The following is a 144,179-nucleotide window of genomic DNA, read 5'->3' as shown; positions in this document are numbered from 1 at the left end:
ATAGCTACAACAAAAAAGTATAATGTTGAATGCCATTCGATTTTCCATTTCCATTTGGTATTTTCCTCTTGTAATTTATAAAGGAGGGATGTTGAATGGAGAGCAAAATAACGAATGCATTCAAGTAACGGTTATTAATGCAGTAGTAAAATAGGTACTTATAGGTGAGGTTATTGTATGCATAACAACCTCATCTTTTCACTACGGTGACCAACCATAGAGGAGGAATCAGTCTGCAAAAATTTAAAGATTTTCAATTCGATTCAATAAAGATATTTTTTAATGTCCAAGTCAATAACAACGCTGTATCCAAACGTCTTAAAGAATTATGAATAAAGCATTAAACGTATTAATGAAAGTCCTTCATTTTTGCAAATCTGGAGTAAGCATCCAGCCTGTCTAGTACAGGTTTGATAGGTCGTCAAAACTATAAAGGTTCCAGATTTCTCACATACAAAGTAGCGCTTCTAGCGGAAACTATCCTGAAACTTTTGACAGATAATGTATGCAGGTGACAGAAAAAACAAAACTTTTTCGTTTACTTACTTAAATTGCAAAACTAGTACTAGAGGCCCAGGTATCTTGCATTATCGTAGAAAGTGCTCCAGACTGAGTTTCAATATCCGCCCCGAGAGCCAATATGATTGAGTAAAATCTGTTTACTGCTCCGTCGAATATGATGTAAGCAGCGCATACAACGCCACCTAGTGACTGAATAGAACGACGATATTGCGTTTGTGGTGAAGCATGTGATGTTATAGGCATACCTAAGACTTACTTATTTACTAACCCCCTTATTCATAAAAAAAGTTACTGGATGCTTTAGCTATTGAACTGTTTTGTCCCTGTCTGTCAAATAACAAATTGTTCTCTGTCAAAGAGAGACAGAACAGTTCAATAGCTAAAGCGTACAGTAACTTTTTTATGAATTAGGGAGTAAGTATTAATAATGATGTCCTCCTAGCCGACTACGGCGGCCAATCTCAATTGAGATCAGCCATCTACGCAGGAGTAGATTATAGTGCCCAAGTGTGTGCGCAGTACACAGGAGCACTCTCTGTTCCATCACTCTCATAACCCAATGGGACGGATTGACCGACACGACTGGAGAGAGCTAGGCGCAGGACCGACTGCTTTACATGCCCATCCGACAGCATGGATCGTTTCACTGTTTCGGACATCAGGTGATCAGCCTACTATGTCCTAACCAAACTTAGAACCACAATTTAGAAACACAAATTGATGGTCCCACCCGGGAATCGAACCCGGGACCTCAGGGTCATGAAGCGAAGCTTCTACCACTAGACCACAGAGGCAGTATTATATAGGGGGTAAGTATTATATATGGATTGTAAACATAATTATGGCCACTTCATATGTGTAGTCGCTGTATTGCTCAATATTATAATAATAATAAACCTTTATTTCAGGCATCAGTGGCCCATATTATAAACTAAACACATACATTTTAAAAATACAAAAATAATAAATAAGTAGGTATATAAACTAACTTAAACTCTAGCACTAATCAAATTTAAGTTTTTTTTTATAATATGGTAGGTACTAGGTAGGTTTCTTAATATGTAAAAGCTTTTCAGCTAAAAATTCAAACCGCATAGCAACGGACGAACTTCCCTCGATCTTATTTAAACCGCTTAAAAACTTTCAAGTTTTCTTTTATTTATCTGGAAGCGAAAGTTTTCGGCAGAGTTATGGAAAGTTCTAAATATTTAAATTGGTTGGCGGTGCATAAAAGAAACCCTTAAATCTTCTAATACTTAAAAAGTTTTAAACTGTTTTGGTTTTATACACTAAAAGCTAACCATGACCAGAATTTAAACTTTTCTGCAGCTTGTGCAAATGTGTAAATTTACACATTCCTGGTTCCTGGCTCTTTTAAATTTTTGAATAAAAACTTTAAAACAGAAAATGGGTTGTATTTTATACGCTCATGTTGATTTTAGCGCTGCAAACTTAGGTACTAAATGTGTGTAGTTTTCAGCAGCTACTAGCTTAACACATAAGTAACATAAGCCTAAGCTAGCGTTGTTTGATTATGAGGCAGCATTTCTGCTAGCATAGTTTCAAGGAAAAGTAGGTATTATGAAGGCACCAATTTTACTTGTTTTAAATTGTGGCCTCGTACAGTTTTAGAATTGATTTTCATCACAATTTATTTTTACCTTAACATAGCACTTGGTATAAAAATATTTACTTTCAGTATACCCGAAACCTTACAGGCTCTGCCTAGTTGTGGGTCAAATGACTGTGTGTGAGACATCCCCACATACTATTATTATTACTAAGTATTATTTTTTCTCCTTATGAACGTACAAAAACACACAGTCTACTCAATCCAAATACGTTAACCTAACAGCCCATTGTTCTAGCAATTTGTCTTGTCAGGTTGGAGGCTTTTTCTGCCAGTAAGATTGATGGTAGGCCTACCTGGTTCGATACTAGCGACTATTCGAACACACATCTCGATATAATGTCCCCAAACAAAGTTATAAAAAACCATAGAACAACGCGGACTCAGTAAAAAACACTAAACTTATGACATGCTAGCTTATGTCCTCCTAGGGCTGGTTTTACAATCACGCGTTTCGGCAGCGCCGTCGGAGCGCGCGCGCTCGGATATGTATTGGGGTATTAGTAGCGTTTCAAATTCGCGCGCTTGAGCAGCGCCGTTCGTTGAACGCGTCCTATTCGCGCGGCGCGGTCGAAGCGCGCGCCGCTCGTGCGCTTCTACGGCCATTGTGCGTTTTAGTCTCACGCCGTTGAGACGTGCCGTTAGGTACTGTTGTGTACAAAATGAATCACATCGATACGGGTCGAGTAATTGACGAAGTGCAAATTAGAAGATGTTTATGTAGCGTTATAAGGATCAACACCTACTGTTCTTCGACTTTTTTGTTGCCTTTTTTTCCATAAAAAGTAAATAGCCAGTACTCTAACCGCATTGCCGTTCATTTTGTATCTGTTTGTACACGACTGTCTCACAGCAGCGAAACGCGCCGTACTAATGTCGTTTTATGGTGCACCGCTGTTCAAACGCGCGCTGTCCAACAGCGCGCTGTCCAACAGCGCGTCTAGCGGCGTGACTGTAAAACCAGCCTAGACGAATTTCGACCACGGCGGCCAATCTCATTTGAGATCAGCCAAAGGAAAAAATTGGAAAGGGTTAGCGGAAATAAGGTGACTCTGTGGGCAATTATGTTAAATTTTGCTTCTTTCGTGAATTTTTGCTATTTTCAGATTCACGAATTCTAAACGTCTTACTAAAACTCAGATAAGTACTACTATTCAGAATCACGAGAGTGACCGCATTTCGGATGACTGCACTTACCACTTTTGCAACGGAATTTGAATTATTACGTTTACGGTTTGAATATTAATTCAAATTCAAACGGCGGGTTGGAGGCTCAGACAAAAAGCCTACGAATTCGACCGTCCAGGACAAATTGAAGGGTGATTGGTACCTATTTAGATATTGAAAAAAGATTGTGAGCATATTTCAAACGTTATAATCATGTTTATCTACATCTACCCGCAGTCCCGCACCATTCCAATATATCGTCCTCCATATATCTGCAGTGTTATTATATGTTATTCTCTATGTTTTAGAGCTGGCGACTTTATACGTTATAAATACAGGTAGGATAGGACGGCAGATACCTACATATTTCCAAATACACTCACGGGCAATGAAAAGGTTCCACGGAGAAAAGTACCAAATTACTTCTAAACGGAAAAGTCTTCTGTAAGATTGAAGTACATTTAATAGAGCATCAGGATATTATACCAACTAAAAATACATAGTAATATTTTGTTCCAATATTAAATTAAATCTTTAAAAACCGGCCAAGTGCGAGTCGGGCTCGCGCACAAAGGGTTCCGTAGCAGCAAATATAATAAACTTTAAATCAACCTATCTCAAAAACTATAAGAGATACTTTGATCAAACCAAAAATCGTTGAAAGAGTTAATTAGCATGCATCACCTCTATTTTTTTTAGAATTTTATACCCCGTAGTTATAAAAATAGAGGGGGGGGGACATACTTTTTACGACTTTGAGAGCTGATATCTCAAAAACCGTTCACTTTAAGAAAAATGTTTTTTAGAAAACTTTATATCATTTTAAAAGACCTTTCCATTGATACCCCACACGGGTATGTACATCGAAAAAAAAAATTTCATCCCTCAGTTACATGTATGGGGGGCCCCACCCCCAATTCTTTTTTTTACTATTTAGTGTCATATTTTTGTAGCGGTTCATACAACACATATTCCCATCAAATTTCATCACTGTAGTACTTATAGTTTCCGAGTAAATCGGCTGTGACAGACGGACAGACGGACAGACGGACAGACGGACAGACGGACAGACGGACATGACGAAACTATAAGGGTTCCGTTTTTGCCATTTTGGCTACGGAACCCTAAAAAATTGGGGTCGTTTGGTGTCGACATTTTGTGAGTGGAACTTTTTCATCGCCCGGGAGATAGATAGATAGATAGATAGATAAATATTATAAGTATATTAATTGAACAGTAAACAATATTTTCATCGTTCAGCTATCGAAATTAGTTTACAGAAATAACATACACAGTTTACGGAAACATGGCCCTGTTTGCTTAGGGAAATTAATTCCAGTCGGTTTGTTGTTACTGGCATATTATGTAGGCTGTTATATACTTCCTTATAATGTGATCTACAGGCGAGCTGTATCTATGTGCAAAGCACTATGAAGTATCAGGTTTGATTCCCACTGTGACATTTTTATGATATCACCAGCTTTTGCCAAGTCTTGTGTGCATCACTGAAAATGTCGCCGTACACATATGAGGCATATATGTATACCTATACCCGACAGTGACCATTAGGCGGCGTAGCTCAGTCGGGTAAGCGTCAGCTTCTGATGACAGAGATGTGGGTTCAAATTACGACGCAGACATTGTACCAATAAATTATTTTGAATTGATGTACTCTCACTCTATGTATCGCTCTTTCGGTGAAGAAAATCGTCGTGAGGAAACCTGCACATCTTGATCTAGCACATCTACATGTGTGAACCCTCTAACCCGCAATGGAACACCGTGGGGTGTTATTTATCGAGACGTTTCTTTTGCACCGACACTCCATCTAGTCCGTATTAAACATTGGTGGCGAGTCATCCATGTGAAAGCTTATATTTGACCCGGGGGTCAAACAGTGCAAACTTACCCCCCCACTCCTACAAGTGTCCTCCCGGGGGTCAATTAGCAGAGCCACATAATGCAGCACACACTAGGTAGTCAGCAGGGAAATTAGCAGCGGATTGTCAAGAACATTTTATAGCCAATGAGCGTTGAGTGTGCCCGGTTTACCCCCGCATGACGTCATTGTAGCGTGTTACATTTCGTACGGTGTGCTATGCAACTATCTGAACCCCCTTTCTTATATACTTTAAATGAAATTTAATACATTTATTTCAGACTAGCTGTTCCCGCGCGCTTCGCTTATCCTTAAAAAGTTTTCCCGTGGGAATTCCGGGATAAAAAGTAGGCTATATTCTTTCCTAGGGTCTAGATCGTATGTATACCAAATTTCATTCAAATCCGTTCAGTGGTTTTGGCGTGAAAGAGTAACAGAAAGACAGACAGACAGACAGACACAGTTACTTTCGCATTTATAATATTTAGTTAGGAAGTTAGGATAACATGATCCATATAAGTACAGTAAGTAGTTTCATGTCAATACTAAGTAAATAAAACAATAAGTACACTAATCACGAGTAGACCTTATAAAACATAAATAAATCAATCCTATTTTGAATGATTTTTAAGTACTTTTATATCAGTTTTTACTCGACGTCTGTTTGATTTCCATGAATCATAAAAATAGCCTATATTAAACTAGATCCATTCGATTCGGAGAAAATGAGCCAAATGAGGAAACTGCTACCATTGTTTAGTCGATAAACAAGCTTTGGCAATAATAGTTGTGTTTCATTAAATATAGCACAATAACGCTATTGCGTGAATAGAGGCAGCGGGCCCATTTATCGACTTAACCTATCGTATCCTAGATACGGAACTGAAAGGATATTCTTAATATTATTATATCAACAACTACCTTCATTAATTAAATAAGTCTGTTGATGTCGATGAATTAGGTAATTAAGGCCCTGTTTCACAATGTCTGGTTAGTAATGTCTCTCTGTTACAATTTTTTTGACAGTGACAGCTTGTATTTTATCTCACAGGTAGCCACTAACCAGACATTGTGAAACAAGGCCTAAATCTCGAATGATTGTTCTAAAACAAAAGTGAGCCATCAGTTATAATTTTTATTATTTAAGTAGGTATACTTATATTTTTCTCTAAAATAAAAATAACGTCACTCATAATAAATTGCGTGCCTATTCACTTATTTCACTCTTGGATTTTCTCATACAATGCTGGCTTTGTGTTACTTTTTATCTTTCCTAAGCGAGGCAAAGAAAAGGCATTTTTCAGATCTCAGATCTCTTGTGTCATCTTTACGAGAGAAACGTTAACAATGAGTTTGGATTTTAGTATTATTTTTTTCGTTTCAGTGAGCTGCCCGTGTATTTATCATTAAGTTCTTGTTCTGAGAACGGCTGAGAGGTCTCGAGGCAATAGATAAGTCTGAAGAGGATCTACGGTACGGTATAGATACAACCCAGAGTGTCTCCAAGTACCTAAAAGTGGCTTCCAATTGGTTATGAGTCAAGTTGATAACAAATAAAATGAAATTAAATGGAATGTTAGCTAAAAATAATTTTAAGATACCCGGTCGAGTAAATTTTCCACCTGCACGACTAGTAACCAACATGATAAATCGATTCAATTCGAATGCTACTCGCAATGAATAAACAGGGTGATCATCTCTCGGCCATTCAGCAAACACGTGTATATCCTCCACCCTAAATGTATAAACCTATAAATAAAGCCGAAATGTCCTTAGGCAGGACATCAGTTACATTGATTCCGACAAATCCAATCCAATAAGCGGGGTCGGGGACGTAACTACTCGCTAACGAACTGATAATTCAGTTACTGGATGGGCCTCCGATTGTCTGGCTAACTACTGACTACTGAACCCTTCGGTTGGATATTTATTGCGGAAACTTATTGGGCACCTTTAAATAATCTGCTCCCGCGGCATGGTATATTTATCGACGTATATAAATTTTTTTCATGCATATCTTACCAATCTTACCTTTAATCTGCGTTTAACTCGATTCGAGATATATTATAGTGACGGTCGATCGACTCTTAACTAAAGTTATCTCACGGCATCACTTCAAGAGTGACCTTGACATAAACTTTTATCACCGTTTTTCGTGCTTGCTATGCTACAACTACAGCTCTGCTGTGCTACGGGATAACAATATTAATAACTCTTATGGCCTGCTGCGGCAGCAGACACCCCGATATTATATACCTACCTACCTTTACTTATATAGGTAGGGGAGACCGGGGCTGGTTGACTATAGGGGTAGGTAGACTAACTACCAAAAACTCGTTCGACGCAATAGCCTTGAGCCAACCAATGAGGCATGAGAGTTCCTCACCTCCCCCCGCACAGTCACCGGCGGTGCGGCGTGGCGCACGCACGGCGTTTGAGAGAAGGAGCGTAATATTGAAAAATAACACACGTAAGTAATTATTTTTGTCGTCACGTTAATTGTAATAATGCCTATTTATTCATGGTTACTGATTGCCAAAGTATTTATAAGAAATGTTTGATTCATGTTCTTTCTTTTATATATTATTCTATTTGATTTCCACGCAATTTTAAGGTTATGACACGTGCTTAAAAATTATAAGGTACCTCGGGGCTGGTTGAATAATGTATAATGGGGCTGGTTGACTAGCTGGTCAACCAGCCCCATAATATAACAGATGTTTTACATGTAAAAGAAAAGTCGGTATTTATGAAATTTTATAAAAAAAAATGTTGTTTCAGGAAATGTTGTTTCAGAATAAGGAGAGAAGTGACGACTCTGAAAGTGAGTTTGGAGTTGGAGTACACTGAACCCTACAGTTCTAGTATTTTAGGAGAAGAATGGGTTCAATGCACTGGATGCAAGTTGTGGGCACACACAAAATGTGTAAACAGCAGGAACATATTGTTCTATGAGTGCAAAAATTGCACTTCCGATTTAGAAGACTGATTGCATAGTATGATCTCCAAAGAATAATTTTATAATTTACAAATATATATAATTTAATTATAATAATATTTAAATACTTACATTAAGACTGTTACCAAATAGTAAAAATAATTATAATGGTTAGATTACATTATTTGTTACCAAATGAGTAAAGTTTATAAAAAGTCGTTTAGTTTTGTTTTAAATACTTATAAGAAAGTACGCTTGGTTTATTTTTAGGTAAAAAAAATGCTTTATGTTCAAACATTTGATTGTTTATTATTATTTTATTTTCATTGTGTTTAATTGAAGTGGCTTAACATCGCCCATTGATTTCAATAAATAAAAATTGTATTACACCGGTTTTTTAAGTCTTCCTATCCTATTTTCTAGCAGATATTTGCTCTTACAACTTCATAGGTCAACTTACCCCAGACGAATAGTCAACCTACCCCAGGAATGGGGTAGGTTGACCAGTTTTTCCTATCACACTAAAACTGGCCTGTACACACACACACACGCACGCACTCACGCCTTGTACTAATGTACTCCCTTGCGGGGTAGGCAGAGGTGCATTGCTGCACCCACTTTTCGCCAGAGTGTTATGTTAGTCCCAATGTAATAGGGGGCGGGCCTATTGCCATTTTACGGGCACATCCAAGACCCGAGAACAAATATCTGTGTTTAAACAAATATCTGCCCCAGCCGGGAATCGAACCCGGGACCATCGGCTCAGTAGTCAGGGTCACTAACCACTACTGGCCTGTACTCATTATTATAATGAATAACACGCTTTTTGCCACTTTTTTTCAAAGCTTAATAGTATACCTATTAATTGAACCCGTTGTTAAAATAATAAACTAGATAGAAATAAAAATTAAAATATTTAAGCTAAAAATTGGTCAACCAGCCCCGGTCTCCCCTACTCTTTAGGACTATAATGTTAATTTATGTTTACTGTACTTTAGGTCTTCTATATAACAACACAGGTTTACAGCCAATAACGAAACTGAATACTGAACTATCTCAACTCAATTTTAAACTCAGTCAGTTGGAGTTAGCAACTCCGTTTATAAACTTCGCTGACGGGGCACGGCGCTCCCTGGCTTGATTAGCACCAGCTTATGTACATAATATAAGCATACATATAAGTATTGTACCTATATAGAGTGGACAACATCTTCTATGTGAAATGTGCAAATTTGCAGACCAATTTTATTTTACTCTTACACCCTAATACGTAGGAAGAAAAAAAATACTTACTTATAGTTTTTATTTTAATTTCATGTACTTAGGTGATATCATATAGCATTCAACAAGTACTCGTTATTCTATGGTGATATACACAGACACACATCCACATCTATGGTCATACTTTTCGCTTTCATGGGACGTATTTTTTTCCTGTACAATAGCAATTTTGGGGCTTATAACAGGCGTAATTACTCGCTGCGCCATCTGATTTCTTTTTATATTAATTCGTGCAATTTATTTGCGCGCTCGCGAGTCCGAATGTTTGTCGCAATATTATCCGCGGGATTAGTGCCGAGACACGCGTCGCCGCCGAGCAACCTGCCAGTAAGGACACTCGCCAACGATAAGAGTGAATAAAAACAATAGTTAAATAACTTAAGCAACGTTAAAAACCCCCAAAAAAAAACAATGTCCATAGTAAAAAAAGTCACGTGACCAAGTTTCTATGGAAAAAGGTTATTTTTTTCGCATATCCGGGTTTAGGTATAACATGCTGCACACGTAGGTTTTTGCTTAGTATACTTACCCTTTTGCGACACTCTGTATAATAATATAACCGTGGACGACTATTTTAAAGTGTTAGAAGCTTGTTTACTACTTCTGCTAACACTACCGCCAATATCAATTCTAGCCGAGCCAATGTCAGTTACTTTTTTAGTTCACTAACATTTTTATTTTCATACTATCATATCATATAATTGTAAATAATAATAATATTATAAATGTAAAAGTGTGAAAGTAACTGTGTCTGTCTGTCTGTCTACTGTTACTCTTTCACGCCAAAATTACTGAACAGATTAGAATGAAATTTGGAATATAGATGGTCTAGATAGATAGACCCTGAGAATAGGCGTAGGTTACTTTTACTCGCGAAATTCCCACGGCAAAACTTTTTAAGGCAAAACGAAGCTCACGAGAACAGCTAGTATTATATAAAAATGAAAAAGTACCTTTCTTGTGAAAAATGTCACCCTTATTACGATCGTCAATATACAGGGTGTAAAATTGAAGCTCCGAATTATATAATATATAATATGAGGGTTGAAAAAATTCGTTTATTTCCGACGATAGACATTCAGTTTTCAGTTTACCCAAAGTAAAGTAAAACTCTCGACTAAAGATATCAATAAACATCCACTGCCTATTTCTATAACTGAGACAAAGGATAACACAGTAAATAGAGCATCATGAAAAGATAAAATAAATATACTTTTTGAAAGTCATCTATCTGTTACCTGATAGTTCAGCAACTTAAAAGTTTAACCATGCTTTTACATATTACATAACACAGCTGCTGAAACGAACTACGCGCTCCATGCATCCTGAAGTACGTGCCAGAATAAGGGTCCTTCCACCAGCGATATGCTGTGCTAAACGTTGCTATGGATGCTTTTGTTTAATTAGTAGACATGGTGGCAGGTTGTAGCTTAGCACTGGTGGAAATGGATTCAACTATGATAATTATATGTGTTTTTATATGGAAGGTTGTTTGTTATGGATGCGAGATTAGTTTTTTTTTATATGGAAGGAAGTTTGTTATAGGTGCAAGCTTTGGATCCATGGTATGAACCTTCACTAGTGGCGCAGCTACATAAAATAATATTATGTGCAAGCATATTTCACGTACAGCTAATTTTCGGGTCCAGCCAGACTCGTCCCATTCCACACTCGACCCGAATTTCATAATTTCGATAAGGTTCATTTTGTTTGTATTTTTTTTCTTATCGCAAAGTACAGTCGACAGAAAATGTTTATGGATTTCTTAATTGATTGCATATAAAGTGATTATCACTTAAATTTAAGAAATATGTTGACTAAACTAGCCTAAGTTTGACCTCAGTAACAGAGAGAGGTAGTTTACCCTTCTCATTGTTTTAGCCTGAAATAAACGGGTTATCGATAACAATGGTCAAGATTTGGATGGCCTGCATCCATCTCTTTCGCGCACTTACTTGTATTGTTATTTATGCATTTGATAAGCAAGGGCTATTCTATTCTATTCTATTCTCTGTGGGGGTGTAAGTACCTGCACCTGGCTCTCTCGAATGAAACCTTTGTGCATATGCCCAAGGTCTAAACTGCCTTCCTAAGCTTGGACCATTTCCCACCACGCTGGTCCATTGCGGGTTGGTGGGTTCACATATCTAGATGTGCTAGATCTAGATATGTAGGTTTCCTCACGATGTTTTTCTTCACCGTAAGAGCGATGGTATATATTGTAGTTAAGTTAAAAGAACTCATTGGTACATGTCAGCGCCGGGATCGAACCCGCATCTCTGGCGTGAGAAGCGGGTGCTTACCCGACTGAGCTACCACCGCTCTCGAAGCAAGGGCTACTGCGAAGTAAATATAATTTTATAAACAGCAAACGAATTTTATAAAAAGGATTTTATACATATTTCAATGTAAAGATATTTTGTGTAACTGTGATTTTAGCACACATAATTATTAATAGTTACTTATTTTGTTAATATTTATTATTACTTATTACGTTTATAATTCAAAACATGTGTTACCTACTAATAATGTTTATAGAAAATGATAAATAAATGATTAAAAGTACAAATTATTACTTTTGTTTGAATTAATCAGCACATAAAACACCTAACTATAATTTCAGTAAAAAAACTCTTGTGGCTGACAGTACATTTCATACATTTCAACAAAAGTACCTAGACCATATCGTATTTTAGAAATTCGGGTCGAGTGTGGCCGGGTCGAGTGTGGAATGGGACGAGTCTGGCTGGACCCTAATTTTCGGCGCGGTGAAGTATCTTCATAGCGCATCGCATAGAAATCTACTATACGTAAGTGAACGCTTCCAAGAATACTAAAATATGTAGCTGTACGAGGGATTATATTTTAGTATTCTTGGAAGCTGTCACATGATTTCGTATAGTAGATTTCTTATTTTCGCATCATAGTTGTATATCTCGTCGCTGCTGGTGGATGCACCCTTATGGAAGGTTCCCGGCCACTTATTTCATACCAAAAATGATTTCCCTCCCAGCTTTCCTCTACCGTTAAATTTATTCATGAACTTAATAGACCCCGTATATTCTTGAAGGAAATTACATCTAGCCTTAGGCCATAAATAATGTAAGCGCCAGCTTCGCAAGAGATAAAAACTATAAAGGAAAGAATAGAGGTTATTTTTATAAACGTCTTTTCATTATTTCCTTTGTGCCTAGCGAACCTAGGCGAAGGTTCCAACAGTGATTCAGTTATGTAGCTCTCTCTGAGGTGCGCCACGATCTTACTACAAGCGGGCAACGTCGTTTTTTTAATAAATACATTTTAGTAGGGTCTTATAAGTATTGTCTTTTATGGAAGTAGGTTTATCAAAGTTTTATAGGCAAATTGTAAACCGAGAATTTACCTCCTACCTATAATATTAAAAGTAAATTCCCTGCATTGTTTATTTATAATCTCTCAAGTACCTATGCAAGTACATGCACTATATGCATATGCTCTTATTTAGCTCCTTCTATACTAAAAATTCGAGTAGCATTTCCACCATTACGTATCGTGAAACTCAGTGTGTCGATAAATGTACGTGAAATTGCATCGTGAATGCCTTCTCACCGCCATTATACTTCGAGCTCGATTTTTAACGTCTCGACGTAACCAGAAAACGAGCACTTACTGCATTTGAATACATTCCAGAGCACATTCGGTGTGTTACAAGCCTTAGAAGTGGGCGATAAAAACTCCTCGTACGGTGTACAGATGCGGTAATTTCGATTCTTATGCTATAAAAATATGACTAACGAGTAACGACAACGGCGGGTGTATAAAATATTGAGGCTGTTTCGGAAGCTATACCTAGGTATATAAATAGATATAGTTTATAAATAAACCTATGTCGTAGGAATATATAAATTTTCAAACATAATTTTGGACAGATTCAATAGCATATTTGCGAACTAGCCAGTCTAGGTCGTTGTCTAGCTCTTGTCCAGACATCTGCTGCCAAGTGTTCGTACCATCGTGTCGTGTAGTGTAGAGTCGAGACAGAACAACGAAAATTTTGACATTGATAACAATCATCATTGACTCATCAATTACTTACCAAATTACCATTTCCTCAAAACAATCTTAAATTGTTATCTTCTATAGCATTGCATTGGTTTTTACCTGTGGTAGAAATAAATACAGTGTACTCAATGTAAGTACAATATAAAATATAAAGATTCATTTTTAAGCACCGATGATTAAAAAGTTACAAGTTGTAGTTTCAGTTACTTCGAATGCCTTTTCAGAAGAACTCACTTTCACAAGCACTGTGAATCCTGAGCCAGTTCCAACTGAAGTTGGAATCGAACCTGTCACCATTCCCTCGCGAGATAGCGCTCAACTCGCCGCCCCCCGGCGCAACTTTAATTAAACCTTCCACTGAGCTCCAAGTTCTGCTTTGAATGGTTTCGCGTATCGGGTCTGCTTGTTCATCAATTGTAATTTGTTTGTGGAGTCTTACAACTTTTTTAACCATATCAAAAGAGGATAGATGTCGTAAAATTTACCTACTCGTATGTATATGTATGTTGGTTTGAATTACACTTAAAACACTAGATAGCCTACTCGTATCCGTCTGTTCATAATTCCTAAATTAAAATATAATGTTGTAGTCACTGATTCATTCATTATTTCGTTTATTCTAACTTGTACTCGTAACAATCGTAACATTAACAAAATTACCGCTGTGCAGACAATTACGGAGGTACTTCGAATACCACATGAGCCCACTTCGAGGCCTTTTTGCATATCTCCGTCATCGCGCCAGGAGCCAAGAAACCACGGCGACAATTGCCAAGTTTTAATCCAGGAGGCTTCTCTGAGTGTTGCGACATTACACACACACACACACACACACACACACACATAGACATATATACACACACATGACCAATAAATAGTCCACAGCAGGAGCTTTCTTGATTAGTAACAGTGTTATAAACTTATGTTGTTTTAAAAAACATGTAAGGATCAGTTTCCAAGAAGCTCTTCAAAGTAATACACCGGTTAGTAACGGAAAGACAACAAAAATATTATACACAGAAACAACACAAAAATAAGTAGTTAAGTAAATAAAAAAAGTTAGTTAGTAAAACGAAAACTTACCTAATTACTGAATATTGACTAAAGCTCCAAAGACCTAGGCTTAATTAACGGCTCGATCTAATCAACGCCAACGCGCAACGTAGCGATCAAGTTTTTCTTTTAAATATATTTTTTTTTTTCAGTTTCTCTAGAACATGAAGATACGTCTTTTCCATATTTATTTGAAACTTTATTTTCAGTGAGCGAGCAGTGAGCAGCAAAAGATTATCCATGAAAGTTTCAACACATTTTAATAAGCGAAAACTGAAAAAAACTTTTTTTTTAAGTGCGTATTTCCCGTCTAAAATTTCACAGTTAATAAATCTTCGTAGTCGCCAATCACATATCACGAGAAATTGTAAGAATTTCTCTTCTATTTTCAGTGTGTGGCCATTTAAATCTATATGAAGGCGGCGCCGCATCGTCCCATACATATTCATTGGAGCGTGCAATCTGAGTCGTGTTATACGTTTTACGCTACAGTGAAGGAAAACATAAATATGTCAACGTGCATTGCGTGTTGAGACGAAGGGGTTGATTTGAAGATTTATTCAGTAAACTGACATAACATACTATAGTTAAAACCCCTGCAGTGGTGATAAATAAACGCATAATGCCCAATTTACAATCGAATATAAAGTTACTGATTACAATAAAGCAATCAGAGTGTAACGCATACAAAAACTTGATCAGTACTCGTTATTCTATGGTATTAGTATGTAAGTATACATATATATCTGTCGGTCATCGGGCACGGGCAGAAGAGTATTTTCATCGATTTCTCAGGACATTTTGATCGTAAACAGTTTCTTCTGGATTTCGTCGCAGATTTCCCTTAGATGTTTTTCTTCGCAAGTGAAACAAAACAAAGCAGAACAAATTACATCTTGATGCCAACGCACAAAGCGCCGTTTACTCTAAATAACAATTGTGAATTCAGATTTTTATATTACCCAAAGAGACGCCCACACGAGCGTAATATTCCTGTAACAGGGCATGAAATAATGTAATATGCCATTACTTTTTAGGGCTCATTCTGCACCCTACATAATAAGTAGTTGAGAATTCGAGTGGCGAATCTGCGTACGTTACTTTTAATGATATTGCTACCTTTATTATATGATTACTATATGTTTCTGAGTACTTATGACGAATTAAAGTATGATGAATGTTTTATTGGACGGGTGACCGATTTCAAGTGGTTGTTTTCCGGGCGTTTCCTTAAGCCTCCTCATCACGTGGTCCCGTTGCTGTTGCAGCAGCAATCGTGAAGCCTAGTCAGAGGCCTTCGGACAGCTTGAAAACATCTGACAGTCGGGTTGGCCACTTACCCAACAACTCTCTCAGCACAAGCTTGCTTTTGTTGGGGTCCACCAACCCGCACTAGACCAGCGTGGTGGACTAGGCCCTTCCCTGAAAGGAGAATCGTGCCCCAGCAGTGGGGACGTGATGGTGATGTGTGGACCATAGCTCGTGAGTGAAGGTGAGATGATGCGTATTATATCCCGTATTACCTAAAGTTTCAAAACAATAAATGTTTTATTCACAATCCATAATGAAGAATGAAATATTGAACTACAATCACGCATACGTTTATACATCTAGTAGAGATCATCTGAAATGATTTAACTTCTCACAAATGTTTATTATACAAATCACAAACAAACATACATTTCAATACTATTATTTATCTAAACAATTGAGAAAACAACTGTGGGTTCTCGCAGTCTGAAATCAGTTGTCTCGCCGTCTATTTGTTCATCTTTAGAAAAATACTACAAAATGAAGAAATCTGAATTACTTTAACCAGTGTTGACCTACTAAAGTGACCATAAACTTTCCATGTCACATATCGCAAGAAAATTCTACAATGAAGTTTAAAATTCTGTTTTACGTCTACTTGTTGTTCCAAACTCTTGTAGTGACCAATGCGGAGAATTGTGATTACAGAAGTGTTGGTGGAGATACAGAGGGTGAAGAATGTTACAAAAAGGAGCTTCTACTGACGGTCGCCCACAGCCCCAACCAGATGACCGTTCACAACAACACCCTGTATTTCAGCTTCGATATCGGCAACGGAGAATACTCCCCGGCAACCATCCAACTGGAAACCAAGAAGACCTCTATGCTGAAAGGAATTAAAGACGCATACGCCATGACAACTGACAGAGACAACGGTGATGTCTACTTCGGGGGCGGTCACGGCATCTACAAATTCAAACCAGCTAAAAAATCGCTCAAGAAACTTGCCTTCAAAGGCTTGGATATTTGGTGGTTAATGTACCACCGGGAGCTGTACTACATCCGGTTCCCAAGCCTCAACTCGTACAGATACACCAACAAGACCATCAGACCAGTGAAAGCGCTAGAAGACATTTCAGTCCATCAGTTTGTGTTTGACAAGCGGGATAACCTGATCTTCATTAACAGTACAGGACTGTACGGAGTGGAAGACGGTACGAATACCGCTGTTTTAATCCAAGATGATCCAAAGTTCTATGTGTTGGCGAGAGACAAATATGGAGTAGTCCACGCGTGTACTGATGAGGGTATATTCAAGGTACATGGGATGAGGGAAGCGACGAAACTGATCGATATTGCTGACGTCCTCGGATTGACTTTTGATGATGAGAGTAACATCATCTATTCTGATGCGCGCAATCTGTATCGCCTTTTGTCTGTGTGAGTTCAATGTCTCATGAGGTGGAAGAGAGTCGTTGTTTTATTATTTAGTAGAAACCTTTTTTTTTATTTCCTTGTTATCTATCAACTCAGTTATATCTAAGATGTAAGTACTATTGTATAGAATATAATACATTTAATGACACTAAAACTATAGAATTGTCGGTCTTGTTCAAAAGCATGTGCATTGTCCAAGTACTATAATGTGAATATAAACGCTGTAAATATTATGGTATTGTTGGATTTATACATTAAATTAATTATTAATTATGTTCTTTTCTTTTAACTGAAAGCATCAGCTAAAAATACTTTTACGTGGCAATTGTAGTCAAAAGTATTTTTGTCCGAATTTCAACTCATTCATAATACACTCACGGGCAATGAAAAAGTTCCAGTGATAAATATGGGACGTTAATGGCAGATGGAACTTTTTCATTGCTGTTGAATGTACATACTTACTTACATTCCTATCATAATTATTAGTTACAGTACAACAAACTATCATCGCACAGTTCAATTATCATAAACACGTTACAGTAAACAGCTCTTCAATGCTCTAAGGGCAAACAGTTTATGCTAATCGAGTGATGGTGGCGGCGACGGCAAATAGTCACACCACTCGTGACCGGCTGGCTAATATTAACTCTAATTTAACCTGAGGAGGCAGATAGACTCTGACTGCTTCACCGAAGGTCCGGGTTTGATCCCCAGCCGTATTTTATTTCCTTCTTACAAAAATGCGGCGATACGGCTTGCGCCCGCGTGAGTAAACATGTACAGTGAAAAGCGGGTGGTTCGCTTGCGAGTCACCTCTGCCTACCCCTTCTGAGATTACAGTCGCGTATTACGTATGTAAGAAAATCCTTGTAGATACACATTCACACACAGGCTCTAAATTGTCCACTACAGGACATAGGCTTGCTTATAGACTGGATGATAGTTGCCATAATCTCCACGCGGCCCGTTGGCGGGTTGGACATAATAAGTATTATCTTTTAGATACATGGGACATATTCCGGTCATCGCATTTAATGTAAAATGCTAATCTTCTTGAACTTTACACGTGCCAAGCGCCCAGCTACCTACTTGTATGTACGTTTGTACGTATGTGGGTACAATTGTGACCTTTGCAAGTATAATCCGTTTAAAATTTCATTTGTCAATGTTCCCGGCGCGGGGATTATTCAAAGGATTGAAGTCTGGTGTCCGACATTTTCCATTTCAGTTTTTTGGGTTCTATTTTTGGGCAAAATGTACAATATTATTTATTTTACATCGTTAAGGATAAATAAGCCTTTCCACACAATATCTTCCTATAGCATATGAAAATTGGTACCTAGTTTTATAAATGATCATTTGAAGAGCTAAGAGTAAACTAGCAGGCGTTTAGTTAGAAGCTTAAAACCTAAAAATATATCAAATTGGTCAAGTTACAAAGTCGAGCGATAAAGCAACACTAATCCGCTTACTGTCCCGGCCACTAGCCACTTGCCTCTGCACTGGCCGACTCTCCGGCTCACAGCGGATACGGATATTTCAGGATCATATTGATCATGTCACACACTTGAACTGGCCAGGATCATACGGGGCTGATACACTTGGGGTTTTACTCGTATGACGCTAGAAAATTTACGGTTTATCCGGTTTAAAAAGATGTTTATAGCGTTGTCGAATACTATTTTTGCATCTGTTAAATAAATATTTAATAATGTCATCAACTTCTGTTTAGCATATTTTAAATATACTACAGTGTTGATACGATAAGTTGTGGGAGTTCTAGCTCTCTTCGACCATCACTGTCACCTCTATCAAACAAAAACAAACAGTAGTAAAATTTCCATTAATTTCTCCCATTTATTTAAGTACTGCCATATAACTACAGACACACACGTCAAACTTACAATTGATGGAAAAATGGAACGCAACTCATCATGAAACGTCAACGTCAATGAGCTGTCATGTCGATGTCAGCTGTCACGTCAATGTCACTACTGTCACTACTTGATTTTTCTCTGCGTCAAGTAATGGTCGTAATAAATAACCTATTAAAAGTTTAATTGAGTTTTCTCTGTATTTACCACAGTAATTAAATAAATAATAGTTGTATTAAATTCCAACATGGTAGCAGAGCGTGGTTCTTAACAAATTTCAGGTATTAAGTGCGTGATTGCAAAAATATCACGAGATAACATTATTGTCCGCCGGCCGGCACAACTTGATTGCCGAAATTTCAGCAAACAGGACATTTAAGTTATTTGTTGTAATACAATCAAGACATGTCGTCAAATGCAAGTGCATTCAGCATCGACAAATTAATTGGCCGTGACAACTACTCGACCTGGAAGTTTGCAGTACAAACATATTTAGAGCATGAAGAGCTCTGGGAGTGTGTTGAAGGAACCAATGTTGACCAGAAGAAGGACAAAAAGGCAAAGTCGAAGATAATCCTGCTAGTTGACCCGATAAATTATGTTCACATCGAGGAATGCACCACTTCTAAGGAGGTATGGCTCAATTTGCAACAAGCTTTTAGCGACTCAGGTCTTACACGAAAGGTTGGCTTACTAAAATCTCTGATAACAACCACTTTAGATAGCAGTTCAAGTGTTGAGGACTACGTAAATAAAATTATGTCCACTGCACACAAGCTCCGTAACATAAACTTCAAAGTGGATGATGAATGGCTGGGTACATTGTTACTAGCTGGGCTGCCGGAGTCATATAAACCTATGCTCATGGCATTAGAAAGCTCGGGCACTTCCATAACAGCAGACTTGGTCAAAACTAAGATTTTACAGGATGTAAACATTAAGCCGACTGAGAATTCAGCACTCATTGTACATAAATATGGAGAAAATTCTAGAGGAAAATCAAAAGGTCCCCGCTGTTTTAATTGCAACAAATATGGTCACTATAGCAAGTTTTGTAGAAATAAGAACAAAAAGAATGGTAATCAAAATACTAATACCAGTTTTGTAGCTGCTTTTTCAGCTGTTTCAGTTAACGATGAAAACAACTGGTATATTGATTCTGGAGCATCTGCACATATGTGTAGACATCGAGTGTGGCTGGAAAATGAGACGGCACCCAAGGTACCCCATGTGCGAGTGGCAGATGATAAGGTGCTAAAAGTTATATCAACTGGGAACATTATCATAGGGGTGAAGGGCCCAAACAGTTCGCTCAACAACATACAGGTAAAAGATGTTCTTTATGTACCGGACTTAGCTACAAACTTGCTATCTGTCAGTAAAATTATTGAAAGTGGCTGTACTGTCAAGTTTAATGAGAAAGGCTGTATTATAAGGAATAGCAATGGTGAGATTGCAGCAACAGCTGATCGTGTAAATGGCACATATCGACTTAACACCAATCTACACCAAGCCCTATCATCAGTAACTTCAAAAGGAGACAGTAACTTCTTGTGGCACCAAAGAATGGGCCACATTAATTACAATGACCTAGATAAATTACAGATCTGCGCCGAGGGTATGAAATTATCCACGCAGAAAGAAGACGCAGCATGCACTTCCTGTCTGGAAGGGAAACAGACCAGACAACCGTTCAACCATGGGGGCTCCCGGGCATCTGAACTGCTAGAGCTAGTCCACTCAGACGTATGTGGACCGATGGAGAACAAGTCTATTGGAGGTTCCAGGTATTTTCTCACCTTTATAGATGATTATTCCAGAAAAGTGTATGTATACATGTTGACCCACAAAAGTGAAGCCTTAGAAAAGTTCAAGGAATTAAAAAATCAGGTGGAAAATGAGTTAAACAGAAAGATAAAGATTCTTCGGTCTGATAATGGTAAAGAATATGTTAACCACAGTTTCCATAATTTTCTGAGATCTGCAGGTATTATTCATCAAACTTCAAACCCATACACTCCGGAGCAGAATGGGCTAGCAGAAAGAATGAACCGTACACTTGTAGAAAAGGCTAAATGTATGATTTTTAATGCATGTTTACAGAAAGAATACTGGGCAGAAGCCATATCGACTGCTGCATACATTGTAAATCGCTCTCCTTGTCGGGGGCTGTCGTCAGATGCCACTCCATATGAGGTATGGACCGGATCAAAGCCCAACATCAGTCACATGAAGGTATTTGGCTGTCGAGCTATGGTACATGTACCCAAGGAAAGGAGGCAGAAATGGGACCCCAAATCACGTGAGTTAATCTTTGTTGGGTACAGTGATACTACAAAAGGCTACAGGTTCATAGACCCGAAAAATAAGCGCGTTATAATGAGCAGAGACGTTGTATTTCTAGAAGATACGGTCCAACAGACGAAAATCTCCATAGAAACAGACAACGTGAAAGATAAAACATGCACTAATGAAAGATATCAGTCAAATACAACTTGTACACCGAGTAAACCAGCTGCAGTTGAAATTGTACATACCCATGATGATAATAGAGCCCCATTAAATGTTTCAGTCGCAGATGCAACTATAGAAGTTTCTAGTTCATCAGATGAATTCGAAGACACAGACTATGTACCAAGCAGACCATTGTCACCATCAACAAATGTCACAGTAAGAACACGGAGACAGTTAAGAGAACAAGCTGATCAATCAGATCCTGTGTCATACATGTGCTTAAGCAATGAATCCGCCATGAGTGTGCTGGACTGTGATCCTCAGAGTACTGAAGAAGCATTGAAAAGCGAACTAGCTCAGCAATGGAGAGATGCCATGGATGTAGAATATGAGTCACTGTTAGAGAATGATACTTGGATTCTCACTGACTTGCCTAAAGGAAAGAGAGCCATACCCTGCAAGTGGGTGTATAAAACTAAGAGAAATGAAAATGGAGAGATTGTAAAATATAAAGCCAGGCTAGTAATAAAAGGGTATAAGCAAAGAAAAGATATAGATTATCAAGAAGTATTTGCCCCAGTGGTCCGTTACACTTCCCTCAGATTTCTAGTAGCTACAGCAGCTAAGTATGATCTCAAAGTTCATCAAATGGATGCCATTTCAGCATTTTTGCAAGGAGATGTAGAGGAGGAACTTTACATGACCCAGCCACCCTTGTATGAGAAGGACAGCAAGAGTGTATGCCACCTTAAAAAATCCATCTATGGTCTGAAACAAGCGAGCCGACAGTGGAATATAAAATTGAATGCTGCACTTCAAGATATTGGCTTGTCACGGAGTAAAGTTGATCCCTGCATATATTATTGCATAAACGAGAACGATATACTGTTCATTACATTGTATGTCGATGATTTATTGTTCTTTTACAGCAGAGAAGGAACTGTAAATACTGTAAAAGAAAAATTAACTCAAAAATTCAAAATGAAAGATCTAGGAGAAGCCAGATTTTGTATTGGTTTGAAAATAACAAGAAAAGAAGATGAAATTTCATTAGATCAGTCGTTGTACATTGAGAAAATATTACAACGCTTTGGAATGGCAGAAAGCAAAGCAGTCAACACACCTTGTGATGTCAGCATGAAGTTGATACCGGCCAAGAGTGATGATGAAGTCAGGACTGACATACCATATCATGAAGCAGTTGGATGTCTTTTATATCTGTCTCAAGGTACACGACCAGATATAACATATGCAGTGAATATGTTAAGCCGCTTCAATAGCAAGCCCACTAAAGAACACTGGATAGCATTAAAAAGAGTGCTCAGATACCTAAAAGGAACATCAAACATGAAACTAACATACAAGAAGAATGAAGAAAATGTTGTTGGTTACTGTGATGCAGACTGGGCATCGAATATAGAAGACCGGCGTTCGTGCACTGGTCATGTTTTTCTGTTTCAGGGAGCTGCTATAAGTTGGGCTTCTAAAAGGCAGTTGACCGTGGCCCTATCGTCCACAGAGGCTGAATACATGTCTCTAACTTCTGCAGTGCAAGAGGCACTGTGGCTCGGCCAGTTACACCGTGAGCTCTGGTCTGAACAAACGGACCAGCCATTTATCATGTATTGTGATAATCAAAGTACAATTAAGCTTTCAGGTAGTGATGTTTACCATGCCCGCAGTAAACATATTGACGTGAGGTACCACTTCATCCGAGAGAAGGTATCCAGTCGGAAGATCGAAGTCCACTACAAAAGTACTGATGAGATGGCTGCTGACGTCCTCACAAAAGGACTTCACCGAACCAAGCATGAGTTTTGCTGTAAAGCCATGGGTTTGCGTTCAGGAGAGGATGATGGAAAAATGGAACGCAACTCATCATGAAACGTCAACGTCAATGAGCTGTCATGTCGATGTCAGCTGTCACGTCAATGTCACTACTGTCACTACTTGATTTTTCTCTGCGTCAAGTAATGGTCGTAATAAATAACCTATTAAAAGTTTAATTGAGTTTTCTCTGTATTTACCACAGTAATTAAATAAATAATAGTTGTATTAAATTCCAACAACAATATCATATAGGACACAAACAGCTGGCTTTAAATATTTCCCACGGGATTAGTCTTCCGTTGCGACTATCTATCACCGCAACCTTGTTTCATAATTTAGCTACAAAATTGTACCCTTAGGAAAAGGTCCAACCGACAGGTTTGCCTATCTCTCTCGGAATATAGAACTACACAGAAGAGCTGCTCCGTAGCACTTTCAATTTAAGACTTAAGGTAAGGTTCCATCTATCGGTATCGTACGAATCGCACCAAACGGATTTTCATGAATATATGTAGAAACGGCGTCGGCAATGCAGATGAAGTAGACGTGCCCTTGTGTGCATTTCAATACAAAGAATACGATGCGATGCTATGCGTCGCATATTCAAGCTTGCCTTAACCCTCGTGTCCTTTATTTCACTCATAATATTACTAGTCCTTACCAAAATAAATTTAAACTAAAGGGTGAACTTTTCAAATGAAACTGAAACTATCAGGCAGTATTTATTTATTAGTCCTTTACATAATACTGTATAATATAATATTATGCATCCATGTCCTTTCTGTGGTTATTCTTCATTCTCGGCTATTATCCCCAAAGCTATGCGACAAAGGGATTCTTTACCCGTGTAGTGTAGCCCAACCTTAACAAAAATAGATTGTAAAAGATTGGTGGGTCTCCCACGCTAAGTAGAAATATTAGAGGGATTTTGAGGGTTTGGATTAATTCCACTATAACAAAGGACGTAGTGCGGCGACTACACTTATTTTATTTACCGCAAACTAAAAAAGATGGAGGTTATAAGTTTGATCGAATTAGTGTCAGTCTGCAGGATACATAATCCTAGTTTTTCATTTGGTTATGTAACCAAAATAACACTTGATAGTCAGGAACTCGAAAAAGTCTGGAAGGAACCCAAAAAAATATTAGTAAGTAGTTGACAAAATGAGAATCCTAACTTTAATATTATAAATGCGAAAGTAACTGTGTCTGTCTGTCTGTTACTCTTTCACGCCAAAACTACTGAACGGATTTGAATGAAATTTGGTATAGTCTAGACCCTGAGAAAGAACATAGGCTACTTTTTATCCCGGAATTCCCAAGGGAATACTTTTTAAGGCGAAGCGAAGCTCGTGGGAACAGCTAGTAGATAATAAACCAAAAGTTACATACCTAGAATCCCCGTTAGCAAAAAGCTGAAGTATATGACCGAATATTCTTGCTTTCATGAACAAGTATGGACTGTTTGGGATGAAACAAAAACATTATTGTGTCCTTTGTGTTATACCACAAATGAACAGTGGGAGAGGGACAAAAACTAACGTGTGGATAAGTGTCTAGATTAGTAGACAGGCACCTTATGCTGTAATTTTGTCTTTCGTATAAAGTTGGACTGATGGATTGCATTAGAAATTAGATAGGTACCTAAGTACTTAATTTTTAAGTTGTCTAAAATGTATCATGGCTCTTTAAATATATAAGCTGAAGTGGCATTGGGCTGGCAAGATGAACTTATTATTATTTTTTTATTATTTTATTTATCAACTGACTATCTATGTTGGTGTTGTCCCTGATACAAGAGATTCTGAGAGCTATGTTGTTTTTAAGCTTTACTAAGGGAGAAAATTCTAATGTAATTTCTTGTGAAACGGACGAATAAATTCATTTTTGGTATTACAACTTTTACTCTAGTCCAGTCAATAAATGAGTCAAAGTGAGGTGTAGAGTGCGTGAGCAGGTAACTAAGCGATTCCTTCAGAAACTTGTTCAGGGGGCTTAGGTTGTTAACATACCAAAAGTCCTGACTCCTAGGTGATGAGCGGGGGGGAGGAGGGGGGGACAAAGGTACGAATTTCTGGTTTTTAGCTTATATCTCGAAAACGGTGCATCGGAGAGAAATATTTTCAACTAATGAAATTAAGTTCTTAAAATTATCTAAAACTTTTATATCATATGTTTTTTTCTTATTCCTAACCGTTTTCGAGCTATTACATTCAATTCAATTCAATTCAATCATTTATTGGTAATAACTTAAATAATATTACAAGTCATTTACATAGGTATAGGTAATTGGTAATTATGCACTAGGTATAATTAAGTTACTTATACAATATAACATAGACTAGCTAAAGTAGGTAGTTATATAATTATATTCATAAAGTAGAAGCATTGATAGTTAGGTATTTCTTTATACATATAAATAATTTAGTTATTAGGTAGTACATCAATAGTTTTTAGGTATTTCTATTAAGTAACAACATTTCAGCATTATTTGCATATTTGCATTGTGTTTAAGTATGATAGTATCTTATTTGAAAGCTTTATACACACTGTTTTTCATCGTTATGAGAGTTACTGTTGGTAGTAGGTACCAATAGTGCATGGGTTGGCGAGGTGAGGTCAAAGAACTCATTTATAGTATAGCATGCCGAATTAAGCAACATATTTTTAAGTTTTTTTGTAAAGGTGGCCTCATTTGTTTCGTTTTTAATGACATCAGGGATTACGTTATATATTTTTGGTCCTATTATATGGATGAGTTTATTAGACTTAGTTAGCCTGCAGCCGGGACAGTACAGCTTATCTTCACGGCGAGGGCAGGTGTTTGGACGGACATCCTTGTTTGTTGGGAAAAGGCTAAGATTACGCCTTACGTATTTAGCTATTTCTAATATGTATAGACACGGCAGCGTTAATATTTTGAGTTTTATGAATAGTTGCTTTGCTGGGGTGTCCCAAGGTACGCCCGCCATTATGCGCAGTGCACGTTTCTGAGATCTGAAAGCACGTCCTGCATCAGTTGAGTTGGCCCAGATATCGACACCATAACTTAGTATTGAGTGGAAATATCCAAAGTAGGCTTTTTTCATGTTATCTTCAGACAATGTAGGTTTTAATCTGCTAAGAGCATAAGAGGCTGATGATAGTTTAGAACAAATATTGTCAATTTGCGGTATCCACGTCAGGCCGGAATCAAAGGTGAATCCTAGGTATTTGACTGTGTCGACTTGAGGGACTAATAAGTTGTTACAAACGATGTTCAGTTCATGGCCTCGGGTTTTTCTCATTTGGAAGTGAATTATGTTTGTTTTTTCAACGTTTAACGCCATTCCGTTGGCAGCGAACCAGTTTGATAGGTCGCTGATAGTTTTATTTAGTTTAGATTTAAGTTGTTCGTAACTTTCGGCGTTAACAATTACACAACCGTCGTCGGCAAAAAGAACATAATCTACGTTTTCAGACGCTGTAGTTAGGTCATTGATTAAGATTAGAAACAGGTTATTGCCCATTACCGATCCTTGGGGGACAGCGCAGGGGCCTATTGTTTCTAAGTTTGATTGTGCATTATTAACGCGTGTGCTCTGTTTACGCTCGTGTAAAAAAGATGCAATGGTTTCCAGAAAATAACCATTAACACCGTACAGTTTGAGTTTGTTTAGGATTAGTGAATGGTCGACAAGTTCGAAGGCGCGGGATAAGTCGCAGAATATGGCGGCGACTTGTCGGCCGGCGTCCAGGTGACTCATTAGTTTGGTTAAGACATCGCGAGCCGCGTGCACAGTGGATCGCCCGGCTTGGTATGCGTATTGCTGCTTGTTTAGGAGATTATTTGTGTTGAAGAATAACATGAGTTGTTGGCTGATTAGATTCTCAAATATCTTAGATATTATTGGGATTTGTGATATTGGTCTAAAGTTTTTAAGGATATGCATGTCGCCCTTCCCTTTATAGACAGGTTGAACCTTTATTATTTTCAGAGCTTCGGGGTAAATACCGCACTGTACACACTCGTTAAATAGATGACATAGTAGTGATATTAATACAGGGGGTAAATAGTCAAGTACCAGAGTAGACATGTCATATATGTCTTTTGATTTTTTACGTTTGATGTTTTTGACTACTTTCAATATATCAAGTAAAGTAAAACATTTAAATGAAATTGTTGGTATTTGGTCTGGTAAGTAGGTATTTAAAAATGTGATTGCCTTATTTATTTCCGGCTTAGCAGAGTTATTATTTGCTTCTATGTAGAATCGGTTTAAGGCGGCGGCGGTGGCAGCCGCGGCGTCGCGCGCGCCTTCACTGTCTACAGTATCTACCGAGGTTTTGCTAACAAGTACGTTTAGTGCATTGTTGTTACCCGTGCGGCAGGTCTCGGATGAGATCACTTGCCATACTTTCTTACACATGTTGCTGCCGTCATATTTTGTTATCGAGTTGTTTAGAAATTGTTTTCGGGAATTGTATAACTCGGAGTTATATTTAATTTCAAGATCAAGTAATTGAACGTTAGTTTGTATGTTACAATTCGGCTTTAATAATTCATGTTTTTTTGAAGATATTTGTTTACGTAAGGATCTGGCGCGGTCGCTCACCCATGCACTAGAGGAACTCTTTGACGGATAAATTCTAATTGGAAAATGTACATCATACATGTGTTTAGTTATATTAATTACAGAGTTGAGTTGTTCACCAGGACAAAGATATTTTTTCATCAATGAATCCCAGTCATACATGCATAAGGCATTTGTGAAAGCGTTTATCTTGCATTCTGAAAATAGACGCGTTTGGGACGTAGGGTTGTTTTTTTTACAGTTATTATATAAGTTTAAAATTAGTATTACACCTAAATGGTCAGAAATGTTCAAGTTTATACTTTCATTTAATAAAATATCAGACTTTAGTACGTTAGTGTAAGCGTGATCGATACATGTTTTAGAAGTTTCAGTGATTCTTGTTGGAAAGTTAATCACAGAGATAAAACCTGATGATTTTACAATATCAATTAAACACTTAGAATGAGTTGATTTTACTAGAAGATTAATGTTTATGTCACCCATAATTATGACTTTATAGTTTTGAATAGTGTTAAGTGAAAACAATTCGTTTAATTTAGAATAAAATAATGATAAGTCACCTTTAGGTTGGCGGTAGATGCATACCACTATCAGGTCCAAACCGACACATTCAGCCGCGCAGACTTCAAAATGCATTTCAACGGAGAGTTCAGCGACTTCCTTTCGCTCGATTGTAAGCAGTGAAGGCCTGGAGTAGATGCATGCTCCCCCTCCTTCCCTGGACGGTCGGCAGTACTGGGCGCATAGCTTCAAGTTAAGTATGTTCACTTGACGTAGTTGGTAGGTTTCAAGCCAGTGTTCAGTTAGGCACAGGATATCAGCACCATCCTGCAATAAGGGCTGGAGTTGAAGTTCACATTCGAGTTTGAAGGTCTTTCTACCTAGTCTGTTTACGTTTTGGTGGATTATTGTAACGGTCATTGACTTTGAAGTCGTTATTCTTTCACTTTTGTGAGTGTGTGTCGTCTTCCGTTGTTGTGCTGGTGGTGTCTTTTGGCCTGCTGAGAAAGGGCAGCCATTCAGAGATGCTAATGTTGACTGGCCATGCTTCGGCAGTTGTGAATTTGTCAAAAATTGAAGTAGGGATTCCAATCTTAAATGACGCATATGTGTCACGTTTAGAAGCTATTAATTCGGCTGTGTACTGACCTTCTGCGTGGATTCCACGGAGGTGTTCAATTACATCCTCTGGTTTCGTCGATTTCTTGAAGAAGCAACCGTGGAGATGTTTGTGAACATCAACTCCTTTGATGGTCGTATTTTGTGCCGAGCCCTGGATGGCAGCAATTGATGGCTTCCGTTTGCGTCGGCTGACCGTAGTCCATTTTTCGTTATTATTCGGTTTTTCATTTGGAACGTTGTCGAGGTTATTAGTAATGGCCGTTATTGGTGTTGAGGGCGTCGTTGGTGGAGTGGCGATCGGTGTTTGTCGGCCGTCTTCGGACAAAGTCGTTTTACGCGAAGTGAGCGCCGGGCTAGCGCTAGCATTGGCTGTTCGGTTTCCAACACGGACAGCGGCTGCAGCGCTAATCGTGGGTGTAGCTTTTTTGCGTGTTGGGCGCGTTGTTTGCTGCGGTGGCGCTGTAGCCGCTGCTGACTGCGTGGTGCTCGATGTTTTGGAGGTACTTTGCAAAACAAGTTGGTTAATTGCAAGTGACTGGGTTTTTATTAGGGCATTTTGGTCACAAATTAATGTTTCCAATGCACTAACTTTAGTCGTAAGTGATGCTACGGTACCTACTAATCCTTGCACAACACTTTCGAGGGCTTTGTATGCCATTTTTCCACGGGTTTTGATTTAATAAATCGGAGCGTGATGTTCGCGTGTGGGTACGAGACACAGACTGACATTACCCTCGGAAAAAGTTGAAATTTACAAGAGAAATGTATTCATGTCAAAACATTCATAAACATTGCATCATATTGTCTAAACCTATTCATAAATGAAAAAAAATTATAGAAAAGAAGTTGTAGATTTTTAAATTTTCTTTTAGAATATATACACATATGCTGGTTAACGTTTTTTTTTTTTTTTTTTTTTTTTTTTTTTTTTTTTTTTTTTTTTTTTTTTTAATAAATGATTATCACTCCACAGACTTTATGTCCGTGCCTTTTGAAGAGTGGTAATTTTTATGAGATAGTTTTTAATTTTTTTATCTACTTTCTACTCGGTAAGGAAGTTTAGTTTATATATATTATCTTTTATATATATTTATTTTGTCTTTAGTTTATATATTCTTTCTTTTATATATATATTGTTCTTTTTCTCTTTTTTTTTTCACTGCTGGGGGAAAATCCACATGGACACCTGGGAAGAGGACCCAGGTAGTGTCGGGCGTTAACCGACTAAAAACCCCCAGCCGTGTATCTCATTATACAAGAAATGTCTTTTTTTTTTTTTTTCTTTTTTTTCTATTTTTTCCTTTTTTTTTTATTAATGGTTTTCAGAGTCACACTTACATTAGTAATGGCAACAAACTTAAGAAGGACAGGGCCAATGCCAGCTTTCTTCGGAGAACTTAGTAGACACCTGGCAATGGCTCGGCCCCTCAGTCGTTATAGGTCATGTTTTGCCTGATGTTAGTGTGTGACTCTGTTCTTAAAGATAACTTATTTTAATTGTTAGTTTTTATAATAATTATATAATAATCAATTTGGCCTATATTTTGCGCTCTTAACGAAAATTATATTTTATGTTTAATTCCGCCCCGTTATGCCTTCTTAACATTTCCCCAGAAAGTGCAATGACCTCTTCGTCTCGATTCTTAACTGCCATTTTTAGATTGTACTCGAGGATGCGTTTCTTTGGCGCTGTTATTGCCATTTTAGCGAGGTTGCCGATAGCGTCCTCGGTGTCATCCGCATAGTAGGTGCAGGTGGTGGTGTGCCTCGACAGCGCCACTACTGCGTGAGGTACGCTATCATGCAGCTTTATTTTATCTTTTGTTCTAATGATAATAACGGATTCGTACGTCAATCCCTGTGCTTCGTGTATGGTTAGGACGCGTGAGCCCATTCCTTCACCATACCCTTGGCTGGTCAAGGTCTCTTTTTCTTCCTGTGTATGCACCAGGAACAGAGTGTTGGTTTGGGATTTGGGAATTACTGCGTCTGTTAACCTTTTCAGCTGCAGGGATTGGATGCGCGCTGTGGCTGCGTATATGCCTGAGTATACTTCCTTTAGGGCGTATGCAACATCCATGGGGTTTCTGTATGAGCACAACAGCTCCTGGGTGATGTTTGCTACCAGTGTTGGGCGATTGTACCTAAGCTCGAATAGGTTCTCTCTGTCGATATATGGTAGCTGATTGATGTCTCCGATCAGAGCAATATCACAGGCACGAGACAGGTGGGCGGCCATTACGATTGCCCCGAAATGGTTCATCAGGGCTTCGTCAATTATCAGGCGTTGGCATCCGACATGTTCTCTAAAGCCGTTTACCAGGACTGATGCCATCGTACGCACCCTAGTTCTGACCATGTCACCAATACGATGCGCTAGCCTGTTTCTTATGTCGATGGCCGCCTCAGTTGTTGTTGTGATAATGGTGTCTTTGCTCACATCGAAGTTATTTATCACCCAGGTTGTCTTCCCACATCCAGGTACCCCGTTCACCCAAGTGATAGTGGGCATCGTCCAGTGATTCCAGTTGGCGTTGATGGTTTCCACTTTTGCTAGGATTTTATCCTCTAGCATAATCCTGGTGCACTGGGCGACGACCACTATTTGGTTGTTGTGTGGGACAGTAAATTTTGAGGAGTTGCATTCCCAGGGTACAAATCCGCTTTCCTCGCTGTAAGCCGCCATATACGCTCCAGTCATTTTGCCTCTGAGGACTTGGCAACTACTGTTATCGTATATGCAGGCTTCGGCCTCCTCGAGTAGAATTTTTAGCCGGCCTTCGTTTTCTTGCCTGTAGGTCTGCATGATGGTTTTGCAGGACAAGAGGTTTACCTGCTTTGTGGCGGTTGTTATTGCCACAAATTCTATGACGGCATTCTCCAAATGCACTTTAGGGGAGGTTGCTGTTTTTAGCTTCGGTGGGACCACCTGACCCATGTCGGCTCTTGTTATGGTTCTTTGGGCCGTTCTTTTTCGGATGGGGCCTTTGGGGATTTGGCGCCACTCAGGTGTCCTCTGTGGTTTCCCCATAAGGCTTTGGGCAGCTGATTTGAATGCCTGAAGGAACCCTTGTGCGCGCCCCTGCGAGATTCTGCTCTGCATCCTCATATTTATTTCCTGCTGTTCAGCAGCAGCGACGGACTCGGAAGCCATCCTCTCCTGTAGGCGTTCTGATCCGGTGACAGCTTCAGATTGTTGGTGGTTGTTGTTCCTCACGGGTATGTGTCCACTGAGAAAGCTTAGGTCTTCACCTCTGTCCTCATACACAACTATTTCGTGTTGTTTTGAGGCTTTTAGGCAGCCCAGCTGGTCAACAATTTCACCTTTCTTATGCTCGATCACCATTGCGTCTACGCTTATTATCTTGGGGACGTTACTATCTTGTGCTCTCTCTCCAAGCATAGTGAGCCATGAGCATGCCTGGACAAACGGGGTGTCATCGGCCCATTCTAATAGTGCGATGGTCTTGTTACGGCATCGTACTAGTCTGCAGGACTGATCTCCCACTAGTGTTACCGGCAGTGCGTCATAGGCTTTACGTTTCATGGTAGCTTTGGATGTGCTTCCATTTAGGAGAGAGGCTAGGCCGGGTGATATGGCTACACGCTTTCGCGCCCCCGAGACGCAGAAGCTGATGCCGAGTCTTTCGCTGCTACTGTCCATGAACAGAGCCACACTTCGGCGTCTTAGTCCGGCTTCTCCTTTTTCGCCACAAGACAACAGCTGGTTTGTCGCTGTTGCTTTTGGAGTCACTTGTAGTGGTGCTGAGATGGTCGGGTTTGATGATTGGACTACTGATGTTGATGTTGTTGATGTTGATTGGGCTTCAGGGCGAGAAATTGTGCTGTTTCTCCTTGCTGCTACTCGGAAGATTCGATCTGCGTATGATAGGAAATGAGGTCTGTGATTGGTGTCTGCCAGAATATCTTTTAATTCCGACTCCACCAAGTTCCTGTCTATCAGTGTCTCCAGATCATGTCTTGCAGCAAGAAAACGCGGGCAGTCCAGAATGATGTGCCATACCGATTCACTGATGTTGGGGTCGCAATCACATCCAGGGCTTCCTTTAAGTTTGAATCTGTACAAATATTCTCCTATCCCCCCGTGTCCGGTCAGCATTTGTACGTGAGCGGGGGTCAATTTAGAAGTTCGCGTAATTCGGTATGCTTGGTTGACATCCGGTAGAAATTTACGCGTGACTGCTCCTGTACTCGAGGTCGCGTATCGATCTTGCCATTTTCGGACCGATTCCTCTCTGATCTTTTTTCTGACATAGGACAGGGGGACTTTGTCATAGTCGTGGGAGGTGCTGTGTAGTGCTGCTGTTTTGGCGAGCTCATCAGCTCTTTCGTTCCCGGCAGTTCCTACGTGCGCCCTCAACCAGAACATTTGTATCTCTCCGCCATCGCTCACAGCCCTCGCAATGTTTTCCTTTATGCTTCTTGCCAGGGGGTGGCTGAGTTTCGGATTTTGGAGCAGATCGAGTGATGATCTCGAGTCGCTCAAGATGTTCACTTTTTTATCCGTGCTAGAGCTCACCAGTTTTGTTGCCCTGTGAAGTGCATAAAGTTCCGATTGGAAGACCGTGCACGATGGGTGGAGACCAAAAGTCTCGGACAGTTTTTCTTTGCCATCCTCCCACCAACTTAGGGCGGCGCCGACTTTTCCCTCTATCTTGCTTCCATCCGTGAAGATTTGGGAGCCGGTGTCCAGCAGGGTGGTGTTTTCAAGGATCTCGTACTTGGTAGAGGTAAGTGTGGACGGATGTGGTAAGTCCAAGTACCCTACATTCCGTTCGAGATCTTTGCCAGGTGGGAGGTAGTCAGCTGACAAGAGTTTTTTTGATTTGTACAGATTTGCTGCCTCCTGTATTCTGAGATCGAGAGGCAGCAAGCCCGACAGTGCCAGTGCAGATGTGAGCGACACTGTTCGGTAGGCTTTACATATTTTTTGTGCGAAACCTCTTTGTAGCGAGAAAAGTTGTTTTTTGTTACTTTCCAGTTCGACGGCTTGTGACCAGACGCTTGCGGCGTATGTCATGATGGGCTCCACTACTGCGATGTAGATTGTCCTCACAATTTCACCGTTTAGTCCCCAGGTTACCTTCGCTGCGCGCGCTAGCTGTTTGTGAATGTCTGCTGCCTTTTTACACTGAGCGGTTATGTGAGCTTTGAAAGTTAACCTGCGGTCTATGATGAGGCCCAACAGTTTTATTTCCTCTACGAGGTTTATCTTTGTACCAGCCATGAATAGTTGGGGCAAATCGTATTTCAACTTCTTCGTTAACAGCATCGCGTTGGTCTTATGTGGTGCAAAGTTGAGTTTGTTGCGAGTTCCCCATTCCACTATTTTATCGAGTACTTTGTTAGCCGACACCTCTAGGGTTTTTACTGCTAGACCTGTGAAGACAAGGGCCACGTCATCTGCGAATGCTTGACAATACACTCCTGCTGGTTAACGTTCAACCCACCTAAAGTTACAGCTATTTTTATCACACTTAAGCTTACTAATTCGGTGAGCTATGTCAGTGACTTTACCAAAATGCAAGTTTAAAATAGGTCTAACTTTAGGCGGGTTGGACATTGACCAGCATATGTAATATATTCTAAAAGGGAATAAAAAAATCTACAACTTCTTTCCTCTTCATTTTTTAGGGTTCCGTAGCCAAAATGGCAAAAACGGAACCCTTATAGTTTCGTCATGTCCGTCTGTCCGTCTGTCCGTCTGTCCGTCTGTCACAGCCGATTTACTCGGAAACTATAAGTACTACAGTGATGAAATTTGATGGGAATATGTGTTGTATGAACCGCTACAAAAATATGACACTAAATAGTAAAAAAAAGAATTGGGGGTGGGGCCCCCCATACATGTAACTGAGGGATGAAATTTTTTTTTTCGATGTACATACCCGTGTGGGGTATCAATGGAAAGGTCTTTTAAAATGATATAAAGTTTTCTAAAAAACATTTTTCTTAAAGTGAACGGTTTTTGAGATATCAGCTCTCAAAGTCGTAAAAAGTATGTCCCCCCCCCTCTATTTTTATAACTACGGGGTATAAAATTCTAAAAAAAATAGAGGTGATGCATGCTAATTAACTCTTTCAACGATTTTTGGTTTGATCAAAGTATCTCTTATAGTTTTTGAGATAGGTTGATTTAACTGTAATATTATATTTGCTGCTACGGAACCCTTTGTGCGCGAGCCCGACTCGCACTTGGCCGGTTTTTATTTCGTTTATGAATAGGTTAAGACAATATGATGCAATGTTTATAATTTTTTTGACATGAATACATTTTTCTTGTAAATTTCAAAGTTTTCCTAGGGTAATAGCTCGAAAACGGTTAGGAATAAGAAAAAAACATATGATATAAAAGTTTTAGATAATTTTAAGAGCTCCATTTTATTAGTTCATAATATTTGTCTCCGATGCACCGTTTTTGAGATATAAGCAAAAAAAACAAAAATTCATACCTTTATCCCCCCCTCCTCCCCCCCGCTCATCACCTAGGAGTCAGGACTTTTGGTATGTTAACAACCTAAGCCCCCTGAACAAGTTTCTGAAGGAATCGCTTAGTTACCTGCTCACGCATTCTACACCTCATTCCTTGACTGGACTACTCGTAAAAATATCGATAGGATTTCACTTTGGAGCCACTTCAGAACTGTCAAACTCAAAACGTCCTCCATATCATTGGTTACGAAATACAAACCACTTAGTAAATTATAGGACTGAGCCACGTCAAAAACAAACACGACGAATTGTAGCAAGTGTGACTTTCATAGATGTTAAGATTAGAGAATAGGGCCCTTGTTAGGTTTGGGGCAATTTACGCTTTCGCTTAATTGGGGGCGAGATAAGGGTGAGACGAGAGTGTGTTTGTGTGAAACTACTCACTGAATTACTGCGTAGAAGACGTTATCTTACCGTAAGTTAATAATGAATGTAATTTGGATGTATAATTTATTTGGCTTATAAAAATATACACTCGAATCAAAAAGTTCCACTTTCAGACACCAAATAGACCCCTTTTATAAACATTTAATTTAAAGTTTGGACAAAATATTATGTAACGTTTTTAGTTCGTAATCTTGATGTTCTGTTTTAAAATAAATTTCCTGAAATGCAATTTCATAGATAGATTATCCGTTTAGGAGTAATTCGGTGCTATTGTCACTGGTCATTTTCATTGCTCGTGAGTGTAATTTAGGAAAATCTTGTCACAAAACGGGCTCATTTTATATTTATAAAATAATAGAAAACGACATGTCGGACCCGTCACGTGCGCTCTCGATACGTGACGTCACGACGTGACGCGAGCATGAGTAGGTACTGACGACGAGAAAACTGCTGCAATTTTATTGTCCAATAGTTCAGTTAAAAAATGTGCTTTGTAATTAGATTAGATTAGATTTGTCTGTTTGTCCCATCTGTCATTGCCGTTCCATGTCACTGGTACGTTTTCATTGCTCGTGAGTGTACCTACTTAAACCACGATTTATAACAACATGCGATTATCTGATACATGCAGGGTGTCCCTTTAATGGTAAAACTAATGATACACTATGCTATATTTACCATGCCTTATGGACATCTAATTTAATCGCTTATACTATGCCTTTGAATTAAGAAAGTATAATAATAGTGATGCTTATTAGAATAGAATAGAATAGAATAGAATAGAATAGAATAGAATAGAATAGAATAGAATAGAATAGAATAGAATAGAATAGAATATATCTTTATTGAACACCACAAATTAAAATATAAAAAAAGAGAACTTATAAACTAGGAACAATGAACAATAGGCGACCTTATCGCTTAGAGCGATCTCTTACAGGTAACCTTAAACATAAAGAAATAAAACTAAAGAAAATTTGAGGGCGGTGTACCTACTACCTAACTACTTATAATATAGCTAAATAAACCATACATACTATAGCTACATAAATACTAACATAAGTTACATATTCTAACTAATATACCTACATACCATTATTTACATACATACAAACATACATACATCCTATATATATACAATAAATACCTATATTCATACAACATCTCGAAAGTAGGTAAGTAACTATTGAGACAGATAATGTTTTTTAACAGAATTTTTAAAAACCTGCAGTGATTTAGAGCTACGGATACTTAGAGGCAGAGAGTTCCACAGCTTAATTGCTTGAACCGTAAAAGAGTCGGTATAAAATTTGGTCGAATGCGCAGGATATTCCAGTAGAAGTTGCTGAGATGAACGCATAGGCCTTCCCTGCGCATTCAAACGAAATTCAAACCGTTCCTTTAAGTAGTTTGGTGCACATGGGTTGAAAAGTATTGAGTACAAGAGAGAAAGAATATGTGCATTCCGTCGGAGGCGAATCGGGAGCCACTTGAGTTTAGTGCGGTATTCTGAAATATGGTCAAATTTTCGTAAGCCGAAAATTATTCGTATACAGAAGTTTTGAAGGCGCTCAAGTTTGTTTAATTGCTCCTCAGTGAGATCCGGATAGCTGGCGTCAGCGTAGTCGAGTAGAGGAAGAAGAAGGGTTTCAACAAGCGAAACCTTAGTAGATGTTGGTAGAAAATTGCGCAGACGCCTTAATGAAGAAGCAGACGCAAATATCTTTCGGCTCAATGCAGCCATTTGCGGAGCCCAAGTTAGGTAGGTAGATACCAAGGTTCTTTACAACATTGCTGAATGGAATAATGTTGCCATCAAAGGATATCGGAGGTATCTGGGGCCAGTCAACTCTCGACTTCAATCTGGGGCTGCCTAGTACTGCAACCTGTGTTTTGGTTGGATTAATTTTCAATCCGTAGGATTTGCACCACACTGATATGCTATTCAAATCGGAGTTGACACTTGAAATCGCATCAGGAAGATCTATCGGTGTTGACTGCATATATATTTGGAGATCGTCTCCATACAAGTGGTAGAAAGAAGAAAAATTATGAGAAATGCTGTTTATGAAGACAGCGAAAAGTAAAGGAGATAAAACGCCACCTTGTGGAACGCCGGCAGAAGAGTTACACCACGTAGAAAAGGAATCCTCTACACGAATCCGCTGTCGGCGCCCATACAAATAACTATGAAACCAGCCAACAGCTCCTGGAGATATGTTGAGTGAACTCAAAATTCCTAGCAGTATTTCAAAGTCGACTGTGTTAAAGGCGTTACTGAAATCAAGCAGTGCCAATACAGTAAGCTCACCTTTTTCCATGCCCCAACGGATGTCATCAGTAATTTTTATCAAGGCCGTAACCGTACTGTGACCAGGACGAAAACCAGATTGATAGGGATTAAGGAGATTATTTCGGGAGAGGAAGGAACTTAGTTGATTATGAACTAAACGTTCGAGAACTTTGGAGAGGAATGGTAAAATAGAAATAGGACGATAGTCTGAAAAGGAAGAAGGTTGGGATTTTTTGGGAAGAGGAGTTATTTGAGCATCTTTCCACGCTGCGGGAAAAACTTGTGCTGTGATAGAGGAGTTCAAGATGTGGGTGATGATAGGGATGATGACATCAATGATAGGGAGGACCATCTTTCGACTAACACAGTCGCTACCAACTGCGTTGGAAGTAATAGAAATAATAGTTTTCTCAACATCACATTCACTGAATTGGCTAAAATGAAAAGAAGGAAAGTCAGGAGTTGGTAAAGAGGATAGATGATTAAGTGTCTTAGTTTTAACAGCATCACTGAGGGCTGAAGAAGAGGAAAAATGTTGGTTAAGAGAGTCTATGTTCAAATTACTAGGTAGAGAATTTGGCTGTGGTTTTCCAACTCCTAAAGACTTCAGAAATCTCCAGACTCTAGCTGGATCTCCATTCTCAATTGATTCGTGAATATGGCGTCTTTGAGCATTTCTACACGCCTTGTTGCAGCGATTCCTTGCAGTGTGATACTTCTCCTTATTGGTATCCGTGGGTCGGCACTTATACCTGTACTTGGCAACATTTTTGCTATGCATAAGAACCCTGATATCATCCGTCAACCATGGAGCTGGTAAGTGCTTCATCTTCACTTCACGAACTGGAGCATTTTTGTCGTAAAGTTCAACAAGAAGTTCGTTGAACTTAGCAACCTGCTGTCCTGCTCGTCTACAGAGTTCGTTGTAAGGATCGATGACCAGTCTACTTTCAATGCATCTGCACGCAACTTATCTACGTCCATACGACTAAAATTTCGCTGAAGAAGAATTCTCGGCTTCGCTTTTGGGGGTCGAATTTTATAGGATAAATATATGAGATCGTGATACGAGAAGGCATCGGCAGTACATTGGCCATGTTTAGCAACGTGAATAGAGGAAGATACTAATATGAGATCGAGAAGAGATGGGTTACAATTTGGAAAATGATGTGTAGGATTAAGAGGAAGGATATTAATATTGCTAGATTTGGTTATAGATTCCAATAAAGAAGACCGACAATCCTGTTTTAACATACAAGTGTGCGAGGAAAGAGGATTTGTACCCTGGGAATGCAACTCCTCAAAATTTACTGTCCCACACAACAACCAAATAGTGGTCGTCGCCCAGTGCACCAGGATTATGCTAGAGGATAAAATCCTAGCAAAAGTGGAAACCATCAACGCCAACTGGAATCACTGGACGATGCCCACTATCACTTGGGTGAACGGGGTACCTGGATGTGGGAAGACAACCTGGGTGATAAATAACTTCGATGTGAGCAAAGACACCATTATCACAACAACAACTGAGGCGGCCATCGACATAAGAAACAGGCTAGCGCATCGTATTGGTGACATGGTCAGAACTAGGGTGCGTACGATGGCATCAGTCCTGGTAAACGGCTTTAGAGAATATGTCGGATGCCAACGCCTGATAATTGACGAAGCCCTGATGAACCATTTCGGGGCAATCGTAATGGCCGCCCACCTGTCTCGTGCCTGTGATATTGCTCTGATCGGAGACATCAATCAGCTACCATATATCGACAGAGAGAACCTATTCGAGCTTAGGTACAATCGCCCAACACTGGTAGCAAACATCACCCAGGAGCTGTTGTGCTCATACAGAAACCCCATGGATGTTGCATACGCCATAGGAAGTATACTCAGGCATATACGCAGCCACAGCGCGCATCCAATCCCTGCAGCTGAAAAGGTTAACAGACGCAGTAATTCCCAAATCCCAAACCAACACTCTGTTCCTGGTGCATACACAGGAAGAAAAAGAGACCTTGACCAGCCAAGGGTATGGTGAAGGAATGGGCTCACGCGTCCTAACCATACACGAAGCACAGGGATTGACGTACGAATCCGTTATTATCATTAGAACAAAAGATAAAATAAAGCTGCATGATAGCGTACCTCACGCAGTAGTGGCGCTGTCGAGGCACACCACCACCTGCACCTACTATGCGGATGACACCGAGGACGCTATCGGCAACCTCGCTAAAACGGCAATAACAGCGCCAAAGAAGCGCATCCTCGAGTACAATCTAAAAATGGCAGTTAAGAATCGAGACGAAGAGGTCATTGCACTTTCTGGGGAAATGTTAAGAAGGCATAACGGGGCGGAATAAAACATAAAATATAATTTTCGTTAAGAGCGCAAAATATAGGCCAAATTGATTATTATATAATTATTATAAAAACTAACAATTAAAATAAGTTATCTTTAAGAACAGAGTCACACACTAACATCAGGCAAAACATGACCTATAACGACTGAGGGGCCGAGCCATTGCCAGGTGTCTACTAAGTTCTCCGAAGAAAGCTGGCATTGGCCCTGTCCTTCTTAAGTTTGTTGCCATTACTAATGTAAGTGTGACTCTGAAAACCATTAATAAAAAAAAAAAGGAAAAAAAAAAAAGAAAAAAAAAAAGACATTTCTTGTATAATGAGATACACGGCTGGGGGTTTTTAGTCGGTTAACGCCCGACACTACCTGGGTCCTCTTCCCAGGTGTCCATGTGGATTTTCCCCCAGCAGTGAAAAAAGAAAAAAGAGAAAAAGAACAATATATATATAAAAGAAAGAATATATAAACTAAAGACAAAATAAATATATATAAAAGATAATATATATAAACTAAACTTCCTTACCGAGTAGAAAGTAGATAAAAGAATTAAAAACTATCTCATAAAAATTACCACTCTTCAAAAGGCACGGACATAAAGTCTGTGGAGTGATAATCATTCATTAAAAAAAAAAAAAAAAAAAAAAACATACAAGTGTTGAAATCCCCCATGAGCACTGAGGGTAGTTGGGTGTAAAATCTTCAAGGAGTTTCTCAAAAGAGCTAAAATAATTGACCTTTGACGAATGACAGTAGAAGACACCAAGAAGGATTTTTGTGTGTGATAGAGTTACCTCAAGAAATAGATGTTCTCCTGCATTCTGTGGGGTTGGCTGGGTGGACATACTTATTACGGAGTATGGAATATTTGTGCGAAGGTATATGGCCACCCCACCGCCACCACCAGTAGTGCGGTCATTACGTATAAGCTGAAAACCTGTGGCTATCACATAACTTCACTGTCTTTGACTTGAAGGCAATCCTTGCTTTCAACTGTCAATTTCGTATCACGTAACATGATGGTCAATGCAAAGCCAGAATACGGAAAGCCAGCATTGAAAAGAATGAACTAATTTCGGTTTTTGACAGTTAATCGTATCACGTAACAATTCTGTCTTTGATATCCATGGATTTGAAAGAATTATTTCCTTCGATTTCTGCCATTGAAGGAAGTTGCTCTTGACCAACTTCTTTCAAAGTTTTTCAACAAATATTTTTCAATATTTAGGTACTAAGTGTTTGGATTGTGTCTGTGTTGTGATGGCACATATATTGTTGATAGCATTGGTGGAAAACGAAAGGCTGAAGAGGTAATTGGCAATAAACCGAAAATTTTAAGGACACGCAGTGAGCCACTTAATCTACCCGACGAGGAGTTCAGAAAAAAAAATAGGCTCACCCGACTACAATTTAGCAGGTTGTGCGAATAAGCTGCTGATTTAAAGGTGAGTTTTACCCCCGTATTCATAGAATTATATTACTGCCTACCCCGCAAGGGAGTACATTAGTACAAGGCGTGAGTGTTTTTTTGTTTATTATTGTTATTTATATTTTATCGGCGCGAAATAGACTAATTTCGTCTTTTTCTGGCTATTCCTTTCAACCCTTGCCCAACTGTATACTGTTAAAAGTCACCGATTCACTAAGAATATTTTAGAACACTGGAACATATTAAATCCGTTTAACATTATCTTAATATTTTTTGTTTTTTTTAGATTCTTGCTGCTGTAGTTTTTTATGGGAATGGAATGTACTTACCAGAAAAAAATTGTGGCCTAGTATCACCTAACTATATAGGCCTCTCGCATAAAAAGTACATACCTATAATATTATGTATTCAGTGGTTGCATTTATTACCTAAACATGCCAATTTTAATAATTTACCTTAGATCTACATAAAAACCACAGTTAAGTATGTATTAATTTGTTGCATTTATTATCTAAACAGTCATTATATTAATTTACCATGGATCTACATAAAAATCACAGTATATTATAGCAATATTACAATTAAATAATAAAAATCACAGTAAGTATATTATATCATGTTTGGGGGCGAGTTGGCGTTCCTAGTTCCTGCTCAAAGGCGAGTCGTCGCTCCTCCACGGCGAGTTGTTGTGTCTCCACAGCCAGCCGACGCTCCTCAACGTCGATGCGACGTTCCGTCTGGTGGAGCCGACGCTCCTCCAGCTCTACGAGTCGAGCACGTACCGCCTAACCAACCCCTTCCAACAGCTGAAAATAAAAATTATATGTTACATTACTTATTTTTTAATGGACCACATAAAATCAGAGCTAGCTCGTCTCAAACCATCTTTATGGCAGGCACTAATCAAAGGGCAGACACTAACATATTTTAAAAATATTAATGAAATACCTTAGTAGGTATTTAAAACCCTACTTAACATAAACAGTCACATCTACGCCTCTGCTCCTTAACGGGGTAGGCAAAGGTGCACTATTGAAAGTTATTTAGTAAATGTAATTTTAAGTGATTTTGATGGTTCTACCTTTTTTGGTATAAGATTTTTTTGCCTAATCTCGTATTGCATCGTAACGTTTGGTCAAAGTCTCGTTACGCCGAAAATCGTATGGCATAAATCTCGTTTAGTAAAAAGTTATTTCGCATAACATTGTTAAGCCTAATAATGGTATGGCCAAATCTTGAATAGCCTAATAATGCTATGGCATAGGTTTATACAAAGTAATAATATTCGTTTGGCTTTAACTTTGACGGAGCGTCTCCCTACATAGCGCAAACTGGTGCCTTATATTGTTTCCGCTGTTTGGAAAACGCTCCGCTCCGCTTCGCTGCGCTCCGCTTTGGTTTTGATGAACATGTGCACCTAACACGCTCCTCCTTGCTTTGCTCGTCGTCGCACCTATTTTTAGGTTTCGATCTCATGGGGTTTGTAATAATTATATTGGTCGTTATAACTTTCGATTTTTTGATCATACAATATCGTGATTTTCGGGATGTAGGAGAAAAATACCACAATTTGTACATTTACTACATACTTAAATATTATTTATTAAGATAACATTAGGAGAAACAAGATTATACATAGGTATAGACGAGCATAAATTTGAGCAAACGAAACTTAGGTGTTTAAAGATTGTGCCTAAAGAGTTTTAGACGAAACGAGCCTTATGCCACATAAGTCTTGGCAAAGTGATGGTTCGGCCAAAAAAGTTTAGACCATACGAGTTATGCGAAATGAGTTTTGGTCAATAAAGATTATGCCAGATGAGCGGAACCCGATTTTGATATTAAAGTAGGTAGCATGATTCTACAATGAAAATATGTTGTACAAACTAAACTTTACTTACTTTTTGCATAAAATCAGGCTCCGGCAGTATATACCTACTCGTATATATTTCAAATAAAGAGGAAAACACGTGGAAAACACTTCAGATAAAAGAAAACACGAAAATTTACGAAAACTTAGTTGTTTATGTTGGGTGTAATTGACATTTAGCAAAGCGGTTTGTTTAACCATTATAAATAATTATGTTGAAAATAATAAATTATTTTCGTAGAAAAATTATAAATATTTATATTATAGTATCTGGCATACGAATATTTCCTGTGTGAAAGAGATATCAAACGCAGTCTGAAGAAAGACAAGCGCTCCTGGGCCGATGGCATATCACGAACAGCACAAGTCGCTGCGTCAACAGGGAATATGAAAGAACTGTATAGAGCCGCGAAACAGTTATGCAGTAGACCTATAGTCACAAAACCCATTAGAGGCAGAGACGGACATCTCCTAGTCACAGTTAAGGACCAGCTATCCAGATGGTACGAGCACTTCTCCGAAGTCTTCAAAGCTCCAGGCTCATCTGTTGAAAGCGAGGCAGAGGAATCTCAGGCACTACTCAACATTGACACAAGGCCACCTACGAAGATTGAAATAGCAAGAGCGATACAATCACTGAAGAATGGCAAAGCACCAGGCAATGACGGAATTCCAGTAGAAGCTTTTAAAGCGAATGCTGATGTGTCTGCTGATGTCCTGTTTTCGCTCTTCCAAAAGATCTGGGAGAAAGAAGAGGTGCCAGAAAGCTGGAAAGAAGGCCTGATTATAAAACTGCCCAAGAAAGGGGACCTGACTAACTGTGGAAACTGGAGAGGCATAAACCTGTTGCCGACATGCTTAAAAATACTGTGCAAGGTGCTATTGCACCGTATGGCGGCTCCTATTGACGAAGGACTGCGCAAGGAGCAAGCTGGTTTCAGGGCAGGTCGATCGTGTACTGACCAAATAAACCTATTACGTACAGTTCTGGAACAGTGCAGCGAAATGCAGTGCGAAGTGTTTACTCTCTTCGTAGACTTTGAAAAAGCGTTCGACAGAGTGAAGTGGTCTAGCATCTGGAAAATCTTAAAGAGGAAAGGTATCCCGGAGAAAATCATATCGATGATACGATGCCTATACACAGGTTCCTCATGCAGAGTTCTGCACTGTGGCGAGCTCACTGAACCAATACCTGTCACCGCGGGCGTCAAACAAGGCTGTTTACTATCACCCCTCCTCTTTATAACGGTTCTAGACGACGTAATGCGTAGAGCCACATGCGAATCGCAGAGAGGTCTGCCATGGACACAGGAACAGCAATTAGAGGACATCGACTTTGCAGACGATCTTTGTCTGCTATCGACTAAACGCCAACACCTGCAGTCCAAAATTGACGACCTCGCCAGAGAAGCAGAAAAGGATGGACTACGCATAAACTGCTCCAAAACTAAAGAGATGCGTCTCAACACGTCGGATGATTGCGCCGTGCATGTAAACGGGGAGGCCGTGGAGAGAGTGAACAAATTCACGTACCTCGGCAGCGTCGTGGACCCACACGGCGGAACCGAGGCCGACATCGACGCCCGCATCAACAAGGCCCGGTCAGCCTTTGCGCAGCTCAAGCCCGTCTGGGACTCCTCCGTCATCGCTCGCCGCACTAAAGTTCGGATTTTCGAGTCAAACGTCAAGTCAGTACTCTTATATGGTTGCGAAACGTGGTTCGTAAGAGATGACCTAACAAGAAGGCTACAAGTGTTTGTCAACAAATGCCTTAGACAGATACTAAAGGTATTCTGGCCGCGAACCATCTCGAATACGGAGTTATGGAGACTGACCAACCAGAGGAGAATTGACTCGGAAATCCGGCTTAAGAAGTGGAGCTGGATTGGCCATACGCTGCGGAGATCCGAAGACCATCCACCCAAAATCGCCCTGACTAAGTGGGCTGCATCTGGCAAGCGAAAGAGGGGACGGCCAAAAACCACGTGGCGTCGCACTGTCGTGCAGGAGGCAGCCGCCCTCGGCATGAGCTGGCACGAAGTCGAAGGCGTGGCACAGGACCGGTCAAAGTGGAAATCTACACTTCGAGCCCTATGTCCCTGATTAGGGATCCCAGGACCTGATGATGATGATCTATAAGATAAATAATCGCTCGATATCATCTTTATCTAAGGATTTAATGAATATAATTTATTCTGGACTGATTTTTTTCTATCTAAACTATTATGTAATTTGAGAACAAAACGCAACGGTATGTCTGAAAACAAATATTGCACAAGTGTATTTATATACGGTCAAATGGCTTTCAGTTTGGCAAAGCCAGTCGTTCACTCTACCATTCACAAATGTTATGTGATACCACCAAAGCAATAGCCATTGGACAGCGCTTTCTTTCAAAGTTCAATGTCTTTCAGAGTTATGTGATAGCAATGCTGGTAAACAGTATAATGACGAAGAGTGACAAGGTTTGAGCCAAGATTCGGATATAAGAATGGCATGAAGGCCGCGGAGACGTTTAACATCAAAAGTTGCCAGCATATCTGAAAAATGAGACGGAATGCTTTGTGCGTTGATATGAACTACGTTAAAGTTTTTCTGAACACTCGAGAAATTTGACACTAAAGTATCTGACAAGCACGGAATACTTTTAAAGCTGCAGTTACTACTATTTAGTTCGTCTGAAGAAGCACATGAAACATAACTGCCGTCACTGTCGTCACAATTATCAAGCATTGTTGTATGTTATAAAAATAAATATAATAATATAGTAATAATAATATAAATAAATAAGATAATTATCAATTTATAACTTTTAAACCTAATCTAGTTTGCTACCTGCATAAAAGGTACCCGCCAGCTATAAGAAAACAAATTAAAATTGGAACACAGCCAAACAAAAGCTTTAAATTATTGTTCTGAGAAATAAATAATAATTTTGATCTGTGAACCGAACTACAAACAAGAAGACACTTATTAGCTCATTTCTTATTAATGATCTAGTTAAATAGGTATGATATATATGATAATAAGCATGAATACAATCATGAAATGAATCGGTGCATCGGTGAATATCTCGGGACAGATCTTACACAAACAAATGATGTCGGCCAGCTCCGCTCATTGAATATATATCGAATCATGAATACAAATTCAAATTTGCCTCCCTCTTGCTCAATAATATAACATTGAACGCATCCACTTCACTTTGTAGTAGTGATTAGATGCAGTGGTATGAATTGATTTCTTTTACTGATTTTCTTTCCATCATTTTCAATCCATTTTTTTTTTACAATCCTATTGCTGAGTAATGCCATACTTACAAACTTTTTTTTAATCCAAGAGTATATTAAAATCTGGGTTTTGAATCCACTTTAGGTCGTCACTGTACCTACATACAAATCGATGGCATGGCTCGCGTGTCGACGTGCTAGCGTTGTGCGCGACTGTACCCGCATACCCACATGCCTTCCGTACTGGAGCCTGCATTGTGATACCTTCTCTACATGACTGTACAATTATTGTACATACATATTCTACGTCGAATCTAGAGAAAAATTCACGCTATGATTAGGTTTTGCTTATTGATGCATGCATGTAGTGCCTTGCCGAAAACGAAGTAAGTACTTATAATACTTAGTTACTGATGTCGATTCTGAAGGCACATTTTTTTTGTTGGTTCCTTTCTTACTTCGTAATTTTTTTTGACTCTCAATTATTAGAAAGTAGAAGTAATCCAGTTCCTCCAGGAGGTATTTAAATCCAAATTCCAAAAAAAACTTAAACAAACGCGCTAATTTCATATTCCTCAGGTCTCATTTGTATGTGCAAGAGTGAATCTGGTAAACACAGTTGACTGATCGCTCATCAAGTTTGACGTCGAGTTACAGCAACGGAGTTTGTTCGCTAACCGAGCCTGCCATTTGCCTGTGAATCGACGCCGCGTCTTACATAATAAACAACCAATCAGGGAGCGGGTTAACTATGTAGACGGCAGAGCGACTAAACGATAGTAGAGGTTTTGAATTTGATGTGCTAAAGTCGAAGTTTTGGATTACGACTTGTTAAGAATGATCCCTTGAGTCACCCCCTTTCGGCTTAGTATACATACTTACCCTTTTTGCAACACCCTGTAAACATTAATGGTGAACCAATAAGGGCCCAAAATACCAGCCCCTCCTTGCCACAAACATCATAGCTGACAACGACGAAACCCTCAATTTTCCAACACGATGAATAGCAAAGGAAACATAAAAGAAAATAAGAATGTGTAGTTAATTTATTGCGCAGAAGTACTCCATACGAAGTGGGCACTTGCTATAAGTTGTTCGCCAATATGGAATGTGCCAATAACATCTACCGTGTATAGGTACTTATAGGTTTTTGACATGTAATCGTAATATATTATGAATAAATGACTTATGACTTATAGGGTGGAATATCTTCAGTGAATCAATGTACTCGATTTTCGTAGCAACTATCATCACGGCACAGTAGTGAAATTGGTATAGTAACCAGCTAATGACCCGCTTGAATGTCGCTCTGGAATCGCTGACGAGGAATACTACTAAAAACACATTTGGAGAGACATTTCGTCGATTTAGAGTAACCTCCTGGTCCATCTCACAGTACAAAACAGCCAATTATACAGAACCAACATTAACGAGCTACAACATCGAAAGATATTGTCGCAACAACGTAGAAACGTAGCATTGTATTGTACAATCAAGCACTGGAATACATTTAATTATTACAGCCTGTATTGATACTCGTACAATATTATGCAGTAGCTTGTAGTAATTAATAAGGGATGAGAAAGTTAATTAATTTACCAACGTATTGTTTTATTGTGAGGGACTAAGAAGTATTTTATGTCACAGGCAAAAAAATATCTAATTCATCATAATTATCATCAGTCCATCATTTATTTATTTATACTTTATTGCACAATTGGCAATAGTAAAAATGTACTATCAGGTGAACTTAATGCTAAAAGCTTTTTCTGCCAGTCAACCTGCAGGAGGTACATAGATCAAAAGATCATTGTCCACTGGAGATACATAGGCCTCTCTCGCAATGACACTGTGTAGTGTAATTTCTGTGTAAATTAATTTGGGATACAGCGATAATGGAATAATACATATTGTATACTTCAGTACTCAGCAAAGTGTTTCGAAGTTCCTACCGAACAGAAGGCAATTGCGGAAAAGGCCGAACTAATGTGAATTTCATGTAATGTGGAAAGTGGAAACACCCTTAATGACACCCAAAATTGTATGTCTGTTTGAAAAGGCAACACCACACTGACACTTAGAATCCAATTGATTTCATCAGACTGCTGTAGTGGTTAGTAACCCGGACTGCTGAGCCAAAGGTCCCGGGTTCGATTCCCGGCTGGGGCAGATATTTGTTTAAAGACAGATATTTGTACTCGGGTATATCTATGTATTTGTGTAGATATATCAGCTGTCCGATACCCATAACGACTCGGCCTTGCTTGGGGTCGGATGGCCGTCTGTGAGATGTCGCCACATATTTATTCATATATTTATAGCACATCGGCTATGGACGTCAATAAGACTAGATCTCGGCAAGACTACAGCTGAATACTGAATACGCTTGACGACTAGTCATTTTTGTCTGTTAAAGTAACTGCTGATAACGACAGAATCAGATGCTCTTTATTTTCCTCTCGGCTAGGTGTGACAAAGCCTTTATTGAGTTTATAGCTTTCATTCTCGAAGCCGCACAATAATTTCCTATCGTCGTTCTTTAAAACATTACGCCCACATTAAAGCCAGTTATTATGAAGAGCTTTATAAACTCTTACGACCCAATCTTGGTGTTAATGCCGCATTAACAGAGGCACGTGTAGGGTCAAAAGTATAACTATCTGAGTACTGAATCGACCAGTGAAAGAAGACCCGTGGTTTTAGCGCTTTTCCACTGAAATAGTGTAGAGTTTGTAAGGTAGCTAGCGGGTTGAGAGGTCAAATGCTTTCTACGTGTTAGAATGTGTTGGTACACCGTCTTTTGTTTTCTGGGCGGTTTAGTGACCGCGTTGGGTTTTCTTTAGTAACGTTTAACAGCATCTGGCCTTTTGAGGTTTATGAGGAAATGGGAGAGTTGTTATAAAAAGTAGTAGGTAAGTACTTAATCTTCATAAAAAGCTCCTGTATGGTGAAGTTACTACTTAATTTAGATGTGTAAAGTATATGCCTGTGTAATTTTATTATATTAAACACGAAATAAAACTCTTTAATTTATTCATATTAGAGTATGTTTAGGCTATAATTCAAATGAGGTTTCATCTGTATCACAAACAGTTGCACTTGGATTAGTTAGTCCTGCACTAAGCACTGTCTGTAAGCACTCATACGACTTAACACTTCTAGTGTGAAGTTGCGAACTAGTCGCAGCTTAGTCCCTCGAGTGTCCGCACTATTGTGGGTATGATGGCTTCACCTGGGTTAACTGGCTTATTGCAAATACTTCTAGTATTGTCTGTGGATGAAGTTTGCTCGGAAAGCAAATGAATTTTATTTGAAGATAGGTTTTAAAGATTATACTTTGCATAATGTATCAGAAAGTTCTGGAACTTTTTGTAAAGATAAATATGCCTATATGTTTTGTATTGTTGACTCTTTCAGTTTTCATTCCAATAATCCGTTGGCTTTATGGCCTTTTTTCTTAGCCAAAAGATTTTTTATATAGGTTCTCAAATAAATAAAGGCGACGACATTAAATTACATATTTATTCAATTACTTACTACTAAAAAGTTTTAATAATTTAGGTTTAATTACATATTTACAAAATTTCTTTCACATTTGTACAAAAGTACAAACCGATAATACTGTAACAAATAATATTTTACAGTACATAAAAAATAATTTAATATTTTAGTAATGGCACTATATACTATATCTTACAACAATATAAATTAATATTACGATTAAGTAATGCGTTTTTCTAGAAAATACCATACACATATACATATAACAATGTGAATATGAAAATAAGCTTTTATTCATAACCTGTAAACGTCTCGACTGAATAAGACAAATAAAATATGCAATCTAATAACAATGCTGATCAAGTAAATTAACTCAATACTATATACTCACACATAGTCTTAGCTACAGCAGATCACCGTCACACATCACAAGGCAGCTGTTGATACATCAGACACGCTCCAATGTTCTCCTCAGCACTTCTCTGCACCACGGGTGGTCCGAAGTTGACGGATACAGAGAATGGAGACACAGAACTCTGCACATAGCATCTGTCGAATGGCGCTCCAGGGCAGAAGGTTTGGCCACAGTGGTGTGGGTCGCAGACTCCGTTCATTAGAGATGAATTCTGGAATTTGAAGGAAAGTTGTTGGTAATTTTGCGAGGCATATGGATTCGCTTTCGTCAGCTTTAAAGAGTGATAATAAAAGGATATAATCATCAATAAAATCATGAGATATAAAGTAAAGAAAGATATAAATAACATTAGGTTACATAATAACAGGTCTACAAAGTCCACAACAAATATAAACGTACGTACAGTTGGAAATTACTTTTGTATCTAAAATCATTTCTTATCGACTAAAAAAGAAGGGAACAATCACAAGCAACAAACACAAAACAACAAACAAAATACAAAACCAACTGACCGAAACAAAATACTCGTTGTCGCACGGAATAGTGATCCTGTCTTGGCAGTGCTGGCGGCCGAACCCTCGCAAGTCCAGGCCGAAGTTCCCGTAGCCTTGGTATCTGAAGTCATCGTCTTCTCTCAAGTAGTGCTGCGCGTACGGAGACCAGAAACCCCAGGTCTTCGGAGTGGAGAACCCTCTGGAACTCTGCCCCCAGAGCCAAGACGGCCAAATAAAGCTCCAGATCTGTTCGGGTTAGTTGGTTGGTTAAGGGGGGCTAATGCTACAGGGTAATATATAGATATGGGTGGAACGGAAGCTGTAATAATTTGGAACTTTATAGTTATGGGGTCACATGCTTATGAATATTGAGGAATTGATTTTTTCATGCTGATACGTAGGGTCATGCTGTTTCTGGAGGCTTAGGCAATTCATTCGGGAATAACAAAGCTCTATTTTTATAAATTCTAAAGCTACCACTTTGTTACCGGCATAACTGGCGTCTACATAAGGATGGTAAGTAATTCAAAACTACGATGTTAAATTATAATCTATTGTTTTATCTAGAAACTTAAGAACCAACCAACATAAGTGGCGATCATTTAAAACTTCCAACAGGTACTAGTTGTTTTTACTGATATCTTAAATCATATTTTTGTTGAATGTGAAATAGCCAGGATCAGTTAGAAGGACTACGAAGGCCTGAGGTATGTATGTACTTTTGGCCCCTATACTTTGTTTATCTCCGTGCTTATAATCATTCCAACAGGTTTCCTTAGCTGCCAAAATCTTACCCGAGAAGCCATAGACGGCACGGGGGTGACTGGAGCATCCATGCTGGCTATCTGAGGATCCGCTCCAGAACCTTCCATATCATCTTCTTGGACCTGGTCCATCACTGGCATCATTCCTTCTTCCACTATCGGGTCTGTGGATTTAGAGAGATCATTGGATTGTATGGTAAGTGAGATTGCAAAGTTAATAGGGTTAATTTTAGGGACATGCTATTGGGAAATACTGAATAGAAGGGAAAAATACAACCCCATGAAGTTGTCATGAAACACCTAAATAATTAGGAATGGAACAGGGTGACTATAAGATAATTATGAAAGAAAGTGAGTAAAATATCAGACGAAGGGCCAACTAACTGACACTTCAATACTTATCTACTTCTACAAGAAGGTAATTTACAGGAAATCAACAAGTTAGTGGGAACAAAACAACGAAGAACAAAACCGAATACCAACGAACTACAAGGGTACAACTCTACAGGGGTATTCAAGAACCATTCTCAGCGGCTTGCTGGTCCATCCCTGCAGTAGCCAGTGGTGCTGCGGTGGCTAGAGGGACCATGGTGAAGGCCCCCTCAGGTCCGTAGAACCCTCCACCCGCTCCGCCGAGCGAGCCCGGGGCAGATGGGAATGCTGGAGTAGAGGGATTTTTATTTAATATTTCGTGACGATAGGTTTAAATTCTCGCATGAATATTTATTTTGGTGGAGCTGTATTGTCTTTATTAAACATTTTTCTTTATTATGGAAATTTAATTTTTTAAAAACGTATGTTTGGGTTCATGGATCCCTAACAAGAATATCCTACTGTGCTATGAGTAGGCAAACCTCACGAATCACACGATTCACGCTCAAGGGTCATTAAATGTCTTAAACAAGTGACCGTGATTTGGCTGTTATGTATTGCCCCATCCAATCGCCAATTAAACATATATTTTTTAAATAGCCAAATTTGTGTCCCACTGCAGGGCAAAGGTCTCCTTACATTTGGTCCAACGATCGCAATCCTCCGCCACTTAAACATAACAGCAAATATTATAAAATAAATAAAAATAAAAAAGCCTTTTATTTCTCACCAAAAGAAACTTATGCTATTATCATGCAGAAAAAATAATATTTAACAAACATTTAAAAATTATTGATTTAAGTACTTATTGTAATTTATTATTTTACTCTTAAATAAATTGTATTATAAATTGTATTAATTAATTAATTAAAAGCAGCAAATATTATTCTACTTAAAACTTTTGGGTCCATTCATTGCTGAGGATTGTGGTTGTAGGGAAAAAACACCAAGGGCATAAAAGCAGTATTTTCTAGACGAGCCAGTGGACACGATCAGAAAAGCGTATTTCGACCAGAAGTTTCAAATGATGAGCTGAAAAGATCAACACTCTAAAGCCACTTGGATAAATTTAACCATTCTTCAAATTGGCTTTCGCAAGATAACTTTAGAGCGCGGAACACGAAAGTTCAAAATGATAAAGTCAGGTAGAAAACCTACTGTTTTGAACTCGCACGTGTGTTCCATGCCGAGTGGGCGGGATCGCGTCACGTCCCTACAAGTTCAATTTAACTTCACTTACAATACTGTTGCACTTTAAAGTTGGCTATTGCTTTGAAAGAGTTTGTTTATTTTGCGCGACCGTCGTTTGTACGAGTTCGGATGGTCCTAATTGTAGCGATGGAAGTTTCTGTTTAGTTTTCTGGTGAAACTAAAACTGAAGTTTGTTCATTAAAATACATCTTTTTGTGTGTGGTTAATGTTTGTAATGCATGTTATATAGGTAAGTTTTCAAAGTACCTAATTAAAATATCAGATGCAATATGCTGGACTATTTTCCTCACTTCGTCAACTCTGATATGATCATGAATATAATATACTTATAGCCTTTTTATGAGAGCTTAGCATCGCCTCATTACGCGTTAGGATAGGAATTAGGATTAGAAATTCCGGAAAAAAAATAGCCTAGCACTCAGGAATACCAGCTGTAGCAAGGCATTATATTAGTAAACTTTTTTGTTTACAGCAGTTATTTAGTACATTTTTTACATACTTACCTACCAAATATTTCCTATTTATATTAGACTTCTATTTATTATTAGGTATACAGAGTATGAAATGTGGTAAAGTTAGCCAGGAACTCTGGAAAGAGGCTTCTGCTTATCCCGGGAATCCTCTGGAAAGCATTTAAGGCGAGGCGAAACTCACAAGCTATAGTAAGTAGGTGTCTTATTGAACAGGATGGGTACTAGTAGTTTCAAAGGAACTGATTTCAAATACAAAGTACGTACTTAAATCAATTTCGAAACCTATTTCCATAATTGATTTCAACATTTCAACAAATAGAAAGAAACTTCATTTGGTTTCTTATTTTACGAATAAATTCGGGAAACGTTTTTACTTTTTCCTTTTAAATATTTTTCGTTATTCAATATTCTGACCTCGTACTTCATAAATCAGTCTGTATCCATTAGCTAACGAAACGCTTGGGTCGAGATGGGCCACCTCGAAAATTGGTGCTCGAATTGGATATTAGGTGGGTGCTTGTATGTTTTTGAAATTTTATCTAGATTAACAAGCAATTTTGAAAAATGCTTTACATGAAATAGGTATTTTATTATTTTGAAATAGTTAACTAGTAGTGCTAGCTCACGAATTTCTTCCATCCTACATCAGTTTACACAGGTGTTTTACAGAATGGCAAATCGTTATCTTAAATTTCAGTCAAGAAGTAGTGAAATTATAGATAACGATCAAACGAAAACTTACACATTCGAAATAACTGTGAAAACGGATACAAACTTCTGTCTCCAATATTCACAAACAATTTCCATTGATTGAACTCCAGCTATCAATAGTTTCAAGACATAATTACAGATCTGAATATGATGAAGTTTACAATGTGGACAGCGCTCGCACAAGTTGTGGCTAACTTAGCCGGAACTACAAGTTGGCTCATGAAACTCATGAAACTGTAGGTTATCCAGATGTAAGCGAATTAATATGTGTATATGTAGGCTTTTGTTCAAGTGTTGCTTAACTTCAATGATCAGTCGACTACAGATGCTTCAACTTCACCTGTGTGTATTCGAATATATATGTCGGTTGTTAATGGGATGGCCTATAAAACGCTTCAGATCTTTCCTGTCTTCAGGATTTTCACTGGTAAAGTTGAACTGTAATAGCAGACCTCACAATTGTATGTCGGTGCTCCTGTTACAACGAATTTTGATGATATAGAATGGTCGAATGATACTTAACATCTTAAAGAATTAAGAAATATTAGACATTTACGTGAGCTCTCACCGGAACAGATAAGTTTGTCGCACTCTACTGGTGGTCCGCTAGGTAGCGGCCGTTGATCGCGAAGTTGAATGTCAATATTGTGCGTCACGAAACCTTACGCTATACCGAAATATTATAAAGCCGGAACACACTGCAGTAAAGTAACATGCAATGAAAGAATTCCCATGGCTCTAGCAGCTAGCAGTACGCAACGCTAGCGCTGGCGCTTTGTTTGACGGTATTTTATCATAGTAGAACAACACATCTTAGCGTCATAGCGCGGCGTCAAGTAAGCACTCTGACGCGCGCTAGTAACAGTGGTAACGCGTCCTGTTTAACAAAGACTTGGGTATGTATGAATGAAACTCACCAGCCCCGTACTTGTGCGCGCCTGTGCCGGGCCCGATCCTGAAGGAGCGCGGGGCGCAGGGCGCGTACCGGATGGAGCCCGCGCCCGCACTGCGCCGCACGCACGCCTGGTACTGGTGGTCCGCTAGGTATCGCCCGTTTATGGCGAAGTTGAACGTTGAAAATCTAATACATACTGCAGTAACGTAACACATGGAAGGATTTTCATAGTGTTAACGCCCCGCGCGCATTAACCGTGCTCACTTTGAGAATGAACAAAGCATTTCAACTGTGGGAATTCCTTTCTTTGTGTGTCACATTGCATCCTATTTTACTGCTGTGTGTATCCGGCTTTATGGTACGGTTAAGCGTAAACTTTCGTGACGTTGGAATGAGGCCCAGTAACACATACACACATATGCTCACGACTGTAATCCCCGAAGGGGTAGTCAGAGGTGATTCGCAAGCGAGTCATCCTCTTTTCGCTGTCCATTTTTGTACACGTGATAGGTCGGGAGTCGTATCGCTGTTTTTGAATGACTACAGAGGCGCAGTAATGGGATGGCCTATAAAACGCTTCAGATCTCTCCTGATTTACTACTTTAATGGTGTGAAACTCACCAGCCCCGTACTTGTGCGCGCCTGTGCCGGGCCCGATCCTGAAGGAGCGCGGGGCGCAGGGCGCGTACCGGATGGAGCACGCGCCCGCGCTGCGCCGCACGCACGCCTGGTACTGATGGTTGGCTAGGTATCGGCCGTTCATCGCGAAGTTGAACGTAGATAGGCTAATACACACTGCGGTAACGTAACACGCATTGAAAGAATTCCCATAGTGTTCACTCCTCGCGCGCACGAACCCTGCTCTCTATGAACAAAGCATATCAACTGTGGGAATTCTTCTCATTACGTGTTACATTACATGCTTCGTTACGGCAGTGTGTATCCTCCTTAAAGGCGTCAGTCAGAGCGCTAACTTGACGCTACGCTATGATAATAAGATGAGTTGTTCCACTATGGTAAAATACCGTCAAAAAGAGCGTCAACGCTAGCAGTACGCAACACAACGCTAGCTCTGGCGCTCTGACGGTATTTTACCATAGTAGAACAACACATCTTAGAGTCATAGCGCGGTTTGTCAAGTAAGCACATGACGCACGCTAGTAACGCGCCCTGTTTAACAAACACCTGGGTGTGAATGGAACTCACCAGCCCCGTACTTGTGCGCGCCTGTGCCGGGCCCGATCCTGAAGGAGCGCGGGGCGCAGGGCGCGTACCGGATGGAGCCCGCGCCCGCGCTGCGCCGCACGCACGCCTGGTACTGCTGCGGGGCTAGGTAGCGCCCGTTCATCGCGAACTTGAACGTTGAAAGGCTAATACACACTGCGGTAACGTAACACATTGAAGGATTCTCATAGTGTTAACGCCTCGCGCGCACGAATCGTGCTCACTACGCGTATGAACAAAGCTTTTCAACTATGGGAATTCCTTTTATTGCGTGTTGCATTGCTTGTTACGTTACTGCAGTGTGTATCCTCCTTAAAGGCGTCAGTCAGAGCACTAACTTGACTCCGCGCTACGATGAGTTGTTCTACTATGGTAAAATACCCCCAAAAAGAGCGCAAAAGCTAGCAGTATGCAACGCAACGCTAGCAGTATGCAACGCAACGCTAGCAGTATGCAACGCAACGATAGCGCTGGCGCTGTTTTACGATATTTTACAATAGTAGTACAACACATCTCAGTGTCAAATAGGCACTCTGACGCGCACTAGTAACGCGTTTAACCAAGACTTGGGTGTGAATGAAACTCACCACCAGACCCGTACTTGTGCGCGCCTGTGCCGGGCCCGATCCTGAAGGAGCGCGGGGCGCAGGGCGCGTACCGGATGGAGCCCGCGCCCGCGCTGCGCCGCACGCACGCCTGGTACTGCTGCGAGGCTAGGTAGCGCCCGTTTATGGCGAAGTTGAATGTCAATATTGTGCGTCACGAAACTTTACGCTATACCTACCGAAATATTATAAAGCCGGAACGCACTGTAGTAAAGTAACATGCAATGTAACACTCATTGAAACTATTCCTACAGTGTTACGAGGCCTCGCGCACGAACCGTGCTCACTACGTGCATGAACCAAGCATTTCAACTATGCGAATTCCTTTCATTGAGTGTGTTTATTGCACGCCATTTTCCCGCGTCTCGCGTGCATATTCCATACGTTGCAATGAATACTGGTATAAAAGCGTGCGGGGCAATCCCGCGTGCGTGATCAAATCTGCATGCTGTTAAAACAGCATTACATTACATGCTAGGCTACAGCAGTGTGTATCCCCCTTAGTAGTGTGTAACTCACCAGCAGCCCCATACGTCTGCACCCCGCCGCCGGGCCCGATCCTGAAGGAGCGCGGGGCGCAGGGCGCGTACCGGATGGAGCACGCGCCCGCGCTGCGCCGCACGCACGCCTGGTACTGATGGTTGGCTAGGTAACGGCCGTTTATGGCGAAGTTGAAGGTGGATATTGTACCTGTATAGACAAATAATGTACTTAAATAAACCTGTATTTGGAGCTCCTTTCCTTCTTGTGGGAGGGAATAAACGTCAATAATGGAAAAGAGCGTTTTGCGTAAAATAAAGCGTCGCCGAAGTATTGCGTAAATGTACAATTGCTATAAAATTATTTCAGGCGCGTGCCCTTCTTTCATTTTACACATATTTAGATTGTTGAGTTTAGCGATTTCCTCGGGTCTGCTCACTTATTTCCTACACAAAAAATACATCAAAATAATCACGTATACCTTAAACAAAACACGGAGTGCACTTATTAGCAAAGTTCTTAGTTATGTTGCTAGGGCAACCTATGTAATAGCCGCAATAAGGCTGTAAATTTCACAAGGTTACAACTACCAGTAAATTTATTTACTAGCAAGTAGGAGGGATTGTCCAGGAAATTACGCCATAAGTTGGTGAGCGGCCACTAGTGTTAATTTCCTGCTGCTGCCCTTCCGACGGCGACCTACCCCTTTAATGAACCTCATTTCTCCTTTCTATACCTACTACGTAGCTGGGTATAATTTTGTGAAGGTTTAAAATTGCCTACTTATTTCATTGCAAGGTTGTATAGTAGCTAGAGTATTAAAATATGACATAATTAGGTTTTATCGAAGAATTAGCTCCGCCAACGCAATAAATTCGCCCTTTGTTACAATAGAAATCTTGAAATTATTAGTGGTTCCCTAATTCATTTTATTTTAAGTACATAGATATAAAACTCCCTCTACTGTTTCACAACACTCTGTCCTCAGCCTTCCTCATCCAGCCAGCCAGATATTTTACAACAATAATTAACACAGTATATAAGTACTTAATTACAACAGTAATTTATCAACACCTCAGGCCTACAGCCTTCCTCATCCACCTATCTAAGGACATATTTCTAGCAGGCCAGACATATTTTGCTCACCATTGTCAGCAATAAAGTACTGTTTACACTAAATTACAACAGTAATTTATCAACAACTCTGCCTACAGCCTTCCTCATCCATCTATCTAAGGACACCAAACTCACCATTATCAGCAGTAAAGTACTGTTTACACTGGTGCGGCGCGGCATTGGCCAGCGGCATCTGCGCGATCTTGAGCAGCCACAGCCGCGGCACGAGGCTGCCTCGCGCGGCGACTGACAGCTGCGTGCGACGGTGCCCGGCCAGCTCGTCTGCCTCGCGAGCCTCCGTGTCCGTGGAGAGGGTGTGGTAGACTGGAAGAGATGGCAGGTGATAAGAAAATGCTGGGTGTGATAACTTTGATGTCTTTTCAGCGTGGACATCGATCTCCGTAACGTTATGGATGTACTTCGATAAACGTAACTTGTATGTAGGGATTTACGATAAACACGGTGATATAATTGAACTGAGTGTGCATTAAACTAGTTTAGGTATCTACGTTGATGACGATAGAGCATAAGTGCAACTTAGTGAGGTTTACAAGAAGCGGCAGCGATCTTAAAATATCTGCTTAGGACTAAATATGTATTTATGGTATAGGATTATAGCTATAGTAGTGTATTAAGATATGATGTATTTAATTACATTTAAAATAAAGAGTCAACAAATAAGATATAAGTAAGTAAACATGGCATTACATAACCATAACTACAGTATTTACCTACCTATCTAACTATATATCTAAAGCACAAAACACACATATCCTTCGGGAAACCCGTTTTAATTAAAGGCACCGGAGAGCGCCTCGCAACTAACTATTTATTGAACAGCTTCAATATTCCGCACTCACTGGCACGGAATATGCCAGATTTCATTCACTATGCAGAGCGGCATACACGTACGTAATAATGTATCTATTTGGCCTAAATAATGTATATCTCGGGATATATTGTGTGATGGGGTCAAAATATCTGCCGAGATATTTCGAGAGTAGGTCACAGCTATGGTGTTGCTACTAAAATGTACTTACCTCAAAATACACAGGGTACTACATACGGTAAATGCAGTACACTACTATAATTTTATAATACTAATGTTTTTCCAAAGAAATATTGCCTCATATTCGTGAGTAAACCCATATAAAAAGGTACTCCGTTTACATTATTTGTGAACTTACTTACGTTTTCCTAAACATGATTAAATAGAGAGCTACAAAATGAAGCACAAAAAATAAGATATTCTATTTAGGATAATCTCAATTTACTAAGCAGGTAAACCATTTCAGATAATGCTTTCCTTTCATTGCGGGAAAAGCTCCCGTTATCTATAGGCTTACTGGAAATATTTACTCCCGACAGAAATTGGTAGGGAAATACCGAAAAATTATCTTTCTTCACTATCTTAACAAGTTTGAAGGTATGGTTTACTGCAATTTTTCACTTAAAAGGGGGTATTTTAAGATTAACGATTACGTCTGTGCTTACTTAGATTCTGAAATAATTCATTAGAAGCGTTAAATAAAAAAGTTTTCCTCAGAAATTCAACCAAAACATTGTTTATAATTATTGTAAAGTTTTCTCTTTAGGTACTATTCTTACTCACTGTGTTGTCCATGGTTTTGTCCGCATACTCTGAACTGATTCCCTTCCTCACCTAGCGTCATCACATCTTCATCGCATTCACCGGTCGCCCGGTTCGGCTGCCCCTGAAAAATGAAGAGAGCTTATTTATGTGTCTAGTTGCCTCTTGCATACTTAGCACGGGGCGCAAGACGCGTATGTCAAGACGTGATAAAAGTTTTCTGTCGCACTTTTCACATTGCACGGCCCCATGAGCGATAGCAACGTCCGGGATGTGAATACGAGGCGTAGGGCCCAAAGATGGCATGTTCAGCGGGAATCAAGTAACGAATACGGCAACGCTGCACCGTCTGTAACAGCCACTGCAATTGGAATTCCATTTGCTCACACCAATTTACTCAAACATCAAAAGAAAATAAAAACTCACAATACTAAAATGCACGAAGTCGATCCTCAGCTGCATTATACCGGCATGAGCCTTCTCGATGGTGACGTTGCAGTCCCCCCGCCCGCCCCACAGCTCCGGGAAGCCAGGTGACATGAAGTACGTCAGGTTGTTCTGGACTGTTCCACCGCAGGTCACCTCGACTGGAAGAAGAGAGTGTGTGAGGAGTGCTGTCAATGGTGTTAAAGAAGCCTGGGGGTTGTAAAAGTATCCGTTACCTAGTTGGTTTCTGTGGAACTTTTTAATTCGAATGGCATGGCGAATGAATTTATGGCATATATATTATTATTGAAATAAAGCCAGTATACAAATTAAGTATTAAAATTAAGTCTTTTTGTATAATCATCGCTTGATTGGAAGGTGCAGTGCAGACGGCAGTAAGTGTTTTTCCACAAAATCATTTGTCGCCAAAGGGCTGAATAAGAGGGTCATAAAAATGCGCAGCCTTCCATATCATCACTGTATTCAACAAACAATCGACTACGAAAACTCATCTCAATTTATGTTCCTGACAAAAACAATAAGAGAACCGTGGCATGCGACGGCCGTATTGTCTACCCTCTGAAGGGTTTACTCTACCTCTACAAAGCAAGAACGAACGAGAGCTTACGAGCAATCTGTGCATTTAATGCTACGGAATAGAGTCGTGATTACTGAAGCAGTGCTCTGAAACTTGTTTCTCCTTAAGGTAGAGTTGCCCTCCTGCCCCGAGGGTATCGGAAATAAATAAGTAAGTGAACAAAAACTACAATTTGTACACGCCACGCTCCGTGCAGTGTCCGTGGATCATTTCTGTGTTTCCCATCGCTGTCGGACGTGAGGCCATCGCGTGAGGCAAATGAGTGGAGAGCGGCTGCAGAATTACACGCGCTTGCTACGTGACGTTTGGACGGGTTTTATTCATTACTTACATTCATAGAAACGATCTATGTAGGCCTAGAAAAGAAGGGTGTTGAAGTTACCTACATGTGGTTAAAGTGTGTTAATACCTACTGACTACTTTTAACTATATAGCTGCAGAGGTTCAGAGAGAAAATTTAAACAAATTCGTATTGTCATGTTTTATCGAAACTAAGGCCTCATTTGCCAACTCTTCAAGTAAAAGAATACCTCTTCTAATATTGCTATATTATGGTAACTCTAGTGTTACGCCAGACATTTGCAAGTATAACTTCGGATGAGGAAATTGCAACTTGCCAAGCTAGTAGATATCTTCCTACTTACCATGGAGTATATTATTATACCATGCTACTTCCTATATGTATTATGTCAGAATTCCGGCCCAGAATACACTAAGCGATCGTTCATTACCAACCCGTAAATAAATTACGAGCCTTTGAATATGAGGCAAACAGAAACAGGCAATCTACAGCCTCTGTAAGTGTAACGCGGGCAGTAAGCCAGCTTTCTATTCCTTCTTAGAAGCCGTCACGTAATGAATCCTGAAAAAACTTGTTACTAACTCATTATGACTCCAAATTGGTTCCATTATACCACTGAGGATAAATAAATGACATGAAAAGGGTAGCTGTTACATAAATGGGAATAAAATGGAGTAGGTAAGTATAGCTATCATTTTGATACCATGAGCTCATCCTTAATTTTTATGTTTCTATATCAGCAATTGACGCCAATATAAAAGGCAACTTAAACTTTCACCAACATAAGAATTATTATAGTTTTTGGGAGGACTTCCTTTACGTTAGTATTACATGCCTAATTGCCTATGCGATGCGTCCTTGACAGGTATACACAAATATACTTACTTTTGTGGATGTGAGTGTGTGATTGATCATATTAGATACGAGGTGGAGTATCAGACTAGCGCACTGTATGTGGTGTTAGTGGCGCTTGGAATTCCGTTTAATTTGATTCCATTGTCCTCTCTCAATCATTGTTAATTACCATGCTCCATGAGGCTGCGACAATCAGCGGCCATTTTGTGAAATTGGGGGCCTACCACGTAGCTTTCAGCAAGAAAAGCTGATCATTTATTCAAATTTTATTCATATAAGTTGGATTATTTTCCACCACGCTCGTCTATTACAGCTATTACGTTGTTCTTAATCCGTAGGTAAAATACCGATAATACATTTTGTGTCTATACATTCTTAAGAACCCATTCAAAAAATCTAAAACCTTCAACTAGAGCCACTAAATATTGGTGTGAAATTTGGTCTATTATGTTCTTTTCTCAAAGCGCCAACACTTGGCTCACTCGAATGGAACTTTTGTGCATATCATGCTCCTTGCTAAGCTTGGACGATTTCCATCCACGCTGATCCACTGCGAGTTGGTGGATTCCTGGGTTCACAATATCTGGATGTATGTTTCCCTCTCGATACTTCCTTTCATTAACCAATAGGTACATATTTTTGGATAAATTGGTATTATAATAACTATCCAGTTCGCCTCCATTGGAACCCGCTAACAGAATTAGATGTAATCGCTGAAATGGGATGATGTAAATTCAGTAATGCCAGTGATTACGGTACGTAGAATGTAGATATGAGCTTGGCATGTGTGTACCTTAGATTATGTATTGGTTTCGATATTGCTCAAATGCTGAGTCAACACTTATATACTCACCTCAAAAATTAGTCCCAATATGTTTGGCCCAGTCAAAAACATAGTTCATCCAACAAGAAACTTGTTAATCTCCCGTTAAAGTAGGTTTGAACTTTTTGTACTTTACCATGAAGGTAGGAATCCTCACCCATTTAAACACATAAGTATTTAAAAAATATATGATGTCGTTCGTATCGTTTAGAGAACATTCCATAAAAAAACATGAAAACAATATTCAGTCCCAAACTCTCCCAAAGAGTACCTCATGTAATATGAATACGAATGCAAGCAAATAAATCACATTCAATCACCGTTATAAATAAATAAATAACAACATCCACCGCCGGACACACCGTTTTCCGTTTACAGTAAAAGTTTTAAAATTAATTCCGTTCAATTTCGGCCGCGGCGACGCCATTGTTGTCGGAATAAAGTGAAAATGCATTTCCCGGCCATTGCGGAAGGTCTTTCTAGCTTACGAAAAACGAACGACTGTTGAGTCAACAGTGTTGACTGACGAGATAGAGCCGTGGGCCGTGGTAAGCGCAGCTGCTTAAACTGAGCTCAAATTTCTCCATAGGGGCCGCCCCCCTCCCCCTGGTAATATTTGGTGAGGTTTGGGACCAGACCCCCTCCCCCCCTTGGATCACGTGTATTTTTTTGGAAGTCAATGTAAAGGCTACCTATTTTTGACTAGAAAAAATATAACGAAAATTGCGTTTTGAATTGAAACGCAACCGGCGGGCGAGTCAATCAAGGTAATACTGTAAAATTTTTGCGCCATTCAAAATTTCGGTTCGGAATATACCTAGCGCTTTTTGACAAAAAATTAATACACGTGATGTCTAACCAGACTTCTTTCTTGACAGATGTGTCAAAAAAGTCAAGCAATAATCCCTGGTTATGCTCTAACCCACAATGGAGAAATTGGCACATAAGTTTTTTAGACACCTCTCGTCCGTTGGTTTTCGTTCGTTTGGTTATGGAATGTCAAAAGAAAACGTCTCGACTAATAGCACCCCACTTCTACAACTTAGCTCTTATTAGATGAACTTAAAACGGTTTGACGTTAAACAAAATACGGACAGTCTTTTCTTTGTTTTTGTATGTAAGACAAGAGAAAATATAAAAATTTAAAAAAATCAGACGCCATTTGGTTCGTGTATTGTTAATCTAAGTTTTTTGTATAGCTAGAGTAACCCTACATAGTGGATACGACTCACGGGTAATGTGAGCTCGTTTACAGTACATTGTACAACTCCTGCAGTTGTCAAATTGTGTAAAAGCGTTGTTACGAGTACAAGTGTTAAACTGTACACCTACTGCAATAACTGAATTACAAAGTTAGGTCAGTTATTGTGCACTTTTGAGTTGGACGCACACGAATGAACAAAATGTTTCTAAGTAAATTATTTCTGAGTGCATTGTAGCTACTGTTGATTACAGTTTTCCCACGGAAAGCCCTTTTGTTTATTATGGGTAAAGGCTGGTTATTCTTAATAATACAAATTTTAAGTATTTTACCGCAGTTACGGTCATTGTGATTTAACTGTAACGCCTCATTGACCATTTTGACCTAAACGGCACTTGTTTTGCCGCCGTAACATGGCCTACATACATGTATGCAGGTGAGACAGAAAAAAACGTAAACTTTGTATTAAATTACTAACAATTTGTCAGTTGTAGAAAATGTAAGATTGTAGTTTATTACGCTTGTATACAGGGTGTTTCAGAGATGATCCGAAAATACCACGATTACCACGTGAAAGATAGATAGTTTATTAAGTAATAATTTTTTTACAATTTCTTGATTTCTCATACAAAATTTCAGAGTGAGTTCGTTCGGTTATTTCTTTAAATCATGTACCTAGTTAAAGTATTTATACGAAACATAGAGTTTACATGCTGTATATAGGTTGTTGTTGTTCCTATGGCACCCCAGAGGTGCAGAGGGTCTCCACTAACGTCCGCCACTTCCGCCTATCTTCGGCTGTACTTTTGGCCTCGCTCCAGCTTAGTCCAGCGGCTCGCAGCTCGTTTTCGACGCTTCGGCGCCATGTCTGGACAGGGCGTCCACGGGAGCGCTTGCCATTTGGTGGCCTCCAGTCAAAAGCTACGTTTGCGGCATTCGTAGCTCCTCTTCGTACAGTGTGCCCAATCCATCTCCACTTTCGCTTCGCAATTTCCTTGCCGATGGGAGATTGTCGGCACAGCTTCCACAGATCTTCGTTACGTATTGTCTTCGGCCAGAAAACGCGCAGGATCGATCTTAGGGACTTATTGACGAACACTTGCAGTTTGTTCGTCAGCCCTTTCGTCACTCTCCACGTTTCGCAACCAAAGAGCAATACGGACTTCACGATGGAGTCGAAGAGGGAGATTTTTATCCGCCTTGTGAGCACATTCGAGTCCCAAACAGGTTTGAGCTGGGCAAACGCAGCCTTCGCCTTCTTGATCCTGCTCTCTATATCCTCATCTGCTCCTCCCTGACGGGTGACCGTGCTTCCGAGGTAAGTGAATGTATCGACCGAGTCCAAGCGTTGGTTATCGAGTATTAAGGCGTCCGAGGTTTTAGCCTTGATACGCATATCGACTGTTTTGCGTCGGTTTATTCTCAGACCCATTACTCTGGCTTCCTCCTGCAGGTGTACGAGTTTCTCTTGTAATAGGTCGAGAGTTGGCGAAATCAACACTATGTCGTCCGCATAGTCTAGGTCCTCTAAGACACCTGAAGCCCAGCTTATGCCTCTCGGGATAGCAACCACGTTCCTCATCACATCGTCAAGGAGAATAACAAATAGGAGCGGTCACAGGAGACATCCCTGCTTGACGCCAGCTGAAATGCGTATTGGGGCCCCAAGCTCTTTTTCATGAACATGTATATAGGTACCTACTAGTAATTGAGACGAGGTAAGTAAATACAGCTAATTGAGGTGTAATCATAATCAAACACAGAAATAGTTAACTACCCAAGTGTTTCATTAAAGTGAAAGATCCGTCCTAAAGTAAACTAGAGCAACAATAAAACCTTTACTTTGGTTTCGCTTTTACTCAATAAGTAGCGGAATATCTTATTAATTTACATAGCTAATTAATGCACCCTTACCGTACGTAAATTCGCCATCTATTCTGAATGGTTGTCAGGAATGAATATTTTGAATGCCACATTAATTTATGATTTTGGGTCAAACATTAGCTTTTAGTATGCAATTGGGCAGAACCTCGATAATAAATCTACCTATATGGTTATTAGAAGAGTTTTGATAAAGTTAACTTATATACTTAGTAACAACTAACAACACAAGCGAGTTTTGACTATTTTCATCAGTCACAAAGTCTAATTCATAGAACGTATTGTAAATTTACAACAAGGTTAAAAATTACTTTGAAACACACGAGTTTCGACTCTTTACGTCAGTGAATAAGTTGAGATTCGTATATCACAACGTCAATTTCAAACCTATTGTAATGTGTGAAAAGGCTCTATGAATTTGGGGGTAAATTTACTCCAGTATCAGGTCGTCGCTTTACAAACCTCTTGTAAACTTACCCCCTTATTCATAGAGAAGTTACATAACGTTTTAACTAATAAACTGTTTTGTCCCTCTCCGACAAAGAACAATTTGTTCTTTGACAGAGAGGGACAAAACAGTTTATTAGTTAAAACGTATTGTAACTTTTCTATGAATAAGGGGGTTTCAATCCTATGAATTCGGTGCCTAATATTCACACCAACCTTGACTATGTACCTAACTACGTGAACGAGTAATTTACTAGTGCTACGGCTTTCTTCCATGAGCATAACTTTGCCATAATAGCATCACTTTTATCGGAGGCATCTTACTCTTTTATTGTTATTACTTTTCACTTTTATTTACTAACGGAGAATCTGAGGCTATCTTCACGCGTACGCTTCGATGGGTAAGAGTTACTTTAGATAACACACACGCTTGGTGAAAATTGCTATGATTACTGCTATACTTAATTGGATTAAGTAAATAGACGACCGACTGGATGTTGGAGTGGTTTATAGTAACTCTGACTATTGTGCCTGGAACCCAGGTTCGAAATCCGACGGGGTCGGATCCTCTCGGGTCTTGTCCCCAAATAGTGACAATAAACCCACCCTTTACCACTTCGGGGGTTTTGTGACTACCATAACTTTTTCCGTAGCCAGTTTTTCCTATTCTTTTGTTGTCTTCTTTATCAGCCATATTTTACGATACGTACTAGTTTGTTCATTGGTACACTATCGTTGTAAAATAGAATTCATAAACCCACGAATATCTACAACAAAGTACTTATAGCTGAACTATAGCGTTCCAACTATCTCTGCTTCGTAGGAAGCACATAAAGTATGCACAAAGTAGGGCAGCAGGATGCTCCCTACACGGATAGCATCAATGGCCGCTCTGTAACATTCTACACTCTGCAAAGGTTAATGAGGGCGCATGTGAAAAGCGTCTTGTGTTTAGAGAAATTGTAGCATTTTTAAAGACGGACAGAGAGAAGAGTTACTTGTGTGTGTCGAGTGTGAAAAGTGCATGTGTAAATTTGAAACCGAAAACCAATTAACCGTTTTTGCTTATATCTTATTTCATAGAATTTTTGAGACGTGACCTGCTGCCGTTACACGGGTTTTTTATCGACGCATATAAACGTCACTATATCGCGATTCGCCTTAAATACGGTGTTGTGATTGGTAGAACGCGCATTGAACGAGTTTATCGACGTCGCTAACGAACCCGCGTAGCGGCCGCTGGCGGAGAGCTAACAACGGAATAGCCAAAAATGGGTGCAGATTACCTACTTCTCTAATAAAAAAGACCTTGTTTGCATTTCTAAGTCTATACATACCTTTCCAACAAAAGCGTAAGCTTTTAATTAAACACAGACAATAACCTGTGTATTTCTTGGCAAATATTTTCATTTTAATTTAGGTAGGACCCCAGTACAATAGGGAGTTTATTACAGTGAAGTTGTGGAAACAATGGCGGTGCTTGTTTACCTACGTGGCTACTGTAAAATCTCGCATTTACGAGTATATCCCTCCGGAGGCTTGTTGCACTGAGTAAGGTAGTAGAGAAGCTCTATAGTGGTGATAGCGTAATGCGCAAATTTAAGCCATAGCTAAAAGTCCAAGCGTACCTACTACGCTATGTTAGTTTTTTGTTGTTGTATGAATTAGCACACAACACACACAATATACGAAAACGTAAAATAGTCGTCACGTGACTCTGAGAGGTGCCGGGTTTCTTGGTCCAAGACTATACGTTTTGGTTCTCGGCAGAAGCACAAACCCATATTAAATTTGTTTTTTTGTTGTAATTAATAATTACGGCTCCAAAAATATATAGAAAAGTAAAACGACTACCATAATGTCGTATCCCATAAAGAGATTTTATTACTGAATGATCCAAAGAAGCCAACGCATGACTTTTTCATAGCGTGCCATAATTTTCCGGAAGTTATTAGTATCATTGTAATCAAATATGTTTTATCCTTGTTTTATAATGATATTGATGGTAAAAAGATTTATGCTCTTCTTTGTTGTTGTTACGAATATATGAACCTATTAAAAAAATACTGAAGGGTCACTCAGCTTTTATAGAATCTTTGGAGATTTACTGAAAAAATAATAATTTATAACTTGATTACTTAAACCAAACTTATCAATTATCTACGTTTTAAATGCTTTTTACCTTTATAGAAACTCCATTTGTCGTAGAACACTCTATACGTATAACAATCAGCAATCGTAACCTAAGAAAGCTTCCTAAGTGAATGTTGACTTATGACCTATACCAGCATGCCTAAGCCTCGACCCAGGGCACAAGCGTGGATCTGGAAACTGGTTTGTGGAAGTTCAATGGGCAATTAGGTTACCTTTATCCTAGCCACATTGCGATCTTGAACCACAGCAACCAATATTTATTTACTAGCATAGAGTAATGTTAATAATATTTCAACGACACTAGTAGGTAATTAGCCATAGCCAACTAGGTAGCGAATAGCTAACAATAATCTATAGGTGTAACATTCAGATTATAACTTAGTACCAGATTTCTTTTTTATGATTTCTAAAAGACCAATTTTGCCTAGGGTCAAGATTATTGGTCAGAATAACGAGAAAATGATCATATACATCCAGGAGCTATACACAGTCATATAAAACTTCCGAATACTCACAGACACTAGCGGGCTGGGCTGACAGCGAGGAAGATTGCCTACGGTGAAGATGATGGAGTAATATAGCTAGCTCGAACCTCACAGTTATCATTTAGGAGCTCTGCAGTCACTTAAAACCTAAATCTGGCGGTTCGCGCCGTGACAGAGACAGGAGACCGCGACCGCGACACATGATAAGAGACCGCGAGACAGTCGCTGCCTTGGACTAGTAGTGTCGGTGGTTCAGGCAGGTGCCTGCCGGACCGCGCCGTGAACCCTCAGAATACTCACACACACAGCACACGCCCAGCCCGTGTGCGCAGTCGCCGCCGGCCCTGCCGTCGCGCTGCCGGCAGTCGTACGGGTTCAGGCAGATGCCGGACCGCGCCGTGAACCCGTGGCTGGGCTGGCACTCGCGCTCGCCGCCGACAGGGAAGAAGTTCAGCACCTTGCCCAGCGTGAAGATGCTGCCTGGAAGAAGAGGAGGTGGTTTTAGGTGAAGTTATGAATGTTACCTTGCGTGAGGGTACAGTCGAAATCAAGGTGAAAAGGGTTTTATCTAACGTATAAGTAGTAATTTTTTATATTTTTTTAAGAACGTGATGTTTTACATACAAATTATTAAAGCCCGAGAGAAAGAGAATTTATCATTTTCGCTATGTATTTTTCATAAATTTAATGTTATAGTTTTTTGGCATACAGTAAAGTTGTTGCAGCACTTTTGGGCCATAATAATAACATAATAACCCCATAATGAGTAACAAGCTATAAGTGTTTGCTACTATGTGTTTTGTAGATGTCGTGATAATGACAAAATGTCAAGTCGTGCGCTCCCAACTCCAGACACAAGTCCGATTCTTAAAAAGCAATGTTGTGTAAAACTATTGTTCCCGCTGGATATTCTCTCAACTGTCGCGACGTCTCACAACAGTCACTACAGTTTAGCTAGACTGGCATGTTTTCATGTTTTCTCGAGCGAAAACAAACAAAGGTGAACAATGCAACATTAAACAGGATTCCTTTTACAATCGACACGGTGAAGCCCATAGAGATCATGTTTCTACTAGAAGGGACACCTCGCTTTTCCATAATTATTCCTATTTTAGAAGTAAAATGCCCATAAGAACGTATACATAATATGGCATATTATGCAAAGTTAACTCACCAGCGTGCAAGGAGTTCTAGTTTGGTTCGCTATATGTCGGTTCTAACTCGTATAAACATCTATTTCAATGGCGCAGGCGAGAAAATAAAACGTTTGCACCAAGATTTAGATCCGTTTGAGAGATAGCAGCAACGTATCAGTGGAATGGCCGACATAAAGAGAAGAGCCAACGGTTTATCGCTAGTTGCATTCTGTCTCTACTCCTTAGATTGCTTTAAGAAATTTGTTCACGTTGCTCCGTCGAATAAGATAAGGGAAAATTCGTTCATTTTTAAAAGGTTTTATTTACTTAATTAAAGCTTTTATTAGCTTCCCCATCAAGAGATAGGAGGAGATAATTATGTTTGTTTTTGCCTGTCCCTTTTCATATTAGCTCCTCGCCAGTACGTAAGAAGATTTAGTTAATATGAAATTCAAATTTAGTTGAAACTGTGATTGATTTTCAGAAATCGCAGCGTCAACGTTTATGCAAAGCTGGGCGTCATGAAATCACGGGTTTATACATCGTAGCTACGAATTTAAGTACCAATATATGTCGTCGTAAATCGCGTGTGTCGTTTGAATAAAATAGAGTCCGCGGTGTATAGGTGATACATAAAATATATCAGCACGGAGCAAGCGAAATCGTGACTGGAGCCTTATAAATGCACGTGAGCTCGCGACTGAGCTGCAACTTTCATGCAATATTACCGGCCGAAGAATTGACATACGAGTATTGCCTTTAGACATCTTCCTACCTATATTGGAATCAGGTCATTGACTGTATTTCTTGCTTCTTATTACCTATCTGTAAAAATATTCTTAACTTTGTTATCGTTGTATTACATTCACTATCTTTCTATCTACATATCTTTTGCGGTTCTGCCCCAGAGAAGTTTAAAGGAAAAAATATTCTTCCCTTCTTAATCTATTCATAGCTTTGATTATTTGATTTTCCAAGCAGTGTTCAGATATTTTTCTAATCCATACAGACAGCTGAATAGAATTGAAAGCGGCAGGACTGTTCATTGAACTGCCACACACACGGGGACAGAACATTTCAATTTAACTTTGTGGCTATTTCCTTCGGATTCCCACTAGTCTATTTGCTGAAAAGATTTCCGTGACTGAAACATTATTCACGACAAACTTTTGAACTGAAATAATTAATTAAACTAAACCAAAATGTAGTCTACCTAGTTCAGTAAGTAATATTGCGTAACAATTTAGTCAAACCAAGCAGTAATTATATTTAACTATAACATTACAAATTGCTTAAGTAACTCAATTAGTAAAGTTACTTAAATTGTTCCCATAACATCACAGAGTTACCTACATGTACTGGGGATTCACTCTATATGACGAAAAACGAAGTTTAGAAGCGCTGCTATCTCGCTGACTCTATCTCGTTGTATTAAACGTGCCGATAGCACGACAGCTCTCGTTCATTCGTTCGTCAGTATAGAGTATATAGAGTAACCCCCTGAGCGCGGTAGATCAAACGATACAGCGGATGGCAACAAACAATCTTCACGGGAAACGCTTCATTTGCCAAATTATCTCGCTCATTAAGCCTTCCCCGCTCAGGGTTGCCGCTTGCCAGGTGAAATATTGAAAATTGCTCAACGGATTTCGTTTTATTCAAATACAAATAGTGAATAAACTAGATCTTCGATCTAAAATATTAAGGTTCGGCTCAAAAGCCTTTATTTTATCTCAAATCTGAACATTGTTAGTAAATAATGTACAAAATCCTGAGATTCTAGAATGTAGACAAAGTGTCAGATATGGCAACCCTACGACCGCTCCAGCTACGCCAATCCTAGTGGCATTTAGCCAAGTCTGGCAGCTCTGATTGGCAGGTCACATTTTGACAGAGCTTCCCTATTGATTTAATTGGTTAATCTTAAATAATTGATACAAGCACATAGCCTGCCGTAGATGTTTCAAGTTAAACTACTTCGTATATATATTCTTTTTAATGGTTAATAAATTAAGATTCAGTAGCAAAACATGTTAGAATTAGAATTGTTATACAAAAGGAGCTACTTCTTGTTACACCCCTTTTCATCAAAATATCCTTCCACCCAAACCAAAGGTTGTCTGGAAGAAATATCTTTAAGCGATAAGACCGCATTTTTTTACCTATGCGTTAGATTATGCCGAAGGTCCCGGGTTCGATTCCCGGCTGGGGCAGATATTTGTTTAAAGACAGATATTTGTACTCGGGTCTTGGGTGTTGATATTTATATTTAGTATCGATCTATGTATGTATTTGTGTAGATATATCAGCTGTCCGACACCCATAACACAGGTTCTGCCTAGCTTGGGGTCGGATGGCCGTGTGTGAGATGTCCCCACATATTTATTATTATTTATTATCAAGTATTTTGTAATTATATTCTGTGTTCTGTTTTTTTTACAAACAACTGACAAATAAAGAGTTTCTTATCTAATATTCGCCAGGTTTTTCTCAGTAAACAAAGCAGGCAGACAATCTAGCGTGATATTGCAGCGTCCCTAGACTACGTGCCTCTCGCTACAAGTTTCATTGAAATGTGTTATTGTTTTATTCACAAGATGTGTCTCACAGGATAGTCGTAACTTTTCCAGTTATACCTAGCCTTTGAGATGAGATATTCCAAGTTATCTAAGATTTTTAAAAGAAAAACGGTAAAGCTTATGAAGGGTGCGTATTGCGACGTATAAAAACGAAATGTATAATTTCACATTAATAACGTTCACAACATATAAAATAAATAAATAAATAAATAAATATAATGAACGTAACGTATAACAACAAAATCTATATTTTCATAAGGTATAAGATTCAATTGGTATAACGTACATTTTATATAAAATCAAAATATATAATACTTACGAGGACTAATATCAATTCGTATAACATACATTACGTATATCGATTAAAATATATACTATCATTTAGTATAAAGTTCATAATCTGTGTTTAATTACCCGATACCGTCAAACCCCCTAGTACCAAAACCTAAAGATAGGTGCGACGACGAGCAAAGCGAGGAGGAGCGTGTTAGGTGCACATGTTCGTCGAAACCAAAGCGGAGCGTCTCCCCACATAGCGCCAATAATAATAATAATGTCAAAACCCCTAGTACCAAAACCTAAAGATAGGTGCGACGACGAGCAAAGCGAGGAGGAGCGTGTTAGGTGCACATGTTCGTCGAAACTAAAGCGGAGCGCAGCGAAGCGGAGCGGAGCGTTCCCCACACATAACGTCAATAATAATGAAAATACGATACGACAATCTTTTATATTTTTTGTGCATTATACATTATGATAATTATATCCGTTGTAGAATGTATGTTATACCTAAACGTTATGCATTTTAATCGTTATATCAATTGAAATTATACTTTTTGAACGTTATTCTTAACGAAATTATGTATTTAGTAATTATGCTTTTCGTTTGTTATGCATAGTGATCGTTATACTTAATAAATTTATATCATATGGGCGTATACCTTGTGAATGTTATACCATTCGTTTTTATACCTCGTATTACTTACCCCTTATGAAAGGAAGGACTGGCTTTTCCGTAAAACATTATTATAATCGTAACCGCAATAGAATGTCTGAGTACGAATACCTATAGGTTATGTATTATACACAGTTAATTTAAGCCTTTTTGTCTGCAGGATTATTTGAATGACAAAAACGCGTGGGCTTGTCCACCTCAGCTAAGGCTGTTGGAAAAATGAAATAGATATACTTAAGTAAAATTGTACTAGAAATAAGTAAAAAATTGTATTCGATATAAGAAAAAAAAGTTGAAAAGATGCTCGAGGAGTTTCTTTCGCCATTTCTTGACGGGGCCTTTGTGAAATGGTGGTAGATAGTAATATTATGACTTTGACAAGTAATAATAATATTCTACGTCGAATGAACGATTTCATTTCATTTCGGATGATTGCCAATTTTATAACTAAACATAGGTAATTCTGATGAAATTAATGAACAAACATTAAGTAATATAAATCTTAGAATGATGAATAGCCCGACTTTGCGTTTTATTACGGACACGAGTTTATTGCCTCAATCATAATAATAATGGGGTAATTGACACAGTGTGAGGTAACGTAACACTCTCTATTCAATACCTACATAGAGATAAAAGTAGTAAATTTCTTCTTGTACTTGATACTTGTACTACTAGTATGGCGTATGATAGTAGAGGAATTTAATTTCATTCGCAACGACCTTTAAAGAATATATTTACGTAGTTTTAGCGCTTATTATTGTATACTAACACTAGCTCTTAAGGATCAATTGTAGGTACAATACTAACAACTATGGATCTTATAAATCTGAACTAAATGCTTTTAGCATTAAGCCCACCCTTTGTACACATATTTATATATTTGTGCAATAAAGGATTAAATAAATAAATTGAATTGAATTAATTTGCTATCAATCATCGCTTTTTCATTATACGAGTACATAACAATATACAGTAATCCCCCTTCGCTTACACCATTTACCGCCACCTCACATCACAGATAGCATGTCCTCCTCATGGCTTGTAAGGTATTGTTTTATGCATTCAGGCGCCGCCTGCGGGTGCCAATGCTAGCTCACATTGTGTGCAGGTGGAAGACTAATAGGACTCATTGTTTGTGCCTAGTGAGAACAAAAACAAATCACACATACTTACCTCTCTTGTGGGGAAGGCTACTGAAATATCTACTTAACTACACAATATTATCAAATTAACTAAATAATATTAAAAATTCATAAAACATAACAGGCTTTACTGTTGGTCAGAAAATGTACTTCCTACTGTATACCTACAGTCCTATACTGGACCTACACAGGGTGTTGAAAAAAGGGTACTTATACTAAGCCGAAACCTAAATGTGCAGCATATCTAAGCCCGAAAATGAAATCAGAATTTCTACCTATTACCTACAACATAATGATATTACCCAGTGGGTCCAAACTAAAACCACAATGGGTGCAGACTGCAAGCCTAGTTCTCGGCGCAACGTCTCCGGAATTTTAAAGCGATACGCTGTTTACAGCGGCTGACTTCATTCGATTTCCCGCATATATTTGACTGACAACTTCTTTTCTCGAGAAGTCTCTTAACGTTTAACTCGACTGGGATGCCTTTTTATTTGCGAGGAGTTTGTTGCGAATGCCATTTGGTTTTTAACCAAAGAGGGGAGGGATTTTATAAGTTTAAAACGTGTATCTTTAGCTATATCTAGATGTAAAGTAGAAGTAACTTTGAGGCGTGATAAATCCTAAAACTGTTTTAGGATTTATCACGCCTCCGACAATCATTACGCGGATAAAAACGGCAGAATTGATTTCGATGAACAGATCGCTTGCCAGCAGTTTTTTCTACTATACTAGCTACTATATCTAAAGTCTTATAACACATGAAATATCAGATGATTGCTTAAGTAAGTCTGACTGAAGTGCGAATTTCCTTCTGTGTTTGTTTATTGCAGCTGCCCGTCGCTTGCTTGTTGAGCTCAGGACAAACACACAGTAAGCGTTGACTGCAAATGCCTCTCTATTGTGGATGGTTCTCAAACAACTATGACGCTGCTTGTATAATGGCAGGCCTACGGATGAAATATTCAATCAAGAAAATGATTTAAGTTTTACGAATATTTGTGCTGATATATTTGTGGCCACAAACATAACAAAAATCGCTTAAATCGGTCAGTTATTTATTTTATTTTTTCAGTTTTTTATTTATTAAGAAATTAAAATGCTATCACTGACACGGTTTATTAGACCATTGAGAATTAGCTAGAGGTAACAGAAGCTACCTAAAGTACCGGTTTAAGCCAGCAATGGGATGATGATAATACGTCACTGGGTATAATTCATAACAGATGCTATTAACTGTAATGACTTGATAACAGAGCTTGGTATAGCTGATGGTAAAGAGCTGAGAAGATACGGAGCCTAAGAAATTTTAAAATATTGCCTTCACCATTTACAACCGTTACCACAATTCGTGGTCAATGTATAGAAAAACATAGTTATAACTAAAAAACAAATTAAAGAAACGAATTTCCAACCGAATGCAGTGAAAAGCTTCTTCAATTGAATATCTAGTAATGGCTCCATTAACGAGGTATGCACTGATTGGTTAAATTGCACCCCCCATAATTGGTTTTTCATTTCTGAAGGTGAACAAGATGTTTAATTGGTTTACCTTCGTTCAGATTACCAGCTGGAATTTGATCGTTTAATCGTCGCTCTTTTTTCACTGCAGTTCAGTGGCGTCAAGTTCAATTTCGTATTGCATATCATAATATATATGTATGTAAAAAGCACTTCGATTAGGTCACATTTGTCTCAAGTGCCGTAAACCTTCCCTTAACAATACTAAACATATCAATATGACTGTGGTGACGAAAACATGTCTTCAATTTAATAAAAAAATATGTATTTTTACGTACTTATTTAGATCACCTGCCTTTCACGGTCATTGACTGTATCAAGTCATGTATTTTTAACTATGTTCTAATCCGTGCGTGTGTGTAGTAAATAAAATGTATGTTAGTAAAAAGTTCAATGTTATTTATTCATTTAGCTCCACATTTGCGGCATATCCTCACGTACAGCCTACTGCGACACACAAAACATGTACAACAATGTCTGCTATCAGATTCCACATGACACACACAAGATATAAATCTCTTGGCATGCCAATTCCGTATTACTATCCCGCTATACTGGTTTATTAGCATAACATTCGCATTATATTACCTAAATGCGGGTTTTAACATTGCCGTTGACTTTCACTGGAGCTTTTTTTCCTCGAAACAAGTTTTTCTAATCATGTATCTGGGTTGGATCCATCTGTTATGGATGTAGCAGGGCGGCCGTGAACTAGAATGGAATGGGCATGTCGATGTTTCTGCGAATGTCGCTTTTATAGATATGTACACAGCGTTTATGCCTTAGGGTTTTAGCTGATATGTTCTGCTACGTTAGTTTTTGTGTGTTTTTATAGTTATGTGCGTAGATTTAGGTAATGGTTTGAGTCATTTTCGTTCGTACTACCTAGTAGGTATAGGTAGTAACAATAATGGATTTTGGGAGCAGTTCTAGAAACTTTTAGTTGTGTCCTATTTTTTTTTTAGCTTCTCGGTGACAAAAAATAGAGCGACTTATATTTATGATTTGTGAATAGGACAGGTGATACGTCTCTTGAGGAGCGTGCCTAGCACGGGGCATAAGATTTGCGTTTTGACAAAAGTTTTGCGTCGCGCTCACTTACATCCTTAGACAACTTACATCGCGCGACTTTGCGCGTATTGTGCCCCGTGCTTCGAGCATCTTCTGGTTAAAACCATAACCGATCGATCTACATACATAACCCGTATGTAGAAAAAGTAGAGTCGAATTTTCGATGATGTAGGATGTAGAAATATACATTCAGGTATATAGGTAGGTGCTTAAGTAAAGATCGGTCGGTCGGTACGTAATAAAACTGGCCAGACTTTTCGATGCCAAACAGGAACAGAACAACAATGAAACCAGAAGAATGAAGGGATATTCCATCGACGAGCGAAACCGAAAATACAGTCGGAACAAAACAAACCGGTGAAAAGCTTGTCAAAAACATATCCCGGAAAGTTTTCGCTATTCGCAATAAGCCCGGCTTCAGTGCTCGGTGGAACTTTGTCATAACTATGACAACAACGGAGCAGGTAGAACAACGTTGAGTTAATAAAAAAAACTGAGCGGGGCAACTTCGACCATACAGCGCTATCAATTTCATCGCGAAAATAAGTTTTGTTTTCAGGTTTCAGGAATCTCTTTGTTAGTTCCTGTGTCTGTAGCTGCTAGTCTGCTAAGTAATTCGTGTTATTTTTACCACAATAAGCTTACTAAATATTATTATGAACAATGAATACATAATAATATAATTTAGGTAATATGTAGCTATTTACGAGAGTTGGACAGAGTTTATTTAAGTAAACCACAACATTACTTTAGTATGTTAAAGTTTGATATGTGTGGTGACCTATATTATTTTTATGAAAATCCAAACGAAAGAAACTTAATACTTAATCATTCATAATATAAGTGTGTCGTACTCTACCCTACTCAATACATTTAAGTGCCGAGCATATCCGCAAAAATCTAATCCATTTTTGGGAAGGGTCGACCTTTGGTATCCCTTTCACTCAGAATTCACCTGCACTAATCGAAGGGCCAAGACGTATAACCTCGGAAACTTAACAATAAGTTTTTGAGCAAATATTATTGCTTGGAAAAGTTTTACTGGCACAGATCCAATGCATGTTGATTGGAGGTCTATTTTCACAAAAATAAGTCCTTATACCTACGTCATGCTAAATTATGGCGTGAATAAACTGTAAATTGACACAAATATGTTTTCCTTTTGTGGTCGTTGCAGTGACTAAGATGTTTCGTATCCTCATCTCTGATTTCTCTTTAATTGCCAAGACAGCACAATATTTTTCTTATAAGGATAAAGCTTGGAACCATTTGTATTTACAGATAGATACATTATTTAAAAGGTTAGTACTGAATTATTCATTTTTAAACCACATATCAGTCTTCTTTGTCAGATACTCAAGATTGGCAAGGTTTTGTAACCGTTGTATTAGGTTTAGCCAGTCAGGAGCAGTATATGTAAGGGATAGTTGATATACATACACGGGGCTCGATGAATCTCCCGTAAAGCACACCTTCCATTTTGATCATAATATTTACGTGTTTTGTTGGTAATATTCTGATGCGCTTTTAAATGTACATTGCAGACGGCGTCATTAAGCTAGAGTTTTCCGTTTAGGAGTAATTTGGTACTATTGTCACTGGAACCTTTTCATTGCTCGTGAGTATATTTTAGCAATGTCCAATTTCCATATCCATACGAACCACACGTTTTATACGTCATATAAGTCAAGTACTTAGGATTGAAATAGCTCTGTAACAAATATTATTAGTCGCCGCAGCTCCTGAAATGCACATTTTCAGTGCATCATCATAAAACTCGTATTACTACTAAGTGACTTTACGCTGGCACGCTCAACGGCATCTGGCTTGCAAATGTGCATCATACCCTACTCGGTGACAAATTATGTGCCAGCAACTTACCACTTAGCTATACAGGGTGTTTTATACTGCTGAGAGCGAATAGCAGTGTAATGGAGTTGACTGTATCTGGCTGTCTACGACAAAGCAAAATAAAGGCATACAGGTAAAGTATCAAATAAATAAATAAAGTGAAACAGCTTTAGAAAATAAAGTTATAATTTTATCGGTATACTTAACCGAATTAATGTTTCTGAAATACAGTTAGGTATAAAGTTTATATTTACTAAACAATACGTAAGCATATAGGTATTTATAAGAAACGGACAGACACACACAAACGTAAACACCAAAGTTGGTAAATTGCTCTTTAACGATGACAACTTTTTGGAGTAATTTGTAAAAGTACTTAATTAATAATTGTCTAACCGAATATAGTGATAAAACTGTTGTTACTATCTCACCATGTATTAGGCGATGTATATTGTCGGATGAATTCACAAGGCCTGCCGAGTTTCAGACATTATAATATTGCTGAGTAATGCCGCCTTTGCCTTTAAGTACCGAATAGGATAGGAAGCATATCAAGCAACCAACCCTTTTTTGTTAAACATATTAGGGCATTTACAATCTAGATTTCAACTTTACTTCCATTAACGAGGCGACAGGGTTAAGATGGCCTCAAGACTCCTGAAACTAGGACCTAGGAGGTCTGAAATCCAAACTATACGACTAAGTTAATTATTCAAAGTTCCACTTGGAGAATGTTCACAAAGTGTAAATATGTAGCCGCTATGTATTCCTAGTACCTATAGGTATATCGCATATCCTGTCTGGATAAGTTTGTGCTATGTACAAACGCTATTATGTACAGACAGTTTACAAGAGACTTGCTAATAAGAGACGGCTACGCAATTAAGTTTATTGTTTGTAAGCAAATATCTAGCTGGTATTATTAACAATACATTTTCTGCTGCTGGATGCTTTCAGAAGTTTAATTATTTCAATGGATATCTTTGAACTGACAACGAACAAATAAAATCTTCCCAATGCATAGTTGGATTTAGGTACTTACGTGTATTCTAGACCAGTTATAGGACGTTTTAGCTATTGAACTGTTTTGTCCCTCTCTGTCAAAGAGCAAATTGTTATTTGACATAGAGAGACAATACAGTTCAATAGCTAAAACGTTCTATATTTTTTCTATGAATAACTGGGTAACCCATTTATTCGTAAACTTTATTTATAACATCCTGTAGTGTAGAGAGTAAATTAAAGACATAAGTAGTTAAGTTGCCAGTTGATTAGTTAGAAAATAATGAGAGCACGATACAAAAAGTTTACTTACACACAAATAAAAGATGTTCGCTAAATCTGTCTGTTCGAAATAGTCCGCACTTTTTTCCTCAGAAGAAAAAGTTGAGACGATTTTCGTGTCCGAACTTCTTAACAAGTTTTTTTTGTTACTTTTTGCATCAGTTACACGAGGCGAAGTTTCGCTATAAAAACGGTTAGATTAGATTAGAAACATGAATAAATTATTAAATGTGTTCTGATTAAACTTTTAGTTAAGTATATTTTGTAGGAATTAAATCAGATGTTGTATTTATCACTTTTATTATATAAGGGTCAAAATAAAATAAAGAAATATGAAATCGTCTTTACGTCTTTATACGTCTTTCACACTCTTCTTTCACTCTATGCTCCTCTGTTATTCGTCGTCATGAATACTTCACCTTGCGTTCTGTTCCACTCCCACACTATACTTAACTAAAAGTTTAATCAGAACACATTTAATAATTTATTCATGTTTCTATTCAATATGTAGTATACACGGTTCAAAATACGATTCACTTGTTCAAGTTGATTGTAGCATATTGTAGGTAGTAAGATTAAAGATAATAATAAGTTACTTTTATTGATATGAATACAAATTTATTTACACACACAGGACTGTACCTATGTAGAATAATCATTTGGATTATGATTAACCCGTAAAGATGCATTTACAATCACGCAATCCTTACTAATAATATTATAAATGCGAAAGTAACTGTGTCTGTCTGTCTGTCTGTCTGTCTGTTACTCTTTCACGCCAAAACTACTGAACGGATTTGAATGAAATTTGGTATACATACGGTCTAGACCCTGGGAAAGAACATAGGCTACTTTTTATCCCGGAATTCCCACGGGAAAACTTTTTAAGGCGAAGCGAAGCGCACGGGAACAGCTAGTCTCAAATAAAGTAAGTACCGGCGTGTCGTTTCTGACCCACACGGAACGATATTTTAATACGAACTAGGTAGAGTGTCTGTGCTTAAGACACGTAACGACACATAACACCCCACTTATACCACTTATTTCGAATTAGCTCGGTTAGAAGATTTGAGACTTTATTCATTGGTACGGTCAGGTGCAAAGAAACCTGACCCCCTCTCATACTAACAATGCTTCTGAGGGGGGTCAGGTTTATCTGCCCCTTACTGTACTATGGTTGTTATTAGGTTTATGGTGAACTTACAACGTTTTCACAGCAAACAAAATGAGGACAGTTTTTCGCTTTGTTTTTGTATGCAACTCACCATCTTGTATGTATATTGTTACTCTAAGTGCACGCGGAACCACGAGTGGGTCACGGGGTGGACAGCCTGCTCAGCCTGCAGGACCTGTTTACAGGAATGTGCAGCACGCTGTATTTACTAATAAAAACGTAAGGGCAGGCGTGGGAAACAGCCTCCGGAGGTTTAATTATAGAAGATGATGGTTGAAGCTTTGAATGTACTTAGAAATATTATGTGGTTTCAGATTTATAAAAAGTTTGAAAAGATGGCTTTGAAGTTTTTTATACTGAATGTCCCTGGTTTGAGGAATAAGAAATCTTCCCGATATGATATACCAATATTTGACTTTCATTAGAATGGTGTAATTTTAAAAACATATATTTATTTATTTAACTAAAAGAAATAAATATCATCAAATTTATTAATACGTATTTCGTGCAACTTTTGTATCCATCGAACGGTTTTAAAGGCTTTTTCTGGTGATAAATCACGTACAATTTAATCCAACTGTGGATTTTGCAATTCAAATTAAGTAGAACCAAAAACAATTAATCAAAATAACCGCAAAACGAATGTTAAAACTTTAGTTTTGAACTAAATAAATGAAAACATTATGAATGATATTAAACAAGGCACGTAGACGCGATGAAATTAATTAAAGAGCTTCTTGTACAGTAAATCTAGCGAAGGTACCTACATACCATAATTTCATCAGCGTGCAAAGCTACGAAATAACTTAGTTAACGCTAAATAAGTAGAAGAACTTCGTTATAATCTAACCTAACCAACCGATATACAACACTGTCGTTTAACTTTTGAACGGCTCAGCTGATTTTGATAAAATATGGCTTAGAACCCTTGAAACAAACATATCAAAAATCGGTTCAGCTGTTTGGGAGCTATGGTATCACAGACAGATACACAGACGCGTTAAACTTATACATTAGTCTATGCTTATATACCATCTCTCTATATAATATATATTATCTGAATTGTATGAAATTTATACACACACATAGGCACCTACGTAAAATGGTATGTTACTTACAGCAAAGTTATAATGATTAAACATTTACCTAATTTGAGTGGCGTTTAGTTTACCCACTCCAACTTGTGATTGTTTGATCAAGTATTGTGTTTGCTCGCCCGTAGTTATAAGTGGTTTGTAGTGTAAGTAGAGATGGTAGAGACTACATAAAATGGAAATCATGAATACGATAGTAAATACACAAAATATTATTTAATTTAGCATATCGTATATCGACATTGTTGTTTGGTCGCGCCAAGATATGAGATACACGAATATATGGGTTTTATAAATTGTTTGCCTACAAGAACACACGGGTAGTGAATCGAACCTTCCACCTCAGACTCTAAAACGCTCTGATTACACCTTCGGATCCTCAACAACACGCATCCTCAAATCACTTCATCCCTAACGGCTAATTAGTATAATTATAATTAAAGTAAGCGTCCACCTTTCGGCATTATAGACAATAACGTCCGCATCGCATTCAGTATTCTTTGTATAAAAATTAACACAAGTGCATCCTCTTCATCAGCATTGACGAAGCTGTATCTCCATACATTTATGAAAATCCGTGGACGCTTACGTTTAGAGGAAGCTTTAGCCTAGGTATTAAAAATTAAAATCACTCTTACCACGAAGGAGATAAAGGCGTGGGATGAATCCAAACTGTCCTTTACTGTGCCAATAAAATTGCAAATAATGGTATCCAAACTTTTGTAGCAATTTTCAGGGAAAACCTTTATTAGTCTTTTGGGAACAATAAGTAACTTACTCTGCAGTAAAACAATTTATCGGATTGGGTTTGTTTTCAGTTCTTATTTTGACCAAAATATTTTAAGAGTAGAGTATAGCACTTGCTCGTCCATACAAAAAGAGAAAACGTTTTACTACCCCTAAATATTATCCAATCTCCATGATTTTTTAATATGTTATTGACACAAGGAATAACTAGGTTTATAGGTTTTCCTTTTTTCAAAATTTTCTATAGATTCAAACTTATAGGCACCTCAAATAATGTTTTTTTTGTGATTGCGACATTGTTGAATTAAGCCGTTTGTGGATCAATAACAACGTATTTTTTTAAAAAAAGCGAAACCTATAAACCTAGAATATATTAAGCTGAATCGATTGACACTAAAATCAAAGAGATTGGTTGATATTTAGTTAGTGTAAAACGTTTTCTCCCAAAACCAGAATTTCATCAAGAAAAGTACCTATTGTCAGTCCCGAGCTGCAGTGCTCTCTATCGCACGATTGAAGGTCGGGGGGGGAAGCAAAGCACACGTACGATAGGGATGTCCATAGTGAAGTCGATAGTAGAGATGGGATCCCGCCTGCGTTATCGATATCTATAGATATATACAGGATGTCCCATGTTAAATTGCACATCCGAATCATAGTGACACAACTCGTCATTCTAAACATCTTTTGTTTTAAGTCTTCTTTCTTAAAGACATCTTCCAATGCATTGGTGAACAGTTTCGGAGATATCACATCCCCCTGTCTCACTCCACGTTGCAGTTGGATAGGTCTTGTCTTGTGGTCCTGTACTTGGACAGTCATAGTAGCGGCATTGTACAGACATCTCAACACCTCGATATAGCGCCAATCGATTTGGCATCTCTGCAAGGATTCCAAAACTGCCCAGGTCTCGATGGAGTTGAAGGCTTTTTCATAGTCCACAAAGGCTAGACACAGAGGCTGATTATACTCTTCGGTCTTCTGTATAATCTGCCTTACTGTGTAGTACAATATACCACATTGTACTAAAGCCTTTTCGAAACCCGGCCTGCTCTGGGGGCTGAAACTCGGATAACTTTTGGGCAAGACGGTTCGTGATAACCCTTGAGAACAGCTTGTATACATGGCTTAAAAGCGAGATCGGTCTATAGTTCTTCAGAAGGGTTTTGTCACCCTTCTTAAAGAACAATACCACGACGCTCTCAGACCATGCCTCCGGTGTAATGCCATTGTGAAGAACCGAATTGAGGAGCCTCTGGAGCTGTTCGAGGATTGCAATACCTCCAGCTTTCAGAAGCTCTGTAGTAATTCTGTCTTCACCCGGAGCCTTGTTGTTTTTAAGCTGCTCAAGGGCTATCCTAATCTCGCCTATGTCAACGTCAGGGATGTCGTCAGTGTAGTGGCGTATTAGTGGCGCTCTGGAATCGGTGAGCTGAGCCACAGACTTCTGCGCGTGTGAAGCATAAAGTTGTCCGTAAAAACCTTCGATTTTTCTGCAAGAACCTCCGGCTTAGAGGCAACGATATTACCATCTGCAGACCTCAATTTCGTCAAGTGGCCTCTCCCAAGTTGCTGAACGAAGACTTTTGACCCCCGATTTTGCTCAATTGCTGCTTCTATGGCGCGTGTGTTGGAGCGACGGAGATCTCTTCGTATCAGTTTCTTTATACGCTTGTTGAGTACCCGTAGTTCTGACGAAGTGTCACCTGCCGACGGAAATTCGCGTCTCTGCCTCATAAGCTCGAGTGTCTCGCTTGAAAGTTTAGACTCCTTGCTTTTGCTTCTCATGCTAAAAGAAATAAATACTAAGACAACTCAACATTTATAAACAGCCCCGAAACTTTGTTAGTAGGTACTTATAAACTTAATTTTTTACAAAACTATCATAATGTTTTTTAGATTCACTGCATATATAGATCTAAATAACCTTACATACAAAATGATAGTCCAAGTACCGGCAAAAGGTCTATTTTCCAATCATCAAAAATCCATTTTATGTACTTACCTACTAACTCGTTACTAGGTAGGTAATTACCTACATAATAAAATACTTACTCACATCACTAGTCCAGTCAATAAATGACTCAAAATAAGGTGTAGAGTGCGTCAAATTCAAATTCAAATGGTTTAATCGACGTAAAATTTTACAATTATTTGTCGATAGTCATCTACCACCATTTCACAAAGGCCCCGTCATTGAGAAGGAAAGAAATGGCGAAAGAAACTCCTCGAGCATCTTTTCAACTTGTTCCTTATAATCTATTACAATTTTTACTTATACCTAGTACCTACAATTTTACTTAAGTACCTAGTGCGTGAGCAGGTAACTAAGCGATTCCTTCAGAAACTTGTTCAGGGGGCTTAGGTTGTTAACATATCAAAAGTCCTGACTCCTAGGTGATGAGCGGGGGGGAGGAGGGGGGGATAAAGGTACGAATTTTTGGTTTTTAGCTTATATCTCGAAAACGGTGCATCGGAGAGAAATATTTTCGACTAATGAAATAAAGTTCTTAAAATTATCTAAAACTTTTATATTTTATGTTTTTTTCTAATTCCTAACCGTTTTCGAGCTATTACCCTCGGAAAAAGTTGAAATTTACAAGAAAAATGTATTCATGTCAAAACATTCATAAACATCATCATATTGTCTAAACCTATTGATAAATGAAAAAAATGAATAGAAAAGAAGTTGTTGATTTTTAAATTCCCTTTTAGAATATATATACATATGCTGGTTAATGTCCAACCCAAATAAAGGTACAGCTATTTTACTCACACTTAACCTTACTAATTCGGTGAGCTATGTCAGTGACTTTACCAAAATGCAAGTTTAAAATAGCTCTAACTTTAGGCGGGTTGGACATTGACCAGCATATGTAATATATTCTAAAAGGGAATAAAAAAATCTACAACTTCTTTCCTCTTCATTTTTTTCGTTTATGAATTGGTTAAGACAATATGATGCAATGTTTATGAATTTTTTGACATGAATACTTTTTCTTGTAAATTTCAATTTTTTCCGAGGGTAATAGCTCGAAAACGGTTAGTAATTAGAAAAAAACATATGATATAAAAGTTTTAGATAATTTTAAGACCTCCATTTTAATAGTTTATAAAATTTGTCTCCGATGCACCGTTTTTGAGATATAAGCAAAAAACCAAAAATTCGTATCTTTATGCCCCCCTCCTCCCCCCCGCTCATCACCTAGGAGTCAGGACTTTTGGTATGTTAACAACCTAAGCCCCCTGAACAAGTTTCTGAAGGAATCGCTGAGTTACCTGCTCACGCACTCTACACCTCATTCCTTGACTGGACTACACATGAAATTATCACTAATTACTTATACTTCTTTCTATTTATCTTCAATAATTTCAAGTTTCGCTCACAAGTCACAACTAACAATCACAACACAGAAATAATAATATGAAGGTAAGACGAAGACACTCCGTGTTTGGTCGCAATTTCTCGCCAACCGGCGCGGCGGCGGTGGCGCGGCGGCGGTGGCGGCGCGGCATCGGCAGCGTCCATCGATGTGTGCGTGACGCTACTTGCATGTGTGTGTGCGGTGCCCGGCGCGGGCGAGTGCACGAGCGACAGCAATACTTTTCCTAAATACCTATTTCGCTAGAATCGCGAAGCTATACTCTCCTCTTAACATGGGAAATGTAATTGGTTTCTAAAGTAGCTAACATAATTGTTTTTGCTCAGTACCTACTGTAATTAGAATTCAGATTCTGTAGGTAATCTTCATTCAGACAACAACGTTTTAATTACATCACGTATGTCCTACTTAGATACTTTCTATTTATTCAGAAGGGGATATATTGTACAGATCCCTTTTTTCCGAGCCAAAGGTGTATAGATTCTATGTGTACCTATTGTATATACGAGTAGGTTATATGCCTATCTCCTATTGAACACGTCCCCTTTTAATAAGTATCTAACAGTAACCGGGGGCTAATTGCGAGATTACGTTTCCTGGTAGTGCAGATTAAGAACGCACCGCTATATTCTGGTAGGTGCTAAAAGTAAGTAATTACAAGTACATCATAAAACAGCGTAGGTACCTACTTAGATTAGAAATTTAAAGTACTAATTACTTACTTACAAATACAATAGAGGTTTCTTAGTGTTTCAAAATTGCCTGCTTTTTCCGCTGAAGTAAAAAAGTCAAAAAAAAAATTGATTCTACTTGATTTACCTACTTAGGTTTTCAGATGGTTTCCAAATGTACTGGAAGTAGGTACATAACCAACAATTATTGTAAGTACTCGGATATGTGGGTTTGATGTCCCTGCTGATCCTATGTAAGATCCGTGTACCCTCTCAGAATAAGGCACCGAGACCACCTTATAACCGACAAGATAACCAGGTGGAACCTCATTAGTTGACAGCAGCCATCGTAGCGAGCTCATACAGGGTGATGCAAAACTAGGGTTTCTGATTTCTCGACCTGTTTTCGTTCTCGAGCTTCGAGAATTCTCGAGCCCAAATTCTCGAGTCTTCTCGAGTCTCGAGCCTTTCTAAGAAGACCTTTAGAAAAAAGCCTTATTTATTTAAAAAAACACAAATTCTCCTTTTTTTACTTATACTCTACTAATACTCATAATAAGCTGTCTAGCTAGCTACTAATTACTAGTACAAAGTGGGCCAAAAGTAATCACCCTATTGGAAGTTGCTCTCATTTGTACAAATGGCCGCCAATTTCAAATCAGTTTTGATATTGGTGTACTAGACAAATGCAGAATACAAGTTCAGAAGCCGTGGAGTGATATACTCCCAAGAACGCGGAATAATTGTGTTTATTCAGTTTTAGGGTCGCCTTTTTTTCGTTTTATCTGTAGCATTTTGCCCGATTTAACCTTTTCAGACGGAGGTTTTTTTTAAGTCCCGTGTTTATGTGAATAAGCCCGTGTCTCTGGAAGCCCTTAAGGACAGCATTCGATACGAGTGCGCGAATCTCTCACCCGAAGTTTTCGCTAAAGTGATGAGAAATGCCATAAAACAAACCCGGCAAATCAATTGTGACGGCGCTTATTTGGCCGATAGGTATCATCTTCTCGACTTTACCAATAAAATTGTAAAGGTTCAAATAAACATAATTAAATAACAGAATCGAAGTTTTTCATTTAGAATAAAAATGAGAGCCATAAAACATCGGATAACTTCTTTTGGTCCACCTGAACAGTACGTAACTATTACTACGTTATCTTTTAATGATTCATTGGTATTATCAGTACAGCACTAGCTTAAATGGAGATGAAACATAATAAATCATAATACACGCGCATGGTATGCGTGTGTGTTGTTAAGCGGCGTAGGAAAATTCGAATTTAATATTTTTTATTTTTATCTTAAGGCTCGAGAAATTCTCGAGTCTTCAGATTTTTTTCTCGTCTCGAACCAAGCCGAATTTCTCGAATCTTCTCGAGCTCGAGAATTCTCGAGCAGAAACCCTATGCAAAACGAAAGGAGTTGACTCTGTTTGTCATTGTAATACACTTTTGTTTTGCCACTTAAAGAGAAAGAATGATTTTAGTAATGTGCAATAGACGTAAAACATTTTTTTTATTACAAAATACCCTCTGAGTTTTTTTAAGCAGGAAGCAGTCAACCTCCACTACGAGACAGTACTAGAAGAAGAGTCTTCCTCAAATTTCAGCTTACCAAACCCATTTTTTTACATTCTGTATGTAAGGGAGCTTTTCTACATGTATAGTATGCAATACTGAGCAACATTCATTATGGCACCTATGAAATCGCAATAAATATATACAAATCATATTGGTTCTAAGCCAAATTACAGTTACAAACAGTTACGAGTATTAACTTATTATTAATTAACACGTCAAGAACAGCAGCAAAAACTATTAAAAGCTTGCACATACGACTTCTGTAAGTAGAATTTAATCCATTGCGGACCGGTTTGTAATGCTAAATTATATATCAATCAGATTGGAGCAAAATACAAAATAATTAGCAACTTGCCAATCATTAGTCACAGATCTCACAGTACAGCTTAGACAGGTGTTCCCAAAGTGTGCACCTCGCCATTTGGGTATTTCGACAAGATAGAAGCCGAAGATTAATATTATATTATTAGGTATTTTATTTTTATTTGTTAAATATATAAATAGTTTAGTACAAGCAGATAAGGTATATTTAAACTTCTCAGTACTTAAAGTTTTTAGCCGAAAATTAATATTTAATTGGCCATGGCAGGAAAAAGGTTGAGAACATGGTATGGAATCTTCCTATATCAGTCGTACTGTACTACTAGGACTTATTAAATGTAGGTAAAGCTGCCAAATTGATTTACTCTTTTTGGTTTGAATTATTAGCTTCAGCTTATTTTATTCGATGTTATGTACAATTCATTACTCATCAAGAATTGCAAGTAGAACACAAATTTGCTATTCATAAAATATTTTCCCCTGAATGAGATGTAGGTAGTAGTAGTGGTACATACTAGTGATGTAACGAATATTCGCATTCGCATTCGCATTCGCGAATATTCGCATGTTTTTGGATATTCGCATTCGCATTCGCATTCGCAAAATTTTGTGCGAATGTTTTGCGAATGTCAGTATTAATTAGAAAAAAAAAACTATTTGACAATAATGGTACGTTAAAAAATCAAAATCCATTTGTTAATAACCTTTTTATTACAAGTAACCTTCTTAATTACATTATCAGTCTTTCTTTATCATTTGGTATTATTTATTTATAATGATAAATCTGTCGAATGAGTTCGTATCCGCTTGGCAAATCTCGGAACAAAATTGAGACTGCGTTCTGACACGCGCTGAAATCTATTAAAACACCCGTAGGTAATAGGGTTCAGTCAGTGTCACTGTCGGCCTTATTATTATATTGTGTGAGAACCGTTATACTCTCAGAAACCGTACCGCACACAGTCGCTATGTGTCGTAACAGTTACGGGGCTAAATAAAGTGTCATCATCATCATCATCATCACGACACATCACGTCCCCACTGCTGGGGCACGGTTCTCCTTCCATTGAAGGAAGGGGTTTAGGCCTAGTCCACAACACTGGCCTAGTGAGAAAGTTGTCGGGTAAGTGGGCAACCCGACTGTCAGGCTAGTCAGTCTACAAACTAGGCTTAAGAGGAGTATACTTTCGCGATTCTAGCTTGGCTAGTCTGATTCGGAATGAGCCTAGAACAGATCGTACTTGGTTTAATACAAGACTGCCACTAAACCATACAAATGGCGCCAAATTTGAACACAAACTGAATATTCGCATTCGCATTCGCATTCGCGAATATCGATATCAGATATTCGCATTCGCATTCGCATTCGCGAATGTTCAAAAAGACACATTCGTTACATCACTAGTACATACATACGAATCTATGAAAAAAATATGCAATTTTTTTAAAAAAAACTTACCATTTGTAACGGAAACTGCTAACAATTTATTACTTACTTCTAAAGTCGAATTGCATGGTGAGTAAGTACCATTGATAAACTCTTAGATAAGTACTCTACCTTTATAAAAGTGAAAATGTTTTTCATTTTAATATTATTTATAACTTTCATTCACGGTATAACATCAGATTGCGTGTTTAGCGCCAAGACTATGCCGCCTTATTCTAACAAAGCGAGATTATAATCCAAGTTAATGTAATGATAATAATGAGCACTTTTCAAGTTCAACCGTGATATTACACATGAGGGCATAAGGCGAGTATAATGTTGCTAGTTTTCACTATTATACTTTATACTACTCATACTGTACGATACGATCACATGTAGGTAGGTAGGTAGGTATACATTTATGTAAGTACTAGCTGTTCCCGCGAGCTTCGCTTCGCCTTAAAAAGTTTTCCCGTGGGAATTCCGGGATAAAAAGTAGCCTATGTTCTTTCTCAGGGTCTGGACCATATGTATACCAAATTTCATTCCAATCCGTTCAGTAGTTTTGGCGTGAAAGAGTAACAGACAGACAGACAGACACAGTTACTTTCGCATTTATAATATTAGTAAGGAAGTAAGGATAATTAGTGACTACTTATGTAGGGTAATTTTATGATGAAAGTAAAACCATAGAGTAACATCTACATAAAGGTAGTAAGGTACTTATCTAATTTCATTAAGTGTACCCTCTCCTTTATAAAACTTCTTTCTAACTCATAATGAGAAGTCCTGAAGCTGGAATCCAGCAAGTATTCCTGAACAATAGACATTGCGGGACGAGCGACCCACTTATTATTTTCTATCTACTGATGATAAAAAGGGGTCATTTTTCCGAATTTTTAATACCCGTGGAATAAAAGTTTTTCAGAATGACTTCCTAGGTTTACCTTTTCGGCTTACGATAACCCTATCGCATAGAGGAGCAGTTTTTTTTTCGCAAATTTCCATACTTTGAAATAGGCAAACAAAGTTGTCCAGGAGTCAGGATGACCCCCCTTTGGTCTTAGTATACCACTTTTGCAACAACCTGTTTAACAAACTGACAACTAACCGAAACCACGAAACATAATCTTAAAAAACCTCGAAGTACCCAAATATGACATCCAATTCCGAGAACCGTTAGGACGTCCCTCATCAACATGCGACGCGAAGGAAGATGACCGCGCGGCCCCGATACCCTCGAGCCAACGACAGGTTCATGTAACATTTCAGCTAAGTACTACGAGTTAGTAAATCAACTTGTTTAGTGTGCAAAATAAAATTAGAAGGCCGGCTGTGGTCTTTCAGAAGCTGTTATTATTAAGGGCTCCGCCCATTGGTAAAGTAAAGGCGTCGCAACGGCTTTAAGTCGCAGCCAGTCATGGGACAAGTAATATGAAACAATAACATTATTATAAGAACACTAGCTGTTCCCGCGCGCTTCGCTTCGCCTTAAAAAGTTTTCCCGTGGGATTTCCGGGATAAAAAGTAGCCTATGTTCTTTCCCAGGGTCTAGACCGTACGTATACCAAATTTCATTCAAATCCGTTCAGTAGTTTTGGCGTGAAAGAGTAACAGACAGACAGACAGACAGACAGACAGACAGACACAGTTACTTTCGCATTTATAATATTATTATATTATATTATATTATATTATATTATATTATATTATATTAGGATTAGGATAAAACCACAAATTGAGCCTACAGCACCTCGATGACACAGTACAATGCAACCACTGAATCAATGAAGCAGTTAAGCAGTGACCCCGATACTCCATACAGGTTCAAGGAAGATGGGCAACTCCTCATTCAGGTTTTATAGCAATTTATGTCCCCACAAGTGTAGTCTTACCAGTTATATGGAATCGACTTTATGGCAATACCGTGTGGGATGTCGGTGGATGCGCAAATAAAGATATGGAGTTATTATAGCTGTGGCACCTAAAAGTAGGTTGGTTGGTGTGTATTCGATTACTTTCTGGCATAATCATAAGTAATATTTAAGTACTTTGCAGTAATAACATAGGTTCAGTTATGTTTAGTGAATACGTACCAAATAGCAATGCAATTTGAATTATTCAGTAGTTAACTGTTTTTATTTCTATGAACAGTTGACCGCCAGTTGATTAGGTTAGGCTCACAGATCTGCCTATGAAGAAGGTTTTTTCTTTAACTAGCCCTAAATAAAAGAAGATGAAATATGTACCACGTCGGTTTCAGATAACAATAAGGTATTATTATTCTTCGTCATTACTAAAACCTTGTTTTCCTAATAAACACTTGTTTCTTTAGCAAAGGTCCAATGTCGAACTCTGGCTATGATTGCATCTGACCTCATTTCGCTTTTTAAACAATTTACAACATTCCGTTTAAAAGTACAGTAAATACGTCAAGTACAGTAAAATTACCTAGTGAGTAGGTAGAGGTACTCGTGAGCAGCAGTTAACTCAATCAGGTTTCACAGCCGTCAGATTGTGGTCGCGTGGCAGCCTGCGGTTTCATTAGGGATGATTGCTGACCTAAGATTAACAATATACCAGCCAGATGGAAGAAACGTAGCCAGTGCTAAAGAAACGTTTCGAAAAATAAGACCAACTTCTACCACTGAGATCTTATTTTGAATTAGTTCGGTTTGAAGATTTGTGACCTTATTCATTGGTACAATGTGTGTCATTAGGTTGAGCTGAAAACGGTTTGACAGTAAACAACAACATCTTCTTCGTATATTGTTAATCTAAGTTGCTGACAAACTAGTTTCTGCCTACATGTTATGCCGTATGGTTGAGTATGTCCGAAGGGTCTATATCGGGTATACCAAAGGCTACGAAATTTGTATTAAGTAGGTAGGTACTTACCCCATTTACATCTGCATGAGACCAAAAATAGGTTTCCGCGTGTAGGAGTTTAAAGCTAAACGTCCACCTACAGTATCGTACGGAAAAAAACGGCGTCTGTAATGCCGATGAAGTGAGCGATTTCTAAACAATGAATACTAAATGCGATGCGTCCGTTGCTTACGATCCCGAAAGGTGGATGCTTACCTACCTTAAAGTTTCCTGATGGCTTGATGTTTTCTTCAAGACTAAGTTTAAAATTAATTCAAACCTTGCCAACTCTCCACATCCTTTACCCAGAAGCGTTCTAAAACTTTCAAGTGCTAATCATAAGGGATTGCTTGGTAAGTGCAACACATGTTAGGTCTAGACTTTACGCTGAACCTAGATTAAACCTAGCGTGCATACTTGCATGGGTGTTAAACTTCAGCCAACTTGGCTAACGAAGAGGCAAAGTGGCATAGCAGTGCTTGTATAATTAATATCCAATACTAAACTAAAACTTTAAGGTTTAAATTTTGTTGCTTACGTAACTAAGGAAAAGGTAAGGTAAATATTCACAGTACTTAAGTAGAAGTTAATTAATTTCAGTAAGTGCCTTCAAGATGTGGGAGATACGTCCATAAATTACAATGTTTTGTGATACCTACGGAGCTGAATTTTAATAATAATAAGGGCGGGAGAATAATCTACTTATAGAAAAAGCTTAGGAATAGCTACCGGGCGGCGCGGCGGTGGCGTGGCGCTAGTAATAGTAACCATGGCTTCCTTTCTGTATGTTCATTATATGCTTCCACATCAAGGGAATCGACAAACTGAGAACAACTCTTACAAAATTGACGTGGGTTTTACAATTAAGTACAAATCTTTTGTAAAAAAAAACAATTTTAGGTAAGGAGGTACATAACTAACTACCGACATCCGTAAATTTGGTGACCTCACGCAAACGAACAATTTGCGTCCGTTTAATGTAAACTACGTTGTTGATTATACCATTATATGCAATTATGTACTTGGGGAAATGTTTCTTTTACGTTAAACGTTCTACTCAGGAAGTTGGTTTATATGCAGGTCATATGTACTGCAATCCAAGAAAGTTTACCAAAATTACCTGAGTAGGTACTTATACACTCACGGGCAATGAAAAAGTTCCATTGAGAAAATCATCAAATTATTCCTAAAGGAAAAACTAACTTAATTACGCTTTTTGTAATATTTAACTTCATTTATGGTGTATCAGAATATTACCAACTAACAACGTTAATATTTTGTTCACTTTTCCTATTATTTTTTTTTTAAATTGGGGTCTTCTGAACATTCTGAAGTCTGCATTTTGTAAATGGAACTGTTTCTTTAATTTATTTCGTGATTTGGAGTAGGTACCTGCCTAATCGATAAAAAATATCGAAATAACGAAGAAACTTCACTGTAGAGGTAATATTCTATGGTTACCTATGGTGGTAGGTAGGCGTTGTAACACGTTTGGTTTGGTAAAATTAAAATTGTGAGGTAGACATGAGGTAGAAAAATAAAATAAGTATTTACCCGGCGGAAAGAATCCTCGTCCACTGGCTGCATCAGTGGAGTTCTCACTATAATCCTTGAGTTTGTTCCCGGACACATGTCTGAAGTCTTGCACTTTCCTTTTCACTTTTATTTTGAAACTATCACAGGAACACACCAACACCAATATCACTACGAAAATAGCGATCAACTTTTTGCAACTAATCGTATTAAATAACATTGTACTGATTTCATAATTACTAACTAAAATAAACCTTTATCTTTGGCACAGATTTTATTAAATTTAAAATTATTTTGTTTGTGTAAAAAATTAAAAGTTGCGAAATGTTTTTCCCGCGTTTTTGCAAGTCCATTTTGATCGCGCACGCGCGCTTGCGTCTGTCGACTGAGGCACGGGTCGCGCGCTAACAGCCAGCGCGGTGACCGGCATTCTGGCCTTTAATGAAAAAAAAAAAAAACAAAAACCGTATCGAACCACCAGACTTTATCATTATTTTATGGTGAAAGGTGGCGATTGTGAATGCAAACTTTTGATTTTATTTGCGTCGTCTAGTTTTACAAGTTCCGTGGCCTAAGCTGCTTTCTAATTAGGTGTCGCATATTGCGGTTAGTATGAGCAGGATGTGAGGGTGCTTTTACGTTTTGTAGGACGCGCCGGTTACGGATCACTCGAGAAATCGAGACGCGTCGTTCATTGAATTATTTATTTGCCTTTGTTTGGCTGCATTCCATTTTGAGTATTTGTACAGATAGTGAGGTAAGTTAATGAAACTCCAATTTAATGTCATTTTGTAGATAATGATTTATTGCTCTCTCCTAAAGTGTAAACAATTCGTTGAAGTTTTATTGATTCGGATTAAATATAATTGTCGGGACTGCTACTTACTTATTTCTAACTAAAACGTGGCTGAACCATATAAAATAACTTTCTGTACATACATTATAAACTTTTCGAAATAAGTAAACACTTTGTAAAATGAATAAAATGTTCCTATGTACGCTTAGACTTAATTCATAAAATAATACCAAACAGAAACTAAAGAAAAAGCAACAGACAAATATATCTCCAAATAAGAAAATGCGTATAATTGTATAAGTATAATAATTTAAATACTGATTATTGTCAATTTTAAAATACAATTTATCTTCAATAAAGATATTCTACAATAGGATAGGCGTCGTGTCTTCATACTACATAATTCATCGAAAAATACAATATAATAATATAATTATAATAGCAATGTAACAGTTAAATAACTACTTAACTTATAATATCAGATCAAAATAACTCTAAACCTAACAATTTATTGCTTGTTTATCTTTCATTCCTCGGAATCATTTGTGCAATCGCAAAAATATGGTAACTTGTCTCATACGCAACGGACGGCCGTGCGGTTTCAATACAGAAAAGCTGCAAAACTGAAGCCCGTATCAAAAGCCAAAAATCATGAAACACAATGTTAACATTCAATAAACTTGATTAAATTCTGTACAAAAAAACTTAAAGCACTAACACTGCAAAATTTTCACGAAAAAATATAAAAGCCTCATAAAAGAAAAAACAATGAGATCGCAAATCAACTGCTTTGTCCCCGAAGGTACAGGAGGGTCACTCTATATTGACGAAAAACGAACAAACGAGAGCTGTCGTGCAATCGCCACGTTTAATACAACGAGACAGAGTTGTGGTTCGCGCAGCAGCGATCCGAAACTTAGTTTTTCGTCCTATACAGGTTTTCGTAATGTAGAGTGACCCCCCCAGGGTGTGAACTTGAAATATCAACAGCTACAACATTCAACTAAGCGCTAACATGCTATGTTCGCTAAAGCTACTGTACTCACAACACGGCTAACATAATTATCTAGATAACCACTATCTATAAATAATGTATTGTCTCTTTTAGAACTCAAGGGAGTAGTCTTCACAAAATAATATATAGCATTGTTATTTACCGATACAAAGGCTGTATGACTTTAGTTTACTGTCAAGAAACTACCTACCTATTGCAGTTTTAATTACATGAGAAAATATATATTAATATCTTCCATAAGTATATGCTTTCCAGCAAATAATAAAATATGCAATATAATCTTAATTTCAAAAGACACGCACTCTAGGTGGCACAGTCTAGGTGTCTAGAATCTAAAATTCTACTTCAAAGTTATCCAGTTTACTGTAACAAGTCTGATATAACACATCGCATAAAGCGTTTTAGGCCTATAGTATAAACCGGATATATAGGAATACCTATTCCGTGTTAGGTTTTCTGGTGTTACTATTTGGAATAGAGTTACTAATCGGAATAACTATCCCAATCGTTTCAAATTTATTTTGTCGTTACAAGATAAAATATTTTTCTTACAAACACTGGACATCGCAAATGTGAATACGGTTAAAATTAAAAAATATTAAACAGCTATGAGCTAAGCAACGTGCTATGTGCTAAACTTTTAAAACTGCTATTTTGCTAAACGGTGCTATTAAAATAACTGTTATTAATGTGCTATGATAAGTGTTTTGATTATATTATTTAATTAATGGACATGGAATCTTATAATGTTAATCATGATTATGTTTATCGCCATTTAATTGGGTTACACAGGTTTGGCACTGCCTTTTCGGAAGTAGGTAAATACATATTAAATATTTTTCTAAAACATTAAGTTTCTATTAAAATGTAAAATTTCTATATAAAAGTTTAGTTGACCTATTATAGTAGTCCATTTAATGTATTTTTAGAATATTGGTGGGTTATGTAGGTCCGACCGATCTTACTCATTCAATTTATTTTATAGAAATGAATTAAATTTTCTATCCATGCAATTAACACCTAACGGTATCGGTAGAACAACTATAGGTATATTTGATTTATTTTAATATTATAAACGTCTACAAACAATAACTTACAAGTTTGTCATGTCGTTATTCATTTATAAATAACGACTGTATGTAGAAACATGCTTTATGTATTTGGAGATGAGTAAATTATAAGGTGATTCAAAAATTAATGACACAACTTATCACGCTTTCTTTTTCGACATTTTACTTGACACTAGTACGAATATACAAGTGCAAGTGAGAACCACTTTCATTCTAATTGAATAACCTTATAGTCTTTCTATTATGTATGTAAAGTTAGTGCACAAATATGGCATGTTTAAGATAACTGTTTGGTCAATTAAATGGGGCTGATTCTAAATTAAATTTCTACCTGGATACCTGTCACCTATTGGCTGACACTCGGCACAGCGCAGCGCTTGGCTTACGTTGTAAAAGGTTCATAGCACCAAAACCTTGACTTCATTTCGTTTAGAACAATTCATGAACACTTACGTTTCGCTTAAAATCTCAACAGGAAAACCCGTCGTTTCGCCAGCACCTACATATTAAACAATAAATAAAATTCATTTCAAACTCAATAAGATTTCCATAGGCCTTTTATAGCTTTAAGCTTGGGCGACTTTTTCGTAGCCTCAAACTCTTGCTTGAGGCTACTTATAAACTTATCCCTCAGACTCTGCCGTGGAGGGGCCGGTTTCAATAAAAACTGCTTCAAATCGTTGGTGAAACTTTTAGCCGTATAGTTCGGCTCTTGTCTCGATTCATCGTTGCTCGATTCTAGGAACGAGACCGATTTAATCGACTGGACCGAGTTCTTCCGTTTTTTAGTAACTACTTTTGAGCTCGGCAAGCTGTAGCTTCGTGACGCGAGCGAATACTCGTCTTCCATCGAGTCGAGCGTGTCGGTGGATCGGTTGCAGACCTTGCAGCACAACTGGCAGTGCTCGCGGTCACTATGATACCTGCCGTTACAATACACATAGCTATCCTTAACCCTCACATGCTTCTTCGCTTTCCCCTTCTCCCTATACTTAGCCCTGTCGGATTCCTTCCTAACCCTCTTCCTCTTACACTTCGGGCAGTTCTTCTTCGCAATCTTCCTCAACTCTTTCAGAAACTCGTAATCGATTTCGAAGTACTTAGCGTCTGGTTCCGAGTAGTAGCCTTGTTTGTTGGGTTCGACTTTGGGTTTCTTCTTCTTGGGTTTGTCGCTTCGGCCGGGGTCGGAGTAGTATCTAGCGTCTATATCTGTGTCTGTATGTTTGTCGTAGTCACAGTGTGTGCAGAATGTGACGGACTTGTGCGTGTGCGGAGGGGAGCGTGGCGGGGCGCGGGGCGGCGGCGCGGGCGGCAGGGGTCAGGCTTGTACTGAAGGAACCCACAATGTCTTGTTCTGTTCCTCTTCAACAGCTGCCTTGATTTGCGTGCACATGTATGCGATGTTCACGCCGGCTGGGATCACCGCTGTTGGGGAGAAATGGTTTGATTATGATTAGTAGAAGGCGCTGCCTGCTTGGCACGGCGTATCCGTTGTAGAGGTAACTCCTGGCTGGGTAACCTTTACGAATACGAAGTTTCAGAACTGAGTAGCGGTAACTGCAACTCAATTTATTGCAAATTAATCGTACTGATTGAATGACAGCTCTCCGAAACTTCGTATTTCTGCAAGATTAACCCTCCAGGATCGGAAGATACGGGGGTCTAAATTTCAAGCCCTATGTCCGTAATCACAGAACCTGATGATTATTTATTTAGGTCTTCTTTGATATGCTATGTGAGACGAAGGCGGAACGCTACGCCATTGGTGGTGCTATACTGATGTTTACGGACCGTTGATAAAATTATTTACTATATCTATCTAATACATAACGTGTATACACACCTGATATGTAATTCCTAAACTCGTTCTCCAGTTTCAATGCGTGTTCGTACATCTCCTTGGCCGCCTTCGCCGACACTTTGTCTGACGGGAAGCGAGTGTCTTTCACCTCCTTGATTTGCTTCGTCGATTTGAACTTTATGAGCAACACAATAGGGTATATCTGTTGTTTGTGCAGCTTCTCTATTGTCGCCACGCTAATGTCTAGGATGCAGTGTAATCCCTGGAACAAATTATTGAGATATAAGATATGTTTAGTTAGTTGGTTTTCAATATATTTAATACGGGTTGGCTTTAGCTGTAAGCATTATTGAATTTAATAAATAAATATGAGACTTCTGTATAGGTTTATTTAGGCGAACCCAATGAAAACATTAGAAATATTGATAGAAAACGACTGTAAAAAATTAGAAAATGTGATTTTTTTCCCGAAGTTTCTTATAACTGCTAGCAAGAAGTGAAATATCACGGTAATCCTTACTAATATTATAAATGCGAAAGTAACTGTGTCTGTCTGTCTGTCTGTTACTCTTTCACGCCAAAACGACTGAACAGATTTGAATGAAATTTGGTATACATACGGTCTAGACCCTGGGAAAGAACATAGGCTACTTTTTATCCCGGAATTCCCACGGGAAAACTTTTTAAGGCGAAGCGAAGCGCGCGGGAACAGCTAGTGACTTCATAAGATCATTAATGATTGAATAAGACTCATGCAAATAAACAAACTTACCTTATCGGTGATGCTAGCCTTGTGACGGGTGCTATGCGCAAGCGCAAACACGTTCGGCCAATCAGAGACGAGCTTGGCGAGCAGGCACTCGCGCATCGGGCCCAGGATCACCACGGGCCGGTGGCTTGTGTCTGCAACAATATGGTAAGCATACAGGTAAACGTGGTATATAAATGAATTTATATTTTTATTGGATAATTTTCAATATCCTTGAATAAAAGTTGTTGAAAATGGCCATTTTGGCTTTTTTAACATGCGTTGTAATAGATCCCATCTAATATCTATACAGTTTATGTAAATCTAATTTGTAAGTAAAGGGTTCGGCTAGGAGGTGGAGAAAAATGGAAGTAATTATTTTGATGATTCAAAAGTACTTAATAGAATAGCGAGGGAGGCCTATGTCCAACCATGGATGATTGCGGGCCGATGTGGATGATGCCGTTAGCTAAAAATAAAAACACTTTCTGTCACTGGCTATAAATAGTGTTCCTGTCGATATCGGTTCCGGTAAATAATGAGGGCCTCTTAAAAGTATTTATCTTATTCTACTTTCACGTTTTCCAATATCAGTCCTCAATTACCTACATAACAAAAAAAATGAAACTCACAATGCAGCCGCTCAACCCTCTGATACGACACAAGCGGCAGGTCATCCGTGCCCAACCCTCCCGAGTCGCTCCACCATCCCAGCTCAGTATTAGAGAACGAGGCCAGTTCCTTCGAGTCCCGGTGCTTTTTCCTTCGGAAGAATGATCTTCTAGCCGTGGTGGAGGCGCGCCGCTGTTGGCTGTCCCCTTCGAGGGAACCCATCGATCGGCGGAGGAGCTCTTCCACTCTGGAAATGGTAAAGATATGTTGAAGGTGAATAATGTTATATGCTGTAAATGAGTTTCTTACACATACATATTTCGAGTGGTCATTAGTTTTTTATCGGCATTGAAGATTATTGGTATGTAATTCGTAATCAGGACGGACCCCCCGATTTTTGGATTTACAAGCTTTGTAATGGCCATTTTTGTTGTGTTTATGCCAAGTTTCTCCATGAAGAGCCAGATAAATTTTAAACCCAACAAATGACAGATAAAATTTATGGATTTGATAGCAGTCATAGGGTTCTTGCTATATTTTACAGATTACATGGTCTATTCTATATCTTATGTACCACATTTAACCCAAACGGCCATATGGTGCCGTTTATCTACATAGATAACGATTCCGTTTTTGTACAATACAATACACTTTATTTGTACCAATAACAAAAATTACAAAAAACAAAACTTAAAAATAAAACAGTACAAAGAGGCTGCCTTATTTCTTATAGCAATCTCTACCAGACAACTTTTGGATGTCTGTAGGGTATACAATCTGTAAGTTAGGGACTCACTTGAACCGGCTGGGGATGGTGCCCCACTGCAGCTTGTTCCCCTGCGCGTCCAGCTGCCACGCCTGCCACAGCCCCGGGGCTCCGTTTACGAGCGTGTTGTCCACGAAGAGAACCTGAGAGAAAGATACGTATTACAATTATTGTTATGTAGAGTGCGTGCCAGATAATAAGTGTTGATGTCTTCATCTCATCTTTCATCTTCATACTGGCTTTAGAAACGAGAACCGGTCATGCGTCAGGGGTCAGAGCGACATGGGCTATGCTTAGGGTTTCTCCGCAAAGGTCCGCACAGAAATTAGGTAATTTGTGAGAGATCTAAATAGTAACTTGCAAAAGTCAGCAAGTCTTGCTTAATTGGCAGTATTCCGGGCGTATTTGACGGGAATCGTCCACCAATGAGCCCTCGATGGGACGTACTATGTCGAGTATATCGACGACTTCAGATATGAAGCCGGCAGTGGTTGGCAAAGGAAATGCGAATACAGTGTGTTATGGCGCTATGGACGATCATTGTCTGTGAACCTTTAGCGTCGCGATGTCGCGATATCGCGCCAGACGACAATATATTTCTATTATGTGTGATTTCAAGGGATTCAAGCGGTGAATAATGATAAACTAATCCTCACCTCGTCCTTATTGAACCACAGCGAGTAGGGGTCGAGCTGGTCCGTGTTGGCGCTGATCTTGGCGCAGCGGTCGAAGCCCACTCGGATGTAGAATGCGTCGCCCGGCTTGTCCTTTATGTCGTGGTATTGTTGTAGGTCGTGGCGGACTAGCACGCTCACCTGGGGGGGGGGGGGGGGGGGAATTAGGGGTAGTTAGTATGTGAACATCTTGGAATTTATGTACTGTGATTTTATGGTGAAGGAAAACACCGTGAGGTAACCTGCAAATCTAGATTCAGTACATCTATATGTGTGAACCCATAAATACGCCAATATAATCAGTATAAAAAATGCCTGATAGAAATGGCGATAGTTGGTTTACACAATACACAGTGTATCTAAATTCTTTGTGATCTTTTATATCATTGGATATTAAAGTCGTGTGGAATATTGTGCCAAAATAGTCAAGAATCTCAGACGGAAAAAAAAATTGTAGGATTACAGCCCCCACCAACAACAATCAAAACTTGAAATAATTAGTGAAATAGTTACCTTATCAGCAGGTTTAGAAAGCTCCAAAGCGGCTTGCTCAGCCGTCGCGTGCCTCAAATCTACATTATTGTACTCCAATATCTGATCGCCCGTCCTCAACCCCGCATTGTAAGCCGGTGATTCCTTCTGAACACTATGCACGAATATACCAACCGCATTCCCGCCCACCAGACTTATGCCGAGATTCGAACAATTCCTCATCTCTATCAGCAGAAACCTTGGCAACTCTTTGTTCCCATGCGATTGTCTCAAAGTCGATACTTCAGTGGTAGTCGCTTCCATTCGCAAAGACTGTTGAGGCCCTGGAGAGTTTCTGGGCGTGGGAGACCCTGACAACGACACTTCTTCATCGTGGGAGCTCTCTCCTGAAGATGAGCTTCCAGAACCCTCCACTTCATCCTTGTACTTCTCCGGACTGTACTGCACCAGCATAGTTATGGAATTCCCACATTGTCTTAAAACGTTTGCAGCTAACGTGTAGGTAGCTGAGCGCATGTTGATGCCGCATACTTCTAGTAGCTGGTCTCCAACTTGCAAGCCGACTTGACTGGCTAAAGAGTTCTCATTAACCGTAGACACAAACACCCCTCCACTGCCGGGAGGGCAAGATATCTGAATACCCAAAGGCTGCTGGCTTTTGTCTATGTGGACTCGCCTTAACTCGCCTGGTAAAGGCTTGTTCCAACCGATGCTAGAGTATTCAGGCATTGAGTTCCTTGTAGCTTTATTCGTCATCTGCTTAGACCCTCTTCCGGGGCTCAAAACTTCCACGTGAAATGTCGGCATCGGCGAGTTGCGCTCCGAACTTCGTTCTATGGATCCCGTGCTAAGTTTCCCCGCTGAGTTTTTTGACGTCACACTTGGGTTCGAAGGGATTCGAAACCTTTGGTTTTCCTTCTTTCTTGGGAACGTGCCTCCTTCGTACGTATGTTGGTAATCACCCCCGCCTCTTGCATTCCTCACTGGCTGTAAATCCGACATGTTGTGAGAGTGCGACGTGAATGAAGGCATTTCGTAGCTAGTTCCGATACTCTCCCCTGATTGGCTCTGAGGGATGTTAGTCGGACTGGCTGGGTTGTAGCGACTCGAATGCGGGTTGTTTGTAAAAGGGCCTCTATAGTACTGAGATTGCAGTCTAGATTGCGATGGCAGTGTTCCCGTCATGCCCAGGTTGATATTGCTGTTTAAACTGTCTGGTCCGAAGCTATCGCTGTCAGAAGGGTATTTATTGACTGTCTTCGGTGAAGATGACTTCTTGGACGAATAGTACTGTTCCAGAATATCTTTCCCGGGGTGATTCTTTATAGAATGGTCTAGAGAAGACGGCGATTTCGCCGACACAAAGTCTAACGAGCTAGGTCCTTTATTCACCATAAAATCCAGGGAATGTGGACTCTTATTCCTATTCCTCGTCACCGGTTGGTAGTCTAGCGAATCGTCGGACGGATTGAGAGCCAAGCTCAGTCTATTCGGGGTCATGTCATGTTCAGAATAGTCTTCCATCACCATTTTGTCTTTCTCTATCGTGCGAAACTTCTCCACATTCATACTTGTAGGTGGGGGCCCGTATGGGTTGTGTATGGACAGCGGGGCCGGTTTGGGAAAGTGTGCATTCGCGGGGGCCGATTCTATGGATTTATAGACCGAATGTCTGGCCGGGGTGGTCGATTGTGTGAGCGGCTGGTGGCCTAACGGTATCGGGTTTGAATTCCTGTTTGTATTTGGCCTTTGCGGTTCTGGCTGTAGTTTGGTAGGGGGGCTGAGTAGGATGGAAAGGGGGGGTCTCTCCTTCCTGCTACGCGGTTGCACGATGGTTCCTGTGGGGTTCTCGTCTAGTATGAAGTTGGCTCGAGCCTTGGGCCAGGTGCCTCCGTTCTTAGAGTCGTTCTGAGAGTCTTTGTTCTTCCGTCGCGATCGTTTTAGGACGCTGCCGGTTTCTTTGACTGGAATAAGAAAGTTTTATGAAATATGTATTGTATACTTTAGTAATTTATTACAATGAAGTGGTAATTATGCTATATTGAAACAAATGTGTGTGTTGTTATATTGTCATAACTTACCCGATTTCCCATGGTAGCTTTCGATAACAGAATCAAGTTCAGCGATGGCATCAGTCTCTGGAACCTGTAGGGAAAAAAAATCTTTATTCACAACTAAATATAGGTAAGTTTACATCATAGAGAGTATTGGAAATAGAATAGTATATCCTGGACACTTTATGTTGTTTCTGATTGTAACACTCGTACAAATGGTATATTTGTTTCCAAGAGTGATCAAAAAATCTAAAAACAATTTCAGATGATTATTACTTGTATCGATTACTACCATAAAACACGAACACCTAGCGTGGCTCTTATGTCAATTCCATTTGTTGATAAACAATGTTTTATCTCTTTTATCAATTCACAAACTTTGTGTAACACCTGTAGGTACTTTAATTAGATTGTAAAAAAATCCCCTTAGCAATTAAGTTTAATAAAAATACGAGCTGTATTTTATAGATTTGCTTTGGTAAAATATGTCAATATAAACCTTGTTATGTTTAATTGTTTAGTCTGTAGACACTCAAAAACCAACCTTATTCTGTTTGTCCTTAGATTTGCTTCGGCCTGTGACCGCCTCGATCTTCCCTCGGATCATGTCCCAAGTGCCTGCAACAGCATAATTTAAACTATAAATACTCACCAAAGCCTTCGCATCCCTGCCAAGTGCCAACACATCTCATTTAAACGTTTGTAAAGCAAATATCAGTTTTGCAGTAAGTACATGAAAGATTTTTTCGGCAGCAATACACTGCGAACTTTCGTTTTGTTCGTTCGATTAATATTGCTTGATGTGAGCACGATGCTGATCGAATAATAACAGCGAGCCAGGCCACTTCATACTGCTAAACAAATCAATGTGAATACTGAGTCAGCCCGAATAAAATATACAAGCGAATATTCAAAATTGATCTAAGCTTTACATATAAAGACTGACCGATAGAGTTTTTCTTAGCACAATTTTCTCCGTGCATTTTTTACTTTATACTTCTTTCGTTCTAAAGCTACGAATGACTAGCTGAGATCACAATCGATACTAACTCGATATAAACAAATAAGACTCACTTTACATTATCTGGGTCGTATCGATGTCTATGTGATAGGCAGATTAGATTAAGGTCAGTTGCACATCACAACAATTTAGAGTAAAATTTAATGATAAGGTGAGTGGTAATGGGGTTCTATAAGGTTTAGTGACTCATCAAGAGCCTATTTCCTGTTGTTTCGGATGTATTTTTTATTAAATTTAGGGCAGATTTTTTGAGATTCAGATAAAAGTTATTGATTGATTTGATGCTGTCAATGCGGAATGTATGTGCTAGATAGTGACAGCAACCAACATTCCTCTGATAATATTATTCATCAGACTATTGCAAGACATTCCTTATTTACTTATTAGCAGTATATACCTGGCTATTTAGCCAACGGCTATGGCCAACACTAATTGCATTTTAATGCACCTACCCCGAAACTGAGTACTTTTATGGGCTATCTATTAAGAAAGCGACCTGTACGCATTTCTGTACTCATTTTCAGGTCATGTTCATTCATTTCATTTCATTTCATTTCATTTCATTCATTTAATTCATTTCATTCATTTCATTTCTAAAGCTTGCGTCGCACAGCCTCGAGAGCGAGTGCGACGAAATCCTTTTTCCTCTTAAGCCCACTACACACATGCCAGCGCGCCTGTATGCAGTAGGCTTAAGACGGGAAAACCGATTTCCCTAGAGCTCGCTCTCGATTCTGTGCTATGTGGAGCCTTTATAGTGTGCGTCTTCTGCTACTTATGCTGGGTTCCTGTGACCAGCACAATGACTCCATTACCTTTCTCCTGGTGTATCTTCCCCTGGCTGCCGGCCGCCACGTGGTACACGTAACGCCGGTCCAGCTCCGCCGCCGGCTCCGTCGGAGACTGGAAGGATAAAACAAATGCAGCTTAGTGACGTCATCATTATCATCTTTAGCCTTAATTTCATCCGCTGGATTAGGGTTTAGGACATAATTTCAATTTGAAAATTTAGTAATTTTCAATTTCTATTTGCCTGTTTTTGGTAATGGGGTAAGACAATCCACCTGTTTTAAATACTTCTGATAATAGTATTATGTAGCTCAGTTTAGGTTAATAAATTGAAAACATGTTGCATCTTTAACCCTAGAGTGCTCGCGCTATGAGCATTTTGCCGCCCTCCGAAATAAATGTCTATTATTTCGTGAACTATGCACTCGTCAAGGTCAAGCGTCTATGTAGCTGCCCTCGCGTTCCTCTCCTACGTGTTACGTTAATTTGGAGACATTCAGTGTACAGGTTACGGCAGGACAAGAGAATTAAAGTGAGTGTGTCGCACGGGGCGGCAAAATGCTCACTGCGCGAGCACTCGCGTCAGTAAAAATTAAGTTATATTTTTTTATTATTATTGAAATATTTTAAGTTTTTCACTATATTTAGGTAATATTAAACTAAATATCATGTAAGGTATGCATATATTTCAGTTTACATTGGATTTATGATTAAAAAATAGTTGTTTACTAACGAGTTAATATTACGACGAATTTACCTGAAATAAATAGCTCTGCCTATGAATACACCACATATAACAAAAAAAACTTACATATGGACAATACATAAGTGTTTTTTCTTGGTCTTGTGGTACAAATCTCCCGTTTTGTACCGCCTGAGCAACAAAAAACACCCTAAAGAAGAGAGAATACATGCGTATAACTATCTCCATATAAGAAAAATATCAGGTCAAAAAAGGGTGCAATACATGAAGAAAGTTACTGTGCAACGAACTTTGTGTGTTCATGTTTCAGGACTGTGTTGCTGAAATAAATGCTGTAGATTGCGATAACAACTAAATTTCGTTATAATTTTGAGATTTGTTGATTTTGTGTGGCTTAAGACAAATATGTTCCTAAAAGTTCAGAAATTTTCCCAAAGCATGAACGATAGCACATATAATGAACAATTAATATATAAAATTTATAAATATTACTTTTTCTAATACCATATGTTACATTTTATTCAAATTATAAGCATTTATAAGTTTTCGTAATTATTAATTATCCAAAAAATACACTTTAATATGGGCGGCAAAATGCCGCCACGCGAGCACTCGTGTCACAAAAAAAGGCGCGACTACTCTAGGGTTAACGTGTCTGTAATTAATCATTTGCCACTACAGCCACAGACAAACAAAAACTGGTACGAAACACAAACAGTCTATTCTACTATACTGTAAACTACTTTAGACTGTATTGCAGGGACATAGAGTACCTTGTCGTAGTGGCGCATGGCCCAGGGCTCGTCGGTCTGCGAGCAGCTGTTGACCACCGCGTGGTGCGAGTGTAGCAATATACAGGGTGTTGCAAAAAGGGTATATCAAGCCGAAACCAGCATGTGCAGCATGTTATATCTAAGCCCGGGAAAGAAGTCAGAATCTCAAAATACGTTACCGTTTTTGAGTAATTAACGTCCAAAGTTTTACTCGAAAACTGGGTACCAACAACCCTATCGTGACACAGTGACCTACATATCAACGAGTGTCAACGACCTTATAAAATCACGTACCTATGGAAACCGATCCGTTCATTTTTAAATATTTTATTCTTTAAGTCCGCGCTACACTCGCGCCGCGAAAGCGTAAAATGCGAGTTCACGCCGGTATTTATTTTTACTTGTCTCTAATTTTACGTAAATAATAGACAGTGAAAAAAAAGACTTAGTAAAACTATTTTTTCTGTTTATTTAATTGGGTTATGAAATCCGACGAAATAAAAATGCCGGAAACGGGAACGGGTCTTCGACTTACTGGCAATGGCAACATCGTACTAGTAGATTATTTTCTCTATTGGCAACAAGGCAACAATATGGCAACGGGTGGAAAAATTGCTTTCTGCTTTTTTATGTTTACTAAATAATATTACTAGTAACTAATTTGGAAGTTCATAGGAATAATTATAATCGAGATTCAGTGCGGATTTAAACTTTAGCATAATTAAACAGAAACACTTGGAACTTACACAAGTCTGACCGATTTAACCTTTTTCTCGTGGTTCAAGTGTTTTGTTGTTTTTCGTGTTAAGTATTACTTCAAAACAGTTAGTATTGTGAAAGTGGAATGTGATTAATGTGATTATTTGAGGCTGCGGTGGTTCATCAGATGTCTGTGAAGAGTTGAAGATGTAGTGTTGTGTTTGTTGTGGAAAAGGATTGTTGTGAAAATGGATTGAAATTTGGTATTAACTAGGTATGTTTTTCTTTGATTGTATCCCAAGAATGTTCTTGTTGCAATGTTTCAAAACTAGGGAGGTATAACGTACAAATTCCAAACATACTCTTGTGTTTCTAATCAGTAATATTTCTAATTTGCGGCCTCCGATTTATCATATGCTTTTGAGGTTATGTTTTTGTTTACAATAAACACGTCAGCTTTTGACGTAATGATATTAGAACGTAGGGTTGCCAAAAACGATACAGACTAAAATATGGATTAAATTTTGTATGGGACGATAAAAATGTCGTGCGCCCGATTCCAACATCGAAAACGTTATCTCCGGGATAAGTTGTGTGGACCCTTTTCGGCTTAATATACCAATTTTGCAACACCCTGTAGACTGTATTGCAGGGACATAGAGTACCTTGTCGTAGTGGCGCATGGCCCAGGGCTCGTCGGTCTGCGAGCAGCTGTTGACCACCGCGTGGTGCGAGTGTAGCAATATAGGCTGTATTGCAGGGACATAGAGTACCTTGTCGTAGTGGCGCATGGCCCAGGGCTCGTCGGTCTGCGAGCAGCTGTTGACCACCGCGTGGTGCGAGTGTAGCAATATAGACTGTATTGCAGGGACATAGAGTACCTTGTCGTAGTGGCGCATGGCCCAGGGCTCGTCGGTCTGCGAGCAGCTGTTGACCACCGCGTAGTGCGAGTGTAGCAATATAGACTGTATTGCAGGGACATAGAGTACCTTGTCGTAGTGGCGCATGGCCCAGGGCTCGTCGGTCTGCGAGCAGCTGTTGACCACCTTGCTCGCGTGGTGCGAGTGTGAGTAGGGCTTGGAGCCGTCTCGGATTGGGGATTGTCTGTGGGCAGAACATATTGTTATTAAATTATTGGATGAGGCAGGGGTTCGTATTGATTTTATTTTTCCATTTGGTTTTTGGGAAACTTAAAGCACAATGTTATATGTCAAAGAGTAAGGTTAAATAGATATTTTATAAGGCTTTGTATTGTTATCATCATGATCAGCTTGTGGTCGTCGGTCTAGATGATAGTTCCTTCACTGATGAGAGTGTGCAAAGCGCCATGGATGTATTTATAATCGAGCCACGATTTTGACACAATCCATCACCATCTATGCGACCTGAAACATCTCTTCTACGCATTGGTCAAGCCACATCATTCATGATGATTCATAAGTGTACGGTCAGGTGCAGAGAAACCTGACCACCCTCTCATAGTAACAATGCTTCTGAGTGGGGTGAGGTTTCTCTGCCCCTTACTGTACCTGCCTAAAAATCGATTTCTGTCCTAGTCAAGTCACATGCTCCATGCTACTGTACCTGTTCCCCTGCGCTTGCGGCACGGGCGGGCGGGCCACAGTGAGTGCGACATGCTGCCTCTCTCTCAGTAGCATCATGGCATCCGACACACGGGTTAAACCCTCAACTGAGCGGTTGTTTATCTGTAAAGAGAATACAATGTGAACGTTATGTAGTCGGGTTGCCCACTTACCCGACAACTTCAGTGCATTGCACTCATTCAAAAACGGCGATACGGCTCGCCACCTATCATGTGAGTACAACTGTACAGCGAAAAGCGGATGACTTGTTTGCGAGTCACCTCTGACTACCCCTTCGGGGAGTACAGTCTGGACCAGTATGTAAGTTATGTAGCAGCATTTAAAAGTGGCAGTTGCAAGGGAGAAACGTTATGTAGATATACAATTTTGTAGGGCATTTCCAAACGGAGATGTAATTCGTGAAGTCAAATATTTACACGAGCGAGATACAATATAATTTTAATAGTGTCTTATTTCACTGGGTTTAACCGGTAGACGACCGAATGGCGCAGTGGTTAGTGACCCTGACTACTGAGCCGATGGTCCCGGGTTCGATTCCCGGCTGGGGCAGATATTTGTTTAAACACAGATATTTGTTCTCGGGTCTTGGATGTGCCCGTAAAATGGCAATAGGCCTGCCCCCTATTACATTGGGACTAACATAACACTCTTGCGAAAAGTGGGCGCAGCAATGCACCTCTGCCTACCCCGTAAGGGAGTACATTAGAACAAGGCGTGAGTGCGTGTTTTTTTTTTACCGGTATTTTTGTCTAGTGATTGATGATTAGCTAAGTTCATATTTGAAAATGTAGTTAACTTACACTGATGAGGCGGTCTCCCACAAACAGATTGTTCTCCTTGGACGCGCTGCAACCACTCGCTATTTTACTTATGAAAATACCTGCAAACCAAACATAAATCTTTCAAACATTACATAAACATATTATGTCGGTCGGACGGTCAAATGGCGTAGTGGTTAGTGGCCCTGACTGCTATGCCGAAGGTCCCGGGTTCGATTCCCGGCCGGAGCAGATAATTGTTTAAAGACAGATATTTGTACTCGGGTCTTGGGTGTGGATATTTATATTTAGTATCTATCTATCTATGTATTTGTTTAGATATATCAGCTGTCCGACACCCATAACACAGGTTCTGCCTAGCTTGGGGTCGGATGGCCGTGTGTGAGATGTCCCCTCATATTTATTTATTTATTTATGTAGTTATGTTCGGTCGTACTTATAAAACGTGGCCCAATATTTGGCACACGCTTATGTAGGTGCATGGAAGCTTAGTCTGGTCTACATTGTAGTCTATTGCATTGTTCCCTTATCCATTATCATTTTGGTAGTATCCGGCCGAACTTTTGGCTCGTTCGAGTGGCGGCAAAAAACAGTATTCGGTTTAAGTTTTCTGCCGTGTGCTAGAGCGAGACAACACGTACCGTGTGCGAGCGAGAGGCCGGCGGCGTCTTGTAACCGCACGTGGGCGGTATGAGCGCGGGCGCGAGCGAGACGCAGCAGCGCCGGCCCGTGTGCCAGAGCGAGACGGAGAGACGTGGAGGCGGCGCGACCGCTAGCCCAGGAGGTGACGCCGACGGCTGAGGTGACGCGGTCGAACGGTCTGTGGGGAGGTGGGAGGTTAGTTTTGGACACGTTAATTGATATGTGAGGCCACCAAATAAAACAAAAATGACGACTAAAAATAAGATAAGATAAATCTACTAAAGGGCTGCCTGTACTCTAAATTATACTTGGGTAGAGTATATAGGTTTATGCGAGGCAGAAATCGACTTATAACATTGCATTAGTTCGCTGTGTTTCAGGGAAAAGGAAATAGAAAATAAGTCAGCAGAACGGAGAAGCGATGTGGAGAAACGAGCATGCGAGGCAAAAAGAGGTTTTTTTGAGCCTTACTACCAATAACTTGTTGGAATGCCGCTAAAATATATTAAAAACAATGTCATATGAATTAATACATTAAATTCAATGGAAAAGTTACTTAACTCGGTAGTCATAACAAACCATCAAAATCATCTTCCGATAATATATTATCCGATTATATTTGTGCAGTAACATTCCTATAATACTCACTTGATCTTCCCCTCAGCCACCGACCCCTTAGCCACAGCCGTCACATAGATATTATGATCATTGGGGCTACAAGGGTCCTCCCTGCCCCCGGACAGCTCGAAGCCCAAGTCCCCGTCTTGACTGAGCCCGCTGAGCTCCACGTCGATTATGTCCCATTTGTAGTCTCTATTATTCTATTCTCTGTTGGGGTGTAAGTACCTGCACCTGGCTCTCTCTTTGTGCATAACCCCAAGGTCTAAACTGCCTTCCTAAGCCATTTCCCACCACGCTGATCCACTGCGGGTTGGTGGGTTCACATATCTAGATATGCTAGATCTAGATAATTATGTAGGTTTCCTCACGATGTTTTCCTTCACCGTAAGATCGATGGTATACATTATACTTAAGTTAAAAGAACGAACCCGCATCTCTGGCGTGAGAAGCGGGCGCTTTCCCGAATGAGCTACCACCGCTCCCCATTTGTAGTCTTGTGCAGTAACTATTATCCTAATATATACTAACTTGATCTTCCCCTCCGCCACCGACCCCTTAGCCACAGCCGTCACATAGATATTATGATCATTGGGGCTACAAGGGTCCTCCCTGCCCCCGGACAGCTCGAAGCCCAGATCTCCATCTTGACTGAGCCCGCTGAGCTCCACGTCGATTATGTCCCATTTGTAGTATTGTGCAGTAAAAATTTTATTTAAGTATCCTAATATATACTCTATTCTATTCTCTGTGGGGGTGTAAGTACCTGCACCTGGCTCTCTCGAATGGAACCGTTGTGCATGTCCCCAAGGTCTAAACTGCCTTCCTAAGCTTGGACCATTTTCCCACCACGCTGGTCCACTGCGGGTTGGTGGGTTCACAAATCTAGATGTGCTAGATAATAAATACTCACTTGATCTTCCCCTCAGCCACCGACCCCTTAGCCACAGCCGTCACGTAGATATTGTGATCATTGGGGCTACACGGGTCCTCCCTGCCCCCGGACAGCTCGAAGCCCAAGTCTCCGTCTTGACTGAGCCCGCTGAGTTCCACGTCGATTATGTCCCATTCGTAGTCCTGTTGAAAGAAACAAAATTCATTTATTTCTAACACAAACAGAAACAATACATACGTTCACAAGAAAAGGTTAAGAAGTAATAAAAAAAAATAAGAAAAGGTAGTGTTATTAAGTTGGTTGTTGAGTGTGTGCATACTTATACCCATTTAAGGTCACCGCACATATAACCGTAACGTACAGGGATCGCCTTTTTCTGTCAGCCAGTAGAACGCGAGCTCTAGCGTGAAGGCGTTCGAGAGCTTAGTATTCAGGTATATTATGCAAAACGTAGACGACGCTAGGTTTCGGTTTAGGTCTTTCTCTAAACTAATTGATAACATGTAATATACATAACCGTACATATCTTTTGCTATTACAGTAACGTACACTAAATAGGCTATAGCCTTCTTCTTAGTGTGAAACCGTGGCGAGAGGTTTGCATACTGACCTGCAGTGGGACGCCCCTGGGCTCGCGCTCCGAGTCGAGCTGTTCCTTCAGCTGCTTCAGCTGCTTGCAGGCGGAGTTGCGCTGCTTCTTGATGTCGTCGGAGTCTCGGAGAGCTTCGGCCAAGTCGCTGACTGCTCGGTCGCGTTCCTAGAGTGTAAAACGTAATCATTAGAAAAGGACCGTAGAAGGTAATGGTTGACTAGGGCTTAAACCCTTCCTTCATTAGAAGGAGACCCGTGCCCCAGCAGTGGGTACGTGATGGGTCGTGATAATGGTGATGAGAAAAGGACATAAAGCTTAAAAGAAAAAGCTTATAAAGTGCCATCTCCTCTGATTATGTGGCACTATTTCGAATTCTTGCCAGTTCAAGTCCGTAATGTGCTTGTAACTGACGTATTTACGATGATAAAATAGTCTGCATCAAAGCATTTCCGTGAAAATTTCAGTAAAAACTAAATATCTATCTTTATTTGGTGTTATGGTATTCTTCCAGCATGGGAAAGAATGTCACCAATACTCCGATAGGATAAATCATAAATATACGAAAAATAAAAATATTTTCTCACCTTTCTCAGTCTATCACATAAAGTCCTAATACTCTCTCGTTCTTGCACTATTTTATCTCTTTCAGAGAACGCCCAATCGCGACGCCGCTTTGAAACCTGCAACAGAAAACATCTTATAAATTCTGTCCTCAAACCGTAAAAACTTACTTATGGTCTATTTACTCGGACAAATAATGGCATTTCGGCTGGGTCGCAATTAAATAAATACAGCCTTTCTGTACCTTTTGTAGAATTGCAAAGCGACTAGCCGACTAGCAAACGTCCTAAAATGCACTAATGTGAGAACCAGGCGTGCCTAAATTTGTATAGGAATTATTATTTTTGACACTGATAATGTTAGCTGGACGGAATTTGAAGTATGAACTAAAAGTTGAACATGATCAACCTTTTCAGAAGCGCAGTACTAATACTTGGGGAATCTAGTGCCATATATGTCTGTGACCCACTGTACCTCGGCCTCCTGCAGCGCCTCCTGCAGCTCGGCCTGCAGCCTGTCGATGTGCCCCCGCAGCCGCTCCAGCTCCTGGTTGGCTTGCTCCAGGTTGTCCACACGCTCCTTCTCGACCGCGTCCACTACCATGCCTACTAGCCCTGGAATTAGAAGATGGTTTATAGAGATTTTGGAAGCATTTATAAATATACCAATTTCTTTTTTTTACGTTAAATTATTCCTTAAAAACCAAATGAATGACAACGTTTGTCATGTCTCATCAAGCTCTTAAAATCTGAAAGCTAAAGTGGAAATGGGCCAGCCATGTATGACGAAGAGGTGATGAACGGTGCGGTATAAAATATACGCATTCGTAGCGTGGGATGCACTTCGACCCGCTGGACAGACGACTTGGAGTGTTGTGAGGCTCCTTGGAAGAAGAATTAATGTTGCTGCGAAGGATATTGTGAATGTTATGCGGTAAAAGCTTAATCATTTACCGTGTAGTTTGTCCAAGGAGGTATCGTTGGAGTGTTGTCCGTTGCCGAACTCTTTCCCCGACCCGCTGGACAGGCCCAACTGGTGGTACGCGGAGTTGTCTTGTCTGAAACCAACCATTACACTTTCTAAATTATTGTACACACTGTTTTTTCAACACGTGATACTGGCGGAACATACACAACCCATGCCTCAGGACTCAGGACCCGTCAATCCAAACTGGGCTGTTATCAAGTATTGACGTTTGTCAACAAATAACAATGTAGACACAAAATCGCTATAACCCCTACCGCACTTATCACACTACTGATCTGTACATCCCGCGGTTGGCGCCGTACTGAGGCACCTTCAGATCAACAGTTTCCTAACACTGCTAAATCTATAACCGCACTTATCACACTGATGTGAGCTTCCCGCATAATCCGCTAAATGCACAACGCCACTTATCACACTGATCTGGGCTTTCCACACAATCTGTTAAATCTATAACTACACATATGACACTAACCTGGGCTTCCCGCGGTTGGCGCTGTTCTGTGGCGCCTTCAGATCGCAGCACTCCTTGAGCGCGCGGTCCCGGTCCTGGAGAGCCGAGGCTATCTCGCGACGGAGGGACTCCGCCTAGGAATAAAAAGTAAAAAGTTTAATTAATTGTATTTTTTTTAGATTGTCAATATTTTACGAGTACTTTCTGTACGGTTAGGGATCATTATCTTGGGAGAAGTTCGGTGGATATGATGTTATGTTATAACTTATAAAGCTTTCATCTAGCGCCGAAAGATGTAGGTATATTTATAATCTCAATTATAAGCTGTACGTTAGTTAGTTGGACATAAGAGCTACGTTTTCTGCAGTGTGGTAATTTGTTATTTGGCCCTAAAACCATGTAGGGCTGCATCTAAATGCGCTACTGTCTACAACGCAACTATATTCAGTTAGACATAAGATCTACATTACCTGTAGAGCTGTGGCTCGTTGTTCATCCCTCGAGGCTTGCAGGGCTGATTCTAAAGCTGCCACTCGCTTCAAGGCCGCTTGAAGATCGTCTGATAGCTTCTCCATCTCTTTGTGGACTGTGTCTCTGTTTTGAGGATTTTTTTGTGATTAATATACGGTGTGGAAGGAAAAAGGGGAGGCCTTTGCCCAGCAGTGGGAAACTAAATAGGCTTTAAAAAAAATATTATATATATTTACGATTGTATTATTATTTGATAGACAGGGTAAAGAGTATCCTAAATAGGCACTTAGTAATGCTGCTACGCGAGTTTTGTTAGTCAATGAAAAAGTTTATTGGAGAACTAATGGATTCGTAAATGTGCCTTCTCATATGCCTAAGATACGATAGTGTTTGTGATAGTGATTGGGGTAGTGTTTTTCAGTGCATGGAAACCACACGCGTAATATGTGATGCCTATGAGTCAGCTGGAGCGTTGAGATGGTATACTAACGTCAACTAACCTCTCACTCATAATGAGCGTATACTCGTGCAGCGCGGCATTCCTCTCATCAGTGAGTCTCTTCACATCGGGCGGCGCGCGCGCGGTGAGGGCGGCCCTCCCATTGGCTAAGATGTATAATATTCTGTGTATCTATGTATCTACATACTTACATAATATACTGACGCCTGTCTCTCAGAGGACTAGGCATGCAGAGACTATGGATCTCCACGTGCCACTATCCTGACTTTCGTTTCCTCCACATTCATAAGTCTCTTCATACACGCTCTTAGTTTCGGAAACTCCTCATTGGGCTCTTCTTGAGTATGTCACCTATCTGGTCGACCTAGTACATCCCCTACCGACAGTTCAGTTAAGTACAATTTTCTATGTATATATCATGAAGATAGTATACTAACCTCTCACTCATAATCAGTGTATACTCATGCAGCGCAGCATTCCTCTCATCCGTCAGCCTCTTCACGTCGGGCGGCGCGCGCGCGGTGATTGCGGCCCTCCCATTGGCTAATATGTATAATAATGTACCTATGTTACTGTGTAAATATATCAGCTACAGAAGCTGTGTCTAGTTTGGGGTCTGATGGAAGTGTGTAAGACATCCTTACATATTATTATTATATCTACTAACCTCTCACTCATAATCAAGGTATACTCATGCAACAGTGAGTCTCTTCACATCGGGCGGCCCTCCCATTGGCTAATATGTATAATAATGTATGTTACTGTGTAAATACATCAGCTGTCCGTAGAGGCTCTGCCTAGTTTGCGGTCGGATGGCCGTGTGTATGTCCTCACCTCTCGCTCATAATCAAGGTATACTCATGCAGCGCGGCATTCCTCTCATCCGTCAATCTCTTCACGTCGGGCGGCGCGCGCGCGGTGAGGGCGGCCCGGAGCTCCGCCCTCTCCCGCGCGCCGCCCTCCCATTGGCGGACCACGGTGGCGACTTGCTGCTTGAGGGCGTTGCGCTCGCGGATCTGGAAGGGGATTGGTCGGTTCATTTGTTTGTTGTTAATGATCACTAAGATACATGACGTGGTGAACAGTTGTGGGTCGTATTGGAGGTTTTGTTCATGAATTAATGTTCAGTATCGAAGGTAAAGTCGTACTCTCATTGTTGGACCACCGTAGTGACTTGTTGCTTAATGTCGTTACGCTGGTAGATGTGGAAGCGGATTGGTCGGTTTGAATTTTAAATTGCTAGCTATCACGTAGGGGTCACCAGTTTCCTCTTTGATCAAATTGTTATTAAAGAACCTTATGCAGGGTAAAAAGATAAAGGCAGTAAGGATAGATACCACAAACGTTGCAGCAAACATTGTTAAGCATCGATTAGCATAAAAATACTAGTTTTTCAGGATCAGTTGCTGTCTTAGGCATAGGGCGTTCCGGAAGTATAAAGTACGAAATGAAACGTCAATAGCCCTTGAAACATTCCGTCTGTACCTAGAAAACCCTAAAAATGCACCCCTGAAACAGTGGTCAAGTGTCGTGAACCGAGCTTCGCACTCGAAAGAATCTAAAAATGCACTCTTGAAACAGAGGCGACGTCTCGTGAACTTTAAGTGCTACTCACCACAGCGTTCCTTTCCTGGGTCAGGTCGTGAACCTGGGCCTGCAGCCTCCCATTTTCTTCCTGTACTGTCTGCAGCGTGGTCAGCGTCGCGTTGTGGTTGGCTATCAGCTCCGAGTATCTGGAACGATATTGTGGTGTTAAATATTACCTATGTGAAGTAGAAATATACGGTGGTTGGATATGAGATTTGGAAGTCACCCATAAGCCATAAAAGCCGAGCATTGTATGCTGATGTAAGAGAGTGGATAAAACATAAGAGTGTCAGAATTGTGTCCTGTGGAGGTCCGTAATCTCTGCCAACCCTTCTGAGAGGAAATATTAAACGCGTTCGTGTGCTTGAAATGTACATTTTTACACGAGTAATTTTACGGTCTTATTCATAAAAAGTTACGGGAGACCTATAGGCCTGCTATAAGCAAATGTCAAAAAAACTTTATTCATAAACGATCAATAGCGCTAAAGAACTATCCAACTGATTCGTAAAACCTTGATATGCTAAAGTTGGCTGGACCCTACTATACACCTTCCATAAACCTCCTATTGTACAAAAACATGGCGGCCGGTCAACAGCTGTTCTGCTTTATTGACGATTTGACATTTGTTGTGAGTTAATATTTGCTGAAAATAAGTTGCCATGGTAACGTAAAAATTTAATTATTTTTTTTGTGGGTTTTGGCTTGGCCACTGCGCCTTTAAGCCAACGTAAACTTTTTTAAGTGCCGCGCCGTGGCTAACATAGATAATAGAGATTGATAAATGAATGAAAGTTTTCGCTATTTTTGTTTATGGTTTCGTCTGACCGGCAACTTAATAGGGTAAATGTCAAAATGTTTGGTCTGTGAAATCTATTAGCATCACTATAGTTATTGAAGGTTTACGGAACGATTATGAATAGAGATTTTTATGAAACCTCAAATAGGGTTAAAGTGTTCCGTAGCTATTGAGCTCAGTAAACCTATTTTAAGGTTTTTTTATGAATAAGACCGTTAGTGTATACTTTATGGATGGTTAGATGGGAAAAACAGGCGAAGACTCCTAAACGGTTATTCTATGTACAGGTCATTATAGTTGACGAGACGTGTGACCAGTGGCAATACATCTATTGTCCAATGATAATATCACTCATAATCCATTGCAACTATTCAGTTAATTCCAGATTAATCAATAGCCAATACAAGAAATGACAGAATCTGAGTTATAACGAAAGATAGAAAATTTTACAACAATTTCCCTCTTGGCAGGTATATAGTAGGTATATAGTAAGAAAGTCACCTCTTCTGTAGCTCATACTGCTCGCCCTCGCCGCCCGCCGCCTCGTGCAGGTGCTGCACTTCACGCTCCAGCCTGGGGAATTATCAAAATTGGTTTATTATAAGCAAAAACTATACAGGTTACGACATCTATACAAATATATATTCTACTTGAAAAAGGAGTCAAAATGGACCACAAAACCCATCATCATGGAAATAATCAAAGAGAATAAATGTCCACCGGTGGTGAACCTTAGTGTTCCAACAGTTCAGCAACATACTAAAGAAGATTCATTTGATGGATTTTTGCAATAAATTTAATCCCTAGTAGACCTTCATTCATCTTACAAAGTGATATTGAGTCCCCTTATATTACTTAGTGTCTTTGGTCACAAGTAGCCTATGCGTTTCCAGTTACTCATGGCGGCTCGGTGCTGACAACACCCTGTATATCACACTCACCGCTGGTTGTCGTTGAGCAGGTCGCTGTACTGGCCCCGCAGACTGCTGGCCTCCTGTGCTGACGCCTCCAGCTGGCTCATTGCTGCTCTGTGCTGGCTCCGGAAGTATTCTAATTCCTGAGGGCAGAGGGTGTGAGTTAGTTGTGATGAAAGATCATCATCGTTCAGGCATAATCATCTAAGTAATAGGTATAAACTTTATAGCAGATTCTTATGCCTAGTAAATAAAGTTCGTTCGTATTTCCATATAACAAGGAGTGGTGGTAGCTCAGTCGGGTAAGCGCCAGCTTCTCACGCAAGAGATGCGGGTTCGAATCCCGGCGCTGACATGTACCAATGAGTTCTTTGAATTTAAGTACAATGTATATCTTCGCTCTTACGGTGAAGGAAAAAATCGTGTGGAAACCTGCATATCTAGATCTAGCACATCTAGATATGTGAACCCACTAACCCCCAGTGGACCAGCGTGGCGGGAAATGGTCCAAGCTTAGGAAGCCAGTTTAGACCTGAAGCTATACACAAAGGTTACAGTTGAGAGAGCCAGGTGCAGGTACTTACACCCACACAGAGAACAGAATAGAAATACTGTACCTTCATGGCATGGTCGTGGCGGCGCGTGGTCTCCTGTGTCACTAGTGATCAACTACTGCATTGTTACTGTACCTTCATGGCATGGTCGTGGCGGCGCGTGGTCTCCTGTGTCACTAGTGATCAACTACTGCATTGTTACTGTACCTTCATGGCATGGTCGTGGCGGCGCGTGGTCTCCTGGTGCGCGCGCCGCAGCTGGCCCAGGTCCAGGAGCGCGGCGTCGCACTGCTGCTGCAGAGTCTCCGGCCCGCAGTAGGAAGCGCTCATGCCGTGCGCCCCGCCTGGGTCAGAGGTAAGGGAAAAGAGTTTCATTCAAAGTTATTACTAGAATGCAAGAATGGCAGAGAGTATGGGATCCATTTGGAATCGGAGAGTGAGGGAGAGGGTGGTACTATTACATAGTTGTGCTCACAAAAACTAACTAATTAATACTATGCTGAATTGCTGAGGCGAATTTAGTCTTTTTTTAGGAATACTCATGCTGTAACAACATTTCTAATAAATCTCATATTGGGAAGCATTAGAAAAATTAATATGAAACATGCTACCTATGTATTACACAAGTTTAAAAGATTCTTGTTGAAAGAAAAGATGTAAAAATACGAATTTTATTGTGGTGCAAACAATACAGACAAAACTGAAAAAAACAAACATTCAAAGCAAAATACCATACACTATGAGGTCACTAAAGTAACACTGATTCACTGAAAAACATAATTAATGTATGTAGAAACAAAAACAACTGCCTAATACTACTACAATCTACTCTACACAATCATACTAAAGCTCAACTAATCATCAAACTAAATCACAGCCACACACTTAATGTATGTTCTCAAAAATTCTCACCCAAATATCCAAATTTATGAATACATGAGTCTTCATCCTGTCAATAACTTTCATTCTTTCTTTGCAATGGGTTAAAATAAGTAATCTATTTCTCTACTGGGTTTGTCAGTGAATATTAAATAAAACCACTGCCAGACTCAGTAGAGAAGAAGATGCCTTATCATTGTATTCTTCAGTGGGTTTCACCAATAAAGGGGCTTCTTAATGGACAATATACTGGATGGTCCAGTGATTGCAATAGACTAACTATGTTAAAGCCATACATTTCACTAAAATATGTCCGATTTAGAAGCCCCCTTTTTAAAAAAAGTTGTTAGTTTCTGAAACAAGCTGTTAAGTTTGGGTTAAGTACATGACTGAGTATATATAAAAAAGAGCATTTACCTTTAGCAGTATAATTCTGCTTGTCGTAGCATTGGTTCGTAGTCACCACATCATATTCAATGGGGATGGGCGGCGGCGGGATCTGAGGGTTGTTGTGCCGCTCACTGCTTACAAAGCTGTGAGCTATTGACTCTGAAAATTTAAGAAGATATTGGTATTACTGTATCAATTCATTTACATAGAATTGTTTTTCAAAAATATACTGTTGTAATAAGTGAAGATACTAATTTATAATAGGTAGTTTTATTTAAGTATAATTCTTACCATTACTTCCATTACTATCCAGCGACGAGGCACCAGACCTTTCCATAGTACTTCTGAAACTAATCAAACAAACAATTACCCATAAGCTTCCCTTATGAACCATAATACAAGTGTTTTGATTCAAAATTACCTTATCAATAGAAATCCATGCCCATTGTCCTCCTATGCTTACTCTTACTTCTATAACAAAAGTAACACTATTTGTATAACTGTATTCTTATTAGAATAGTATGGATAGAGGATAAGGGTGGTGAGTTGACACGTTTTCTACGCTTCAGCGAGTGTTGTTGCAAAACATCGACCGCAGCGGCGCGGCGCAGTGGCTGTCGCAAGCCCCGCGGCCTGCGCCCAACTCTGATTGCAAAGCACTATTACACGAAACCAAGTAAAAAACCGATAATCATCTACTTACTACGTTTACACACAAAACACTGCTGATTTACACTGAGGCAGGTGTGTATTTATGATTATGGTAAGAAATAAAGACACTAACGCCTCGTCAGCTATTTCACAGGTAAAGAACACCAAATCTACTCCATTTCACAATGTAAACACGGTGGGAAATTTACCTCTTTTTAGCGCAGGAAAATCTATAAATTGACAAAGTTAAAAGCCACGAAGTTCAAGACTATGTAACAATTGATCATTAGCACCAATTTTAAGGATATTTACAACTATAACATCACGAATTTGCCAACGATTGCCGTTTTTACATTTTAGCAAGCAAATTTGGCATAATGACGGACGTCGGCAGACATATTTGAATGAATGAAATTGAATGAATGATAAATGACATGACATGACTTGACGGCATTTGTCATTGCGCCAAAGAGTGAATGAATTGGAAGCATAATGTTGCCATTATAAAAAAACAGAGTACGTTCAAGTAGCTGCAGTAGCTAACATGATAACTTATGTTCTAAATAAATACAATAAAAAAATTATTACTCAAAAACATGTGTATTACATTATATTTAACTAGATTTTGTTGTTAAAAGTCAACGAAGCAGTCTCTCAAACCAATAAATTTTATATTTTTTATGTGGATGTGATACACGCTGCGTTTTTTTCTTTAGTCATGTACGCTTTTCAGTACAAAAGCAGCAATGTATAGGAAAATTAAAAATTTTCATGTTGACAATCACAATGCAGACAAACCAAATAAGCAGCTGCGCAGCACGCGGCAGCGCAAAACGCGGACCACGATGTTTGCGCAGGGCACGCACGCATTTTTTAGGAGTGTTGGTTTGCCTTTGCCGTACAAAAATGACACGCAATAGTGAGGATCTGTAAAAAAAACGACGCGCAGTTCATAACATTCTTGTTTTTCATTATTTGAATGCATAATTACTGACGTAAAATTTATTGTTTCCCCTCCCAAAACCTATAAGAATTTTACAATAGTGCGGAAATTGTGTGTTTTGATGTTGTGCGAAGGCATGACTTCCATGCCCTGCGTGTCCTACGGTCCAACGATAGGGCGTAAAGTTACGTTTACTATGAATGATTTTATCTCTTTCTAAACTCCAGAATCAGTGAATGACCGTGTGAAATAAACAGCGTGCGAAATAAACTCGAGAACAGTGAATAGTGGTTGTTTGTGTAACTTGTTATTCTCATGGCGTAACCGTAACGCGGTAATAAAATTGTCATCGTTGTTATTGTCGCCGTGAAATACTCTCAACGAGTCGTCAACGCAGCCACGACGGGCCGTGGTGCATTCGTTACGGTGTCCGATTCATCCCAACGGGTGTGTTTACGCGCTAACCGCCCAGTGAGCAGATAAATCGTATTTTTAGTCGAGGCGCGTGTCATCGGCGGGATATCGACAGGCACTCGGGTGACTTTCATCACGGAATTCGTAAACAACTTGAAGGTTATCGGTCGGCATGCGGAGGTAGCGGGCGGGCGGGCATGCGGCGCGGCTAGCATGGCCGGGGCGGGCGCCGTGGTGCGCCACGGGTACCTGCGGAAGCTGAAGACGATGAAGCGGAAGTACTTCGTCTTGAGAGAGGAGGGAGCAGACTGTTCAGCGCGGCTGGAGTACTACGAGTCGGAGAAGAAGTTCCGTGCGGGGGCGGCGCCACGGCGGGTTGTTCCCCTGAGGAGCTGCTTCAACGTGGCGCGGCGGCTGGACCTGAAGCAGCGCCACGTGATCGCGCTGTACACCAAGGAGGAGCAGTTCTGCGTGGTGGCGGAGGGCGAGGACGACCTGCGCGCGTGGCTGGCTGACCTGCTGCGCCAGCACGCCGCCGGCGACGCGCCGCCCGAGCTGCTGCACCCCACACGTGAGTACACACTCCTCAGCAACTGTCCCTGTACTCATGAACTGTCCGGGAATCGGTTGGTGGCATACCTTCACGCTTAGAACCGCTAGAAACATGCCAATGCTTTCCGTTGAAGCACATACCACAATGATAAGTTGCTTGGAATATTGTTTTGAAATATGTACAATGTGAATTTTGCTGATGGTATCTGTCCATATCCACAAACCTCTTGTAAAGTTCCACACACATGTCATGTACTCAGCAACTAGTGTTGCGTCCCACACATGTTGTTTACTGTGGCTCCGAACCTATGGCTGCTCAACAGAATGGAATGGATTAAAAATATTTCACGTTTGTGTTAGCAAATATTATTTGTTTCTGAAACAGTAATTTACTATGTTAAGACAGCTACAATTCCAATTCTTCATATTGGACTGTGTGATTCCCATAAGATTATAAAAGTATTTTAAAAAAATATAATTTGAAAACAAAAGGTTTTAGAGTTAATACTTATTGGTATTCATTAGTTTCATTACTGATGCTTCAGAGTTGTCCAAGAATCAATAACTATTGTTATCTTTGATGAGGAGCACCTATACTGAAACCTATTCATAAACAAACTGACAGGTGTTTCTACAGGTAAACATGCTTATTAGTATAATATCAATATTAAATGCTGTTATTATTTGCAAAGATGTTTTCTAAAGATTTCTTGCAAATGAGATTTACTTTCAACATAACTTTGTAAAGGTATTTAGGTATTACAGTTGGGAACACTTATGAACTATTTGAGGTTAATTTATACCAATTCACAGCAACAAATATTTTTTGGATTCTGTTTTTTTTATGTAGCATTCTTATAAAGTTTCTTTTACTGAGCTAAGGCCATCTTCCCCACATCTCTTGTTCTGTACCACCTCAGGCCATCCTGGCTAAAACTAATTGAGGTCATTCCGCCATCTTCGCCTCAGCCTGTCTACTACCACTATGTATGTCTAAACATATTATTGTAATCTCTTATTAATATTATATAAATTTAAAGACTAATCCATCTAATACATGGACAACCAGGGAAAGTATTTGAGACATTGAATAAAAAGCCAGTATACTGTCATTTTTAAAAATAAAATGTCTTAACAAAATGTGACCATCCCATTTAGCTTACAAATAATTATATGTACTTATACATAACTTACATTTTAAAAACCTGGACAAGTTTCTAACACAAAATATGATAATTATATTTTTTTTTCTATCATCATTCATCACCATCAGATCATCATCTCACTATTGTAGGTACTTATGAACCAATTTTTTAGGCACCTCATTCATTCATACTTTATTTATTAATTATGCCATTAGTAAAAAATGGCAATGTGTATTCAACATATGTTTTACTTAATTATAAAAATTTTGTACACATTCTGTACCAATTTTCATATTATTCAGCCGGTTTCAGCTCTTTCATTGTCAATATTCTGGAAATAGGCCTTCAGGCTCTATCTTTCTTACTTGTCCCATAAGCCACACCATAACAAGCAATCGGAAGCTTCTTGCATCTAATGCTAGCCACCAGTTAATAATAACCATAAAAGATAAAACTAGTGCTAAAATGGATTTTGTTGCGACCTATCCACAGCAAAAGAACCACTTCTGACCAACCTTTCAGGGATTACAGTCTTGGGATTACGATAACTAGGTAGGTACTTATGGTATTTTAGTAAGGAAAATTTAAGGGTTACCATGCACAGGGTATAAAGGATAAAGGCTAATAAAAAACCGAATTTACTAGCTTTGTTATTAATGGCATACCTACCTACAATAGTTTAATATCAAGTCAATGAACCTTTGAAGTTAATTTAATTAACTGTCTGATAAGAATTTGTCCACTGAGACAAATTGACATTGAGTTCAATAATAATAACCTTATTGCTATCTATCTACCTACATGAGGTATGAAGTGATAAATACAATGTACTTAGGTAGGTAGGTATGCACGAAAGTATTTTAATAGATATTCCATCGTCATCATCACCAGCTAATTATCGTTCACTACTGCATCAGATCCGATCCGATTCTACAAGGTGGAAAACATTTGGGGAGACCTATGTTCAGTAGTGGACGTCCTATGCACAATAAACTTAGGTTGCACATCTAGAATCTAGATGTGCAGGTTTTCTCACGATGTTTTCCTTTACCGTAAGAGTTTAAAGTCCTTACTTTTTAAGAATTACTTAGTAGATGGTAGAATTCGAACCCACGGCCTCATGAATGAAAAATGAGAGCCCGGGACCTTATCCGTTACGCCACCACGACTCTACCTATAATACAATTTAAAATAACCACCAATTTTAGCCTAAAATAACAACCTGGTAATTAAACTAAATGTAGACTGTTTTTTAGACGTCAATTAACCGAGTTATTTAGTGCATTACCTCTTTAAAGTTTTAACCTAATTAGCCTGTTATGAGAACTGGCTATCTAGGTATTCCACAGTGGCTTCATTAAGTTAATGGTAACAACTTTATTTTGGGCGGGAGGCGATAAAAAAGGCTAATAATACAAAGTACAGTCGACAACAAAAAGTATTCATACTTTGGTATGGAAAATATACACGATTCTACTCTGTTTGATTAATCATAGGTAGGTATGCAGGGGTGAATTCCTTAGTTCTAATTTCCTATAGGTACTTTGCCTGCTTTCGATTAGAATTTAAAAACACCTCAAACTTTTCGTGGTCGCCTACCTACGGCTACATGCATGGTCACAAATATCGTACAGGATAAGATAAGAGCCGTTTATACTATAGGAGTACCTACACACCATGTAATGTGATGATGGGAGACATGATCCCAGCGCTCTCGTACTACGAAAGGCAATAATAAGCAGAATCAAATCACACAAATACAAGCCGCCGAGGACCGAGCGAACTCTTATCGTGTGAACGCCACTTTAGTAAAGTTAGCAACAAGTTAGCAAAGACAACCCAGTAACATTGTGAGTTGTCTGAGCAAATTGATTGTAGCGCGCGGGTCGCGGGGTCGCCCTTGTTGTTGTTTATGCTGAACCACAAACGAACTTATGTTTCTCCATTGAACAAATATGTTTTCTTTGGAAAATTACTAGCCGTTTTGTGCTTTTTCGCGATTGATTAATCGCTAATAGCCCTTCAAATTGGGCTGTGTAATGTTGGCATGGGTGTACCATGTTTGCTTTCGTTTCGTTGGGGACAAAGCGGTAGGATGAAGGGCGCAAGGCGTAATAGCGATTGTCATAAATGATTATTGTGAGATGATTTTAATTCATCGGCAATAAATATCTCGATGCGTATCGACTTTTGTCTTTTTAGTTATTCATGATGAGTGCTTTGATTGGAGTATACTAAAGTAGGTACCTAAATCTATTTAGAGATTTATATGGAAAGGATATAGCTTTCTCGATTTGCCCGCTAGTTATACCTATTGTCCGATGAACGAGCTCCATTCTCAAATGAGAAACTCACGAATCCCATTTTCACCTCAGAATCTTACCACCTAAAAAATCGCCTACTTTAGCTCACTCTCTCCTCTATTCCAGAGCACGTCTGGCAAGTGAATGTCCAGAAGAAGGGGCTAGGCGCCTCTAAGAACATCATCGGTCTGTACAACCTGTGCCTCACCGACAAGACCCTGACGCTGGTGAAGATCCGGCCCAATAATAACACAACTGGAGAGCAGCTGATGACCGATGGAGTGGAGTTCTCGCTGAGGAATATTAGGAGGTGAGTTGAGGGTTTTGTTAGCTACTTTATCATTGGGACTTGGTGGTGGCACTCTCAAAGTTCTAATATTAGAGAGGGAATATTAAATATGTTATCTCCGTAAACCATTCTGAATCGCCGTAAAATAAATAGTATACCTACAAACTTTTTTTTTCACCCTTTACGGTGGTAGTCACTAGTCAACAAAAACCATGATGCAATTCTGGAATGGCGACAGCCAGAAAAACCATAGAGCTGTCTTCAAACAACGACCTAAATTCATCTTTTAGAACTGGTCTAGGGTTCATCACCGTGGTGAAAATCCGGTTAGCTAGTCTGAAAAATTTATACTTCCCTCGAGGAGCCTTCTACATAGTAACAATAACGCATTTATTCCAGATGCGGCGACTCGGAGTGTTTCTTCTACATGGAGGTGGGGCGGCAGACGGCCACCGGCGCCGGCGAGCTGTGGATGCACACCGACGACGCCAACATCGCGCTCAGCATGCACCACACCATCTACAAGTGAGTAGGCGAGCGTGGGACGCCCTCCGCGGGCTGGACTGTTGGAGGAACGGGGGCGGAGTGTTGTGGCGTTCTTTAGGAGAGGCCTATGTATGTCCAGCAGTGGTTCATTGCGGAGTGATGTTTATTTCAGTCACTATCTTTTCTTGTGCTATGTGTATCGGTGGCCTGTCAGGACTGCCCAAGGACGGATATAAGGTGCAGGTGATACGTCACTCAAAGACGCTTCTTTCATGCACTCAGTCACAACTTATTGACCAAAAATCCGCCAGGAGATTTTCGTCAGTGTAGTGTTTGTAGGAATGTATTTGGAAGCCTATTGGTATTTTTCGCTCTCTCCACATCGTAACACAAGGGATATATCTATGCTATACACTTCTACAATATATGACTATAATTCTATAATACAGGTATTTCATTTAAAATTTGACGAATTTCATGCAAGTGAAGCCGATTTCACATAACCTTCTCAACACCATACTCAGCCTTCCCCCACCCCACTTCCAGCGCGATGTGCAACTGCAAAGACGAGAAGGAGCTCCAGCCGGCGATGAGGAACAGATCCTCTTCAGCATCAGAGGACCCCCGCACGGGGTCTCTGCCGCCGCGGCGCTCCACCTACTCCGACGGACGTGGCCGCGCCGGCCTCGGCACAGGTATGTGTGGCAAAAGCTGGAGGATTTGTCACCGTGGTGACAGGGTGGTCCACTATTCGCGTCGTTGGATGGTGCGGGTGACTTCTGTCAGATAGGAGCATTATAGCGTGATTGGATAGTATTGTGTTTTTATATGACAGACGACATCCGCACCATTCTACTCGTATACCGCGCAAAGTGTAGATAGATAGATTCGTGTCGGTCTGGTAGACCAGGCGGGCGTTTTCCTGCTATCCTTTTTGGCAGGATTTGTCTAGTTAATAGCGGACTAAGCAGTGAAAGTCGTGAGGAATGACGGAAGTCCTGGCAGATTAGATAGCAGGAAAATTAGACAGTGATTTGAGGAAATGTTAACGAGATTTCAGTGACTGGTGTTTTGGACTAAAGTGTCTGCCGAAATAACTCTTTTTGTAAAGTAATTGTAGACGGTTTACTGAAGCTAAACTACGTCGTTTGAAGACATAATTAGGTAGTGATGTGATTGCGTCTGATATCTTATGTTGTCGTTGTAATGTAAGTTAATCCATAGTAATGCCAGTTACTGAGATGTCGTTGAGGTTTCGCTCGCGGGTGGCGGTTTGATTTTGAATGCGATGCGATAGTCAGTCTCGGTGCTAAGATTGAATGTTGGCTGATGAGGACAGTTAGGGCTCTGGCACATAACACACGTGTTAATGTGTGGGAGCCCTTAGGCTGACATTTACTATACTATTTCCTAACTTGTACATAGAAAATATACTGTATAAAGCACTATAAAATAACAAGTTTGATACGAAAGCGTACCGAGGTATAGTCAGCATTCAAGATTGAGTCCAAGACCTGAAGTAGCGGCTAGCGTTACTGTGACTGTCTGGTGGAGGCTGCTCGCTGGGATTAGAAAACGATGTGTTGTTAATTAAAATGTTTTTGTTGTTAATTAAAACTAAAGTGTGAATTATGCAAAAACAATAAGGGCTTCACTCTCAGATAAAGATAATCATTTTCTAATCTTAGCAGAAATGTGTGATTTGTACATCGTATTGGTTTGGTACAATGTTTTGGAGTGTAGTGGTGAAGGAATAGCCCATTTACTTGATATTGTTAGGTAAAATAATTTATAGCTAGGAATAGACAGAATAGTCACATTATGTAAATTACTCAAATACATTGTAGATACATTAGTTTGGTGTCAAGTAGATTCAAAGCATGATAGTTTTACTTTTGATAAGATTTATGATTGGACTGTGTACTTTTACCGATTTGCCTATCTAAGCAAATTATTTAAAACTAGATAAATATGAAAATAATATAATAAAAGTCTTGTCAAAAGTACTCCCCGATCAAATAGAGTCTATGCACTTTTTGCACCAATCATTGTGTGATTTCTCCGTAGTTTTGTTGCTTGATTTTTTTTTAGATGTGACTAACAGTACCTACGACTACATTCTACAATAGAAACTGGCCACTGTGATGGGTAGAATATAGAACTAGAATTAGTATTTAAAATCGACGCTTTAAGTCTTGAGCTAATCATCTCTTTGACTTAAAACTTTTCGGACTGACTGCATAGATAAAAAAAAACATGAAAACATTTTTACCGAGCAGTTATACCTGTGTACTGTAATATATGTAAAAATATATTTTAAGACTAAAGGTGTTGTCTATATCGGCGTTTAAAACTATTGCAGAGAAGAGCTTATGCGTTGGCTCGTGCATAAAGCAATGTGTCTGTTCCACGACGTACTCCATAGACGAGTCGGCGGCGTCCATCGCGCCACTGGCCACTAATAACGGTAATACCAGAGACAATTTAAAAACAAAACAAAAATGGCGCTTGGCTGTCAACTGTCATTCATTATCGGGATGTTTGTGGCCTATTTCCTTTGCCCTTATATGTATGTTATTTTTTCAACTTCAACTGTATTCAATGTGGTTGTTATCATGGAATTTCCTATAGGTTTATCTTCCCCGCTTACACATAAATTTTGTGGTAGGATGTGTGGGTATAATGACTAAACACATTTCGGCAAGTTTAGTATCTATTGTACTAACCATAAAGCATCATCTGTCTATTTTTGTGTCTCGGACAATGCTCTCGCGAAATTCCTGAATATGATTTATGCTTTCATTGCGTTGGCGTTGATACTGAAATAAATTTTATTTATTAAAGGAAGGCTAAACATTTCAAAAGCATGTTTATTGTAATTTTATGTTTGTGCATGTTTAATATTAATGTCTTGTTGGTACTTATATTTATGTCGTCGGATCGAATACCTAGCTCAATAGACCTCACATTATGTTATAGATTTTCCTCAAGCATAACAGAGCCGCGGGGATTTTGCAATTACAAAACAATTTTACCGTTAGCCCCACCGGTAATCGTCTCGTGACCATTCAAAAAGCGATTCTATCCACGCACTTTAAGTTCCACAGTCTCTAAACTGCTATGTCATCGTGTCCGTAGTACAACTTGTGCTATTAGCAAATCACGATGACTCGGCATTTTTATTCAAAGTAGTTTTGTATCTCTTTCCTTCTGAGCTACCGGGTTATGTCTGTCCCTGTCTCGCAGAAACAAAAGGCGAGCGATGTTGAAGCGCAGGGGTTGCATGTTGTTTACGAGTGGAAGTGAATCATGCTTGTTTACTATGTCCGTTTGATGCGATGCTGATTGCCGCTCAAGGTCTCGATAGCGAGCGCCGCGACGCATGCCAAACTTCTTGTACATGTTTCTAGGCTTATGTATGACTTCTTGTATATTATGTACTTGCAGTCTGCCTATTTTATTACGGCTCCTGATTCGTGTAATTGTCGTCTTTTAGTTGAGATTCTAGGCTAACTTACCTCATCTATAAATCGCCGAAACTCTGATATTTATAGAAACTAACTTGAAATGCTTATCGCATTCTTCATTATTTTTCATATGTCCATAACCATACTTCATATACCATAGGATATATTTTATGCCAACCTAAATGTGAGGTTTTTAGGTTTATAGGTACTAAAATGCTAGCTTTAAGTTAAATTTAAGGCAATCGTAAAGCTATTGATTACATTATGACATTGCATGGTTGTGTTGGTGTTTCATCATCATCACTCAAACATCAAATTCAAACATACATAATATTTACTCTCTGGTTACACAGAAATTGAGTCGGGTAAAATATTATCTGATAAAAAGATGTCTGATTTCTGTGTATCTATAACTAGTCATTGATATTGTTTATAACAGTGTGTGCTCTCATTATACATAACTAGCATACATGCTACAGTAAACAGACTAGAAGATTCAGCCATTTAAAAATATTGTGATTCGTTAAAAAATATTTCACGTTGGTGTCCATGATTCCAATTCGCTTAAAATTCAACTTTCCCGATTAGCCAATCACAGCTCCTGTCAGTTACAAAGTGACAGCTGTCAAATTTTCAATCTTCTACTCTGTGTGCACAAATGTCGCGCGTCGGCTGACGCCCGCCCCTTGTTCCGCAGCCGACTCGAATAACCCACTAACAGAGGCGCGCGCGCACCAGCGCACGGCGTCGCTACCCACCGGATATCCGGCCTTCACCGCCGAACCGCTCAAAATAGTCCACGAGCGAACCCGCTCCGCGCCGCTCACCGGCGACGAAGTAGACCGAGCCACCATAGAGAAGGCCGCTAGACACTCGTCCTGCAAAACCGTCAATGGATACGGAAGCGACTTTCTACTCAAAAAGTCGTGCCAATGGGCCCGCCGCGCCAGTACCGGGGCGCGACTGTCCAAGTTGTCGCCGGCGCATAGTAAAAGTAAGTGAGGTGTTCGGGCAAGCAACACACGCGGCTTGTAGTAAGGGGGTCGGTAAGTCGGTAGTTTGAGGCTTGGCTTTGTGTGAGGTGAACCAGGGAGGTTTGGTCTGTACGGGTATGAGAAAAGTTTCGATTCGGGTATTCTATTGCCCCCCGAGCATTTAAAGTAAAAAGAAACAAACTTTTTGGTACTTGCCTTGGTTCACCTTTCACCCGTTAAAATGCAAAATGAGGCAATATTTAGCATAAGTTAGTTTATTTTAGTTAGTCTTGTATGAATTGGTAGAATAGTTTCAGTCTTACAAATTTATTAACCTACATGTCCATAAATCGATACATTTCTCATCATCATTAACATACTTCCCGAATTCATAAGCTTTTGTACAGTGCTATGTTGTCATAATACGTCATCGCAGCTTTTAATCATTGTAACGTTCTTGTCTATGCAAGCTTGGAAACTGTACTTTATTCGTGATATCTTGATAAGGCATGTTTCTAACGCTACAATACCAAACTTTAAACTGTCTTATTACCCTGTTAACTTTCCGTCTTAGCAATAATGAAATAATTTATTTGTATAATCGCGCTTTCTCTTTCTTCTGGCACTTGACCTATCGAAGGTGATTGAATAAAGGGATGATGCTTTTATTTATCTACACCAAAGTGATTACCTTATTGTTAGTAACGGGGCTTGGCATTTTACTTAATCCAACTTGTTCTAATTCATAATTCCCTAATCGCTATTTAAAAATGCTTTATTTAACAGCAGAAAATAGTTGTAGTTTACCAAATCGATCCATTTGGCATAGTGAATAATGAATTTAAAAAATAAAAAATGAATTTGATCCTTCTGTTAGCTATGGAATAGTCGATTGATCTTCAGCTAGCGAATGCCCTTTAGTCCCCTGCCCTACCTACTTACCCACGCATCAAACGGCTTACCGCCATTTTGCACAAGTCTATCTCCTTTTTATAAAACAGTAATTAGTTACTATTTACATAATGTAAAACAGTTTTGAATTTCTTCTTTTACAAAAATACACTGCTGAAAAAATTTTATAGTTTTCTTGCATACTATTCAGTATCGCTCGCGGAAATTATTGGAAAACAAATAACAGATACCTATATGTTTCTGAAAATTTGCGCTAAGGGGCGCTGCTTAGTATATGTAAGAAAACTATCATTTTAGTTTTAGTTAACTATCAAACCCCTTATTACCCAACGATGAACACTATAGGCTATGGCTTGCATATTTGCATAATCTGACTCTACACTACTTGAACAAACATCTATTACAGAGCACACATTTTCCTAACCCTTAAATAATATCTAAAACAGATTTCAATCTCCATTTGCAACGAATGCTACACTCAACACTCTACACAACACACCCACCAACTACCAACACCTACCACTACCCTCAACCACGCCGGTACAGTACCTAATAAAGCGTATCCCCCACAGACGCGCCGACGATCCGCAACCGTTGCGACAGTATGCCGTCCCGGACGTGCCCGCCGATCGACGCAGAGCGCACGCCTTCGCGGCTGCCGTCTACTAATGAAGGTTAGTGGATATTATTGTATGAACTTAAAAGTTTAACCTATTGAGTTATGAACTTAAAAGTTTAACCTATTGAGTTAAGGTTGCTTTACGTAAACAAAGAAAGGTGTAATGATTTGTCTCCGTGAAAGGATTGGCCGAGTGACTGAAAACGAAACGACTGCGAGATTTAACTATCCCTTATGGTTCCATTATAGTTCATAGCAATGCTTATTTTTTTTTATATTTAATGGCTAATTAAACTCCACTTTACTAATACATACTTTAGTGATGGTACCGTAGCCTAGGTACTAGGCAGTAGTAAACCTGAATCTGAAACTAGGAGCCGTGGGTTCAAATCCCGCCCAGGGCAAACATTCGTGCGATGAGCACTTGTGTTTACCTTATATCTGGCTGTTGTTTATCTACTATGTATTTCTGTAGATATATCAGCAGTCCGATGGGTGATATTACAGGCATTGCGTAGTTTGGAGTCCGATGGCCGCGTGTGACTTGTCCCACATATTTAATTACATATTTAATTAATTTACTGTCCAGTCGGCGACATCGGTCACGACGAGGCGGACGCGGCGGAGTGGCCCCGCGCGCCGCGCATCCCCGAGGAGCCCGACTACTGTGACGTCACGCCGAGGACCAAGTGAGTGACTACATACTACATATGTTGGTCCCGGGTTCTTTCCGGCCCGAAGGACCAACAAATGGAGCCGTGACACCGCGAGCCAAGTGAGTGTCGACAGAATACATAGGTCGCTGGTTTTATCCGACCGGTGGCCCGAAGGACCAACAAATGTAAGGGGATGCTCTATTCAATGGAAGGTAGAGGTGAAAAGACGGTGGTTTATTGAAGTCTAAATTACGACTGCTGCGACGTCACCCCAAGAACCAAGTGAGTGTCAACCGAATGCATAGGTAGGTAGTTGGGTTGATTCGGCCCGAAAGACCGAATAATGTAAGGGATTGCTATGTGAATGTCAGGTAGACAGAGGTGAAAAGACGGGTGGTTTATTGAAGTCTAAATTACATGGCAACCAAATGCAGTGACAAACAGTCTGCTTAATTAAGCACATTGTTACCGCTAGTGTTGGTCAGTGGGTGACATCGGGCGCGACGAGGCGGCCGCGGCGGAGTGGCCCCGCGCAGCCCCGCGGAGCCCCGCTACTGTGACGTCACGCCGAGGACCAAGTGAGTGTCAACCTAATACATGTAGCTGGGTCGATCCGGCTCGAAGGACCAACAAATAGCACGACTACTGTGACGTCACCCCGAGAGCCAAGTGAGTGTCTACCAAATACATTTAGCTGGGTCGATCCGGCTCGAAGGACCAACAAATGGAGTGACGTGACGCCGAGAACCAAGTGAGTGACTACCGAATACATAGGGTGGTAGTTGGTCGATCCGGCCCGATGGACCAACAAATGGAGCCAGACTACTGCTTCGTCACGCCGCGAGCCTAGTGAATGTCAAATACATAGGTCGCTGGTTCTATCCGGCTCGACACTATACGCCAGTTGGATCGTATAGTATAGAAAGAAAAATAAATAGTTTTAGATGTAAAAAAGCATTTTTTTCATTGGTCTTTGCAGGCAATTGCTTACTACTTTCAGAGCATGAGTGATTAAAACTGTATTTCCTTATCCACAGCATGTACAACCGCAAGATGTCTCTATCTGCGCAGTCGAAGGCTGAAGAAGACGGGTACCTCGCCATGTCCGTGTCGGAGCCCGGCGGGACGCCCTGCAGCGACACCGTGTGCAGTGGGACGCCCTCCACCGACCCCCGGTTCAGGTGAGTTTGTTGCGAGTGTTGGTTGTTCGAGTGTTTGGGTTACGTTGGTGTTTATATCATTGTTTCATATGCTTTAGAAGTAATAGTCGCCACTACGCCGTAATCGTCCACTGCTGAACATATGTGTGTTTTTCTTATGCAGCCATTACCCGCTATCTATGTATTCTTTGTTCCAGCTGGATAACTTTCCAAATAAGCTACATTTAATTGTTTCGTGAACTCCTCTGTAAAATACCAATAACCTCACTTGAATCTAATTTTCATAGCACATTTTTAACCGATTTAAAAAAGAGGTCTGTCTGTATATCTACCGATATTTTTGGCGAGTTGTTATCTTTTATCTCCGAATACATCATTAAGAACTTGTAAAAAAGAAGTAAATAATCATAATTTTCCGTCTATTCCAGTGAATACAACCTAGAGCCGGCCACAGCTCACTTCAGCTCCTCAGCCTCTCGCTCCGCGCGCGCCTACAGCGTGGGGTCGCGCCCCGCGCCGCCGCCCGCGCCCGAGCGACTCAGGGCCTACAGGTACACTACACGAGACTACATGCTACAGGGGTTGTATAATATGGTATATAAGGTCATTGTAAAATGGAGCGAGCGATGCAGGGCCTACAGGTAACTACACGAGGCTACATGCTACAGGTGTTGCATAATATGGTAAAGGTGAAATGGAGTGTCTAAAAAAGACATTTTGGACATTCATAACCAAAAGAGATGAGACCTATACGTGACCGTGACCACAACCACCAGCCTTCGCTGCTGAAATTCCTGGTAGGAACTTTCAGGTTAGCGCGGCGACGCGACGTAGATAAAATCCCTCTGCCCATGATAGGTACTTCACATGCACGTTAAAATAACGCATCGCCATGTTGGGGGATTGCGATTTTATACAGGTGTTGTAAAAAGGGTATACTGAGTCGAAATTTTGATTTCATTTTCGGGCTTAGATATAGCATGCTGCACATGTAGCTTTCAGCTTAGTACACCCTTTTTGCAACACCCTGTATAACACCTGGAGCCGGCCACAGCTCACTTCAGCTCCTCAGCCTCCCGCTCCGCGCGCGCCTACAGCGTGGGGTCGCGCCCCGCGTCGCCGCCCGCGCCCGAGCGACTCAGGGCCTACAGGTACACTACACGAGACTACATGCTACAGGGGTTGTATAATATAGTAATGGTGAAATGGAGTGTCTAAAAAGACATTTTAAATAACTCTCGTTGTGCAACTTTCGCATCGCCAGCTATGGGGGATTCCGAGTTTATACAGGGTCTTGCAAAAATCTTGCGCGAATTTTGAAATTCTGATTTTATTTTTGGACTTAGATTATAACATACTGCACATGTAGGTTTCGGCTTAGCATACCCTTTTTGCAACACCCTGTATAGCAACCTAGAGCCGGCCACAGCTCACTTCAGTTCGTCGGCGTCGCGCTCCACGCGCGCCTACAGGTAATAGCACAAGACTACATTCTATAGAAGGACGGGCCGCAATTAACCGCTCTCTCACATCGCACAGCCTTAAGAGTGAGCGCGACGCAGAACTTTTGTCAAATGTCTTTTGTTAAATGCGCCCCGTGCTAGCTCTCCTGGTGTTGCACAAATGGAAATGGAGTGTTCTCTCGTTATTCAAAATAACTTTCGTTGTGCAACTTTTGGATATTCACGATATTTTCGCAAATTTTGAATATTGACCAAAAGAGATGTTGCCTACACGAAAGTCAATATGGTATCTCTTTACTTATTCTTTAATTACAACTAATTCACTATTATAACCATTCCAGTGTGGGCGCCCGCACTCGCGCCGTCCGTTCCACGCCCAGCAAGCAGCACAACTCCAACTCCGCGCCCCTCCTGCCCCGAGGGTCTACTGACGACCTGATGGAGCTGGACTTCAGCAACAACTCCCCCAAGAGTGTGGTCATCATGGCGACCACGCCGCCGGCGAATAGTTACTTGATGAGGAAGCCCGTCAAGCCGAAACTTGGTAGGTTACTTGGGTTGTTTATTGTAGTTTGTTATGCTTAGTTGCAATAAGGAAATTTTAGTGTTTTCATAACGCAGTACAGATAAAAGGGTTGCTACGTGTAAGTACAGTAAAAAATCAGAAGCGGTGACGAAAATAGCGGCTGTCTGAATAGGCATTAGGAACATTAAAACAGTCGCAGCGTGAAACGAATAGCGAACCAACGGCTTTGTATCATTAGCATCGCATAGTCTCGCTCGACGCCCAGCAAGCAGCACAACTCCCGCCTGCCCCGAGGGTCTACTGAGACCTGATGGAGCTGGACTTCAGCAACAACTCCCCCAAGAGTGTCGTCATCATGGCCACTACGCCGCCGGCGAATAGCTACTTGATGAGGAAGCCGGTTAAACCTAAACTTGGTACGTATTACCATTTTGGTAGGTCATTTGGGTTTTTTAATTGTTGTGAGAGGAGTGAAAGAGTAGTGTGTTTCGCTGAGATTGAATGACCATAAAAACAGTAGGAGCGCGTTTAATGACTCAATACCTCGTGGGTCTACTCAGACCTGTTGGAGCTGGACTTCAGCAACAACTCCCCCAAGAGTGTCGTCATCAAGGCCACTACGCCGCCGGCGAATAGCTACTTGATGAGGAAGCCGGTTAAACCTAAACTTGGTAGGTTATATACTTATGGTCACGAATGTAATCCCCGTAGTCAGAGGTGACTCGCAAGCGAGCATTTGCTCTCACGTGATATGTCGCGAGTAGTATCGCCGTTTTGGTATGTCATTTAGGTTGAATGATCAAAAAAACAATCGGGAAGCGTTAATGAAATAGACCAATAGCTGTGTGACAATGGCATCGCTTGGTCTTAACTTCCTCCGCGCCGGATAGATCTCTGACCATCTGAATATAATACTTTATCTCTCTACCTACAGACGAGTACGTGGACATGTCGCCCCGCGCCAGCGGCTACGTGGAGATGAAGCCGTCGCACCCCCTCCCGCTCCCCGCGTCGCCCCCGCGCGCCCCCCCCCGCCCCCGCGCCCGTCGCCACCACGCCCGACGGCTACGTCGAGATGAACTACGGGAAGAAGCACGACGACCGCACGCCCTCGAGACCCATCTCCATCGCGCCCCGAGACAGGAGCAGCATACCTACAGGACTGGTCACACCGGACAATAACAGGTATAAGCGAAGCCTTAATAAGGAACCCGTCACGCCGCTCAGCTCGCAAACTATATTCCCGTTTAATCTAGACAGCCCGGCCTCCCCGATGAGGCCGGATGATAATAGACACCACGATTTAGACCACTCGGAGTTGTTCGATGATGAAATCCATCATCATCCGCTGACGACTGTCAGAGAGATTTCGGAAGAATGCGGCAGGAAAAGCCCAGATATTGGGTCTCCGCCGCATTATGTGACGCTTCCACGCACGGTCAGCCAGCCAATCGCGGCGCCGCCCAAAATAACGACCAATGGCGACGAGTTGTCCTGCAACCCGACAGCCACTAAGATCTGGGCGGGAGACCCCACCGGCAAGCCGAGGTTCACAGGGGATGACAGGAAGAGCTCGTCGCCCGCGCCCAATGAAAATGCGACTCTAAACTATGCGGCGTTGGATCTAGAACAGAAAAACCCGACGGCCCCAAGCGCGCCGCGCGCTTATACACAGATAGACTTCGCTAGGAGCGAGAAGCTACACGCCGGCGACGCCAACTAGTCTATACTGTATATTTTACATATAAATACATACCCCCTTGTTTCAAATAGTTCCCGGTTTTAAAGCCCAGGAAATAAGGTTTTCCCGTGTGAAACTGAAGTCTCTCTGCCGTTCGAGTGTGTTAGCGGAGTGCGGTACTAACCAAACCACTATCGTTATACTTAAGTAATAGTCAACTGCCATTTATGTGTAAGAGTAGCGGCGACGTAGCTGTGTAAATATATTATGAATAGTTGTTAGATTGTATAGCGTTTGGGCACTATGAGTGTACGGATAAGGTTCAAGATGGATTGGCTCGCGAGATGGTTGTTTAGGAAAGTGTTTGAAGGAGCGTTTCGCTTGAGTGACTGTCGCCTTTATATATACATATATTTATCGACTAATAATTGCTAATGATTATACAATAATGGAGCATATTATGTAAGTAATATAGACAAATTTATACTTGTATTGTATATAACCGTTTTAAGGCACTGTTAACACTCGCTCAAGCGAATAGCAAATGTGTTGGACCTGAACTTTGAATGCTAACTGATAAAGAATCATGTTTAAAATTATTTTATTGTTAGTGTTCAAAAGCAGGCTAGTAAGTGTAGCACAGTCGTGCGATGTGTAAGGCATTGATGGTCATAGGATGGTCGTCCCATTTGTACTTGTGTTAAATCTATCTAAAATTTACTCTATCTAAGGGCTAGAATCGCTTGCTTACACTCGGTTTTGATACCTACATCGGAAAATTGATTAAAATTTCACGAAAACTAAAATTTTAACAAAACTTTAATGCGATGTAATTTTGGTGGTTTGGAAGATTTTTCTTTTTATAGAAATTTAGGTCAAAACAAAAAAAATATGTGAATTTAGAGTATAATTCGATGCGGTATCAGACTTAGTGAGTCTTAGCACATTTCGTTACCTACTTGTTGTTAAATTTATCTTCTCTATACTATTATTATTACTTATGTGTATCTTTAATGTATTATACTTACTCCCCTTTATAAAAGTGCATGATTAAAAAGATGTATGTATTCTAGACCTATAAATAGTCTGTCTCAGTATAAATACCTACACGATATATTCGGATGTAATTCGTAAATGCAGCCAAGAACACACTAGGCACTATAATCAGTGACACATAGTATAAGGTACTGTCATAAAATAGTGTAGCCTGACATAGGTACATTTAAAAATCACCACAATATTCAATATGTATGTCTTTTTGATTGAAACTGTGCGATTGTTTGATAGTCCCTTGTGAAAAGTTGCATGGATAGGATTGATGAGTAATGTCCACGTCACATTATATACCTTTTTATATAGATAATAGAGTATAATATGCCACGGTTGTGAGAGGGGTCTAAAATTTGTTCACTCAGATTTGATCATTATGTTCCGTAAAAAGCTTCGTTCAACGCGCGGCTTTTCGTCACTATACCATAAATAGTAGCAGTAATGTAACAATATGCATTAATATAAGGTTATAAATATTTTATCAATATAGGTACTTTAGTCGAGATATTCACAGTGTATAATGTTCTGTATTTTGTAAGTAATAGAGTGCGTTTCCGAATGGCGGATAGCCGCGTGTTGGCGAGGCGAGCAACCTATTGTGTTCTCTAGGGTAATACTGTACACTAAACACGCTAAATCTTATTTCTACACATTACTTGTTATAAGCTGAGTACTTTCAACATGGCAATAGTCATTTATGTCTAAGCGTGGAGTGTCTATTGCCATCATAGAAAGGAAATGTACATTATATTGCCTTACTAACTTGATTCTTGGTCAAAGGAATTTAAAAGCATATCAATATACGTATACAAAGTTAAAGTTAGTTCGAATTATCTTCGGTACTAATCATTCAAAAGTGCATACTTATTTGTTTTGAAAAATGTTGAATAAAATTAAATAATAAACAATGTTTTATTCCCAATTTAAAAAAAGGATAGTGAATAGAGTTGAAATAAATAGAGCTTAAAAATTGCAGTGATAATGATAGATAACAGAGCCGATCTTATATTTTAATAATACTATGGAGATGATGGAGGTGGTAGAGCATCCCCATGCAAAGGGAGGATCCTCCGACCAGGCCGGGTGGTGTGGCCTGGCGGGCAGCTGCCCAACGGTTAGCGTTGGGGATTTCTATATATTGCAGAGTAGGTGAGAAACTTCGAATGCGCGATGTAGGATCTTCATAGTAATTTGCGTAGTT

General features: G+C 39.6%; 5 protein-coding genes and 1 non-coding gene across 7 annotated transcripts; 2 read left to right on the top strand and 4 right to left on the bottom strand.

Annotated features, from left to right (window-relative positions):
- The first annotated feature begins 16,265 nt into the window (after nucleotides 1-16,265).
- LOC105390872 (ommochrome-binding protein) lies at nucleotides 16,266-17,415 on the top strand. The gene has a single exon (XM_038117265.2). It carries the CDS (start codon nucleotides 16,391-16,393, stop codon nucleotides 17,204-17,206), a length of 816 nt encoding a protein of 271 aa, XP_037973193.2. The 5' UTR covers nucleotides 16,266-16,390; the 3' UTR covers nucleotides 17,207-17,415.
- Nucleotides 17,416-24,427: 7,012 nt separating this feature from the next.
- On the bottom strand, nucleotides 24,428-29,779 carry LOC105390747. Its single transcript, XM_048625500.1, has 3 exons — nucleotides 29,084-29,779; nucleotides 26,608-28,762; nucleotides 24,428-24,480 (listed from the first exon to the last, which is right to left on the bottom strand). Exons 2-3 carry the CDS (start codon nucleotides 28,568-28,570, stop codon nucleotides 24,428-24,430), a joined length of 2,016 nt encoding a protein of 671 aa, XP_048481457.1. The 5' UTR covers nucleotides 28,571-28,762; nucleotides 29,084-29,779.
- A 21,128-nt stretch (nucleotides 29,780-50,907) lies between these two features.
- Nucleotides 50,908-97,121, bottom strand: LOC119693499. 2 transcript variants are annotated; one of them, XM_048622447.1, is made up of 10 exons: nucleotides 96,513-97,121; nucleotides 70,456-70,635; nucleotides 61,411-61,571; nucleotides 61,006-61,108; nucleotides 59,529-59,717; nucleotides 58,317-58,487; nucleotides 52,828-52,965; nucleotides 52,336-52,469; nucleotides 51,560-51,787; nucleotides 50,908-51,258 (listed from the first exon to the last, which is right to left on the bottom strand). In XM_048622447.1, exons 1-10 carry the CDS (start codon nucleotides 96,709-96,711, stop codon nucleotides 51,052-51,054), a joined length of 1,710 nt encoding a protein of 569 aa, XP_048478404.1. In that variant the 5' UTR covers nucleotides 96,712-97,121; the 3' UTR covers nucleotides 50,908-51,051. The 2 variants fall into 2 exon arrangements, with proteins under 2 accessions (XP_048478404.1, XP_048478406.1); XM_048622449.1 differs by having other exon boundaries at nucleotides 51,560-51,748.
- A 147-nt stretch (nucleotides 97,122-97,268) lies between these two features.
- LOC125489498 lies at nucleotides 97,269-100,690 on the bottom strand (the record flags this gene model as incomplete). Its single annotated transcript, XM_048625488.1, has 1 exon — nucleotides 97,269-100,690. A coding segment is annotated over one exon (783 nt), but the record flags the coding sequence as incomplete, so codon positions are not given.
- LOC105396427 (disks large homolog 5) lies at nucleotides 100,660-124,738 on the bottom strand. The gene is given in 30 exon segments (XM_048622450.1): nucleotides 100,660-100,797; nucleotides 101,216-101,435; nucleotides 101,946-102,076; nucleotides 102,554-102,780; nucleotides 103,330-103,442; nucleotides 103,956-104,114; nucleotides 104,487-106,429; nucleotides 106,547-106,610; nucleotides 107,064-107,137; nucleotides 108,356-108,443; nucleotides 111,494-111,608; nucleotides 112,089-112,210; nucleotides 112,909-112,988; nucleotides 113,529-113,707; nucleotides 114,178-114,375; nucleotides 115,681-115,799; nucleotides 116,219-116,314; nucleotides 116,670-116,809; nucleotides 117,149-117,252; nucleotides 117,655-117,767; nucleotides 118,104-118,227; nucleotides 119,399-119,580; nucleotides 120,180-120,297; nucleotides 121,452-121,523; nucleotides 121,892-122,007; nucleotides 122,626-122,762; nucleotides 123,715-123,846; nucleotides 123,979-124,037; nucleotides 124,109-124,158; nucleotides 124,548-124,738. Coding segments are annotated over 28 exon segments (5,319 nt in total). The 5' UTR covers nucleotides 124,025-124,037; nucleotides 124,109-124,158; nucleotides 124,548-124,738; the 3' UTR covers nucleotides 100,660-100,690.
- Nucleotides 124,739-125,149: 411 nt separating this feature from the next.
- Nucleotides 125,150-143,902, top strand: LOC105385992. Its single transcript, XR_007267043.1, has 13 exons — nucleotides 125,150-126,266; nucleotides 129,822-130,005; nucleotides 130,384-130,509; nucleotides 131,017-131,165; nucleotides 132,833-132,937; nucleotides 134,635-134,931; nucleotides 136,396-136,497; nucleotides 137,032-137,131; nucleotides 138,136-138,279; nucleotides 138,687-138,809; nucleotides 140,063-140,265; nucleotides 140,808-140,918; nucleotides 141,182-143,902. It is a non-coding gene; the product is annotated as an uncharacterized LOC105385992 (transcript).
- Nucleotides 143,903-144,179: the final 277 nt, after the last annotated feature.

Source organism: Plutella xylostella, chromosome 3 (genome assembly GCF_932276165.1).
Source record: "Plutella xylostella chromosome 3, ilPluXylo3.1, whole genome shotgun sequence".
Classification (NCBI taxonomy): domain Eukaryota; kingdom Metazoa; phylum Arthropoda; class Insecta; order Lepidoptera; family Plutellidae; genus Plutella; species Plutella xylostella.
Note: the sequence above shows the minus strand (reverse complement) of the source record. Positions and strands in the feature narration are given on the sequence as shown.

Excerpts from the sequence above, each read along its gene's own strand:
- LOC119693499 (XM_048622447.1), bottom strand. The coding sequence starts at position 96,711 with ATGTTATTTAATACGATTAGTTGCAAAAAGTTGATCGCTATTTTCGTA. Across the intron at positions 70,636-96,512 it reads ACGAGGATTCTTTCCGCCGG|GCAGCATCTTCACGCTGGGC; the intron begins GTAAATACTTAT and ends CTCTTCTTCCAG. Across the intron at positions 51,788-52,335 it reads TGCCGTCTATGGCTTCTCGG|ATCTGGAGCTTTATTTGGCC; the intron begins GTAAGATTTTGG and ends TAACCCGAACAG.
- LOC105390872 (XM_038117265.2), top strand. The coding sequence starts at position 16,391 with ATGAAGTTTAAAATTCTGTTTTACGTCTACTTGTTGTTCCAAACTCTT.
- LOC105390747 (XM_048625500.1), bottom strand. The coding sequence starts at position 28,570 with ATGCATTTTGAAGTCTGCGCGGCTGAATGTGTCGGTTTGGACCTGATA. Across the intron at positions 24,481-26,607 it reads CCATGAACTGAACATCGTTT|ACTTTTTCGAGTTCCTGACT; the intron begins GTAACAACTTAT and ends GGTTCCTTCCAG.